Source organism: Taudactylus pleione, unplaced genomic scaffold (genome assembly GCF_031769625.1).
Source record: "Taudactylus pleione unplaced genomic scaffold, aTauple2 ptg000183l, whole genome shotgun sequence".
NCBI lineage: Eukaryota > Metazoa > Chordata > Amphibia > Anura > Myobatrachidae > Taudactylus > Taudactylus pleione.
The window spans coordinates 8,348,805-8,485,346 of NW_028284585.1; the positions used below are offsets into that span (position 1 = coordinate 8,348,805).

A 136,542-nucleotide genomic window follows, 5' to 3' on the forward strand; every position below is an offset into this window, starting at 1 on the left:
GTCTTGTGGCTCCTGACACGGAGAGGAGATACTTTCAGCACTTTTTCTTTGTCTATTTAAGGTAAGCCAGTTTCATGTTTGGTTTTCCTATAAACGTCCTGATGAAAAGGCTTATAGCCTTGAAACGTTGACACATGGATATAATTATGTTGACGCATTAATAATATATATTGACTTGATTCACCTATTGGAGTGCCGCCTTCCTGTCATTGCGCTGGGAGCATACCCTAGCCAGAAGGATTACCTGTATACATTCTATTAGGACGGCACCCGCTTTTTTATGTTTATTGTCTTGAGTGCCAGGCTTATTCCACTATATACAGTGGACCTTTATTGGTCCAGATTGTCAAGGCACCGGATTATCAAATTGTTTTTGGATTTATTAATATCTATCAGCTTTTTGGACTGCTGCACTTTTTTAGCTACAAGGACATTGTTTGCTCTCGGCAGTTTTTGGATATTTACTCCTTTATTTAACATCTTAAACAAACGGAGTGTAAGCTATGGAATCTGCATCTAAAGACTTCGACCCTACTTCGTTTTTGGATATATTACAGTTCAGAGGAGAGACAAAGAGTTTCAGTGATGAACAGGCTTCAGCTATTTTGTTCCAGCCAGGGACTAGCGATGATCTGGAACAAGCATCATCTGAGGATTTATTTCATCTACTGCTCAAATGGAGGAAAAGAGAGACCGATTATCTGCTTCATGGATCTTCATTATCTGATTATCACAGAGCCAGAATGATCCCTCGAGGTTTCAGGATCAGAAACACCCTGACCATTGGCCGCAATAGTGCCGAATTTTGTCGGCAGTGGATTGCCATACTCAACAAGTGCAGCTTTGACTTAATGTTATTAGTCATACAGCAATCAAGTAAATAACTTTCACTTACACGGACTAAATTGGCTGAATACCACACTATACATAAAACTAGTCTGGATGATAAGAAATTGAAGACACTCTGGGAGAAATTAGATACACAATGTGAACAGTACAAACAAGATCTGCTTAAATTTAAAAAGAAAAAACTGACCACAGTGCAGGCAGACTATGAGGATCATAGAGTTTATAACTGGTTATCAGGATCCAGTTCCAGGAATACCAATTGGCCTCGTACCACATGGAGGAATAAATCTCGCAAAAGAGAGGGGTATAAAGCCACAAGTGATAGCGATTTTGCTATAGATGATTCAGATGATCAGGAGCCTATTCGAGCAGTCCCTTTAGGCAGAGTTATAAGAGCCAGTCAAGAAAGTCCTGGACCAAGCCCACGAGGAGGGGCAAACAAAACCAAAGACAACATCAAGCCCTCCACACAGAGGAAAAAGATTTAATTTTTCATTTATCAAATTGTTTATTGTCTGAACCTGAAATATCATTACTTAACAAGGGCTTATCTTTCATTCACACTAATTTACCTCATGATTTAACGTGGAAAATTGATCTACACAGATTTAACCGTTCATTGCGTAGGAAAGAATTTTTCCAACACAAATCTGCTTCTACATCCATCGATAAATTTGCAGATTTCCACCAGATACACTCTTCTTCATGTTTTGATCCACCTTCATCCAATGCTTCAATAAAAACATTTTCTAGATTACTGGATACAGCGGTGACAGAATGTAAAAATACAAATAAGAAATTTTACCATAATTTAAATAAAGCAGAGAAAACAGCGTTACAACATCTGCGCAACGACCCTAACATAGTTATCCGCCCCGCGGATAAAGGGGGAGCCCTAGTGGTAATGGATACTCTTTATTACCTCCAGGAGATCGATCAACAGCTGTCTGAGTCCAGCACTTATATACAGCTATCTCATGACCCTACTTCTGTTTTTGTACAAGAGTTGGAGTCTGTCTTGAATATGGCATGTGAACAAGAACTCATCAATCAGAAATTGAAAGACTCCCTGTTGCAGAAATTTCCTAAGATTCCAATCATCTACACAATACCAAAATTACATAAAAATCCTGTTCATCCACCTGGATGTCCGATTATATCGGCGAGGGGGTCACTGTATCATGTTGTTTCTCAATTTTTGGATTTTTTAGTTCAACCGCTTATCATGAAACAAAATACATTCCTCAAGGACAGTACACAATTCTTGCTCAAGTTACAAAATCTTGCAACTCTTCCAACGAATATCATCTTGTGCACACTTGATGTGAAGAATTTATACACAGTTATTCCCGATCAAGGAGGCTTAGCAGTTATGCGCAGATTTCTGGTCAGTAACCAATTCAATCGGTTGGACATTGACCTATTTATGAGATTGCTTGAGCTCACGCTGATCAGGAACTATTTTCTGCATAATGGACGTTTTTATTTACAGCTGGCGGGCTGCGCAATGGGGTCCTGTGTGGCCCCATCTTTCGCTAACATTTTCATGTTCGAATGTGAAACACAATTTTTCTTCTCAGATACACATGTTAGCAGTCAAATTATAATGTACACCAGGTACATAGACGACCTTTTTTTGATTTGGTCAGGTACTGAGAATGATTTGTGCAGCCTTGTGACTTCCATTAATCAATTAGATGGTCCCATTACATTTACTCTGGATTACAGCAGAAAAGAGATTCATTATCTTGATGTTGCCGTCTCGGTGTCTAATGGCATGATCATCACCAACCTTTACAATAAACCTACTGACCGGAACACTGTTCTGCATCACAGCAGCTGTCACCCGTCATCTTTAAAGAAATCTTTGCCCCACTCTCAATTTATGCGCGCTGCTAGAATCACCAGCGATCCTGCAGCATTAGACAATTGTCTGGATGAGCTAGTGGACAAATTTGCAAGTCGTGGTTATCCTGTACAGGAATTGTTGGCTAGCAAACCTGAAATTCTACAGATTCCTAGGACAGAGTTGTTAAAATCTGCCTCTAGACAAAAGGTGGCTAGCAAGATCCCATTCATTTCTGAATTTTCCACCACTAGCTCTACTGTAAAGCGTTCTTCCAAGCAATTATGGCCGATTGTGACTAGTGATAGTGATCTCTCTACATTTAAACATCCTTCTCTCATGCCGGCTTATTCCAGAGGAAAAAATCTCGAGGATTTATTGATGAAAACCTATGTTGTTTCGCCATCTCCTGCGTCTGAAATAGTGGTGCAGAGGAAGAAACCAGGATGCTACAAGTGCATTTCTTGCACTACCTGTAGTTATTTAGAACCAGGACACTATTTCAAACACCCGCATAGTGGTCGCAAATTTCCTATTCGACATGTACTTACGTGCACATCCACGTTTATTGTTTACATTATCATTTGCCCTTGTGGGCTTTATTACGTCGGTCAGACTACTCGCACCTTTAGGGAACGAGCAGCGCTGCACCGATCTTCCATTAGAGCGGCCTTGGGAGGCAAGGAGATAGAGCAACCGGTGGCTTGTCATTTTCGGTTGGCTAACCACACTTTAGCCAGCCTTACATATAAAATTGTGGATCATGTTCGATTAATGTTCGGGGCGGCGATAGAGCCAAACTTCTGAACCAGTGTGAGGCACGCTGGATCCACCACTTGGATACTATAGCCCCGAGGGGGCTTAATGAAAAAAACATGTTTAATGTGTTTCTGTAATTGTTATTTTACAGTGGACTTTGGACGTTATGCCATTTGTATAGTATATTGATTGTTCTCTCCTTTCATGTTCATTATTTGCCAGTATATTGTGACATCATTATTATATGTTATTGGTAGTAGACACATTATTTAGTGTTTAGCAGATTTCAGTTTGATTTTTCTATTTTTTATATTTTCTTATATATATTTTTCTGTGCATTACATTCTTTTTTTTCTCTCTTTTTTCACTCTCACCTGTCTGTCTGCACTATCTCCCTACACATTTCTTATGTATATTTTTCACATACATTTTTTCTCCTCAGGGGCCGATGATTAAGTCAACTGCCGGTCGTTCGGCAACCACAGAGGCGCATCGCGCCCGGGGGATGCCAGCACCTCTAACGCGGACTCCTATGATGTTACTTCGGGAGTTTCAGTCTGCCCGTAGGTACTGTGGGAATGTGCGTCTGCTGTTGCTGGGCAACCACAGTGCTGTGTTACGCTTGGTGAGTTCCCCACTTCCGGTGAACGCTGACGTCTCGTGGCTCCTGACACGGAGAGGAGATACTTTCAGCACTTTTTCTTTGTCTATTTAAGGTAAGCCAGTTTCATGTTTGGTTTTCCTATACACGTCCGGATGAAAAGGCTTATAGCCTTGAAACGTTGACACATGGATATAATTATGTTGACGCATTAATAATATATATTGACTTGATTTACCTATTGGAGTACCGCCTTCCTTTGTCATTGCGCTGGGAGCATACCCTAGCCAGAAGGATTACCTGTATACATTCTCTTAGGATGGCACCCGCTTTTTTATGTTTATTGTCCTGAGTGCCAGGCTTATTCCACTATATATATATATATATATATATATAATCTTACAGGAGTCCAGTTGGGTCTTTATCTCCTCTTTTCTCCCCCTTCCTACCCTATCTCTCCTTCTACATGGATTGCCACTCCACACTAGTTTATCTTTTATTATTTTATTTTCTCCTCCTCTCTGTTTCTACTGTTACATAAATAAAATGTAGATGAAACTAGATTATACAATAAATATTTCTCTTGCGAGATGCTGTAGCTGGTATGGGCCCACTGTCATTGAAATATCTGGTATTTGGTTGTTTTTATGTTATTAGACATTGTTAGGTGTAACATAGAGTCCATTACTAACTGACAGTGGGACAAAAATGCACTTTTAACAGTCTGTGTGCAGATGATTACATGTGTATGTTACACAAGTATGCAAACAATTACAAAGTGAGCATAGATAACATTATTTTCACTCACCAGACAGTGAAGGGGCATCTGAGTCATGCACATTGACTCCCTGGTCTTCTTCCGCTGGAATTATCCCATGCACCCACTCTTCGTACTGTATATAGTCTATTTGCAGAGTGGAACTACCACCTGTCTGCCTTGCAGTCTTTCACTCCTCGGCCATCTTTGATTTGACTTTAAGATTTATGTCAGAAAAACATTTTTAGCAGGGCTCCGCAACACACTTTATGTGGCCTACTGTATTAACAGCCTGCACCGGATTTGTTTCTTCCTGCACCCTGTAGCTCTTGCTGCAAGTCTCCTATGCAGCACATCATAATTATTGACAACAGTACTTATCAATGTCACAATTTCATCAAAGTTGAACCTAAGGTTACAGCCTGTTTAGGTCTTGGTGGGCTGACTGCTCCCCAGAGTACAAATCCACCTCCTGCACTTCTTCACTGACCTTGCTCCCTCTCCCTTCACCTTCTCCTCTCACCCTCCATTCTAACTAACATAAAAAATATAAAACACACAAGACAAACACTAAAAAAGATAAACTACACTAACACTACACTCTACACAAGCAAACAGCAGCAACATACAAATAAACACTGACAAGACAAATGATAATGATGTAAGTGACAAAAAGACAAACCTATAAAATATACAAGACAAAATATAAAAAGACAAGTCAACACAACTTACAGCAATCGTTTTCTCAGAACAAACTACTCCAAACTCTATCCTATCTACAAAACCAACCACCTCAATACACTCTCAATGTATTGACGCGGTTTGGGGCATTTTTTATAAGGAGTTTGTGATGTCAAAATAGCATGTGCTTGTTTAAACCAATAGAAAGCTTTAGGAACTGTTTGTCGGTTTCAGTTGGTTTCTATTGAAATGGGTAATCTGTTTTATGGCATTATCATTGAATTTCTTCAAAAGCATGTGAAAATGCACATTTTCACCTGCTTTTGTAGAAATTAAGGGGACGATTCAGACCTGGATGCTAAGCTGCGTTCTCTCACTGCCAAAAGGGGCCGGGTATGCAAATTCCGCAATTGCACTGTCTGGTTTAAGGACGCCCTCTATGTCTTAGAGAGCGACGACAGAGTGAACGTATGCCGGTATAAAGACGCCCACTTTTCTTTCTTAGCACACGTCATCTCCAGGAAGTGTATAATTAGTCAGAACCATCGAGAACCATCGGATGCTGCACGCAGCGCTTGAGGTAGACCCTACTCCACCGCAAGCACTGCGATCACTGCAGGCTGAAATACAACCAAGTGACGTGTACAATGAAGCTTCCATGCTAATTATGCACGCCCATAAAACAAAATTTTGATGCCTGCGTTTGCAGCACCACTCCCCCATTCACAAACACCTTCCCCTGTTACCACCCACAAACGGCACTATATGTCACTCAAGGTAGCGCTCAGTCTTTGTGTTAAGAGCGCATGATTCCCATTCTCACTGACTGGTTCACGCACGTGCACTGTGATTCATGCTCAGGCGGGTAACAATCGCCCATAGCACGCATCTGCGGCTTAGCTTCCGGATCTGAATCGGGCCCTAAGTGTCCAGGCCATTCATCAAAAATGTAAAGCAGGAGATATGACAGATATCTCCTGCTTACCTTTCACTTTCGATGTGACCCGCTGTCCCCATACACTGGGGGGACAGAAATTTATCAAGCTCCGAAAATACAATATTTTCGGAGCTTGACTGTGGGAGCATTTGCCATCTTCAGATAGTGTTTGCTCCCGCTGGTGGTGCACACCCCGTTCCCCCCTATGGGAAGCAGTCCCGGGCTGCGAAGAGGGATCCTTTCGGATTCTTGTATAGAAAAATTTGTAGCGCCCACCTCCCTGCAATCTATCTTGACCAGCAGCTGTTCCAAGGGTCCTCCAGTTCCCTAATCCAATAAAGGATAATTATATAGTAGAAAGTAAAAACGGCGCATATAGGTCTAACCGGACCCAGAAGACACACCAAATGTAGAAAAAAAATAGGTTGTTTAATTAAACATGAAAAATCAGTACCATATAAAATTGTTAGTCATTAATGATAATAAATTAGATAATCAGTAACGACAATGAATTCACTGCAGTGAACTTAATAAAATAATAGAAAAAAAGTTGCACATATAAAACAATTAGGATTAGAGCACCAGCTGTAAGCTCCAATCACATGGAATAATCAGACTAATGAATCTGTTAATATACACCTTTGATTGAAAAATAAAATCCTCCTCAGGAATAGATATATAGCCTTATTATTGCATCAGAATGACAGTTCCGTTAGTAGGAATCCATGCTGACATAAAAAAAATCTTATATCCAATTGTTAGCTGTAATTGCAATAGTGTAACAAATGATGTAGCCAAGTTTAGCAACAGTGCATCTCTTTCTGTCAAGAGAAAGGGTGAGTGTTTATTCTCATAAATCCTCCTCTAGCCCACCTAGGAATTAGGCTGGGAGATAAGATGTAAGTATGTCTCTCACCTAGTGTTCTTAGGCAAATGTTGCTATACACTTGATCTCAGCCATGGAGAGTAGAGCAGTAGAAGCCGTCGGTGCGCAGTGTGAAAGGGAATAAATCCTGTGTCAGCGCTGGTTCACGATGCACTAGCTGAGGTCTAGCTGCGGCTGTAAAGAGATGAATCCTGAGCCGTGGTAACAGGCTGTAGCTCTACGGAGGCACTCACACAGAGTATTTCAACTCTGGAGCATAACGTTGTCTACGGCCACAGCAGAGGACAATTGGCTGTGCCGGCTAGAATGGAAACGAGCTCTGTCTGTTTCTCCAAAAGTGCTTCAGCAAGGCAGGAATGCAGATTAGCTTGCAGGGACACTTAACGCGTTTCTTTCTCCACTGAGAATTTCTTCAGAAGGATGTCTTAGGAGCAGGAAGGTGTCATACTTAAGGAAGAAGCCTGCCAATCAATTTCATTCATTAGTCCAGACAACACCTGCAATCTATTTTGTCCCTGTGTAATCAGCATTCCTTAGCCCAAATTGTTTAAGTAATTCTTTTTCATGTGTGCAATCCACACAGATCTTCTATACATTCACAAATTTATTAGATGTCAACAAAATCTCATATTATATCTGTCTAAATAAGATGCAATAAATAATATATAATTAATAATTATACATGAATACATGAATTAATATTAAGTTTACCAGTAAATTAATAAAACACTAAACTCATGTGAATAATGAATTTATCTAGATTCCTTAACAGATTACATATCACAGGCAGATCGTTATACATATTAATCAGTATTATTTACAGAGTTGAGGAGCAATCCCTATTTAGAGGAAACTCTATGAATCACATTATAGCAGTAGGAGAATTAATAGATTATTACTAAGAATTCATCAGATAACAGATGAGTGTATATGCACCAACAAACATAAATACATATACATCTAAGCACAAGTATAAATACATAACCCCCAAGGCCTAACTAATAGACATCCTGTATAACAGATATGAGAGGGAGTGTAAAAACATCCTATATAAGATGTTACCATGTATTTAGGCGCTCCTCAACATAAATGCTGTTACGGAGTCGACCGTATAGATGACATAGGTCAGTGTAGACATAAAATAAAATTTATTAATGAATACAAGGTGATGCATGGAATATAAATGCATACAGTCAAGACGTGCTGTAGATTCAAAAGGGATGAGAATTCACAGAATCAGTTGATAAATACTGGGTGAGGCAGAAAAATGGTATCTGCCATGGACATTAGACATATGCAATAGGTGAATTATATATATTGTGGATGAATCAAGGCATGAAACATAAGACAAATGACAGGTCTGGTGAGTTCTGATTGCAGCAGGAAATGTGACTCCTGTTTTTAAAATAAGCACTATCGTGCAATGTACAAATAAATGGTAATAATTGTACACTTGGTAGTAGGCAAAAAAGTACAGGATATCATACCCGGTGGGTGATGGGGAGCCAGCGGGTGTTGAATTGCAGGGTGCCCGGGTTGCCCTGCAAGGCTCCTTACGCTTTACCCAAACGGAAATCAGATCCTGTGGAAAAAGTCCAGAGTCCTTGGAAGTGATTACAGGTGTAGCTTGCCGACGCGTTTCGAGATACTGGGTCTCTTCTTCAAGGCTGTAGCATACCTGTATTGCTGGGGGTCTTTTATAGCAGTCTCTGGGTATGAGGTGCACTTGCTAAAGCTTCCTCCTTGCCCCACTTCCGGTTTTGGGCGGAAGTGATGTCATCAGTACTTTAGATCTTCTTTTTAAGGAATCCTGGCATCTTTCTGTGCGGCCCAGGATAGCAATGTGTTGATTACCAGAGTAGGTATCTTTATTGAAGGCTGTTGATGATGGTTATCATATCAATGTGTGGTTATGTTCGCCAAACCGGAAGTGCTCCAGCGGCCATCTTGGTAGTGCAAAAAAAAAATATATATATTATTTTTTTTTTCCTTTTTTTCTTCCTTCTTTTCCCTTTTCCCCCGTTCTCTTCCTCTCTTTCTTCCTATGTCTCCTTTTTGAAAGCTGACATTTTGTAGGAATAGAAGAATGTGTCCATATATGTTATTGTTAGCTTGATTGGTGTTCTGTATTCCACTTGTAGATGACTTTTCTTGGTATGTGATGCCTCGTGAAAGGAAAGAAGGTGAGATTAGTTAGAGGATGTATCAGGTGACATGAAGTGGGGATGGGATATAGGGGTACTGGGAGCAAGACGAGATCTACACAAAAGAATGTTTTAGTAACAATGTGATAACTTGGAATCATTATATAGATGATATCCTCTTCATTTGGAGAGGAACAGAAGAAACTCTTGATGATTTCTGCAAACAGATTAACAACAATAACAAGAATATAATATTGACATTCAATAAAAGCAAAAACGAAACACACTTTCTGGATTTGTCTGTATACATCAAGGAGAATATGATACACACAAAGACTTTCAACAAACCAACAGACACGTATAACTACATCCCGAAAAGTAGTGAACACCACCAGAATTGGCTTAATGGTGTCCCCAAGGGACAGTTCACCAGGATCAGAAGAAATTGCAGTGAAAACAATGTGTGTCAACTCCAAATAGAAGAAATGAAGAAAGAGTTCTTAAAGAAGGGCTACAAAAAACAAGATCTCGAAGACACTGCCACAACCATATTACAGACAGAAAGATCCAATCTCCTGAAAACCAAACAACCCAGAAATATACAATCAAAAAAATCTAGACTCCAATGGTCATTCATTACGGGATATGATTCAGACCACAAAAAAATAGAATCTATCATAAGAAAACATTGGCACCTTTTACAAGAAGATCCTGTCTTGAAGACCATAATTCCCACTAAACCCCAGTTCACCTATAGGAAAGCACCCAACCTAAAAAACCATCTCGTCAGAAGTGCATTGGAAGTAAAACCCCCTAACCCAATCAGGACAAAAGGCTTTCATCGCTGTGGCATGTGCATAGCCTGTAGACAAATCAAAGACACAACCACCAAATACACAGAAATAGAGATGAATGGCTCTAAATTAAAAATTAGAGACTTTATTACCTGTAACTCCATCAACGTAGTGTACCTGATTGTCTGTTCTTGTGAAAAAGGATATGTTGGAAGAACATCAAGACCTCTCAAAACTCGGTTAGGAGAACATCTCCGAAATATCAAGAAAGGGGTCATGACTCATAATCTGTCTGATCACTTTCGTACACACCATCAATGTTCAGCCAATCACATAAAATATTTCACATAGAAATGTTGAGAGAAACCTGGCACGTACAGAGATGAAAAGTATATTCAATTTACAAACCCTTGTACCAAAAGGCTTAAATGCAGATTTCGAAATAAAATGGTTTCTGTGATCATCCTGTATACCCCTATATCCCATCCCCACTTCATGTCACCTGATACATCCTCTAACTAATCTCACCTTCTTTCCTTTCACGAGGCATCACATACCAAGAAAAGTCATCTGCAAGTGGAATACAGAACACCAATCAAGCTAACAATAACATATATGGACACATTCTTCTATTCCTACAAAATGTCAGCTTTCAAAAAGGAGACATAGGAAGAAAGAGAGGAAGAGAACGGGGGAAAAGGGAAAAGAAGGAAGAAAAAAAGGAAAAAAAAAAAAATAAATCTTTTTTTTTTTTTTTGCACTACCAAGATGGCCGCTGGAGCACTTCCGGTTTGGCGAACATAACCACACATTGATATGATAACCATCATCAACAGCCTTCAATAAAGATACCTACTCTGGTAATCAACACATTGCTATCCTGGGCCGCACAGAAAGATGCCAGGATTCCTTAAAAAGAAGATCTAAAGTACTGATGACATCACTTCCGCCCAAAACCGGAAGTGGGGCAAGGAGGAAGCTTTAGCAAGTGCACCTCATACCCAGAGACTGCTATAAAAGACCCCCAGCAATACAGGTATGCTACAGCCTTGAAGAAGAGACCCAGTATCTCGAAACGCGTCGGCAAGCTACACCTGTAATCACTTCCAAGGACTCTGGACTTTTTCCACAGGATCTGATTTCCATTTGGGTAAAGCGTAAGGAGCCTTGCAGGGCAACCCGGGCACCCTGCAATTCAACACCCGCTGGCTCCCCATCACCCACCGGGTATGATATCCTGTACTTTTTTGCCTACTACCAAGTGTACAATTATTACCATTTATTTGTACATTGCACGATAGTGCTTATTTTAAAAACAGGAGTCACATTTCCTGCTGCAATCAGAACTCACCAGACCTGTCATTTGTCTTATGTTTCATGCCTTGATTCATCCACAATATATATAATTCACCTATTGCATATGTCTAATGTCCATGGCAGATACCATTTTTCTGCCTCACCCAGTATTTATCAACTGATTCTGTGAATTCTCATCCCTTTTGAATCTACAGCACGTCTTGACTGTATGCATTTATATTCCATGCATCACCTTGTATTCATTAATAAATTTTATTTTATGTCTACACTGACCTATGTCATCTATACGGTCGACTCCGTCACAGCATTTATGTTGAGGAGCGCCTAAATACATGGTAATACCTACCTTTAGACACATAATTCAGACTTTGGTTTTCACTAGGGAAAACCCATTACCATTCACGGCCCGCTTACCCTCAACAGGAGCGCCCGGTTTCACCAATACACCACAAAATCCTATATAAGATGACTACTCACACTCTCTCTAATATCCAAAGGACAACATACAGTGTCCACACATAAGAGTGTATAACCGCAGTGTAGAATGATGTTGTCGACAAAGTATGGAAGACTATATATGAGAGAATAGCAAAGGAATAAGGTGGGGTCCTAGGGGAAAAAAAGAGAGGGGGGAAGGGGAGTATCACGTGACTAAAACGATACAGTCTAAAAGAGGCTAAGAGGTGCATGAGTTAAAGGAATTCCAGATCCACTGTTTCGTTGAGCCCATCCGGACGGAGGGTGCTCAATAGGTGGATCCAATAGGCCTCTCTCATGCACAGTCTAGAGAATCTATCTCCCTGTCTCAGAGTTCCAGGTATGTGTTCTAATCCCCATAATTTCCAGTCCATAATTTCTCCACAGTGTTTCTCCACATGATGTCGAGGAACACTGTCAGTCAATACTTGGTTCATTATATTCCTACGATGTTCTAGGAATCGTTTCTTCAAGGGGCGAGTGATACGTCCCACGTATTGGAGCCCACACTTGCATTGTAACAAATACACTACATATGAGGTTCACAATTAATAAAAGTCGGAGATTGATATATATTATTAGTAACTGTAGAACTGACTGAAAGACTTCAATTCTGGATAAATCCACATGTTATACACTTGGTATGTCCGCAACGGAAGCTCCCCACTAATTTGGATTGTAACCATGTTGTTTTGGGATTTATTGTTGACCTAAATGTACTTGGTGCTAAATAACTTTGTAGATTTCTAGCTTTTCTAAATATAATTGTGGGATATTTCTCCAATCCCTCTTTAAGTAATGGATCTAATAGTAATAAAGGATAATTATTTTTAATAATGCTCTTAATTTGGTTAGCGGATTGGTTGTATTTAGATATAAATACTACTGACGAATCTACATCTTTAGGTTTCTTCTTATTAGTGTTTTGGATGACAGTATTATCTATATTTTCTATATGCGCATAATTAGATTTTACTGACACATCTATAGGATATGTGGGCATATTAACCAATGTGGTCCTATCCAAATTGTCAACCTTAAGTTTAGCCTTAACCAATATATCGTTGGGATACCCCTTTTCCTCCAATGCTGTACATAATTTAGAGGCTTGTTCTTCATATTTACATACCGAGGAGCAGTTCCGTTTAATCCTGCGCAACTGTCCCTGAGGTATACTTGAAAGCCATTTCTTATGATGATTACTAGAGTAATCGATATAGGTATTTGTGTCCACCTCTTTCTTATATGTATAAGATGTAATTTTACCTTCAATTATTTCTAGTGTGATATCCAGAAAGTAAATTTTAGATTTATGAAAAGTGCTCGTGAAATTCAAATTAAAAGAATTCTGATTTAACCTCGTGACAAAATCTAAAATAGAATGATCATCCCCATCCCAAATGAAAAATAGGTCATCAATATAACGGCCATAGAGTACTAGGTGTGCCCCGAGGTCCACCCCCCAAATGAGCTCCTCCTCCACTCTGCCCATATATAGGTTGGCGAAACTCGGGGCGATCCTTGTACCCATGGCCATCCCAGTGCGCTGTAAATAGTGAAGCCGATCAAAAACAAAATTGTTGTGCGTTAAAATAAATAATATGGAATCTGTGAGAAAATATTTTAGTCTCTCTGAGATCCCACCTCTGCCCCTGTCCGGCTCCTTCCTCAGGACATCGCGGCTTTGTGCGCCTGTATGAACTCAAGGTCAAGCAGGTGCACTTGCACTGCTGAGTCAACTCGGCAATGCTAGGTTTCACTGCCCCGAAAGGAGCAGTGAAAGCCGCTCAGGGAGACAGCTGATTTTCAAGGATCAGCTGTCTCCGTGCTGAAGCAATGATTAATTACTCCGGCACCCGCTTCAAGTTAGTATGTTAATTATCAGGGTCCGGTAATTAACATAATGAATAGGCCCCTTAGGCCGAAAATATATGATAGACATCTATGTTTGACTTCTATTGATGCTGAAATATGATGGTTAGTATATACTGTACAGGATTTTTAGACAGCAATCTGACTGCAGTGTACTATGGAGTGCAGTAGACCGCAAAACCTATCATTAGTAAATTTACCCATGAGACACTGATTTGTTCCCTATCAGACACCTCTACCCAGGGGCATCAGACAGAACTCTACAGAGAGCTAGTTCAGTAGGTTTAATTCCTTTATAACATGGCACTAAAACAACACAGTCGCTCAATGCATTGTATGGTAGAAACTGGGTTGCTCTATTTTATGGCAGTCATTGGGATTCTCTCTGTATTGTACTTAAAGCTAACAGTTTGCTAACTACAGTATCCTGTTATTTTGGCCCCGTATACATTTGACTTGGTCCTGTACATGAAACCACTTTAAAAAAAAGGCCACTTTAAGTACCCAATCCATCCCTGGGAGAAGGGCTGCTCTTCTGAACATTTGTAGAGGCCAGCACATGTGCAATGTGTATTAAAGCATAGAATTTGCACAACATTTAACAGGTTGGGTAAAGGATTGCTATGGTCAACATACCGAGAACGGCATCCAGACAGTCAGAATCCTGACCCAAAAAGGTGAATATGCTAACCCTATCCCCCCCCCCGCTGCCTTACCCTAACCATTCCCCCCATAGCCTAACCCTGGCCCAAGTGCCTAACCTAACCTCTAACCCTGCCCTCAACCCTAATGCTTACCGTCTGGATGCCGATGGTTGGGATTCTGCGCGCCAGCATCCTAACTACATCCCCATGTAACAGCAGTACTTCACTACTGGAGAGATGTGCTGTTCTACTTTGCTCTGTGCTTAATAAATTATACCAAGATTTTCTTTTAATTCATTCTGTGCAAGGTGTTTTGTCTACCTTTCTTATAGATTTTCTGTACCCCAACAGAGAATTTAGAGAAGTTTTTTTCTCTTTGAATCAATACATTTTAAAAATAGTAACACACAAAGCTAAAGAACAAATGCACATTATTTAAGTTCAGATTTCAAGAAGTGCATTTGACAGTAGTGCTTTTCTCAAAAGCAGGGTAAACACATATTAAACAATTTACAATTATTCTAGTTTTCACTCGCCGAGAGGATTTCTATCTCCACGGAATCCTCAGAATACATATTTACTGACAGACACACTATAAAAAAAGGCAGCGCATCAAGATGGTAGTGTTTTAATATCTCTCTGCAGCTTGTATGGTGCCAGATTGCTCCCATCCCCTGCTTTACTTCACCTTCAGGCTCCTCTGGAAATATTTACTAAATGTTGATCAACATTGATGTTGTGTTTCTTGGGCTAAATCACACATTTGATAAAAACACTCTGTTGCTCCCAATCCCCCCCACAAACCTCTCTAAGAGCCCGTCTGAATTGAGCTTTTCTTGTGGGCTGTGCCGCAGATCTGGGATATATCAGTGTAGCCCCCGACATGCAGCCCTCCCCACCAAAGGCTGGTTGCCTTTTACCGGGTGGATTGTTATTGCTGCTGGAGGCCCTTCCTCCCTCTTCTGTGCTGCTGAAGCTCTAGGAGTTGCAGTGCGGCTCCTGGGAATCGTCTGACCACGAGGAATGCTGCAGACTTGTTGGCCAGCGCTGCTATTTGATTGTTCGTGCCCTGGTTTTGCTCGGGCGTGATTGTGTCACTGAGCCCTTTTACGGTGCTGCTGTTGGGCGGATGCTGCTGTGTCTCTCCTGGTGGACTCTGCATCTCTGCTCCTGCTGACTTACTGCCACGCACTTCTCCTGCCTCCTGGGACAGATGGGAGCAGCCTCAACACTCTTGGAGAATTGCTCCAGTTACCTCTTGGGTTGTGCTCCCCCTGTCCCCCTACTGCAAAAGTTCTGGCTTCCTGGTCCTTCCTTGGCTACCCGACTGGCTTCTTCAGTAGATAGACTCCTAATGGCATCTGGCTATCCTGAGATCTCTCACCTTGCCCTGCCTGTTTGCTGCTGAGCCCTACTGCGGTGGACCCTTGGATCTTGCAGCTCCCTGGCAGGTGCCTGTACCAGCTGCTTCTTGTGCCCTCTCACTTGTCTATCCACTTCCTTTGCTTTCCTTTCCCTTCCTAGTGTCTCTGCCTAGCTTTTGTCCCATATTTAGGTGCTGTGGACTCACATTTCCAGTTTTCTCTGGCCTCTTGGAGTGATTTCTCTCTCTTCCAGTAGCATTAAGATACCACAAGGTCCTCTCCTGGATCACATTCATTGAACTGCACCTGGACTTCAGATTTTGTTTCCGGTATTCTGCTCACACAAACACCCCTCTGCCATTAGGAGAAGTTATTGCTTTCACTTACTGTTATTTCCCTAACGTACTGCAGTGTTTCAGATATGTTATATCTTTTGATTTTTACTGTTTAATTTTTTTTTGGGGGGGGGGGGGGGCAAAAATTGTCACCTACAGGCCATTACCAGTATCTGTGTATTGTCATATAATTTCTATATTCTCTTTTCCTTTTGTTTTTTTTTCTATATTAATTGGGTAGTCCTCCTCTTTGCTGCTTTACCTGCTATATTGGGATTGCACACAACACGTTATGCAATTTATGGTTGTATTACTTGTATTACTTTAAAACTGTTTAGTTGCTGTCCCCTACTCCTGTGTCATCTTTGGAACATTCCCTAGATCTCAGTAGGTATTCCTAGATTCATTCTCATTTTTAGATCTCACCCTGTAAGCAGATTTTGTGATGTACTGTAGCCTTACATGGGGTGGAAAGGGAGTGCCATAGCAACCTTCTTCTGATGTGAAGTGTGCCTTATAACCACACAGTCTTTGGTGTCTGATGCCTACTTCTATTCTTCTATACAGTAAATTGTTGATTTTGTCTTTTACTTTATTTCCGTGACCTCTGGAACATGGACAAATCCCTTGGCTAAGGCTTCACAATCGTCTTCTTCCACAAGGAATGGCAATGCTAAATCTTTCCAGGGCAAGTCAGCACCTTTATCACTTTCCCAGCCTGCTCAGGACTCTCCTGAACTCCAGAGCACAATAGTCTCTGTTCCACCTCCTGCCTCGGCTCCCATCACGCCTGAGGCAGCAGTAGAAAAATCCATATACCTAATGCCCAAGATTGATAAGAGATTTGATCTCTAGAATGCCTATGTCAATGTCCTAGCTATGATAAAATTTCATGCAAGTAGGCTTATGGCTTTTGAGTCTAGAAATAGTGATGTTGAGGGTCCATTCAATGCAGGTGACCATAGATACTCAGGCTAGGACAATTCAGGCCATGGCGGATCTTGAAAGTCAGAAATAACTTGCAAATGATGGTAAACGTTCCATCCTTGCTAGATTTTTTGGGTTCATTACTCCCTACTGCCTTAGGCATCCATAATGACTTCTTGTTTACCCAAACTGAAAGAGCTCATAGGATGGATCCGGAGAAAAGTGGAAACCATTCCAAACTATGGCCGGTAATTGTCAAATTTCTCGATTATAGGGCAATGTAAAAATTCTGTTTTTCTGCCGAAAAACTCCCTTGGTTGAGATGTCTGGCCAAAAGATCATGATTTTTCAGGACTTTCCAAAAGTAGTTTCTCATAAGCAGAGAGAGTTTTTAGAAGTTGGTCGCTTCCTTCAGCAACACACCCTCCTTTACCCTGCTAAATTACTAGTTAATGATAATGGTCAAACCCTATTTTTTGATGATCCCCTTTCTGGTCCAAAGGTCATGTCTACGTTCACCGCATGACCATTAAAATTTAGTATTTTCTGCGTTGCTATTGTCTGTTTTCGAGGGTCTCCCCTAATTATGACTGTTGTGGTAATTTACTTGACATTATGTGATTGCCTCCTTGTACGTCCATGTTACTGTTTGTTTTGCTGGTTTTTTTCTGTTATTAGCCCATTTTGCGTTGTTGTGGCAACATGCTCTAGTTTTCTGTAAAGAAAATGTTAGAAAATGGTGCCTTGAAGTATTTTTGCACAATGCCTATAGTTTCTTATAAGTATAAAATTTGCCTTTACATTGCCTTTTTTCCTGTACAGTCTTTACCTGTTGCTTATGGGACAGTACACTCTGCGGACACAATAATCTTTTTTTTTAGTCTCCATTGTATCTCCTAGCTCTTTTTTCTTGTTTGAGGGTCAACGCCAAGGAAAGGTTAGCCATGCCATTGCCAGAAACTCATCCTACACATTGGCAAATTCCTACTAACTTGCATCTAGTCTCCTGGAATGTTAGGGGATTAAACACGTGCATTCAAAAGAAGAAATTTCTTATGCATATCAAGAAGCTTCATCCTGATGTTACTTTCTTGCAGGAGATGCACTGATCTGGTACTGGCTCCTTCACCCTTAGGGCACCATGGATTGATACTTTTATGTCAACTCCTTATCGTAACAAGACTATGGGAGTGGCCATTCTGTTTAGCAGGTATTTGCAGTAGACTATCCTTGATCAGATCATAGACCCAGAGGGCCGCTACCTTACAGTGGATGTTGAAATGTATAATGCTAATTATACTCTTGTTAATCTTTATGCCCCAAATTTAGGCATATGATTTTTTTTAATACAATCTCTCAACTTTTAGCACAACATGAACCTTGCCTATTTTCATGGAGGGTAATTTTAACACAGTAGCAGACCCACTCCTAGATAAGTTCCCCTCCAATGCTTCTGCAAGATGTTGGCAACATATCCCTACACTTAAATTGTCCCTCCACTTAAAAGACCCCTACTTCTCCTTAACTCTTCTGATTGGTCCTACACCTTTTACATGGTGGTCCACCTATCTTTCTCCAGGAAAGACTATTATTTAATCTCTGATATCTTTGTTTCCAGGCTTATTTCAGTGGACCTCCATGACAACAATTTCTGACCATGCCCACATATCTCTGTCCCTGGACTTCTTGATACTGACCATCTATGGAGTTTTCATTCCTTACTTGCTGATTCTGAGGACTTTAATAATTTCTTGACTGTAAAGTGAGTGAAGTTCTTGGATGATAACTTAGATCACTGGGATACTCCAGTCCTATTTTGGGAGATGTCAAATGCAGACATGCAGGGTCATATAATAATTTTCCCATAAGACGCAAGAGGCTGCCAGAACCTACAGTTCCCATCGAGACTCCTTGACTTTGGCCTTTGAGAAGTACCTATTGGACCCAACGTATGATAATCTTTCCCTCTATAGACAAGCCAGAAAATTCCTGTAAAATAATTTGCTTTCCCAAGCCCATAACAAGTTGTCCTTATCCATATATAAATAGTATAGATGAGACAATTAGTCAGGTAGATTGCTAGCCAATGTGGCCAAACTGTGGCAAAAGCACAACGATATCATGGCTTTAAGAAATCCTACTATTTCCCTCCACAAATCCCCAGACCCTGTTGGGTTGTCTTGAGATTACTATAAACTGGTCCCCACATTGAAATAACTTTATACATAGGGAGGCCAATCCTCGGCCATTTAAATTTAAGAATTATTAAGAATAAAAAGCAAAAAAATACAATACTGGACTCGAGTATGGACCCTCCCTCCCTGTCCTGAGTCTGACTATGACTATCTGACAGGCAGCCCCCCTGGCCTCGTCACTGCGTCAGCAGCACACAAAACAATACAATATTAATAATAACTATTAACTTTTAATGTACTATTAGATTAAAGAGCAAAAAATACAAGAATGCACTGTAGTAGGACCCCAATCTGAATCATGTGACTATGAATATCTGACGTGAAAACAAAAAAACATTTGCTTATTTACTGTGCAAGTCCTTAGAATATGAGCATAAGAAACAAGAGTGTTATTAGTTTCCTCTCCCCGGCATGTGCGTCCTTTGGTGCAGATGATGCCTGCTGCTGAAAATGCATGCTCTGCCTGATGTAGGCGGAATTGTCAACATAAATTCATAAGCCTTCTGAAGACACAATCCATGCTTTTCATTGCTTTCAAACAATACCATCACAGTTTTGACAGTGTTCATCAAATCCTTTTCCTCATCAGACTGAGTCTGTTGGAAAGAAGGTTGTGTCAAAGAATCTTTCATTGCCTGTTCCAGTTGCTCTTGTAGGCTTATTTCCACTTCACAGCACTGTCCATCTTCAGAATGGTTGTTCTCGATCTCATTCATTAAAACTGCAAGATTCAGTAAATTAATCACATTCACATTAGTCACCACCTCCACCTCCATACGTAGATGGATTAAAATAAAGATGTAGCAACAATGCTACCACAGTTTCTTTGACCTCTGTTGATTTTGCAACTGTGGATGTGGTGTCATTTATGGCCCTTGGATTTTTAAATATTGCAGAATGCCTGCAAATTTATTTATACGTTCAATAATCCTTCTGTGAACAGCAACTGTGAGGTTCTTCGTCATTTCCGAACACTGTGTTTCCAGTTGTTGAAGAGCAAAGTTAATTGCAGGATCAGATGTGATGAGGTTGATGTCTCGATGACACAGAGCTTCTACAAAGAGTTTGACTGGCTGCAATGTCGACACAATTTCCTGCACATTCTCAAAATCAACAACTGTTAAATGAACTTGAGACTTGACATTGATCATTGCCTTCAGGATATAGCGCCTCAAACGTACAAATCTACTTATCATTTCAAAGAGGCTATTCCACCCTGTCTCGCAGTCGAGTATCAAGTTCAGCTCGTGTAAAATTTCAGCTCTTACGTACTTCTTCAGCACATTGTCATTTCTCGTTGGCATCCATTTGAAGATTTTAATGACCATCCTAACCTTCTGGACCAGGTGCTGGTAATCTTCTGAAAGTTCTGCAATGTTATCAGCTTGTTGTCAGTGACTTTAAATTCATCATCCTCATCTTTGTCAGCTGAATCATCATCAGATTAAATGTTGAGCATAGCACAGCTGCTGTTTGACTGATATGAGCCGGCCCACTCTTTTCATTACACTGGCGCCATCAGTACAAATAGCAACTTGGAGAGTTTCGTTTTCAGCAGGTCCACACATTTTTCAGCTGGCATTGATCCAAAGATTCGAACCATACCGAGGCTCCAGAACTGAGATTGCCCGATGTGAACATTGATATTCATGTACCGTTTATTGTTAGTAGATGTCAACTCATCAAAAGTTAGACTAAAGCGTTTTCCACCTGCCTTCAGCTTTGCAAGTTCAATTGCTACAAACCTTCTAGTCATCTCTCCATGTTCCATCACAAGTTGTTTTATTGTTATGTTTATTTCCTATGGGCATGTTATTTTTTTTCCTGTAGTGTTAGGGGTCAACCAGGGCTCCAACACCACAGGTATAAAATAACATTGCCCAGCACAGGCCCACAGGAAAAAAAAAATCTTTCATGGCCCACGGCCAGGCCCCCCAACATTGTCCATAGGAATAAATTAGCATTCATGGACAACCCTGGCCACAGCCCTACAGGAATAAAATATATTTCAGGGCCCATAGACGAGCCCTGCCCTAGCCCCCCCTACATACCATTTTATTATCATACAAAATATACATAATCATCATGGCCCAGCCCCACTGGAAAATACTCCTGACTCCAATCTACAGGCTCCACTCCAGGGCCGGACAAAACTTTTGTGACAGACTCTCACAGCCACCCCACACCGGCACCGCTGAGTGAGCACCTCCATCCTACTTATACATCCATGCAGAGAGATACTCCATCTTTCCCCTCTTTTCACTGACAATGCTCCCCAACCCGAATAAAAGAAAAACAAGAATCAAAGTCCCATTGCCTCATCACTTTATTGAACTGCAATTTCAAAATCTTAGCCAAAAGCATGGCAACATTGTTGCAGCAAAGTTTAACAAGTCTCAATCAATCACCAGCTGGGGTTTGTGAAGGGGCAGAAGTCAAATGGCTATTGAGACCACACTGGCAGCATCGCGACAACTACAATCTGAATTGCTCTTACTGAGTTTCTGATACTCATAAGGCAAACTTCTCTGTTCTTTGATCATACCTATTTGCAGTGCTGAAATACAGAGAATTTGACCCTGCTTTCTTTAAATTGATTAAATACTATTATGACTCCTTATCCACTTAACTTTTGTTTAATGGCCTTTAGGGTGAAAAGATGCAGTTGGGTCATAGAAACCCTCAGATTTGTCCACTCTCACTGTTGCTATTCAACTTTGGCATTAGACCCACTCCTTAAAAACCTTCAAAATTGTTCTCCCTTTTGTTAGAATCCATAAGAAGCACAGTTCAGCAGCTCCTGCTGAGGTTAGCTTTAGTGGCTTCAATCGGTCTCCTGGCAACCAGTCAGGTGTGCAGACCAGGGTTCATCCTGCTGAGCTGTCTTCTTGATTGCTGCAGCTGAGTTCTCTACCTGTAATAATTAGCTGTTTCGCCTTTTTAGGGATTTCCCTCTAATACCCCTTTCAGACATACAACCTGGGAAGTTTCCTTCTCAGACCCGGGAATTTCTCCTGTGCAAATTCCCGGGTATTTGGTCGAGACCCCCCTTTCACACTGCAGTGTCTACCCGGGAAATTCCCAGGTAGACCCCTTTCAGACATAAGCCAGGTTTTTTAGTAGTAGTCCCCTCCGCCCTATGCAGTGCCCCTAGTAGTAGTCCCCTCCACCCTATGCAGTACCCCTAGTAGTCCCCTCCCCTTTTAGTGCCCCTAGTAGTAGTCCCCCCCCTTGTAGGGCCCCCAGTAGTAGTCCCCCCCTGGTAGTGCCCCCAGTAGTAATCCCCCCTGGTAGTGCCCCCATAGTAATCCCCCCCTGGTATTGCCTCCAGTAGCTCCAGTAGAGACTTAATAAAAAAAAAAAATCACTTACCTGAAACTCCCGCTCCTGGTCCCGCCGCTAACAGTCCTCCGGCCGCTTTGCATGGGAGAGACGTCATTACTCATGACGTCTCTCCCATTACCCACTGCGGGAGCCATCTTCTGGCTCCCGCAGTGGGTAATGGGAGAGACGTCATGAGTGGGAGCAGCAGCAGCCGATGAGAGTCTGACAGACTCTCAGCGGCTGCTGATTACAGCAAACACACAGCTGCCGGCTCCGGCGGCTGTGTGTTTGTGCTGTGTAGCGCTGACCGTACTCCGTCCGGTCAGCGCTACACACGAGGGCAGTCTGTGTCACAGTGACACAGACTGCCCGCGGCCCGCATGACGCTGCGGCCCAGGGGGCACATGGTACCCTGCCCCCCGCCCCAGCCCGCCACTGAGCGTAGAGCGTCCTAAAGGACACTCTACGCTGTCAATGTAAAAGCTGCTTGGTGCTGCCCGGGAGTAGTAAATTCCCGGGTAGCACCATTCAGACAGAAGCAGGGTAATTTCCCGGGAAAAACCCTGGTCGATTGCAGGGGCGGCTAACCGGGAACATGTTCCCGGGTAGGCACCTTTCAGACAGACTCGGGTACCCGGGAATTTGGCCGAGGCAGGCCAAATTCCCGGGATTCTCGAGATGTCTGAAAGGGGTATAACACTACATTGTGGGTTGCAATCAGTCTGATCCTGTCAGTCCTGACGTTTATTTGAATACCTGCTCTATGCTGCTTAGTGGAGCTCATTTGTCTTTGCTATTTGGAAGATCTGCCAGCATTTCTCCACAGTGCAATTAATCTGGGTCATTTAGAAGACCTCATTCACTTTTGAAAGTGATCCCGCACCGGACTGAGGTATATCATTATGTTTTTAAACCAACTAATTCTTAAAATGTAGAAAGGATAATCTATCTCAATATCATGGTTGGCGGCGCTCCCTAGGAAATGTAAGTAACTACATATAACCAAACAAATATAGCCAAAGAAAGCTAAATTAAAGAAATTCCTTTTGTGGAGCACTCTTTTCTTAAATATTGCGTGCAATTTAAATTGTAAAGATATATTATGCTAAAATATAACCTTTATTAATGATATTTAATAAAAATGGGGTTTAGATATCTAGAATCAAAAATAAAGAGAAAAATGACGAGTCTACCCCTCAGCAATTATATAAAACACATATTGCTCTAGAATGGTGTAGCGGCGAATATAATAATCTCAAATAATTTACATAATTTTATATAATTGTTGAGGAGATTTAGAAGACCTCCCCAGAATTTATCTACAGTTCAATCATCTGTGCTATTCGGAAGACACAACTAACATTTTTTTACAGTGCTATTAACCTGCTACCTGTCAGCATTTCTCTATTGTGCAAATTACTTGTGTTATTTGGAAGATCTGCAAGGATTTCTCCACAGTGCAATTAATCTGTGTTATTCAGAAGACCTGCCCACCATCTCTATAGTCTGTTATTTATTTAAATACTTTCTACGATTGGTATGTCCTCTTTTTGTACATTGGGCCTGATTCAGCAAGCAATGCAAAGGAGAGAACGCACGCACCCGACCGCTGCGAGAATATGATAATCAATGCATATGCACGGAGACAGCAGTACAAGATGCAGATGCCCAGCCCTATATTAAGCCGCCCATCTCCCTTTACTCAAAGCCTGATGAGTACGCAAGATAGCGTAAACATTGGTAACATCAAGAACCATCGACCACATTTCCATAATAGTGGTTAACCAGACCTTGCGTAGGATCTTGGCAACTTCTTGTGTGCACAGAGTCTCATCACTGCGTCCATCACCGCACTGGCTTAATTATGGACGCCCCTAAAATGGTGTCCCAATTCACGCACGCCTGCGTTTGCCCAACCACCCCCCATCACCACTCACAAAAGGCACTTTGTGCGTGAAGTCTGCGTATGCTTACCCGACCGCACTGGCTAGTTCGCACACGCGCAGTGCGATGCATACGCATGTGCAGTACAAAAACATCGGCCAAGTGCCTGCGTTCTCTACTTTGCGTTGCTTGCTGAATCAGGCCCATTGTGCAATGGTTCAATAAAACAAATTTATAAAAAAGGAAAATAAAACTAATATGTAAAACAATTAATTTTTTTTAACATCCAACATAGAAATATAATACTGAGCCTAGAGTCAAAAGCTCATTTTATTAATATACATAATGATATCATTTTCAGTAATGAGAGAAATAATAGAGTTGCTAAGTACTAAACGCCAGTAGGGATTCATTTTTTACTTTCTATTTATTTGTTTTTACAAAGATGATACAAGAAACTTTTATGGAGTAGATTCCCAGAAGCTAGATGGTGGCTGCTCCCATTCTTCTCCCATAATCCATTTCAGGTCGAATGCTTTGAAATATTCCAGACGATGACTACAAATTTAAACAAACTGAGGTTAAAAGATTAAAGCCTCATAAGTTTTTTGTTTTATATCAATTCATCTGTTTGTAAAAAATAAAAAATTAGATCTTAAATGTGTTACTTAATCCTACTAGTATTTTTGTTAAACATTGCCAAAATATTACACAGAGCTTTACAGAGAATATTAGAATATTACACAGAGCTTTATACACCCACACTAGGGCCAACCTAATAAGAAGCCAGAAAGAAACTAGAGCACCCAGAGGAAATCCATCCAGTAGCCTGGTTGTAACCAATTCCTGGGCTTGAGAGCTTCAAAGTAGCAATGGTATATATTGGCCCAGTGCAGGGCTGGGCTTTGCCGGGGGGTTGCCAGCTGCCAAGTCCAATGCCAAGCGTCGGATGGAGTGGTGTAAAGCACACCAACACTGGACTGTGGAGCAGTGGAAATGTGTTCTGTGGAATGACGAATCATGCTTCTCTGTTTGGCAGTCTAGGTTTGCTGGATGCCGGGAGAACGTTACTTTGCCTGACTGCATTGTGCCAACTGTGAAGTTTGGTGGAGGAGGGATAATTGTATGGGGCTGTTTTTCAGGGTTTGGGCTAGGCCCCTTATCTCCAGTGAAGGGCAATCTTAATGCTTCAGCATACCAATACATTTTGGACAATGCTATGCTTCCAACTTTGTGTCAACAGTTTGAGGAAGGTCCTTTTCTATTCCAACATGACTGTACCCCAGTGCCCAAAGCAAGGACTATAAAGACATGGTTTGAGTTCGGTGTGGAACAACTTGACTGCTCTACAAAGAGTCCGGACCTCAACCCCATCAACCACCTTTGGCATTAACTAGAACGAAGATTGCGAGCCAGGCCTTCTCATCCAACATCAGTGCCTGACCTCATAAATGCTTTAGAGAATGAATGGGCACAAATTCCCACAGAAACACTCCAAAATCTTGTGAAAAGCCTTCCAACAAGAGTGGAAGCTGTTATAGCTGAAAGAGGGGGACCAACTATATTAAAAGTACTGTATAGTATCTGAATACAATGTCATTACAGTCCCTGTTGGTGTAATGGTCAGACGTCCGAATACCTCTGTCCATATAGTGTATTTAGTAGGCTATGTATTTGCATATTTGTCTGTGTATGTACGTATGTATATATTTATGTATGTGTGTGTATATATATATTTATATATATATATATATATATAGTGTATGTAGATGTATGTGTGTGTGTGTGTGTGTGTAATATATATATATATATATAATATGTATATGTCTCAAAAGTCAGCAAGGTGTCACTCAGGGAGTGATCAGAGGTACTATAAATGTTTTGATTTATTCAAGTCGACATCAGAGATACCTGATTTGAATAAATCATAAACCGAAACATTGGACACTTGTTTAAAGTACTTTTTATCATCCTGTTGAAATCCTTGGGTGCCACCTTGCTAACTTTTGTTATTTCACTCTATATGGTAAGCACTGGGGCAATATCCTTAACATGAGTGCTGGTCTGGACGTGTGTGTGTATGTATATATATATATATATATATATATATATATGTGTGTGTGTGTGTGTATATATAAACATGTTCCTGACGAAGGTTTAAGAATAAACCGAAACTGTTGAACGCAGTGAGGTCTGCGTGACCCGTTATTACTATCTCTGTGAGTGCCGCCTTATGTGGCTTATATATATAAATATATATATATATTTTGTCAAAGTTGAGTAATTGGCTGAGACAAGTTCAGTTTAAAATTGAATCGCGGCGATGCCATCTTGCGACTGGCCGCAAGACGCCATCTTGAAAATGAGATCACAAGACGCCATTTTGCGAATGGCCGCCTAAGCGCCATTTTAGATAAACTCACATTTTAGTACATGTGGCGATAATACTATTAGCACCATGCGATTGCATCTCCCATCATTTCTCATATACACGATAATACGCATAATAGCGCTGTTAACTAGTCGCATATTAGCAAATGCACAAGACCCCGAATGAAAACACCGTTTAGTAGCTAAATGCGCTCGCATCCGCACCAAGTTAACTAGCGTCTTCATATCAAACCCCGTACACTCACACATTACATATTCACTTACAAGGTTCCATTAGCTTTAAGATATAAGATTTACGTTTGTTCTGTTAATATAAATGCTGTGAAATAAACATATTTGGTAACTAAGGTATTATACATGCTAAGAAAGCCGTTTGGTTTTGTACTGATGCATACTCTTTCCACAGTATTCCGGTGTAATCGGTGGGGAGATCGCATCATACATTCACGAGTTATGGATCGCAGAGACTTCAAGCAACAAAATGTATTAACTGTTAGGATGTTACAGGGGGCGGGAAGGGAGAGACCCCCAGCTGTTAGAGGAAGGGAGAGTCTATTTGAACCAGCCTGTTAAATGCTCCATAACAGATGGATCCCCCTTGGGAACCAATAGCATCAGCAACTAACGTCTCTATTGTTTTACCTATTCGTGGGGGGTATAAATATGTGTGCTCCAACACTGGGTTTTAGTCTTCGTGCCGAATGCTGATAGATGAGGGTTTTTTTGCTGATGCCTAGCACCTGGTACCGGAAGCACTGCGTATGTATACTGTACTTGGGTCTGTATAATTCCTTTTGCGCCTAAATTGTGTCTGGATCAATTGCGTATAACTGTCTGAACTTTTACTTGAATAATACTTGTGCTTTGGAACCACAGATTCCAGGTCTAAGGGGGTCATTCAGACCCACTCGCAAGCGGCAGTACACTCGCAAGTGGGTCGATGTTCCCCACTGCGCATGCGCACGACGGAGGGAGCTCCGTCGTGCGCATGCGCGAGACCCGGACTGCGACAGCCAAGCTGTCGTTCCGGGTCTCGCACCAAAAGGGGCGTGCTGTCGATGGTGACGGCATGCCCCCTTTGGTCGTGCGTGCCGGGGACGTGCCTGCCAGATGGAGGGGTTCCCATGGGAACGCCTACTGTCTGAAGCCAGCCCCACTGACATCACTAGTGATGTCAGTGGGAGTGATTTTGGCTCTGATAGAGCCAAAATCACTCCAGGGCTTGTGGCTGGGAAACCCTACCGCAGGGTTTCAGTCGCAAGTCCGATGGTCGCGATGGTCAAGACCATTGTGATCATCTTTTTGGACGCTCGTATATGCTGTGGGTGGCCACCCACAGCTATATTAGCATCCAGGAGGACGCTCCATTTTAATGGAGGAGGGCCCTGATTCAGAGCGAGCGCTCTGGTCAGAGCATCCGGCTCTGAATCAGGCCCTAAGTTTTTATTTACTGTATGACTGCGTACGCAAATTAGCATTATCCTTAGAAGGTATAGGCAGGATATTAGAAGGTATAGGCAGGATATTAGAAGGTATAGGAAGGTGTGTATAGAGGTTCTGATCCAGTGTCGTTAGTTGGGGGCTCATAGTGAAGTCACTTACCTGCTCACACGGTACATATGGCTATCGATATTTCAGCAAAGGGTGGAGTGGCCACATGCAGGGTTTGCCTGCAACCGCTTTGTGCTGAAAGATCGCTATCCGTCTCCGTGTGAATCAAGGAAGCTGACTAGAATCCAGGGATAAGAGAGGAAAAGTTTGTTTTCCTCTGTTGATAGAACCTTACGTTTAAAGGGGTGCCATAGTACTGAGTATGTGGCTAAGTCGCAGGTTTGCGCACAGCAAAGACGCACTTTTGTGTACGCAGCTAAAGGTTGTGATACGGTTGTGTGGTAGTCGCATTATTGTGTATGCGACTGGTCGCACAATAGCGTATACGTACTTCCGGTTGTGCTGCCACGTGTTTTGGATAAAGCCGTTGAGGTTTATATTTTTCAATTATTACCAATATCTGGGTTAACGTGTATTTTTCTGCACAGGAAAAAGTGTGTAACAGTGAGTGTTTTGTTGGTAGGGGTAACTTGTTCCCTACAGTTAAAGGTACCGTATGACCTTTTAAGGGCTAAGTGCTAGTCGCTCGGTAAGCAGCTTTACCGTTCTATACACAGTAGCAGGTGTACATGTTGTCTTTGTTGTAGAGAGGTGCGTGGAAGTGGCCGACATATAAACTTCCATAGGTGTGGAAGTTGCCATACTAAATCTTATCCAGGTGTGTGGACACCGCCGACTTAAATCGTCCACAGGTAAGTGAAAGTATCTTGATTGTCTTTCACCAGTTTAAATCTTTATTGAAAAGTGTAGGAGTTATCTCAGAATGGGAGCAGCGCAAACAGTAGAGATGTTAGATAACGATGTGCTGCTAATGGAGGCGCCGATCGGATCGGCTCGTCGTATTATGCATACTAAGTACGGTACTTATGCGATAAGGTATTGTGATGTATGGTTTAAAATGACGATGAAGAGTGTTAGACCGTTTCCCAGAATTAGTAGTTTTGATAAAAATGTGTTAGATAATGTCCGGGATCACATCAGTCTGATGCGCTCCCGAGAGAAAAAGTTTAAATATTTCGAATGTTTAAAACTGTGGCAGCATGAGGGGGATGCGTGGCTTAAAAATGTGCAAACGACGCAAACTAGCGTCGCAAGCACATTGCCAGAAAATACATCCGTGATGCTGAATTGCAATACGGGCGAGCCGCAAAATGGCGCGCCCGTGTGGCAAGGTAGCGTCGTGGAGAGTATTGCCCGCAGTTCACGCTCACCTCCCCACCTTATGTGGATGGAGGTGCAAGTACAGTTACCAAAAATACCCATAAAAATGTAACAAGCAACTTGTACCCTCTCTTAAGCAACTATAAAGAAAATGTTCATAAAGAAAATGTTCATGATGTGGATGATGAGCCTATTGTAATGTCTGCCATTTCCCATGCTGTGCAGATGATAGATGCTGCATCACCACAATCACGAGTGGTGCCGCCATCTCCATCGGTAACAGCAAGGGAAGTGTTAATGCCCTCTGCACCCGTAGAGGAAGTTGTTCATACCATACGTAGCAGCAGCAGACTAAACCCCCAGCCAGGTAATCAGGTCAAAGGTAGCAGCACTACCGGTCTGCATCCCATTCGGACAATAACTGTTCCAAATGGAAATGCAGATGCAAATGGTATAGTGCCCACGAGGGAAGTAGTAATGCATTGTCTTTGGACAAGAGCAGAACTAAATTCCATCATAAATGATTTCCCCGATCCCAAAAAGGAATTAGCCAAATGTCAAAGATTTTTGAGAAATTTGGGTAGTTCACATGAACCCACTAATAAAGATTGGCGTGTGGTGTTAAGGGCCTATCTACCACGCAATGCCGACGTGACAAAATTTATCACGGATTGTGTATTGGATGGTGACATTCCCTTAACAGACCAAGTAAACCAAGGTAGCATTTCCCGCATTGTAACTCAATTGGGTATATATTTTCCAGTAGTAGTTAACTGGAACAAAATTTTCACCATTAAGCAGAAGGAGAGTGAATCTGCAGAAGATTATTGCGACGGGGCTTAATTGCAGGCTATCACCCAGTACACTGGGATAGAAGATATTAAAGATAGCACTCACCACAGGGGAATGATAGTCACGATACTCGTGGAAGGTCTGAAGGAGAGTTTAAAAACCCGGGTTCAGACCTCACAGTCTGGCTGGCGGGGACTCACAATAGATACCCTCACAGAAACCACCATCGAACATGATAAAAACATCTCCAAGAAGAGAGAAGCCTAGAGCAAAAAACTAATGGCTGTCAGTATACAAGCTCTGGAGGGAATGACGGTAACATCACAGCCAACAGACACACTTGCACTTGCACACACACTCACTTCTGAACAAGTATGTGCTCTCACTAACCCCACGCAACAACAAACACAACTCTATCCCACTAACCCGATGCAACCACAGGTCCCATACTACCCACCAACTTCTTATCCCCCACAATACCCTTACCCTCCCCATCCTTACCCATGTCCACCACCTTTACCCTCTGCGCAAACCTCAAAACACCACGTCTTCACCCGATACACGAACATGTTTTAACTGTAAACAACCAGGACACTTAAGTAGAAACTGTACAGTAAAAACAGTAGGGACCCCACATCAGAGAAGACCTGGATATCCCCATAAGGGATATACACAGAGGCCAGCAAATGTTCAGCAGCCACCAGCTCCAATTGTAGCCGTAAATGCTTTATTGGAGAATGGTAGCCAACGCTAGGGGTCAGGTCATACCTGTAATCTACAGATAGTCAGGTTAACGGGAAGTACTAGGGAAGAACCGGTCATGATGGTTGATATAGCTGGTACTGAATATCCTTTTCTTGTAGACACAGGGGCGACCAGGTCAGTGATAAAATCTCCCGTTAATTTACAGGTGACCAACGAGACAGTACCAACAATGGGGGTAACAGGTAAAGTGGAACATTATCCTTTAACAAAGTTCACAGAGGTTACTATTAGGCCGTTGCATACCAGGCATTCTTTTCTCCTGGCTGCTGCGGCTCCTACTAACCTTCTGGGTAGAGACTTGTTATGTAAGATGGGATGTGTCATATATTGCACCCCTGATGGTGTATTTTTGGACATCCCAGAGAGAGTGGCACACGAGGTGCGGGATATGTTGGACACTCCCAAAAGGATAATGTATCACTCTAGTTTAAATGAAAATCCATCTCAGATAAATTAAATGTTGTCCCTAATTCCAGACTCCCTTTGGACTAAAGATGGACAGGACACTGGATTAATGGCAAACATAAGCCCAGTAATGGTAAATTTAAAAAGCGGAAGGCAAGCTCCAAAAATTCCCCAGTACCAACTAAAACAGGAGGTAGAATTAGGGTTTTTTCCAATAATTGAGCGATTATTGCAACAGGGAATTTTAGTTCGTACAGCTAGTGTAGCCAACAGTCCCATCTTCCCGGTGAAGAAGAGTGGTGGGAGGGGTTATAGGCTGGTACAAGACCTTAGAGGTGTTAATAAGATAGTAGAGAGCCAATTCCCTGTAGTGCCAAATCCAGCTGTCATTTTGATGCAGATCCCACCAAATGCAACCCATTTCACTGTCATTGACCTCTGTTCTGCTTTCTTCTCTGTGCCTCTCCATCCTGACTGTCAGTATCTATTCGCATTTACATACAGAGGTTTACAATACACATGGACACGGTTACCCCAAGGTTTCATAGACAGCCCCAGTATCTTCTCCCAGGCATTGCACGACTGTTTACAATCTTTTCAACCTGCCAATGGATCTGTTCTAATTCAATATGTGAACGATTTATTGCTATGTTCTGACTCATTTATGTCATGTTTGAATGATACTAAACTTTTGTTACTTCATCTCTCGCATACAGGACACAAGTTGGCTAAGGACAAACTACAGCCGTGCCAATCCAGAGTAAAATATTTAGGACACTGCCTAACACAGGGGTTACGACATCTTACAACAGATAGAATCCAGGCCATACAAAACATGACACTGCTGCAGAATCAACAGCAAATTCGTACCTTCTTGGGAATGTGTGGATACTGTAGAATGTGGATACCAGGTTTTTCTATTTTGGCCTTACCTTTACAGGAATTAGTCTCTTCCTCAAAGCCCGATCGTGTCATACACACAGAGGAATCAGAACAGGCTTTCCTTAATCTTAAGGATAGTCTGACAAGAGCTCCTGCATTGGGAATACCTGATTATGAAAAACCTTTTGATTTGTATTATACGGAAGCCGATGGTTGTGCTGCAGGTGTCCTTACACAAAAACATGGTGATGCCAGTAGGCCCGTAGCATACTACAGTGCCCAATTGGACACTGTGGCAAGATCACTCCCCACCTGTTTGAGAAGTGTAGCAGCTACCGCTCTATTGGTGAGTAAAAGTGAGGACGTAGTATTGGGCTATGATATGATTGTCTACACTCCCCATGCTGTATCTGCTCTGTTGAACTCAGCTCAAACCAGACACGTCTCCTCGGTTAGGTTCACCAAATGGGAACTAGCTCTAATCGCTCCTGCAAATATTACTGTTAAACGTTGCAGTACGCTGAATCCAGCAACATACCTACCATATGTACAACATGATGTACAAAGGGTGGAAGGAGAGGAGTTGCTGGCGGGAGGTGAGTTCGGCAGACATAATGATACGCACGATTGTATGACATATCTGAATCAGACCTTTACTGCTAGACCTGACATACATGACACACCTTTAGAGAATGTGGATGTGACCTTTTATACGGATGGGAGTTGTCTTAGACAAACAGACACAGGTGAATTATGTACAGGTTATGCTGTTGTAAATGACACAGACATCATAGAAGCTAAACCTCTTGGTCCTCCTCACTCAGCCCAGGTAGCAGAGTTAGTAGCACTAACTAGAGCGTGTGAATTAGCAGCAGGTAAATCTGCTAACATTTACACTGACTCGAGGTACGCGTTCGGGGTGGTGCATGATTTTGGGGCTCTATGGCGTCTGAGAAATTTTATGACAGCAGCAGGCACACCAGTTGCACATTCCCGACACATAAAACATCTTTTAGAAGCAATCCAACTGCCCAAAGCGGTGGCAGTAATTAAATGCAAAGCCCATACATGTGAGGATGACCCGGTGTCACTGGGCAACAGCAGAGCTGATGAAGCTGCAAAATGGGCAGCAGGGTTAAAAATGTTTTCTCCAACTGAAACAATTATGTCATTCCAAACAATTGATATGCTGAAATTAATTGAGTTGCAAAATTTGTGTTCAATTCAGGAAAAATCCATTTGGAAGTCCAAGGGATGTGGGCAAGAGTCCTCTGGGCTCTGGAGGGACGGACATGGTAAGCCAGTAGCCCCCAAGGCATATAATCCCAGCCTGGCTGAGGCAACACACGGCCTGACTCATCTGGGTAAACAGGGTATGTGCAAGTTGGTGAGGGCATACTGGTGTGCACCAGGTTTTTCTTCACAAGCAGAAAAGATAGCAATGTCCTGTCTGACCTGCTTGAGAAAGAACATAGGGAAAGCGATCCCTACCGAACTGTCCAACATTCCACCGACTGATGGACCTTTCCAGGTGATACAAATTGATTTCATCCAATTACCACCCTGCAGGAACCTTAAGTATGTATTAGTGTGCACAGACGTATTTTCTAACTGGGTTGAGGCCTACCCAGCGGCCACTAATACTGCTGCGTTTACTGCCAAGAAAATAGTTCAGGAATTTGTATGCAGGTACGGTATCCCTAGAATCATCGAGTGATAGGGGTACTCATTTCACAGGTGATGTTTTTCAAAATATGTGTAAGCTGATGGGTATTAATAGCCGACTTCATACCCCCTACCGACCGCAAGCCAGTGCCAAGGTAGAGAGGATGAACGGGACTATTAAAAATAAGTTAAGTAAAATCATGGCAGAGACTGGACTAGGCTGGCCAGAAACGTTACCTTTGGTCCTACATAGCATAAGGACCACTCCTAGACCTCCTCTGAATCTGTCCCCATTTGAAATATTGTTCGGTAGACAACCTCATTTGATTATAAGTCCTCAGGAAGACTTGAAGGGTAACAATGAGGTAACTGTAAAGTATCTTATATCAATGAGTAAGCAGTTAAAGCAACAGCAGCAGAAACTGAAATTGTTGTCTAATGATATGCCTGAAACTAACTGTCATGATGTTGAACCAGGAGAATATGTAATGATCAGAAATTTCTTGCGTTCAGGTTGTTTGACTGATAGGTGGGAAGGTCCGTACCAGGTGCTTCTGACGAGTACTACATCTTTGAAGGTGGCCGAGAGAGATACCTGGGTCCATTCCACTCACTGCAAAAAGGTCAATCAACCAGTGGAGAAACAAGTCGGAGACAAGGCTGATAATGTGGACCTGTCGCTCGTGAGCTTGTTCCGGGAGAATTGAACAGGTTGTAGTGAGATACCTGAAAAAAAAAAGAAATCTGCAGGTCTTGTTGTGACAATGGACGGGCCTGCTGTGTTCATTTTCATATTCTCTTTTAGAGTGTTCACCATCTTGGTCGGTTTGGGAGTATCCAGTTTCTGTGATGGGAGACCGATCGAGGAAATGGGAGCTGATGGCAGTGCTGATGGAGTGGAGTCAGGAGGAGTGCCATGCCAATCAGGGGAGTGTCTGACCAACCTTAGTACTGTTATTGTTAAGAGAGCTATCATTCTGGATACTCGGGGAAGGTGTGGAGGGTTATCGTCTGAAGATTCCTGTATTTGTGAGCTTTGTGGGTCCCTAGTTGATGAGAACTGTATCCAACGGTGCCCCGTACTGGGGTGGGGGTATCCTTTAGAGGATTATCATAGCATGGTAGGCAAAGTGTTCAATCAAACTGATTGCTGGGTGTGTTCACATGTGCCACAGGGACAGCATAACGTAGGGTTGGTGCCATTTCCGCTAAATACCACAGAAATTTTAGAATTGCAAAAAGGGAAAACCTTGGATGGAAAATTTCTCTCATCCAAACCACCTCATTTCAAACTCCATCAATTCCAAGTAGATAGATCACTTTTGTGCTTAAACATAACCAACCCCAATAGACCCGGGAGTTGGGAAGTGACGGGGAATAATCAGACGATAACCTTCTCACAAAGAGCTGATAATGAGTCCATAAACCATGATCTGTTACGCTCCATTAAGTCTGGTGGGAAACATTTTAGGTATCGGTATACATTGAGTTCCACCAAAGAAATTATTGGTAAGGTGCCAAATGGTTATTGTGCTAAAATTATACAGCCAGAAACTTGCATGTACCAGATGGAAGACCCAGAAATAGGATTGTTTGCAAGGGAAATGTGCTTAATGATAATGATGCATACCATTCCTTATGTTCTCCCTGATAATGTAGATTTCATCTGTGGAAGAAAAGCGTATAAATGGCTCTCCCCGAGTTCTGAAGGTTTGTGTTACCTGGGAAGAGTAGTCCCAGAAGTTATGACCCTCACACATGTTGAAATGCTGGGTATACATAAAAACACACCGTCACCATATCTTCACACACAATATGAACACAGAGGCAAAAGAAATATGATACCTGGTGATGTACATAAAGCCACTCAGTTAAGCAGTGAGACAACTGGCTTTCAAGTTTTAGTCACATTGGATCCCACCAGGATTGCTCGGGGTACATTAAATTTTAGATACATCCAGGAACTTGCTAAATTGATAGATAATATCACCAAGATGTACGATGACACATTCAGGTATACAGGGAGAGAATTGCAAGCATACAAGAAAGAACTGGTGCAACACAGGCTAGTGCTGAATTATTTAACTGCTGTTACTGGAGGGTATTGCGTAACATTGGCCACCCAATTTGGAGTAAAATGTTGCACCTATGTCACCAATGATACCAGCGACCCCAAGGAGGCGATAGACCGAAAGATGGATGAAATTATTCAGCTAAAATGGGAGTTTCGTAAGAACCATAACGCTTCAGTGGCTGAAGTAGGGGAGAAGATAGAAGGATGGGTTTCATGGCTGAACCCAGTGAAATGGTTCTCAGGTCTAGGGGAATGGGTCCAGGAAGTGATTGCCAGCATAGGTAAATTCTTGATCCTTATACTAATTGTCATCATAATAATTGGCATATGCGTCCGGTGTGTTCCTATTGTGTTGAAGTGTGGAAAATTTAAAAATAGAGTAAAACGCAAGAACGAAACTATGATGGTGGTCAGTAATGACAATATGAATACTGAGGTAAATATAGAACTGCATTACAACCCTGATCTAGGAAACACCATCATTTAATGTATTATATTTAGCCATGCATAGAATGTATTATTGAAATGTTATTTTTAAAACACCTCAGATAATGTAAAGTCTAAATTCCCCTTCAAGACTGCTTTCATAAGACTGGTGCATTCCCACACCTTTCACATGATCTTCCAAGATCCGCGGTGTGTGTATAATAGTAGTTTTATGTCCCCATCCTGAGACAAATTATTGATGGATTAAGAACCACCTTTTGCCATCCCACAATAACACTAAATAATATGTAAATGTAAGCCTAAATTAAATTCTAATGGCAGATTGTGATAGCATGTTGTTTGCTATCAAAGGGTGGACGGTCGAAACTGAGTAATTGGCTGAGACAAGTTCAGTTTAAAATTGAATCGCAGCGACGCCATCTTGCGACTGGCCGCAAGACGCCATCTTGAAAATGAGATCGCAAGACACCATTTTGCGAATGGCCGCCTAAGCGCCATTTTAGATAAACTCACATTTTAGTACATGTGGCGATAATACTATTAGCACCATGCGATTGCATCTCCCATCATTTCTCATATACACGATAATACACATTATAGCACTGTTAACTAGTCGCATATTAGCAAATGCACAAGACCCCGAATGAAAACACCGTTTAGTAGCTAAATGCACTCGCATCCGCACCAAGTTAACTAGCGTCTTCATATCAAACCCCGTACACTCACACATTACATATTCACTTACAAGGTTCCATTAGCTTTAAGATATAAGATTTACGTTTGTTCGGTTAATATAAATGCTGTGAAATAAACATATTTGGTAACTAAGGTATTATACATGCTAAGAAAGCAGTGTTTGGTTTTGTACTGATGCATACTCTTTCCACAGTATTCCGGTGTAATCGGTGGGGAGATCGCATCATGCATTCACGAGTTATGGATTGCAGAGATTTCAAGCAACAAAATGTATTAACTGTTAGGATGTTACAGAGGGCGGGAAGGGAGAGACCCCCAGCTGTTAGAGGCAGGGAGAGTCTATTTGAACCAGCCTGTTAAATGCTCCGTAACAGATGGATCCCCCTTGGGAACCAATAGCATCAGCAACAAACGTCTCTATTGTTTTACCTATTCCTGGGGGGTATAAATATGTGTGCTCCGACACTGGGTTTTAGTCTTTGTGCCGAATGCTGATAGACGAGGGGTTTCTTGCTGATGCCTAGCACCTGGTACCGGAAGCACTGCGTATGTATACTGTACTTGGGTCTGTATAATTCCTTTTGCGCCTAAATTGTGTCTGGATCAATTGCGTGTAACTGTCTGAACTTTTACTTGAATAATACTTGTGCTTTGGAACTGCAGATTCCAGGTCTGTCTTTATTTACTGTATGACTGCGTGCGCAAATTAGCATTATCCTTAGAAGGTATAGGCAGGATATTAGAAGGTATAGGAAGGTGTGTATAGAGGTTCTGATCCAGTATCGTTAATATATAAATATATATATATAATATATAGTATGCATGTACGAGGGCTGATAGAAAAGTAATGAGACTGATTTTGCATGTATGAGGGCTGAATGAAAGGTTATGAGACTGATTTTGCATGAATGAGGGCTGAATGAAAAATAATGAGACTGATTTTTTTTTTTCATTAAGAATCTGATGACTCCACAACATATGATCAAAGTAGTGTCCTTCACATTCAATACATTTTTTGCAGCGTTTCAACGATGATTCAAAGCGGTGACGTGCCATGAGGTAAATGGCTAGGGTGGCACTGGCTAGTATCAGAGCTAGATTTTACAGATACATATATGTACCCGAGGGTTCATGTGGGCATTATACATAGGTGCAGCAGTATATAGTGCTGGAAATTTGGTGTGTTTTGGTCAGGGATGTGCGGAAAAGGTAGACAGGGGAGGCAGTGCCTCACCTACCATACACTTTTTACTCCAGAGTTTTGACTATAAAATGATTAGAATAATACAAAGATGATATTTATTTTCTTAAAATTTTTCTTAGAATTTTTATAGTCAAAACTCGTGAATATACCTAAGTATAACAGGAAAGGCTCTGCTAACCAACCTCACCTAACCGCAAATCACTGTAGTAGACTGTTCTGTGACATCACTTTTAGTGTTGCAGCTGTGGCATTTTTCACTTCATCATCTGTTGAGAACTTTCCACACAGGTGTTTTTTCAGGGATGGGAATGCCCAGATATTACAGTGCTATATGGAGGGTGTTCTACTGCTGTCCCATTAATTTTAGTCAATGCTGCCAATGCAACAGCAGCAACATGTGGTCGGGCATTGTCCTTAGCAAAAAACATTGTTTCTACAGCAAATGTGGTCTTTTCTTCCTCATGGCTCCACGTAAATGGGTTTTCAGGACGTTTGCATAGTAGTAATAATCATTAATTGTTTGTCCATGGGAAACCCAGTACTGTAGGATCATACCGTGCGCATCAAAGAACAGCAGAAGCATGACTTTACACGCTAAAGGAAACATGCAGAATTTTTTAGGCGGAGGCGAATTCGCATGTTTTCATACACTGGACTATTGTTTGAATTCCGGATCATAATGACGAATCCACGATTCGTCACACGTCACAATCGATGTCAGGAAATTGGGAAATCCTCTCCGACATTCGAACGATGTTCTTGCACGATTCAAATCGTTGTCACATCTGCTCTTCTGTGAGATTTCTGGGTACCCACCTGGCACACACGCGATGCATTTTCAATTTCGTTTGTCACAGTATGCTGAACCCGTTCGAATGAGATGCCAAGTGAAGCCGAAAGTTTGTGTAAAGTTAACCTTCTGTCATTTTGCAACATCTCATCAGCTTTGGCAATGTTGACATCTGTAACCGCTGTGGATAGTCTCCCAGAACACGCTTCGTCAGTCACTCACGTTTTACTCTCTTTGAAGTGCTTCCACCACCGAAACACTGCAGCACGGCTAACTGTTTATCCATCATATGCATGCTGTATAATTTCATGAGTTTCATATGCAAAAACATACAAAGATCTTCCACTCGCTGTGACCAAACAAAGAAGACTACGGCAGTCCAACTGCAGGTTCAGACACATCGCTGTATGAGCGTCACAATAACCAGCATAGCTTTGAAGAAAGAGAGTTAACAAGGGTAAGTTTTACCATAACTCTTCTTTTATTCTTCAGGGTCCATAGGGAGACAATGGGGATGTCCCAAAGCAGTTGTTCAAGGATGGGGATGCTCTTGAGCTGAGGAGAACCTGGCGCCCGAAGGAAGCATCCAGAGAGGTAAATGCATCAAAGGCATAGAACCTAAGAAAGGTGTGGACAGAAGACCTCGTGGTCGCCTTGCATAGTTGTTCGGCAGATGTGCCATGGCGGGATGCCCACGAGAGACCCACAAAGCGAGTAGAATGAGCAGATATTGTAGCCAGCACAGGAAGGCCAGTCTGCGTGTAAGCCTGTGAGTCATGCGAAGCCATCTGGCCAGAGTCTGTTTGTTAACTGGCTAACCCTTCTTGTGGAATCCATATAGGGTGAAGAGGGATTCCGATTTCCTGATGGAACTAGTACGGTCCACATAGATCTTCAGAGCATGGATCACATTAAAAAGAGGCCTCACCTGCCGAGAGGTCTGCTGATTGAAAGGCCAGAACCACAATTTCCTCACTGAGGTGGAAACGAGAGACCACCTTGGGAAGGAAGCCAGAGCCCTGTCCGGATTAAATGGAGAGCAACAGGAAAGTGCCCCTAAATCTGATACCCTATGGGTGGGCAGATGCTATAGCCAGAAGAAATAGAGTCTACGCAGTGAGCCATTTGTCATCTACTGAATCCAGGGGTTCGAATGGAGGTTCCTGATGTGGGGAAGAACCACTGACAAATCCCACGGAGCCACAGGAGGGACAAAGGGAGGTTGTATATATAGAACACCTTCCAGCAAGGTGTGAACATCCAGTAGAGGAGCAATTCTGCACTGGAACCAGATGGACACAGCATAGTCATGCACTTTCAGAGAGGCTAGGTGGAGTCTGAGATCCAATCCAGCTTGAAGAAAAGCAAGGATTCTAGAAACCCTAAAAGCTTGGGGGTCATAGTTGCTAGTAGCACAGCACTGGAAATATGAATGCCGCAGTCGGTGATAAATCCTGGCAGAGGCCAGTTTACGTGCTCTGAGCTTGGGCTGGAACACAGAGCTGGAAAACCCTTTAGACCTTAGGAGGGATGTCTCAAGAGCCAAGCCGTTAAAGACAGACGGGCCAGGTCCGGATGTAGACAGGGACCCTGAGACAACAGGTCTGGTTGTATAGGAAGTTGGAGAGGAATGTCTATGGAGAGACTTTGAAGATTGGAGTACCAATGGGGTCTGGGCCAAGCTGGAGCTATGGACAGGACCTTACCCCCTTCCTTCTTGAACTTCTGAAGAACTGGAGGCAGAAGGTAGACCGGAGGAGGTATGTCAAATGGAATGTCCACTTCAAAGATAATGCATCCATGAAGGCTGCGTCCCTTGTCCTGGCCCTGTACACTGGAAGCTTGTGGTTGTGTCGTGAGGCCATGAGGTCTACATCCGGTAGACCCCATTTGTCCACTAGGAGCTGAAAGACTTCTGGATTAAGAGACCACTCCCCTGCATGCACATCATGACGGCTGTGGAAATCCACCTCCCAATTGAGAGTCCCCGGGATGAAGGAGATGGTGTTCGGCCCATGTAAGAATGAGGGACACTTCTCCCATTGCTAAGTGATTTTGAGTGCCTCCTTAGTGATTAAGGTAGGCCACTGCCGTGGCGTTGTCGGACTGTACTTGTACAGGCTTACCCTGAAGAATATCCTGAGCCAGAGTGAGGGCTTTGTAAATGGCTTGGAGGTCCAGGACGTTGATTGGTAAGACCGCCTCGGCTGGAGTCCAGTGTCCTTGAAAGGAGTGCTGGCCAGTCACTGTGCCCCACCTGTGGAGGCTTGCATCTGTTGTGAGGAGTGCCTAGTCTGGGATCCAAAAGGGGCGACCCTTGCTTAGGTGGGACATCTGTAGCCACCAAGATAGAGACAGGCGAAACTCCGGAGAGAGGTCCATTATCTGGGATCTGAGGAGATGAGGCAGCCCGTTCCCCCTGGAGAGGATCAGGTGTTGTAGGGGCCTGGAGTGTAATTGAGCAAACTCCTCCACCATGTAGAAGGTGGACACCATGGATCCCAAGGTCTGCATTGCAGAGTGAATTGACACTCGGCGACTGTGGAGTAATCTGCGCACTCAGTGATGTAATACAGAGATTTTGTCTGCTGTCAGGAAGATTCTCTGAGCCTGAGAGTCCAGGAAGGCTCCCAGATGTACCATTCTTTGAGAAGGTGTCTTTTTCCAGTTTATCAGCCAAAAGTGCATTTGTAGAAAGGCAATGGTTACTTGTAGATTGCGGCGAAGAATTTCTGGAGAGCTTGCTAAGAGCAAGAGATCGTCCAAGTATGGGAGCAGAGCTATAGAAATCCCAAAAGGCAGTGCGTGAAATTAATAATGTTGCTGTAGGACAGCAAACCGGAGATACTGCTGATGAGAAGGTGCTATAGGAACATGTAGGTAAGAGCCTTGAATGTCTAGAGACACCATCAAGTCAACAGGCTCCATATCCAGAACAATAGAGCGTAGGGTTTCCATATGAAACCTGGGCACCCTGATAAACTTGTTCAGAGACTTGAGGTTGACGATAGGCTGATTAGACCCGTTGGGCTTTTGAACCAAAAAAAGGGTAGAATAATAGCACTTCCCTCTCTGTGATGAGGAGACCGGAATTATTACTCCTGAGAGCAGTAAGGACTGAATGGCGTTCTGGAGGACCAGGGCTTTGCATGGGTCCGATGAGGTCCTGTGCAAAATAACTGCTGGGGGGGCCGCCTCAGGAATGAGAGGACGTATTCATGGGAGACCACTTCTCTTACCCAGGCGTCTGAGGATGTCTGATGCCAGAACTGGGTGAACTGAAGAAGTCAGCCTCCTACCCTGGGAGCTCCCAGGGAGAGGCCCGCCCCGAAAGACTGTAGGCTTATCCTTAGCTTTGGTAGGTGGACGTCTAGTAGTCCAAGCCTGTTTGGTCCTAGGCTTGGAGGCCTTAGTGGATGCTGAGTGCCATGGAAAGGACTGACCTTTTGCTTTGCCTTGGGGATGAAAGGATGACATCCGAGGCTTCGCAAAAGATGCAGAGGACAAGACCGCCGTCTTGGCCAAACAGGATCTCCCCAGAATAAGGCAGAGACTCCAAAGCCTTTTTAGAGTCTGAATCTGCTGTCTATAAGCTAAGCCAAACAATACGGCAGGCTACCACGGAAGTAGCAGATGCTTTGGAAGCTAGGAGGCAAGTATCCAAAACCGCCTCCCTTAAATAGGAGGCTGCATCTCTAATGTGAAATATGTAGGACAGCTGTTCCCTGGAAGTATCAGAGGGACATGTATCTTCTAGGGCCTCTGCCCAACTCTCAATGGCTGTTGCCAATCAGGCCATAGCAGCGAGGTTGCAGTGGGGATAGGTAAGGTAGCATACTTAGCTGTCCCAGTTTTCCAAACTATGGGAGCTTTTCTATATATATACATAAATCTCTTGTGATACCCACAGTTGCACAATGTCAGCTGGAGAACTGCCCCAGCCACAGATGGTTGTTGCAGACTATTGCTTTGCAATATGTTCATCTCATAAGAGAAGAGATCCCACTAGAATAAGGCCATTTTGGAGAAGGGACTATAGGCCAGTGACATTTTTGATAAAGTTATTTAAAAACAAAAACAAATGACAGTTGGATAGAGAAGAGATGAAGGGCAGCTATTGCCAGCAGGCTGAAGACAGCACCCTGATGCTATAAAGTGGAAAAAGCAGCGAGCAGGGAAGGATGTGCTGTTGCTGAGGAAAAAAAGCACCTGCATCACTGTGGTAGAAGATTCGGTTCCGGAGTGAGATGTGTCAGATATCTGGCAATCCCGGTCTGTCTGCCTGCTGACATTGCAGGAAGACAGCTGAGGATTGCAGGTCCATCCCCTAGGACAGCATCATTAAGAAGGCAGGGTTGCTGAACCAGGATTGCGACCCCAGGAGGAGTCTCATTCCGAACCCCATTGTTCAGAGACACTGGTGGCTGAAGGGGATCTTGTCCTTCCCCCGACACCGATTATCAGCGATCCATCTGGAATATTCTGCATGTTAAAATTCACCCATTTGCTGATCCCGCATATTTTTTGGTTGCTATCGGCAAATCAGGGAAATCCAACATGTTGGATTTTCCAATGCACAGACCCAGGTGTCGGGTGATCGGGGATTTGTGGTAATCAGTCACATATGTATGGGCTTCTTAAGTTTACCAACAATATTAAACAGTTTTAACAGAATCTCCAATATGGATTAAAAGCCAATCCCGGCGTTGATTCAGACATCATGTGCACCAACTAATACCGTATTCAGCAGCTTGCTGCCCTAAGACTCTGATGACAAGGTGTAAAGTCTATAATTAGTTAATTATTTTTTACAAATTGTGTGTTATTGTTGTAATGCATAAAAGAATTGTAATGTCATGTAATTCCAGTTTTACTGAGATCCTATGATTCCTGGTTTTATCTCAAATTAAGTGGTATTTCAAATGTGTTTTTCTTTTAATTGTATTTGTCCGTTTATTACTTTACATTTACAAAAGGAGATTTGATAAAAGTAAATTTATAAAGAACATGGATAGTTTGAATTGTAGTTTGGTTTTACTAAGGGAAAGACTCTCCTTGGATGAATGTGAATGAGAACAGCGGGCCGGGACTCAGAACAGACAGCGGCAATCGCGTCAGGTAAGTAGTTTTTTTTTCTGTGTGTGTGTAAGCTTGGCACTACAGGGGGGGTCAATGAAATAGTGGGTGGCCGCCTCTGGGGGCACTTTATGGGGGGGTGCCCGCGACTGGGGGCACTGTACAGGGTTGGCCACTACTGGGGGCAATTTAGGGGGGTGGCCACTACTGGGGGCAATTTAGGGGGGTGCCCGTGACTGGGAGCACTGTACAGGTGTGGCCACTACTGGGGGCAATTTAGGGGGGTGGCCACTACTGGGGGCACTGTATAGGGTTGGCCACTACTGGGGGCAATTTAATGGGGGGTGGCCACTACTGGGGGCACTGTATAGTGGGGACTACTACTGGGGGCACTGTATAGGGGGAACTACTACTGGGGGCACTGTATAGGGGGGACTACTACTAGGGTCATTGCAGCATAGGTGGGACTACTACTGGGGGCACTCTATAGGGGGGACTACTACTGGGGTCTACTACTGGGGGCACTGTATACGGGGGAATACTACTGGGGGCAATGCAGCATTGGGGGGACTACTTCTGAGGCCACTGTATAGGGGGACTACTACTGGGGGCACTATGTAGGGGGGACTACTACTGGGGGCAATGCAGCGTAGGGGGGGTAGAGGGGCGTCAGTCTATTACATTGCCAGGGGTGCTTGGATCCCTAGATACACCCCTGCTCCATAGCCTGAACAATCAGACGGCGCCTCAGCTCCTAGTCGCATGGACATTTAGTAGCGGCTTCCGGTGCTTTGCCAAGAATCGGCCACACAAGCGGCATATGCATATGTCCGTTTTTTTATCAGGAGCGGTCCCCGTTATATTACCAGGTATTGGTCATATCTACGGCACATGGTTTTCCATCAGGTACACAAAAGATACAGGTGACTAATATATTCCGTTACATTAGGTTATTACCTCCTGTTTAACCTGCTGTCCTAACAGAACTCTCTTTATTTAAAGAGGAATTTTTTTTTCTAATTCACAGATATTCTCATATAGGAGTGGACTGTACCTTAAGAGCTTTAACTGTGAGCATTCATAGGAGAGGGACCCTAATAGTGGTTCTGCATTCCATCCCCATGTGTCCCCCATTTGCTCTGATATATCCATGTACTCCGTATTTAATTATATTTTTTATACACAGAGCCGTAACTAGACATTTTGGTGCCCTGTGCCAGAAAGCAAAAGGAACAGTGCATGTCACAGGTGCGGGTGCCAAAAAAGGGGAGTGGTCTCATAGGGAAAGGGCATGGCCACACTAAGGTACCCCTTATTCACATTAGCACCATCATATTACCCCCCAGTACACACACAACTCTCATATTACCCCCCAGTACACACACAATGCCCACATATTGCCCCATTACACACAATGCCCACATATTGCCCCCCAGTACACACAATGCCCACATATTACCCCCAATACACACAATGCCCACATATTACCCCCAGTACACACAATGCCCACATATTACCCCCCAGTACACACAATGCACACATATTGCCCCCCAGTACACACAACGCCTCCAATATTACACCAGTACACACAGCATCCCCATTTCACATCCAGTACCTCCCTATTACCCCCAGTACACACAGTGCCCCCATGTTACCCCGCAATACACACAGTACCCCATGGTACCTGTTTTTTTTTTTCTTTCCTCCTGTTAAAACAGCAGTCAAGGAGCAGGTCATCAGGAAGTGGAGGGCTGATATGAGCAGCCCACTTTGATATGACCAGATAAGTGTAGTGTGCTGCCCTCTGCCCTGTACTGGCTGGTCATTTGTTTACATATGTAAGCACTGCAGCACAGGCTTGTTACACCCGCGCCGCGTGGCCGCCATGGAGGAGGAAGAGCATGTCCCGCTGCAGCACAGCACTTTAGCAGAGCTGCATATTGTAACTGAGAAGCTACCAGTTAGAAAGGTTGGGGACGAGTCAGTCACCGTGACCAGACTGGAATGTCCAGCACTCGCCTCCACTGCTGCTGACAGGCAGCAGATCCCTAAGCGCGTTCCTGAGAAGAGAGGAGGCTGGACCAGCTTGAAATGATCCGGTGTCCCGGCGGCCCAATGTGCCCCTGAATACACTGCAAATGACGGAGAGGGGCCGGACACATGGGACAGGCAGCTGCACTGCTGCCCGCTGTATTGTGTATTAGTAGTGGTGCGCCCGGCAGAGAAGGAGCCGGGCGCACTGCTACTATTAGAGCTATTTCACACATGCCGGTTTTGACCGGGCGGCAAAAAGCCGTCCGGTATTTAACCGGCTGTGAAATGTAGTACTGCAGGGAAAGGACAGGCTCCTTTCACACGTCACGGCACGGTCGCCGGGATATAGCCGGAAAAAACTACTATGCAGGACGGTGCCATGCTGTGGCCGTGCCATCCCTGCACGCCAGTAGTGTGAAGGAAACAATGTTTCCTTTCTTCACACTGGCTTCTGCCGGCCAGGCATGTGCAGCAGCAGCTGCTGCTGCGCATGCACAATAAGAAAGAAAAAAAACCTGACACAAAAAGCAGCTCAAAGCCGCTGCTTATGCAAGGCACGGAGTGCCAGAAAAAAGCCGTCCGGCTACCCCGCCGTTCTTGCCTGGCCGGCAAGAACCGGCATGTGTGAAATAGCTCTGACACTTTGCAGCAGGTCGGCCGCAGCAGATAAGGGGGTGATCATGGGTGGAGGCGGCCGGTTCCGCCCACAGAGCATGGGCCGCTCTGTGCGAGCGCACCGCCCGCACCACCCTAGCAACGGCCCTGATTATACATATCAGTGAACTATGTGTGGGTAATGCATTTTTATTGTTTTGTTTTCCTTTTAATAAACTGTATTTTTAATATCTGTGTGGTCACTTGATAAAACGAGCACTACTCTGTTTTTTTGTTGTTCATTTATTATTTAGCAGGTGCAGAACCTGCTGTGTGAGCTGCATGTTTTTTTCAGGAGATATCATCTGGCTCGTCAGCGCATCTGTGTTGAGGTTTTTGGGATCTATAGGGTTATCACACTCTAAAAATGTTATAGGATCAACTCTGAGTCAGAATACAAAAGTATTGAGAACACTTATTTGTTTAATAGATACATAACTTATCTAGACTTACAAATTGGGGCCTTGTCCTTCACTTATTTCCTCTGGAGGAATTGGATACAAGGACTCATAAACTCTTCCAATGCCAGATCCATGTATAGCATAGGAATTCATCATGTTCACATCAGGCGGAAAATAAGCCCACGGTATAAGAGCACTGCCATGCCATTTGCCCCAATTTGATGTGACATCTGCTTCAAACTCTAGTGGTAGCTCTGTCTAATAAAGAACATCATAACCATTAGTACAATCACTGTGTCTAATACTTACAACTGTAAACTAAATTTGCGCTTGTTACGCGATTCTAACTGTAACAGGTTACTTAAACTCATATCATAGTTTTAAATTGCGGGGGCATCATAGTTTTAAATTGCGTGCACTCAAATCACTAAACAATGACTCTAGAGAGTAATGACACATTGTTAATACTTTAACTATATTCATTTCCCTGAAGTCACTAACAGTGGCTGCCAGCAGAAATTTTCAGGAAAAAAATAATAAAATTTTCTTACCTGACATTCAGATAACAATGCGGAGCAAATAGTAAGCACTCAGTTGGGAATGTTATTCTTACAATAGCTATTGTTCTTATAAATTGTCTGTTGCAAAGATTCTAAGATAAATTCTCCAAAGTTTTGACTGATAATTACTACTTAGAACTGAAAAAAAGACCCAATGCAGGAAATAAAAGATGGCCAACAATTATTGATTAGTTAACATTGAGATGTTGTGTTGACAGTAAAGCAAATGCATAGATCAATTATGACACACCGCAGCCTATCTTATCTACACATTCTATGTTTGTGCATGTTTTGCTGGGTACACACTGATAGATATATCGGCCGTTCTATAATACATCAGTGAGTGTGTATATCGGATCGGCCCTGCAGCACAGCAAATGGGCGATATATTTGAAAGATATATTGGGCATCTGCTGGTGTGTACGTGCGACCCGCCGATCGCCCATACACATGCTGCGGGGGCCACCTGTGATTAACATCTCAGCTAGACAGGCAGGTGTATGCACTTTCCAATTGTCAGACTGGCCGATTGGGTCAGCAGAATGGCCGACCCGTCAACCTGCTTTAGATGCAGGGCCGGATTGATAATGGGTCAGATGGAGCTACAGTTCCAGGCCCCCTTTCAAATTAGACCCATAACTTCTTCTGTGCTGCTGTACGCAGAATTTTTTTCCCTGCCACAGCAGCAGCTAGTGTCCATGTGAGGTGCCGCCCCCCCCAAACGGGGGCCACTACCCCCCCCCCACCAACGACTGATCAACTACCGGCATAAATTAAACACATGGCGGCACAGAGGAAGGCTTCACTAGCCCTCCTTGGGCCACATAAGCATAGTACCTAGACGCCGTGTGAACTCACAGCGTGCAACGTCACATGTCACCAGTCCGAACCCAGAAAGAAGCATCTCGGCCATGTACTTCCAGTGAGCTCCGTGAGGGCTGCCCAGCCATTAACAATCCTCCTGAGGTGTCAGACTGGGCCTGTCATTGTCTGGCTGGTCACTGGCTGCTGAGTGAGATAGATATAAATGTGTCTAATAAATATATATATATATATATATATATATACACACGAGGGTTGTTCAAAAAGTAATGCCGAAATTCTCATAACTCTGAAATAATAAGCAACATTTATTTGAAACTTTGTCAGTTTGTAGTTTAATATGTCTGCTAACTATATATATAGTTTTGTTTAGATAGTCCAAGAAATACCATGGAATCCAAGATGAAACAAAGAACCGTCATTGAATTTCTGGAAAAAGAAGGCTGCAGTGCTACAGAAATCCACAGAAGACTGAAAAAAGTGTATGGTGAGTGTACAATTGACTGTAGCAATGTGAGAAGGTGGATGAAGCGTTTTGAATTGGGAGAATAGTCCGTGTGCGACAAACCTCTTGGTGGCAGACCATCAACTACAGTGACAGCAGAGAACCAACACAAAGTCGATGCCATGATTCACAAAGAACATTGTGTGACCATCAGATATATCAGTGATGAACTTGAATGTAGGCATGGCACTGTAAAAACACTAATCAATGATTTGGGATATCGTAAAGTGTGCGCTAAATGGGTTCCAAAGCAATTAACCAGGGATCATAAGGCTCAAAGGGTGGAAGTGTGCAATGACCTTTTGACCAACTTTGAAGCCAACCCTGAGACATTTTTGGAAAATGTAATTACAGGAGATGAGACCTGGGTATTCCATTATGACTCAGAAACAAAGGCCCAACCAAAGCAATGGAAAAACCTAAGTTCACCTAGGCCAAAAAAGTTTAAATCACAGCGATCCGTAAACAAAGTCATGGCCACATTCTCCTAGGATTGCCGAGGTGTTATTCTCATCGATTACTTGGAACAAAACCAATCAATCAACAGTGATCGATACATTATTACACTTAAGAAGCTGAAAGAAGCCATCCGCAAAAAAAGGTCAACAATTCCACTGTCAAATGTCATCTTACACCACGACAATGCCAGACCTCAAACTTCGATGGCAACATCTGCGGCCATTGCCAAAATGGGGTGGGCAATAATGCCACATCCACCATACAGTCCTGATTTGGCCCCTTCTGACTTTCATCTGTTTAGCCCTCTCAAAAACTGTTACCGTGGTCAACATTTTGAAGACATAGAGGTTGAATTTTTCCAAAGTGGATTCACAGCTTGGGTTGAGAGGTGGAGAATATGGGCCTGATTCAGACCCACTCGCGAGCGGCTGTACGCTCGCAAGTGGGTCGATGGTCTGCACTGAGCATGCGCACGACGGAGGGAGCTCCGTCGTGCGCATGCGCCAGACACGACGAGCGAAGGACTTTCCTTCGCTCGTTGTGTCCGATCAAAGGGGGCGTGCTGTCAATGTTGATTGACAGCACGCCCCCTTTGGTGGGCGTGCCGGGGGCGTGCCTCCCTGACGGGGGCGTTCCCACGGGAACGCCTCCCGTCAGAAGCCGGCCCACTGACATCACTAGTGATGTCAGTGGGAGTGATTTTGGCTCTGATAGAGCCAAAATCACTCCGGAGCTTGCGGTTGAAAACCTCAACCGCAGGCTCCGGCTCGCAATTTCGATGGTCGCGATGGTCACGACCATCGCGGCCATCAAAATGCACGCTTGTATAGCCTGTGGGTGGTGACCCACAGCTATACGAGCGTCCAGGAGGACGCTCCATGAAAAAGGAGCCCGGCCCTCATGCAGAGCGTGCGCTCTGCTCAGAGCGTACGGCTCTGAATGAGGGCCTATGTTTGATAGCAGATGGTGAATTTCTTGAGTAGAGTCATTCTGTTACTAAGACCAATGTATTTTACTGCAAATTTTCCAATCTGTATCTATGATCAAATTTGAGTTGTGAGTATTTAGGCATTACTTTTTGAACAACCCTCGTATGTGTGTGTGTATGTATGTATGTATATATATGCATATATCTCATAATTAGACAAACTGCACATGCTTAATCAATAAAATGGAGTGCAATGCACATAATCATGTTGCAAATGTCAAAAAAAGGAGCCAGCACATTTCAAAACAGATCCATAAGGTGCAGAAAAAATGAGGGAAGCCAATTAGATCCGCAGCATAACAGTAAAATTCAAATAAGGTATATCATGTGTAGTATAAATAAAAAACAGCGCTTACCCCAATCAAGGAATCAGATACACAAGCAGCAGTAAAAAGAGGTATCTGCCAACCTCCCAAGAAGTAAACTAAAGAAATGGTATATTGCACTTAGGTACCCCTACTGAGACATTAATACAGTCACATATAGAAATTTCTCTAGGTCTTATTAATACAATAACCACATTATTATCAATAAAAAGTACAATTCATTGCACATAAACCTTAACAATAAAAAAGCATATATTCTATTCCTAGGAACAAGAAAACATTTTTATGAAAAATAGTTAGAAAGAGTTGATCAGACTCTATTAGTAAAAAATTTAGCTTTCTAAAAAAGGGGAAAGTATCCGCAGCCTGAAATGTCCAAAATGACTCAAAGCTACCCAAATATTGCAGTTCTTATTGCCACATCTATGTACTTAGTAAGATTATAAGCTTGTTCTTCAAGAAAAACACTGGCCCTCATTCAGAGCCGCACGCTCTGAATGAGGGCCGGCCTCCATGAAAAAGGAGCGTCCTCCTGGACGCTCGTATAGCTGTGGGTGACCACCCACAGGCTATACGAGCGTGCAGTTTGATGGCCGCGATGGTCTTGACCATCGCCACCATCGAAACTGCGAGCCGGAGCCTGCGGTTGAGGTTTTCAACCGCAAGCTCCGGAGTGATTTTGGCTCTATCAGAGCCAAAATCACTCCCACTGACATCACTAGTGATGTCAGTGGGCCGGCTTCTGACGGGAGGCGTTCCCGTGGGAACGCCCCCGTCAGGGAGGCACGCCCCCGGCACGCCTACCAAAGGGGGCGTGCTGTCAATCAACATCGACAGCACGCCCCCTTTGATCAGACACAACGAGCGAAGGACTTTCCTTCGCTCGTCGCGTCTGGCGCATGCGCACGACGGAGCTCCCTCCGTCGTGTGCATGCTCAGTCCAGAACATCAACCCACTTGCGAGCGGACAGCCGCTCGCGAGTGGGTCTGAATCAGGCCCACTGTGTTATATGTCCAGTTCTATTATCATATGTATCCAACATAGCAACTCAGCTCTCCACAGAGCATATAGCAAAAGTGCATACGATCCAATTCAAAAGGAAAACATGTATTTGCACGTTACTCACACAATGTGAAAGGATGTAAATTATACATACGGAGCATCTCTTTCTTATCACCTCAAATGCATGCAGCCTGTGCGGGTACTAGCAGTCCAATGCTGATTATTGCCTCTTATTAGCAGCTCCAGGCGGCATTGGCGAGGAGGCTCACCCTCATCTCAGGAATGCTCTGTATTGCAGTGCGATCGTGTCTCCCACAGGCCGCCGGTCCCTTGCAATCGTAATGGTCTTCAGTTGTAATGAGCAAAGGACCGCTGTCAGCGTGGAGTGTGGACGGAGAGTTGAGATCACAAATTCAAAGAAGGAGAGCAGCTATCATGTGTAGTGGCAAAGAAAACAGATACTCATCAATAACATGTTCCCCTCATATGAACTGGATCAGCTGAGCTGATAAGCAGTAGCCTAAAGGAGGTCCGTAGAAAGAAGTAAAGTGATCGTGGATACGTTCTTCCTGATTGCCAGGACAGGCTCTTATGAGAACCCTTGTCCCAGCAATTAAAATGAATACATCCAAGCAGAACAAGAATCCCTATTGCTGTGATTTGCGGTGATTATGATTCTTAATTTTCAAGGACAGACCACATATTTTAATAGATATGCACCTATAGCTATTATATGGGAAAGATTTCTGGGCTGCACAACCTGACTCTATATATAGTGGGAGGTGCTACCTGATGAGACTAATTGCAGACACAGAAACAGACAAATCTCAGGTGCACAGCTCCAAATTATTAATGATATATATATAAATGCAATAACATTTTGCAATCAATAGAGGTTTTTAGCATAATCATGGCCAAGCTTATGGGCCTACCCACCAATATCCAGGTAACCTCTTTCGGGTAGGTCCCTAACATACCAAGGTTCAAATCCAGAGCGCAGGACCCCCCAAAAAATGCCCCAGCCAAGCTGCCCCAGGGCACCAGCATAGTAAGAAAAGTGCAGTGTGAAGAGATAGTTAAGAGCAGCTACAGCTGCATATAAGGAATGAAAATAAAAAAAGGTGAAGTACATATATATTAAACACACAGTGAAGGGTTAAAATGTGTTATAATGGAAAATGTGTTATAATGCAGTGCCCTGAGACAAATCAGCCAATGCAATCCAGGGGGACCCACGCCCCAAAAATGAACCAAAATTGCACTACAGTATATAACTTTTAGGACTTACCTAGAATTGTGCCTAATACAGTGTGCATATACATTACCATACTACATGCTTTTAAACCAATAAGGTAGGGTGCTAGCCCAGAATGAGGGCGTCTCATTTCCCTCAGAAGTGCAGTAAAGCACATTAAATGGAGCATATGGGAAAGATTTCTGGGCTGCACAACCTGACTCTATATATTAAGGGAGGTGCTACCTGATGAGACTAATTGCAGACAAAGAAACAGACAAATCTCAGGTGCACAGCTCCAAATTATTAATGATATATATATAAATGCAATAACATTTTGCAATCAATAGATGTTTTTAGCATAATCATGGCCAAGCTTATGGGCCTACCCACCAATATCCAGGTAACCTCTTTAGGCTAGCACCCTACCTTATTGGTTTAAAAGCATGTAGTATGGTAATGTATATGCACACTGTATTAGGCACAATTCTAGGTAAGTCCTAAAAGTTATATACTGTAGTGCAATTTTGGTTCATTTTTGGGGCGTGGGTCCCCCTGGATTGCATTGGCTGGTTTGTCTCAGGGCACTGCATTATAACACATTTTCCATTATAACACATTTTAACCCTTCACTGTGTGTTTAATATATATGTACTTCACCTTTTTTTATTTTCATTCTTTATATGCAGCTGTAGCTGCTCTTAACTATCTCTTTACACTGCACTTTTCTTACTATGCTGGTGCCCTGGGGCAGCTTGGCTGGGGCATTTTTTTGGGGGTCCTACGCTCTGGATTTGAACCTTGGTATGTTAGGGACCTACCCGAAAGAGGTTACCTGGATATTGGTGGGTAGGCCCATAAGCTTGGCCATGATTATGCTAAAAACCTCTATTGATTGCAAAATGTTATTGCATTTATATATATATCATTAATAATTTGGAGCTGTGCACCTGAGATTTGTCTGTTTCTGTACCTATAGCTATTAGTAAGGTAAGGTCTCTCTTTTTTTTTTATATAGAGAAATTTCTCATTCATGATATCACTAAGTTACCCATATGCTATTTAGTAGAGGGGTTACACATTTATATAATCATTAAGTGACATTTTTTTTTGTCATATTACAGTCATGTTTAGAAGTAGTGTTTCCCTTTGTTCATTTGTAGACTATTCCATTAAGCGAAGAACAGAAAGAGAATGAGGATTTGAAGGTAGGCACTAGTCTCCCCCCCTCAACACAGTCCACACCACCTATGCAGACTACACCCTCACAACACTGGTCTCGCACCCCATATAACTAGAGATGTGCGCCGACCCCCGTGTTTTGGTTTTGGATCTCCCCTGGTTTTGCCAAAACCTCACCTCCGTGTTTTGGTTTTGGATCTGGATTTTTTCTTAAAAAATAAAACAAACAGCTAAAATCACATAAAATGGGTCTTTTTTTGTTCATACAGTATTAATAACCTCAATAACATTTATTTCCATTCGTTTCCAGTCAATTTTAACCACCTCACAGCTCACAATATAGATTTTTTTTATCTAGTTAAAGGACCAAAAGGTTGCATCCAGCTTGCTGGCTCAAAACTGATTGATATAATTATTAATAGACTTGAGGACTGTGCAAAGATGATGGTTGGGATACCCTTGAGGATTGAAGAATTGATAGTTTGTGCGGCCCCTGGCTGTAAAATTGATAATAAATTCATTAAAAAACAATTAATTGGTGCAGCCCCTGGCTGTAAAATGTATAATAAATAAATTAAAAAGCAATTCATTGGTGCAGCCCCGGGCTGAATAAGTAATAAAAAAAAAACATCATTGGTGCAGCCCCTGGCTGTAAAATTGATTATAAATAAATTAAAAAACAAATCATTGGTTCCTAAACCAACCATAACATTAATTTAAAATGTCAGGCAGCAATGCCCCAACCAGCACAAAATGGAAAGGAAAAAGGTGGAAGATGGAATAGTCCTTGGGCCCTCCCACCCACCCTTATGTTGTATACGAAACAGGACATTCACAGTTAAACAAACCAATCATTTCAGTGACAAGGACTGCCAATTGTGCCGGAAATGATTGGTTTGTTTGGACCCCCATAAAACAAGCTGCCAATGTGCATTGGACATGGAAATTAAAATTATCCCATACACAAACTGGCTTTACAAGTTGTTGTCATTGTCCTCGTCATCCCCACCAGTGTGTACATCCTTTTCTTCACACAATATTAATTCGACCCCGCTGGAATCCACCATAGGTGCCTCTGTAATTTTTTTATGTAATTGTTGGTAGAGGTCTTCCTCGTGGAATTTGTAATTCATTTTAAAGAACATCAACTTTTCCACATTTTGAGGAAGTAACCTCCTATGCCGAACACTGACAAGGTTGCCAGCTGCAATGAAAACTCTTTCGGAGTACACACTGGAGGGTGGGCAACTTAAGTAATGCAAAGCCAGTTTGTGTAAGGGACTACAAATTGCCTCTTTTTCCTGCCAGTACTGAAAGGGACTGTCTGACATGCCTATTATGATGTGATCTCTGAAATAGTCCTCCATCATTCTGTGAATGGAGACTGCATCACACATAGTCACGGTAGAAGACATGTCACTAGTAGGCAGTTCTCTCAGGCCCGACCAGATGTAATTATTTGGTGAATGATCTGCATGACCAGCAGGCATTCTGTAAGGAAAATTTTGTTTTTTCCTGGCAGCTGACAATTTTTTTTACCAACAGCTCTTTGCATAGTTTTAGATTTCGGTCTTTTGGAAAAAAACTCACAAGGTAGAACTTAAGCCTAGGATCCCGAATGGTCTCCAAAATATATTTTTCAGATTTCAATAGAGTGACGACTCTTGGATCCTGGTGAAGTGAATCAAGGGCTTGATCTACCAGTCCGACATACCTTGCGCAATCGCTCCGTTTCAGTTCCTCCTTCAGTTTCTACAGCTGTTTTTGCAAAAGTCTGATGAGGGGAATGACCTGACTCAAGCTGGCAGTGTCTGAACTAACTTCATGTGTGGCAAGTTCAAAGGGTTTGAGAACCTTGCACAACACGGAAATTATTCTCCACTGCGCTTGAGTAAGGTGCATTCCCCCTCTACGGCCTATGTCATAGTCCATTGTATAGCCCTCTGGATGGCCTTTTGCTATTCCTCCATCTGCTGAAGCATATAGAGGGTAGAATTCCACCGAGTTACTACCTCTTGCTTCAGCTGATGGCAGGGCAAATTTAACAGTACCTGCTGGTCATGTAATCTTCTACAAGCGTTTGCCGAATGTCTAAAATGTCCGGATATTTTGCGGGCCACCGAGAGCATCTCCTGCATGCCCTTGTCATTTTTAAAAAAATGTTGCACCACCATATTAATTGTGTGAGCAAAACATGGGACGTGTTGGAATTCGCCCACATGTAATGCTCTCATAATATTGGTGGCATTGTCCGAAATCACAAATCCCGAGTAGAGTCCAAGTGGGGTAAGCCATTTAGCAATGATTTCCCTGAGTTTTTCTAAGAGGTTCTCAGTGGTATGCCTCTTAATGAAACCAGTTATACAAAGAGTAGCCTGCCTCTGTATCAGCTGTCTTTTGGTAGATGTTGCTGCTGCTGTTGTATGCAATACACCTACCCAGTGGGCTGTCACAGTCATGTAATCCTTAGTTTGCCCTGTCTCACTTGTCCACATATCAGTGGTTAAGTGGACAGTGGGTACAACGGAATTTCTGAGGACGTTAATAAGGTTTTTTTCAATGTCCTTGTACAGACTTGGAATTGCTGTTCTAGCAAAGTGGAATCTAGAAGGGATCTGGTAGCGAGGACACAGGACCTCAATTAACTGTTGAAAACTCACTGCAGCATAGCTGTTATGGCGTCAGTAATCCGCTGTACAACTGGGTGATTGCTGTCATACTTGTTTGCCCTTGCAAATGATTGTTTGACAGTTAATTGTTTTTTGGAGGATACACTACAAGTAGTCTTTCTCCTGGTTCCCTTCTAGGATGAAGACCCACTCACAGCAAAAGCAGCAGCAACAGGCGCAGTCATCAAGGAAACTTCTGAGGAATCATGGATAGGAGTCAATCATGCTTCGAATAACAACATTGGACGCAGCAGGACTACTCCCGATGACGAATGAGGATGTTGAGGATGCAGGTGTTGGTGGTGGAGATCGAAGGTGCTTAGATCCCACAGAGAGGGAGCAGGTAGGTGACACTGGACTTGTTATGTTTTGAGTTTTGGAACTTGGCAACATACACTTTAATACTTGATGAATGCGCTCCAAGTGACGTAACAAAGAGGAGGTCCCTAGGTGGTTTAGGTCCCTCACTCTTCTCTTACTTGGCAACAGTTACATATGGCTTGACAACTGTTGTCCGGATTGGGGTGGAAATAATTCCATACGTGAGAAGTGGATTTTTTTGTCTTTTGCCCCGGCATGACAATGGGCTTTAGCTTTTTCAATCCATGGGCAACAGCTGTTGCCTTACTTACACAAAGGACATCCTCGGCATCAACATATTCATCACCAACATCCTCATCATCCTTAGCGCCTTCAACTACCAAAATATCCTCCTCCTCCATGTGCAATTCCCCAGAATCATCCTCACTGACTACGTCTGCAAGATGTTGACTGCCCTTCCCCACATTTACAGAGGGCACACAAATGATGGAACTTGGAGGATCCTCCAGTACACTAGTATTTAGGTCTGGCTCACACATGGCAACCACGGACACACTTGAATTCTCCTCTGGGATTTGTGATTTCGATTTCTCAGGGCATCCAGTTGTTTTTTCCAGAGCTATCTTACTTTTCTTAACAACTTTAAATTTTTTAATGGTACCATCACCACTACTACTACAAGCAGAAGGGCTATCAGAACCAGCAGTCAACATAAATAAAGGCCAAGGCCTTATCCTTTCCTTGCCACTTCGTGCAGTGAATGGCATATTGCCAATTTTTTTTTATCTAAAGGTAACTTGCCTTTTGATTTTTTTTTCTTTTTACTACAGTAAAAGTAGCATTACCATATCGATGGCGTGACTTAAGCCCTGGGGCATGGGCCTTCATAGAGGACGAGGAAGTTGACGGCCTTGAACTGCTGGCGGCAGCTACAACATGTGGTTCTTGGCCTTGCTCTCCTGTTATGTGACAGCCCTCCATATTTTCTGCTGTCTTGAAGCAGTGTCACAAGCATCAATAGTGTAGCTAAGGTGTGGTTAAAAAATTCACACACGTGCAGTCGTGCGCACACAGAAAAAATATATACAAAAGACCCTTTTTTTTCGGATTCAGAACTTGGGCCCAGAGAACAGATTGATGACGACTGGAATCGGGCAGCACTAGGTTGCTTTGCGGTATCTTGTGCGGCTAAGTCTAACACGCACACAGAAAAATATTAGACAAAAAAATACACTATTTGTTTCATTTATTTTTTTTGCCTCCGGAACTTGGGCCCAGAGCACAGATTGATGACGACTGGAGTCGCACTAGGTTGCGTTGCTGTATCTTGTGCGGCTAAGCTTAACACGCGCACACACACATACACAGAAAAATATTAGACAAAAAAATACACTATTTTTTTGTTATTGTTTCGGGTCCAGAACTTGGGCCCAGAGCACAGATTGATGACGACTTGAGTCGGGCAGCACTAGGTTGCTTTGCTGTATCTTGTGCGGCTAAGCCTAACACGCACACAGAAAAATATTAGACAAAAAAATACACTATTTGTTTCATTTATTTTTTTTGCCTCCAGAACTTGGGCCCAGAGCACAGATTGATGACGACTGGAGTCGCACTAGGTTGCGATGCTTGATCTTGTGCGGCTAAGCCTAACATGCACACAAAAAAATATTAGACAAAAAAAGACACTATTTGTTTAATTTTTTTTTCACATCCAGAACTTGGGCCTAGAGCACAGATTGATGACGACTGGAGTCGGGCAGCACTAGGTTGTGTTGCTGTATCTTGTGCGGTTAAGCCTAACACGCATGCACACACACACACACACACAGAAAAATATTAGACAAAAAAAGACACTATTTGTTTTATTTATTTTTGGGTACAGTACTTGGGCCCAGAGCACAGATTGATGACAACTGGAGTCGGGCAGCGCTAGGTTGCATTGTTGTATCTTGTGCGGCTAAGCCTAACACACACACAGAAAAAAAATAAAAAGATTATATTTTTTTTTTTTTTCGGGTCCAGAACTTGGGCCCAGATGGACACAGCAGACAGCACAGCACCAGCCTAGATGGACACAGCAGACAGCACAGCACCAGCCCAGATGGACGCAGCAGACAGCACAGCACCAGCCCAGATGGATCAGCAACAGTACCAGCCCAGATGGACACAGCAGACAGCACGGCAGTGACAGCACCAGATGGATCAGCAGTGCAGCAGCCCAGGACAAAGCAGACAGCACAGCTCCAGCACAGGTAAGTACCTCCCAGCCCTACACTACCCACCCTCCCTGTTCAGTCTCCACAGCCGTAGTGAAATGGCGGCCGCCACGTGGTCATTATATATAGAAACGAAAGCTCGCAAGCCATGAGATTTCGTCTCTATGGTTTTGCCTCGGTTTGAGATCCGGGGCCAGCGGGGGAACCGAATGCATGTTCGGTACTCGCCCCGGATCTCAAAATTCTCTGAGATCCGAACCCGCTCGTCTCTACATATAACTAGTCAAACTCCCATGGCGCCAATCACACCTTTGCGCCATAACACAGTAGACCCTTCATAGATTTCAGCTCCAGGCCCATGTGGACCTTAATCTGGCACTGTTTAGATGTTATTACTTCAATGGGCCTGATTCAGATTTGGGAATAGAGTAAGATAAAGCATGTAACTGTGTACCTGGACAAACCATGTTGCAATGCAAGGGGTGCACATACATACCTTTTTTGCATGTGGGGTAAATACTGGCTGCTTTTGCATGTAGTCCAGTGGTTCCCAAACTTTCTCTGTGCATGGCACCCTTATTTTCTCTGAATTTTTTCGCGGCACCCCTAAGCCAAGTGGTAGATTCAATTAGTGTTGAGGTTCCATTGGAACTCACGCTAATGTAACACTGGCAAAAGTGAAGTTCTCTTACAATAATAACCTCTTAAGTGTGCATAAGACATACACATACATAATACAGAAAGGGTCACACATAGACATACATACATACATACACACACAAACAGGCAGGATTACACATATACATACATACACATACAGACAGGGTCGCACATTCATACACACATACAGGCAGGGCCACACCTACACACAAGGTCACACAGACATACATACATAAATACAAACATACAATCACACATACACAGGATGGGTCACACAGACATACTGTACATACAAATACATACACACCGGCAGGGTCACACATAGACATATACATACACACATACACGCAGGGTCACATCTACACACACATACATATACACAAGCAAGGTCACACAGACATACATACATACATACAAATATACAGGCAGTCACACATACACACAAGCTGGGTCACACAGACATACATACACAGCGGCAGGGTCACACATAGACATATACATACACACATACAGGCAGGGTCACACACACATACATACACACACACAGGTAAGGTCATACATGCATACACACAAACAAGGTCACACAGACATACATACAGGCAGGGTCACATGACATACATGCACACAAGCAGAGTCACACACAGACACATACAGCAGGGTCACACATACTACACACATGCAGGCAGACTGCGGTACCTCTATCACCTTGCTTGATGTGGACTCGGAGCCAGCAGCTCCTTCTTCCTCCATGCTGCTGTAGTCCCGTCCTCTCTCCTGGGGTCAGAGGAGCATGTGCTGAGCTCCACCAATCAGGGCTCAGCACACGCTCCTCTGACCCTGAGTGTCACTAGCACATTGAGCAGCAGGAAGGAAGATCTGCACGGAACTGCCTGCTGCTCTGTATCCCAACCCCCATCCGGTCCTTCCCTAATGCGGTTCTCTCAAAATCAGGAGAACCACATTGCTACAGAGACTAAACAAAAAATTTTTATTAAACAAACACCCGGCGGTAGGTGGGCCCGTGCGGCACCCCTGTAAGTGTGCTGCAGCACACAGTTTGGGAAACACTGATGTAGTCCACAAATACCGGACAACATTATTTTTACACTTCAATTTAGATGTCAGTTTGGACGCACCCCTCCCAAATCTAAATCTCTCTGCACATGTTACACCTGCCCCACCTGCAGTGCAGCATGGTTTTACCAAGATGCAGTTACTTGCTCTTTCTTGCTCTGAGCCTGATTAAGAGATGCAGGGCAATGCAACTGCAGTTGCGAAAAATATGTTAAGTGTTGCAAAGCTAACCCAAGCATAAGGACGCCCACTGCTGCCTACTCATATGCATACGATATTGCTTACCTGTGTAACTATCGGTAACATCGAAGCACACAGAGCAGCCATCTTACCCTTGTGGCAGGTCTGACCTGCCGCAGCCTCAGGAGATCTTCTGACATGCAGAGCTGCGAATGCAATTGTAGTACCTAATTTATGCTTGCCCATGAAACGGCATTCAAACGGACAGACACACTTGCATTTTTCAGACCACTCCCTGTCACCACCCCCAAATTCTTGCAATCTGTCACTTACTCTGCGATGGATTCCTTTGTGCGTCCTTAGTCACAATGTGATCGCTGAGTATGCGCAGTGCGGCTTATACGAATGCTCGATGGCAAACAATCGCTCGATCTGCATGAATAATCGCCTTTGCATCCAGCTCTGAATCAGGCCCTCTATTCCCAAATCTGAATCAGTCCCAATGTTTGCTACTCACATGCAACCAAGATTCCGTCTGCAGCATGCAAAGATGTAAAGGCCCTGGAGTAGGAAGTGGTACTCTTTATTATAAGTAGACCTAATCTTGCTCTATAACTAGTGATGTGCATACTGTACTTAAAAAAAAGTGAGGTATGCACAGCACTTTCTACAGATGCGCCCAGTTACATTGTGGCTGATCGCGCCACAAACGTGCACACGCTTTGGCGCACACTGCGTTCGCACCATGAATTCCTATAGAGGCGTGTACGCAGTGTTCATATCCGCTCACGGGCATGCGTCTCGTACTATGCGTGGCACGCTGCGCCACGCCAACGGCAACTCTATAGCTAGGCATATCTGTATTAAGCTGTCTGTTAGTGATTTCAAAAAGTTTGGAATCACAGACAGACAGGCAGACAGAAAATGTAGTTATTTTTTTGAATGACCGATAGGAATTGATGCAAATTTATTCCCATTGTGCAGTAATACACATTTTAAGCTCCTTTTAGAACTATCCAAAAAGAGCCGCCAGTCTTCTGCTTGATATTCTGGTAACCCCATCATCTGGAGAAGTTCTGGAATATTGTTGCAATACACAAGATTGTTATCTTGGCTAAAGAACAGCAGTATGGCTCGCTCTCTATTTCGATACAATGTTATAGAAACATCCGACTCAAGACAGTGCTTTTTTTGAAGTCTGGATGCTAAAAGCTCAGCTCCTTTTTTTGATAAATTCAAGTCTCAAATTAAATAGTTTAGTTCCTTTTGAGAAAATTTGTTTGGAGTAGAGGAACTTTCTTCAAACTCACTTTCATCTGTGTTGTCACTTGCACTGGATGAACTTAACATTTCCACATCATCACATTCAACTTCCCACAAAGAACTGAATGATGGTACAGGTAAATCTTTGCTATGTGGTATCGGTTGTTTTGCAGAATTCATACTTGGGTATTCCCATTTGCGTTTCTTAAATAGATTTATACCCTTCACATTTACAGCACAAAAATAGCAGTCACTCAAGTGATCTTTTGGCTCACACCACATCATAGGTATGCCGAAATTAAGGGCCTGATTCAGAGCCGCTCGTAAGCGGCCGCTTGTTCGCTCCGAGCGATGTTCGCACAACTACGCATGCGTATGGTTTGTAATACGCATGCGCGAACCATTCATTGCGGTCGGAAATTGTGTGCTCGCAAAATAGCGAATGTCTGCTAATTTGAGTGACAGAATGAGGCGTTTGTGGGTGGTAACAGGGGAAGGTGCTTGAAAACGGGGAGTGGAGATCCGAACGCAGGCATGCCAAACGGTCTAAACGGGCGTTTTAAGGGTGTGCATAATTAACAAAGCAGCGTCATCGACAACGTCACTTGGTTGTTTCTTAGCCTGAACTGTTCGCATGATTGCGGTAGGAAAAACCAACCACAAGCACTGCGAGCAGTTCATACGCCTTTCGATGTACTCGATTAATCTAATAAATAGCGGAGATGACGTAGGATGCGAGCGGCCAGGGGGCGTTTTATAAAAAATAGCGAGCGCATGTTTCGTTCGCTCGTTCAGACATAGAGGCGTCAACAGACCGCAAAGAGCGAGCGCTCTTTTTAAATATCCGGCCCCTTTTTCTGAACGAGCGCAAATAGCGTCCGGCTCTGAATCAGGCCCTAAGTTCTTTTCAGTCACCTTTAGTCCAGTTGTGGAGTAATTCCACGCAGGTCTTACAAACTTTGTGAGGCACCCAAATCTTGTCTTGCTGGCTTCCAAAATAAGCCGGATATGCTTGTTTTACGAATACAGTTAGATTTTTTCTTTTTGCAACACTATATTTGCCACAAATATAACGAAAATCACCAGGGTTGTTAGTACACCGTCTCCGAGAAGAACTAATTTTTACGGTGAAAAAATATTGTTTCACACATTCAGTACTAACTCCCAACAAAAGCCGAGAACGTACTGAACAAAACAAGCCCAACCAGCGGGAAATTGGTTGTGGTGGGACAGAGAGAGGTCCGACCAAAGGAACAGGAGGTGTGCTAGCTGCGTCACTCGGTCCTCTCCATTGCTCCTCTCTGTATGCTGGAAGGAGGCGTGGCTGTGATCTGAGGACGTGCACTGCCACGCCTCCTCCCAGCGTTAGTGAGGAGATTTGAATGTGTTATCACAAATAAAACAAATTCTTGTTATTGTTGAAAGAGGGTAGTTGTTAAAAAAGCAAAACTAAGTTGATTCTGTTAAGCAAAGCAGGGCTAAACTAGGAAGGTACTTCAAATGGAGAAAATAAGTTAATTTTATAATTTTTAATTTTAATTTGAAAACTGGAACAAATTCAGCTATAGCGAAGATCTGGGGGCTCATTCAGAGCCGCTCGCTCTGAATGTGGGGGTGTTTTTTTTTTTTGATCTTCATCCGCTTGCAAAGCTGTGGGAGACCACCCACAGCTTGTGCGAGTGGGCTAGAGACCATTACGATAATCGCGACCATCGGCCTTGCGACGAGACCCTGGTTTAGGGTATAGCTGCCGCAAGGCCGGGTGGACTTCCTGCTCCAATAGAGCAGGAAGTCCACTACTGACATCAATAGTGAAGTCAGTTGGGCCGCCCAACAAACGCCAGGCGTTCCTAAGGGAATGCCTGCGTCTGTGCAGCAACCCCCCCCTACCCGCTCAGAAAACGGAGCGAGCTGTCAATCAACATCGACAGCCGCCCCTTCTTGTTGCGAGCCCCGTACCGACTGAACTTCAGTCGCTTAGCAGGGCTCGCAACAAGACGGGGCGCAAACATCGGGCTGCTTGCGAGCGGCCTGAATCAGCTCCCTCATGTGAAAATAGGACCTGCAAGTACTCTCAAACCGATCTCATAGAAAAAATATATTTTTTTTTGGTTCCCCAGTCTAATAAATACTTGGCAGGCTAGTGGTCACTAGAAGCAGCAGTAATAGCCACTTGACTGATGCGTTATACTCAAGCCCATCTAGTGTTGAGTTGTAAATAGAAAAAAAGTTAACCTACCTATAGTATGTCTACCATGAGTATCGCATGTAAATAGCACATCAGCAGTAGTAAGCAATTTCACATCCATGATTACCAAATCTCTCATACCAGTGAGAGACGGGGTACTTAAACACCAGATACAATATCACATAACTACCATTAAATAAGAATAATTACAATTCTATGGGAATTATATTGAGACATACAGAAATGAAAGAAAATATTTAGCTACTTTCCTTATATAACACAACGTATAAGGATTTACTAAAGCTTGGGCTGAATAAAGCCAGAATTTAGAATATTCTCATTTTAATTACACTAATGTTTGTATCTTTCATTGTGCTGATTTGTTTATTATTAAGTATTCATTTCTTAGGCATTCCCAATCCAACAAAAGTCCTTTTTTCCAAAGGATCATCCCACACTGGGTTATAGGCTTGAATTGGGGGGTGAGATTTGATGAATTTGCCATTTATATTGAGCTACATAAGATAATTATGTATACAATAAAAGGATTGTCCCCTTATCTTATATTGTAGTAAATATAACATATTTTGTAGTATATTTGCAAAGACACATTTGCATACTTTTATTGAAGAGCCGTACATAAGGGATATAACATACAGCAAGATTGCTAAGGAAAGTTGATCTTATTAGACAGTTACAGACAAGTTCACAAATTTTCATATATTCATAATCACATGATTACAACCTACAAATTACATAAGTATATACAGAGAACATACAGATCCTCATACACACATTCTTTTTGCACCTTATGGCACAAGATGCCTGGCGTGACCTAGACACTCCATCATGGGTAGCGATTCCCGATCTTGGATACTTTTTCTTGAAATGTGTGTTTTAGTCACATACAAAATAGCTTATAGTGTCCTAGGTACTTAGGATTATTATTTTGTTCCAAAGGAATTGGTATAAAGTCACAGCTGGTCATTGACAATTGGGCATGGAAGGGCATTCCAGTGGTTGGGGGCAGCACAGAAGAAATCCTGATGGCACGAGTTGGAAGATGTGACCAGGAAGGAGGTGAGGCAGCATTTATAAGCAGAGATGTAGGGAGAAGAGAGCATAGTTGAGGGTTTTGTAGGTGAGTGACAGTTGTTTGAACTTGATTCTGAATAGGTCAGGGAGGCAGTGAAGTGACTCATAATGAAGGGGAGCGGAGGAGGAGCGACGAGAGAGGAAAATGAGACTGGCAGATGTGTTGAGGATAGACTGAAAGGAGAGGTAGGAGATCAGTAGGCTTGTGGGAAGAAAGTTGCAGTAATTTGGTTTGAAGATGATAAGGGAGTGAATGACAGTTTTAGTAGCTTCCAGTGTGAGAAAGGTCCTGATCCTGGAAATATTATGGAGGTGAAGTTAGCAGTATAGGGAAAGGTATGGAATGTTGGTAGTGAAAGAGAGCAGAATCAAGAACCCAGACAGTATTCTTGAAGGACGGAGAAGAAGGATGAAATTAATTGTCAAGGGAGAGGCAGGGGGGGGGGGGGGGTTGGAGTGGCGAGAAGGAATATTGGCATGGAAAAGATGATGGCTTTTGTTTTCGAAGTTTAAAGTATCACTGTGTTGTCCAAGAGGAGATGGCCGACATCAGAGCTGGTGATGTGGGAGTGGATGGAAGGGACAAGGGTAGGGGAGGAGCAGTAAATTTGGGTGTCAATGGGATAAAGATGGCACTGAATACCAAGGGTGCTGCTAAGTTCGCAGAGGAAAGAGTTATATCTGAAAAGGAGGAAACCAAGGACATGACATTGGAGAACATCAATGGGAAGTGGTAGTGGAGGAGGCATGAAGGGAGGCAGATAGGAGTGGTTGGACAAATAGTAGGTGAACCACTAGGGTACTGTGCATGATGGAGGCCAGCAATGGAGTGGAGAATTTGCAGGAGGAGTAGGTGGTCAAATGGTGTCAAAAGCTCCCATAAGGTCCAGAAGAATTAGACCTTTAGCTGTGGCATTGAGCCGGTCATTACTTGCAGTTGAACTCTAAATCGTATAAAGTATTTTTCAATATAGTTTCTGTTTAGTATTTAAAATAAAGAACAATTCAAATGGCCTATCCCTCTGTACTTTCATGGAGTTGATGCCAGTAGTATTGCTAAGCTCATAATAAAAAATACAGCAGTTGGATGTTATTTTTGAAAGCAGATGTTATAAAGATTTCACAATTCAGATCCTCAAAAGGAATGTTCAAATCTGCTCAAGAACAAAAAAATGCTAATACATTTTAGACTCAGATATTAAGAGCCTGAGAAACACTGCTCTTGGAAGCTAAAATATATTCTACTAGCACAAAAAATGTATCACCTTATTTAAGTACCATACTCATTTATTCCCAAATGTTATTGGTCTTAAATTGCTATGGTGTCTGAAAATCTGAATCGATATGTAATGCCGGCTGTCGGGATGCCTCCTGTCAAATTACCGACAGCGGCATCCTGATGGTTGGTATCCCGACAGGGGTCGGGTAACTATACTTACCCTTCCCCCCCTAACCCTCCCTTCTTGTAGACTAACCCTCCCCGTTAGTGCCTAAACCTAAGTCTCCCCCCTTCATGCCTAAACCTAACCCTTCCCGCTTAGTGCCTAACCCTAACCCTCCCCCCTAGGGGTGCCTAACCCTAACCTCCCTCCCAAAAAAGACTAACCCTAACCCCGTTACGCTGGCTAAACCTAAACCCCCCCCACCCGCTACTAACACTAAGGTCACCCAGGACCTACCTCGTTCAGGCTTCTAGATCTCGGCGTCAAGAATAAGATAGGCGTTGGTATTTCGACGCCTATCTTAAGTCCCGTGTCGGACTTTCAGCATCGTGAATCAAACCGGCGGCATGCCTTCCGCTGGTCTGATGACTATGGCCCTCATTCAGAGGCAGTCGCAAGAAGATCGCTCTCTCTGAATGAGGGCGGCCGCTTCTTTTTTTTTAGTGCGGCCTCCTGCGGCCACCCACAGCTTAGCGACCGACCAGGGTGATGGTCGCGATGGTCAAGACCATCACGACCATCGGGGCTTGCGACGAGACCCTAAGTTTGGGTCTCGGCAACCGCAAGCCGAAGCTCCCCACTGACATCACTGCTGATGTCAGTGCGGCCACCCACAAAACGGCAAGCGTTCCATCAGGAACACCTCCGTTTGTGTAGCCACCCCCCGTCCCGCCTACAAAACGGGCCGAGCTGTCGATCAACATCGACAGCCGGCCCTTTTGTAGTCAGCTCCAGATCGAGAGTTTCTCTCTCGCTCCAGGGCTTGCGCATGCGCAGTGCGGCCGCTGCGCATGCGCAGGACCAAAACATTGACCCAGTTGCGAGCGCGCAGCGCTTGCGACCGGGTCTGAATGAGGTCCTATATCCCCTGAAAATACATTATGTCACTTTCATCATTATTGGCTTCATGTCCTGTACTTTATTTTGTATTGTTATCATTAATATTACTTTATATGGATATCATCCCTGAAGGCCAAATTAATATTTCAGGATACATATAACCAGAGTTGTATTATTGCTCAAAAGCATGAATCCATCTTAACGAGATCTTGTTAAGCTGGATTCATGTTTTTGAGCAATATTACAACTGTTGTCTACATTGAATGGCTTGAGAAAGGTTGGGAATGCTGACCGATATGTCGCTGCTACTTGTCTATTTTGCTGCTATAAAGAAAGCATGGAATAAATAATACCCATAGCTGCATCTATTTGTTGAGTGCTTGCAATTTTTCTATACAGGTTGAGTCTCCCATATCCAAATATTCCGAAATACGGAATATTCCGAAATACGGCATTTTTTTGGTATGACTGAGATAATGAAACCTTTGATTCTTGATGGTTGAAGGACACAAACTTTGTCTAAGGCACAAATTATTAAACATAATGTAGAAAATTACCTACAGGCTGTGTGTATAAGGTGTATATGAAACATAAATGCATTCTGTATGTATATTGGGGTCCCATTCCCAAGATATTTTATTATTAAAGGCAAAAATTCCAAAATACGGAATATTCCGTTATCCAAAATACCCCTGGTCCCAAGCATTTTGGATACGGGAGACTCAACCTGTATTATATATGATATATATATATACAGTCAAGTGCATAAATATTGGGACATTGACAGAATTTTCATATTTTGGCCTCTATTCACCACCACAATGGCTCTGAAATGAAACAAACAAGATGTACTTTAACTGCAGACTTTCAGATTTAATTTGAGGGTAATTACATCCAAATCAGGTGAACGGTATAAGAATTACAACGGTTTCTATATGTGCATCCCACTTTTTAAGGGGCCAAAAGTAATGCGACAAACTAAGCAATCCTAAATCTAACTTTCACTTTTTAATACTTTGTTACAAATCCTTTGCAGGCAATTACAGCCTGAAGTCTGGAACGCATAGACATCACCAGACACTGGGTTTTATCTTCCTTGGTTATGCTCTGCCAGGCCTCTACTGCAAATGTCATCAGTTCCTGCTTGTTCTTGGGGCATTTCCCTTCAGTTTTGTCTTCATCAAGTGAAATGCATGCTCAATCGGATTCAGGTCAGGGGATTGACTTGGCCATTGCATAACATTCCACTTTTTAGCCTTAAAAAACTCTTTGGTTGCTTTTGCAGTATGCTTCTGGTCATTGTCCATCTGCACTGTGAAGCGCCGTCCAATGAGTTCTGAAGCATTTGACTGAATATGAGCATATAATATTGCCCAAAACACTTCAGAATTCATTCTGCTGCTTTTGTCAGCAGTCACATCATCAATACATACAAGGGAACCAGTTCCATTGGCAGCCATACATGCCCACACCATGACACTACCACCACCATGCTTCACTGATGAGGTGGTATGTTTTAGATCATGAGCAGTTCCTTTCCTTCTCCATACTCTCCTCTTCCCATCACTCTGGTATAAGTTAATCTTTGTCTCATCTGTCCATAGGATGTTGTTCTAGAACTGTAATGGCTTATTTAGATGTTGTTTGGCAAACTCTAATCTGGTCTTCCTGTTTTTGTGGCTCACCAATGGTTTACATCTTGTGGTGAATCCTCTATATTCACTCTTGTGAAGTCTTCTCTTGATTGTTGATTTTGACACATATACACCTACCTCCTGGAGAGTGTTCTTGATTTGGCCAACTGTTGTAAAGGGGTTTTTCTTCACCAGGGAAATAATTCTTCTGTCATCCACCACAGTTGTTTTCCGTGGTTTTCCGGGTCTTTTGGTGTTGCTGAGCTCTCCGGTGCGTTTCTTTTTAAGAATGTTCCAAACAGTTGATTTAGCCACATCTAATGTTTTTGCTATCTCTCTGATGGGTTTGTTTTGATTTTTCAGCCTAATGATGGCTTGCCTCACTGATAGTGACAGCTCTTTGGATCTCATATTGAGAGTTGATAGCAACTGATTCCAAATGCAAAAGTCACACCTAGAATCAACTCCAGACCTTTACCTGCTTAATTGATAATGAAATAACGAGGGAATAGCCCACACCTGTCCATGAAATAGCTTTTGAGTTGATAGTCCCATTACTTTTGGCCCCTTAAAAAGTGGAAGGCACATATAGAAACTGTTGTAAATCCTACACCGTTCACCTGATTTGGATGTAATTACCCTCAAATTAAATCTGAAAGTCTGCAGTTAAAGCACTTCTTGTTTGTTTCATTTCAAAGCCATTGTGGTGGTGAATAGAGGCCAAAATATGAAAATTATGTCAATGTCCCAATATTTATGCACCTGACTGTATATATATATATATATAGAGAGAGAGAGAGAGAGAGAGATTATATATATATACATATATATATTTCATAGACAAAAAACCTTATGGTTTCACATGTCCCATTAGGGCTGCTTAGACATGATCTGAAAATTCACAAAACCTATTGATTTTCTGCCACTCAAACTTCAAAAAGCAATGAAATTATGATCATTAAGGCTGGTGCCTTAATGGTCGTGTTCCTTGCGCAATACAGATATGGTATGCCATCACACCCTGTGGTTAACGGCAGATTCAGCACTCTCACAGAAGGAGATTGCTGTCACTCACAAAATGGTGGAGCTGCTAATTCACAGAATTGTAGGTTTTGTGAATTTTCAGATCATGTCTAAGCAGCCTTAATGGGACATGTGAAACCGTAAAGTTTTTTGTCTATGGAATTTCATAGCTTTTTTAAAATTTATTAACTATCAGGGATTGGATGAGCAAACCGGGCCACCTGCAGGGGAGAAGGGCAACAAAATGGTACACTAACGGAGGTGGAGGAGGGGACAGCACACAGGAGGTTGGTTTGGGAGGTGCAGAGTGCAAGACGGCTGTAGGCATGTGGGGTAGCAGCAGCAGCGGTAGTGCAGAGCAGTGTCAGCGGTGCAGTACAAAGGGGGCATCAGTGGGTGACAGAGGGCTTACTGGTAGTGCGTATGCACCTGAGAAAATCAAATCAATAAGTCACAGATGGACGAATGCAGCAGTGAGATCTACGCATATATGTTAAAAATGTAATGTGTTTAAAAAAAAAAAAGCGTAGCCCCACCCCCGCAGAAAACTACCAGCAGCGGGCTTTGGAGCCCCAGTACTGGTTGTGCTAAATACAGGGGACAAACGACGTAGGGGTCGCCCACATTAAGCACAACCAGCACCAGGCTTTTCAGAACCTGTCCTGGTTGCCAAAATACGGGGGACAAATGACGTAGGGGTCCCCCAGCCACAGTATCAACCATGACCGCTAGTCAGTCCAGGCCAGGGATCCCTGGGGAGTTGAGGAAAACCCTCCCCAATAAAGGGGTCCCCCTCCTCAGGGCACCCCAGGCCCAGGCTGATAGCCCGGAGCTATACCCAGCACCCCTGGGTGGTGGGTGCTGGGTTGATTTGTGTGGTGCATAGGAATATTGTCTTTTGCAGTAGTACTACAGGTCCCAGCAGGCATCCCCCGCATACTGGCACTTGGAGAACCACAAGTACCAGCAGGCGGGGCACTGGTCCTGCTGGTACCTATAGTACCCCTGCAGAAGAAATATTAAAATAATACAGACAGACACCGTTTTTAAAAATATTTTATTTAGTGAGACCTTAACCTGAGGGGCGGCAGCCTTACGCCCTTTTACATGGCTGCCGCTCTCCCAGGACTTCTATGGCATCTTCACCAGGAGGGCGACAGCCTTTAAGCTCTGTTTCCTGGCCATCGCCCATCTAGGGCTTCCACGGCGTCTTCTATCTTCTGTCTTCGGCAGCTCTCCTCTGCTGCCTCCCCGCCGCCGACTGAGTGCACGGCAACTCGTGCTGGCAGTATTTAAGCCAGCCGAGGGTGCGGGGCGATGACGTCACGAGTCGTGATTGGCTCATGGCGGCTATCTTTGAATTTAAAAAATGGAGCTTAGGCGCCATTTTTGAAAAGAGCATGCTCGGTTCTCACCATTGAATTCAAGGCTCGCCTCTCTCAGCCAATGAGCGCTCCGCACCGGGCTTTCTGGACTGAAATCCCGCAGCGGAGCTGTTATTCAGGTAGTAGTGTCCTTAGAGGCTCGGGTAATTCGTGTTTTTTTTTTTTGCCAAGACCCAGGATTTGCCTACTTTGGAACGAAGAGGACAGATCTACGCATAGGAGGAGGTGAGTATGAAATTTTTATTACAGGTACACCATTGGATTATCTACTGGACAAGAGGACCGATTGGCTTCAGGGATACATAGGTGAGTATGTGAGATAGTGTGTATGCATGTGTGTGTGCATGTATGTTTTAATAAAATTGTACTTTTCTACAGTGTGTTGTGTGTTTAATTTAATATTGCTTTTGCTGTGGAACTAAAAGTACCAGCAAGCCGGTAATGCCCCGCATGCTGATACTTGTGGTTCTCCAAGTACCAACATTCGGGGGAGGCTTGCTGGGAACTGTAGTTCCACAGCAAAAGACAATATTTATATTTTCACACTTTACATAATCAACCCGGCACCCACCGCCCAGAGGTGCATGGGATAGCCCCGGCTATCAGTCTGGGCCTGGGGTGCCCTGAGGAGGGGGACCCCTTTATTGAGGGGGTCCCCAACTCCCCAGGGATCCCCGGCATGGGCTGACTAGCGGTCAGGGGTGATGCTGCGGCTGAGGGGCCCGGTGAAAGGGCTCCCCTGGCTGTTGCATCACCCCCCCACTAGGAGTCCGGTGCTGGTTCTGGGAAATACAGAGCCTTGTGCTGGTTGTGCCAAATACGGAGGACCCCTACGTCATTTGTCCCCGGTATTTTGGGAACCAGGACAGGTTCTGAAATGCCTGGTGCTGGTTGTGCTTAATAAGAGGGACCCCTATGTCGTTTGTCCCCTGTATTTAGCACAACCAGTATCAACCCTGACCGCTAGTCAGTCCAGGCCAGTGATCCCTGAGGAGCTGGGGATCCCCCCAATAAAGGGGTCCCCCTCCTCAGGGCACCCCAGGCCTAGGCTGATAGCCCGGGGCTATCTCCAGCACCCCTGGGCGGTGGGTGCCAGGTTGATTGTGTGATGTGGTGCATTTTAAAGAATATTTTCTTCTGCAGGTGAACTATAGGTCCCAGCACACCTCCCTGCATGCTGGTACTTGGAAAACCACAAGTACCAGCATGCAGGGCATTAGGGCCCACTGCCACTTGTATTCCACTTGTAAAAAAAATATTCAAATAACACAACACACTTTAATGTTGTAATATTTTATTTTACAGGTCTTCACCTGGGGGACGGCAGCCTTTAAGCTCTTTTACGTGGCCGCCACCACCCCAGGGCTTAGACCTCTTAGCCTGGCGGGCCCAGCCTGGCCAACCCACCAGGGCTTCTGCAACTTTGCCTGGTGGGCGCCAACCCGCAAGGGCTTTGGCGTTTTCGCCTGGCTTCGACGTCTTCACCTAGTGGGCGGCAGCCTGTGTCAGCTCTTTTTCGTGGCTGCCTCCCTGTACATAAAGATAAACTACACTTGCCAAAGTTTCACTGCGGTCTTTGGAGGATCTTTCCTGGCTGCTGGCGTTCATCACATGCAGTATACAGAGAGTTAAAGTGATCTTCTGTTTCAGGGGCGTCGTCAGGTTGCTGGATTCTTTGATTGCTTACTCTTCCAAACCTGATTCTGTCTGGGTCACATGTTTTGAACTTCCTATGGGTCCCTGACCTCTGGTATAAAGTCGGTTGCTAAACTCTGCCTCATTGTCTGTGCAACGTTACTTTCAGGTCTTTCTTGGACTCCTGCCAGATTCTCGCTGTGCCTGGTGTATGCTGTGGACCTTTCTACACTTGTGCTCGTATCCTGGTTCAAGTTCTGCTACAGGTTATTAGCCGCACTGCTGGGCTCAGCGCTGCCATGGTCTGTTCCACTGTTATTCTACTCAAGTACTGCTATTTGTTCTCCACTGCACTATTGGCTTAAAGTTACTACTATTGACTCAAACCGCCATTGGGGTCATCTCTAACCAACAGTTGTCAATTGCACCATTACAGTCAAAGCCATATTGGAACCCCGTTACATATCAGGGCTCAACCCTGTTCCAGACTTCCATTCCATCTCAGGGCTCAACCATGTTCCGGATCTTCATCACGCCTCAGGGCTCAACCTTGTTCCGGATTTCATCACGTCTCAGGGCTCAACCCTGTTCCGGATTTCATCATGTCTCAGGGCTCAACCATGCTCCGGATTTCATCATGTTTCGGGGCTCAACCCGGTTCCAGACCTCCGTCATGTATCAGGGCTCAACCCTGTCCCAGACCTCCATTTCTACCTTGAGGCCCAGGTCTTGTGTCGGAATCGGGGTATCACCCCCACACCTGTTCATTGTGCACTATGAACTTTGTTCTCAGATAGACTCACCCCTGCATCTGTTAGTGTATGCTATGAACTTTGTGTCACTGGGATTTTATGTTTGAACTTTGCCATATAGTTTTGTCCTTGAATAAATTATATTTACTTTTATCATTTCGTGCACTTTTCTCAGGAGTCTCAAGCGTCTGTAGCGTGGCACTCCCACTAGGACTTCCGGCGTCGCCTGACAGGCGTCAACCTGCCAGGGCTTCAGTGTCTTCGCCTAGTGGGCGGCAGCCTGTGTTAGCTCTTTTTTGTGGCTGCCTCCCACTAGGATTTCTGTTGTCTTCGCCTGGCGGGCGCCAACCCACCAGGGAATTGGCGTCTTCAGCTGGCGGTCGCCAACCCGCCAGGGCTTCGACATCTTCACCTAGTGTTCAGGGCTGAAGCTGTGGCTGGGGGGCCCATTGATAGGGCTCCCCTGGCTGTGGCATCAGCCCCCCCACTGATGCCACAGCCAGGGGTCCAGTGCTGGTTCTGGAGATTACAGGGGGACCCTACATAATTTTTTCCTTTAATTCCAGAACCAGGATAGGATCAGAGCCCAGTGCTGGTTGTGCTAAGTACAGTGGAATCCTATGCAATTTTTCCCCTGTACTTAGGCAACCAGGACTGGCTATGAAAAGTCCGGGTCTGGTTCTGTTTTAGGGGGGGGACCCCACGTAGTTTTTTTCTAAATGTAACTCTTTCTAAGATTTTTACAGTAAGATACATACATGCATCTCACTGATGTATGCATGTATCTGTGTCAATTCGACCTGCTCATGCTCAAAGCAAAGCACGAAGCAGGTGTTAGGATTTGCGGTTAGCAAATCATCTTGGTGGCAATTCCCAGTATTAGTTGTTACGGGGATACTGCATCATGTCCTATCCTTGTTCTGGCTTTTGCAGGAAGCCCGATATCCTGTCTTGTCTGTGTCAATTCATTGCCTGTCATTCAGGTCTGTTTGTGTTGTTTCATGTGTTCACTAATTAACTAGCTCTCTCCTTGCAAAGCAGGTACACACATGCCTTTTAATTAGGAATCACTCTCCAGGAATGGTCTCTGATTGGATCCTGCATCTCATAAGTATACACCCAGCCCTGATCTCATTGCCGGTTATACTGTGTCACTACCAGTGTATGTTTGCTGTGTTCAGTTCCTAGTGCTTGCCGGTCTACTAAGCACTTTGGTTATTGTATCTGGATCCTGTCTCCATTCAGCCCTGCAGTAATATACCACAGTCCTGTCTGTCTGCATTTATCTTGTTACCTGCAGTGTTTCCACCTCACTGCCTCCATTATGTGTTACTGCAGCATCTGAATCCACCTGTCTGCTGTTTAGGCCCCTGCCTAGACCATCTCAGCTGCTTGTGTCAACCGGGCGACCCAGGCTGCATTACAGAGTGTCTGTGAGTTCCCTCAGCCTGGGTGCAGAGTAAGGTTGTTCCTGTTCACTGAACCACCAATCTCCAAATGGCTTCCTAGCTGCTCCAAGTAGCTTCTGTGCTACCACCAATCTCCAAATGGCTTCCTAGCCGCATCCAGAAGCTCCTGTGCTGCCAACATTTACCATACAGCTTCCTAGCCGCACCTAGTAACTCCCGTGCTACCACCATTCCTCATTTGGCTTCTTAGCCGCTCCAAGCAGCTCCCTTTCCCCAACATCGGCGCCATCGCCGTCACATCGGCACACTTGCCGCACCATCGGCTCTCAAAGCCATTATTAATCCATAGACTGTTTATCTACAGCTATTGCCGCGCCATTGGCACCATTGCGGCACACTTGCCGCACCATCGGCTCTCAAAGCCATTATTAAACCGTAGACTGTTTATCTAAGGCTATTGCCGTACCATCAGCATAATTGCCGCACCATCGGCATCACTGCCACACCATCAGCACAGCTGCCACACCATCGGCTCCCAAGCTATTGTCCAAAAAACCAAACTGTACTCTCACAACATCTGGACCATCGATATCCTTATCATCATCAACTGTGTCAGTCCTAACTGTTCATTCTTTACCTATTGAATTCCCCTGTATCTCCATGTGAGCCACTACTAGCTCGAGCATAAGTCCAGGCGGCCGCCTAAGTACCGGTGAACGTATCCTAGTTCTAAGGGAACAACGGGTGGTTGTTATTGGCGGAAGATCTCGCTAGCTGGGTTCTTCTTGTGTCACATGGAGTAGGCATCGGAATTCGGAACAACAGGTCTATTCATTTTGGGGATTTGAAGTTCGATTTTGTGTTCGATTTCAAATCGAATCATAGCAAAAAAGGGATTTGTGTGTTGGTCTATGTAAAAGTACCAACGGTTTTCTGATGTTCGATTTGAGTAAAATTAGATTTTAAGTTCAATTTTACATTCGATTTGGCCTTTAGCAAATACCTAAATGCAAATCGAATGCCAAATCACTCAAAAATCAAAATCGAACTTTAGTAAATTTACCCCTTAGTCTAGTTTGCAACGTTTCAGATACTTTATTGCATCTTTCATTAAGGCATAAACTTTATGCCTTGATGAAAGATGCAATAAAGCATCTGAAACGTTGCATACAAGACTAAGGACCTCATTCAGAGCCGCTCTTTTTTTTTTAGCCGGCCTCCTGGCCGCTCGCTAAGCTGTGGGTGACCACCCACAGCTTTTGCGAGCGGCCAGGTGATGGTCGCGACCATCGGGCTTGCGACAAGACCCTTGTGGTAGGGTCTCACCTGCCGCAAGCCCCAGTGAGCTTCCTGCTCTAATAGAGCAGGAAGCTCGCTACTGACATCACGGACCTTCAGGAACGCCTCCGTTTGTCCAGCCACCCCCCCCCTCCCCACCTACAAAATGGGGCGAGCTGTTGATCAACATCGACAGCCTCCCCGTTTGTAGCGGGCTCCGGAGCGAGTGAATTTCTCATTCTCTCTGGGGGTGGGCGCGCATGCGCAATGCCCCACCATCGACCCGCTTGCGAGCGTGTCTGAATGAAGCCCTAAGTCTTCTTCGTTTTTTATCTGTGGAGTGCTGCCTGTATGGACTTAATATATATATATATTAGGGGTGAGCGGGTTCGGATTTCTGAAATCCGAAGCCCCCCGAGCCCCCCCGATCCGAGTCCGATCCGAGTCAGGCTCGACTTTTCCCGCCTGACTCGGATTCTGAAATCGAGGCAAAACGTCATCTTCCCGCCTTCCGAGTCTCGCGGGTTTTGGATCCTATATAAGGTACCCACGTCGGCGCCATTTTCTCACTCGGCTGTGGACAGTGAAGAGGGAGGGTGGGAGTTAGGGCTGTGTAGTGTAGTGTAGTGCTGCTGTTGTCCACTACTTCAAAGTCCATAGGGGCTGGCTGTGTTGTGCTGCTGTTGTTAATAGGGGCTGTGTCCACTACTTCAAAGTCCATAGGGGCTGGCTGGACTGTGTTGTGCAGTCAGTTCTCCATACGGGCTGTGTCCACTCCAAAATCCTGTGCAGTGTCCCAGTCCTAAAGAGGTGCTGTAGTGTTGTCCAGGGGGTGCTCTGTCCATCAGGGGTGCTCCCCCCAAGTGCTAAAAATATAATATATTTTCTGTGTTTGTGAATTGTGTGCGCAGTAGCCGCACGTGCATCAACAAAGTAGTGCCAAGCGTGCGCCTGTGTCATAAGTAAAGGGCCGGCTGGCTTGACCGTTAAAGGGTGCTGTAACCCCCGAAAGTACACTCCAGTCCAAACCAAAAAAAAATTATTTTCTGTGTTTGTGAATTGTGTGCGCAGTAGCCGCACGTGCATCAACAAAGTAGTGCCAAGCGTGCGCCTGTGTCATAAGTAAAGGGCCGGCTGGCTTGACCGTTAAGGGTGCTGTAACCCCCGAAAGTACACTCCAGTCCAAACCAAAAAAAAAATTATTTTCTGTGTTTGTGAATTGTGTGCGCAGTAGCCGCACGTGCATCAACAAAGTAGTGCCAAGCGTGCGCCTGTGTCATAAGTAAAGGGCCGGCTGGCTTGACCGTTAAGGGTGCTGTAACCCCCGAAAGTACACTCCAGTCCAAACCAAAAAAAAAATTATTTTCTGTGTTTGTGAATTGTGTGCGCAGTAGCCGCACGTGCATCAACACAGTAGTGCCAAGCGTGCGCCTGTGTCATAAGTAAAGGGCCGGCTGGCTTGACCGTTAAGGGTGCTGTAACCCCCGAAAGTACACTCCAGTCCAAACCAAAAAAAAAAATATTTTCTGTGTTTGTGAATTGTGTGCGCAGTAGCCGCACGTGCATCAACAAAGTAGTGCCAAGCGTGCGCCTGTGTCATAAGTAAAGGGCCGGCTGGCTTGACCGTTAAAGGGTGCTGTAACCCCCGAAAGTACACTCCAGTCCAAACCAAAAAAAAATTATTTTCTGTGTTTGTGAATTGTGTGCGCAGTAGCCGCACGTGCATCAACAAAGTAGTGCCAAGCGTGCGCCTGTGTCATAAGTAAAGGGCCGGCTGGCTTGACCGTTAAGGGTGCTGTAACCCCCGAAAGTACACTCCAGTCCAAACCAAAAAAAAAATTATTTTCTGTGTTTGTGAATTGTGTGCGCAGTAGCCGCACGTGCATCAACAAAGTAGTGCCAAGCGTGCGCCTGTGTCATAAGTAAAGGGCCGGCTGGCTTGACCGTTAAGGGTGCTGTAACCCCCGAAAGTACACTCCAGTCCAAACCAAAAAAAAATTATTTTCTGTGTGTGTGAATTGTGTGCGCAGTAGCCGCACGTGCATCAACAAAGTAGTGCCAAGCGTGCGCCTGTGTCATAAGTAAAGGGCCGGCTGGCTTGACCGTTAAGGGTGCTGTAACCCCCGAAAGTACACTCCAGTCCAAACCAAAAAAAAAATTATTTTCTGTGTTTGTGAATTGTGTGCGCAGTAGCCGCACGTGCATCAACAAAGTAGTGCCAAGCGTGCACCTGTGTCATAAGTAAAGGGCCGGCTGGCTTGACCGTTAAGGGTGCTGTAACCCCCGAAAGTACACTCCAGTCCAAACCAAAAAAAAATTATTTTCTGTGTTTGTGAATTGTGTGCGCAGTAGCCGCACGTGCATCAACAAAGTAGTGCCAAGCGTGCGCCTGTGTCATAAGTAAAGGGCCGGCTGGCTTGACCGTTAAGGGTGCTGTAACCCCCGAAAGTACACTCCAGTCCAAACCAAAAAAAAAATTATTTTCTGTGTTTGTGAATTGTGTGCGCAGTAGCCGCACGTGCATCAACAAAGTAGTGCCAAGCGTGCGCCTGTGTCATAAGTAAAGGGCCGGCTGGCTTGACCGTTAAAGGGTGCTGTAACCCCCAAAGTACACTCCAGTCCAAACCAAAAAAAAAATTATTTTCTGTGTTTGTGAATTGTGTGCGCAGTAGCCGCACGTGCATCAACAAAGTAGTGCCAAGCGTGCGCCTGTGTCATAAGTAAAGGGCCGGCTGGCTTGACCGTTAAAGGGTGCTGTAACCCCCGAAAGTACACTCCAGTCCAAACCAAAAAAAAATTATTTTCTGTGTTTGTGAATTGTGTGCGCAGTAGCCGCACGTGCATCAACAAAGTAGTGCCAAGCGTGCGCCTGTGTCATAAGTAAAGGGCCGGCTGGCTTGACCGTTAAGGGTGCTGTAACCCCCGAAAGTACACTCCAGTCCAAACCAAAAAAAAAATTATTTTCTGTGTTTGTGAATTGTGTGCGCAGTAGCCGCACGTGCATCAACAAAGTAGTGCCAAGCGTGCGCCTGTGTCATAAGTAAAGGGCCGGCTGGCTTGACCGTTAAGGGTGCTGTAACCCCCGAAAGTACACTCCAGTCCAAACCAAAAAAAAAATTATTTTCTGTGTTTGTGAATTGTGTGCGCAGTAGCCGCACGTGCATCAACACAGTAGTGCCAAGCGTGCGCCTGTGTCATAAGTAAAGGGCCGGCTGGCTTGACCGTTAAGGGTGCTGTAACCCCCGAAAGTACACTCCAGTCCAAACCAAAAAAAAATATATTTTCTGTGTTTGTGAATTGTGTGCGCAGTAGCCGCACGTGCATCAACAAAGTAGTGCCAAGCGTGCGCCTGTGTCATAAGTAAAGGGCCGGCTGGCTTGACCGTTAAAGGGTGCTGTAACCCCCGAAAGTACACTCCAGTCCAAACCAAAAAAAAATTATTTTCTGTGTTTGTGAATTGTGTGCGCAGTAGCCGCACGTGCATCAACAAAGTAGTGCCAAGCGTGCGCCTGTGTCATAAGTAAAGGGCCGGCTGGCTTGACCGTTAAGGGTGCTGTAACCCCCGAAAGTACACTCCAGTCCAAACCAAAAAAAAAATTATTTTCTGTGTTTGTGAATTGTGTGCGCAGTAGCCGCACGTGCATCAACAAAGTAGTGCCAAGCGTGCGCCTGTGTCATAAGTAAAGGGCCGGCTGGCTTGACCGTTAAGGGTGCTGTAACCCCCGAAAGTACACTCCAGTCCAAACCAAAAAAAAATTATTTTCTGTGTGTGTGAATTGTGTGCGCAGTAGCCGCACGTGCATCAACAAAGTAGTGCCAAGCGTGCGCCTGTGTCATAAGTAAAGGGCCGGCTGGCTTGACCGTTAAGGGTGCTGTAACCCCCGAAAGTACACTCCAGTCCAAACCAAAAAAAAAATTATTTTCTGTGTTTGTGAATTGTGTGCGCAGTAGCCGCACGTGCATCAACAAAGTAGTGCCAAGCGTGCACCTGTGTCATAAGTAAAGGGCCGGCTGGCTTGACCGTTAAGGGTGCTGTAACCCCCGAAAGTACACTCCAGTCCAAACCAAAAAAAAATTATTTTCTGTGTTTGTGAATTGTGTGCGCAGTAGCCGCACGTGCATCAACAAAGTAGTGCCAAGCGTGCGCCTGTGTCATAAGTAAAGGGCCGGCTGGCTTGACCGTTAAGGGTGCTGTAACCCCCGAAAGTACACTCCAGTCCAAACCAAAAAAAAAATTATTTTCTGTGTTTGTGAATTGTGTGCGCAGTAGCCGCACGTGCATCAACAAAGTAGTGCCAAGCGTGCGCCTGTGTCATAAGTAAAGGGCCGGCTGGCTTGACCGTTAAAGGGTGCTGTAACCCCCAAAGTACACTCCAGTCCAAACCAAAAAAAAAATTATTTTCTGTGTTTGTGAATTGTGTGCGCAGTAGCCGCACGTGCATCAACAAAGTAGTGCCAAGCGTGCGCCTGTGTCATAAGTAAAGGGCCGGCTGGCTTGACCGTTAAAGGGTGCTGTAACCCCCGAAAGTACACTCCAGTCCAAACCAAAAAAAAATTATTTTCTGTGTTTGTGAATTGTGTGCGCAGTAGCCGCACGTGCATCAACAAAGTAGTGCCAAGCGTGCGCCTGTGTCATAAGTAAAGGGCCGGCTGGCTTGACCGTTAAGGGTGCTGTAACCCCCGAAAGTACACTCCAGTCCAAACCAAAAAAAAAATTATTTTCTGTGTTTGTGAATTGTGTGCGCAGTAGCCGCACGTGCATCAACAAAGTAGTGCCAAGCGTGCGCCTGTGTCATAAGTAAAGGGCCGGCTGGCTTGACCGTTAAAGGGTGCTGTAACCCCCGAAAGTACACTCCAGTCCAAACCAAAAAAAAATTATTTTCTGTGTTTGTGAATTGTGTGCGCAGTAGCCGCACGTGCATCAACAAAGTAGTGCCAAGCGTGCGCCTGTGTCATAAGTAAAGGGCCGGCTGGCTTGACCGTTAAAGGGTGCTGTAACCCACAAAGTACACTCCAGTCCAAACCCAAAAAAAAATTATTTTCTGTGTTTAGCCGCACGTATATATCAAATCGATATAACATAAATGGAGGACCAAACTTTCTCCGATAAAAAAAAAATAGGGAAAGATCAAGAACCACTTCCTCCTAGTGCTGAAGCTGCTGCCACTAGTCATGACATAGACGATAACATGCCATCAACGTCGTCTGCCAAGGCCGATGCCCAATGTCATAGTAGAGGGCACATACAATCCCAAATGGCAAAGTTCAGGAAAATGACCTTGAAAAAGACATTTAAATCAGCTGAAGAGAAACGTAAACTTGCCAATATGCCATTTACGACACGGAGTGGCAAGGAACGGCTAAGGTCGATCCCTAGTATGTTCATGACTAGTGGTTCAGCTTCACATGACGATGGAAGCCCTCCTCCCACTAAAAAAATCAAAAGAGTTAAGCTGGCAAAAGCACAGCGAAGAACTGTGCTTTCTAAGAAGATATCACAAATCCCCAAGGAGAGTCCAAGTGTGGTGGTGGTTGCGATGCCTGACCTTCCCAGCACTGGACGGGAAGAGGTGGCTCTTTCCACCATTTGCACGCCCCCTGCAAGTGCTGAAAGGAGCACCCACAGTCCACTTGCTGATATGCAAATTGAAGATGTCACTGTTGAAGTACAACAGGATGAGGATACTGGTGTAGCTGGCGCTGAGGAGGAAGTTGGCGAGGAGGATTCTGATGGTGATGTGGTTTGTTTAAATCAGGCTCCGGGGGAGACAGTTGTTGTCCGTGGGATGAAAAAGCCCATCACGGTCATGCCTGGGCAGAAGACCAAACATTCCACCTCTTTGGTCTGGCAATATTTCTATCCAAATCCGGACAACAACTGTCTTGCCATATGTACCATATGTAAAGGTGAAATAAGTAGGGGTAGGGACGTCAACCACCTAGGAACATCCTCCCTTATACGGCACCTGCAGCGCGTTCATAAAAAGTTACTGTCAAGTTCAGAAACTTTGGCTAAGACCGTAAGCAGTCCAGGGACACCTAAATCCCGTTGTCCTGTTGTATCCAAGCGCCTGCAAACCACACCGTCAACTCCCTCCTCGTCAATTTCCTCCTTAGTTAGGATCGGAAGTAGTCCTGCAGGCCATGTCACTGGCATGACTGACTCTCCTATCCGGGATTCCTCCGGAGGATCCTGCATTGCTACGCCTACTGCTGCCGCTGCTGCTGTTGCTGCTGCTGGGAGTCGTTCATCATCCCAGAGAGGAAGTAGGAACACCACTACTTTTACTAAACAATTGACCCTCCAACAGTCCTTAGCGAGGAGGATGAAGTACGACAGCAGTCATCCTGAAGCAAAACGTATAACTGAGGCCTTGACTGCTATGTTGGTGTTAGACGTGCGTCCGGTATCCGCCATTAGTGCAGTGGGATTTAGACAATTGATGGAGGTAGTGTGTCCCCGGTTCCAAATCCCGTCTTGATTCCACTTCACTAGGCAGGCGATACCGAGACTGTACAGAAACGTCAGAAAAAGTGTCCTCAGTGTCCTGAAAAATGCCGTTGTACACAATGTCCACTTAACCACGGACATGTGGACAAGTGGAACAGGGCAGACTAAGGACTATATGACTGTGACAGCCCACTGGGTAGATGTATCACCTTACGCAGCAACAGCAGCAGCGTCACCAGTAGCAGCATCTCAGAAATGCCAGCTCGTTACAAGGCAGGCTACGCTGTGTATCACCGGTTTCAGTAAGAGGCACACCGCCGACAACCTCTTAGAGAAACTGAGGGAAATCATCGCCCAGTGGCTTACCCCACTTAGACTCTCCTGGGGATTTGTGATATCTGACAACGCCACCAATATTGTGCGGGCATTACATCTGGGCAAATTCCAGCACGTCCCATGTTTTGCTCACACAATAAACTTGGTGGTGCAGAATTTTCTGAAAAGCGACAGGGGCGTGCAGGAGACGCTTTGGGTGGCCCGAAAAATTTCTGGCCACTTTCGCCATTCAGCGACTGCGTGCCGAAGACTGGAGCGCCAGCAAACACTCTTGAACCTGCCCCGCCATCACCTGAAGCAAGAGGTTGTGACGCGGTGGAACTCAACCCTCTATATGCTTCAGAGGATGGAGGAGCAGCAAAAGGCCATACAAGCCTATACATCCACCTATGACATAGGCAAAGGAGGGGGTATGCACCTGACTCAAGCGCAGTGGAGAATGATTTCCGTGTTGTGCAAGGTTCTCCAGCCCTTCGAACTTGCCACACGTGAAGTCAGTTCAGACACTGCCAGCTTGAGTCAGGTCATTCCCCTCATCAGGCTTTTGCAGAAGCAGCTGGAGAAAGTGAAGGAGGAGCTAAGACGGAGCGATTCCGCTCGGCATGTGGGACTTGTGGATGAAGCCCTTCATTCGCTTTGCCAGGATTCCAGGGTGGTCAATCTGTTGAAATCAGACCACTACGTTTTGGCCACCGTGCTCGATCCTAGGTTTAAAGCCTATGTGGTGTCTCTCTTTCCGGCCGACACAAGCCTGCAGAGGTGCAAAGACCTGCTGGTGAACACACTGTCAGCTGAAGCGGAACGTGACACGTCAACGGCTCCTTCTTCATTTTCTCCTGCAACTGGGGCTGCCAGGAAAAAACTTAGGTATCCTAAGCAACCCGCTGGCGGTGATGCAGGGCAGGCAGGACCAAGTTTGGACATCTGGTCCGGACTGAAGGACCTGGCAACAATTTCTGACATGTCTACTGTCACTGCATATGATACTGTCACCATTGACAGAATGGTGGAGGATTACATCGGTGACAGCATCCAAGTAGGCATGGCAGACAGTCCATACCTGTACTGGCAGGAAAAAGAGGCAATTTGGAGGCCCCTGTACAAACTGGCTCTATTTTACCTGAGTTGCCCCCCCTCCAGTGTGTACTCCGAAAGAGTGTTTAGTGCAGCCGGGAACCTTGTCAGCGAAAGGCGTAGGAGGTTGCTTCCACAGAATGTGGAGAAGATGATGTTCATCAAAATGAATTATCAGCTCTTCCAGGGAGACCAGCCTCCAGAAGGTACAGAGGGACCTGTGGTGGTGGATTCAAGTGGGGACGAGTTAATACTTTGTGAGGATGAGGATGTACACACTGAAGAGGGTGAGGAATCGGTGGATGAGGAGGATGAGGATGACATCTTGCCTCCATAGAGCCAGTTTGTGCAGGGACACATTAATTGCCAGCTTGTTTTGTGGGGGCCCAAACGAACCAATCATTTCAGCCACAGTTGTGTGGCAGACCCTGGCGCTGAAATGATTGGTTTGTTAAAGTGTGCATGTCCTGTTTATACAACATAAGGGTGGGTGGGAGGGCCCAAGGACAATTCCATCTTGCACCTCTTTTTTTTCTTTGCATTATGTACAGTTTGGGGCCTAGTTTTTCAAACTGCCATCCTGTCTGCCACTGCAGTTTCACGCCTAGATGGGTCACGTGTTTGTGCCGCCCACTCGTGTCGCTTAGCATAGTCATCCAGCTACCTCGGTGCAACGTTTTGGACATAAAAACACTATTGTGAGGTGTGAGGTGTTCAGAATAGACTGGAAATGAGTGGAAATTAAGGTTATTGAGGTTAATAATAGCATAGGAGCAGAAAAACCTACAAATTCTGTGATTTTAGCTGTTTTTATGCTTTTTAAAAAAAAAATACAGATCCAAAACACAAAACCCAGAACCCAAAACACGGAAGGGTGGTTTTGGCAAAACCAATCCAGATCCAAAACACGAAGAAAGATCCAGATCCAAAACCAAAACACAAAACACGAAAAGTGGCCGGTGCACACCCCTAATATATATATATATATATATATATATAATCTCATATCTGCTCTGCAATCACCTAATTACATTCCAAACTGTCATATTTCATTTAAAGTCAGGGAATGTTTGCTCCAAAATATTGCAATAAATAGTTAAGCCAACCAACTTTGTTAAAGTCTTCCTGCGGGGCCAGTCCCTACACTGACATGAGAATTGCTCTGCATCCTTTGCCACCAGGTATCACTAAGATTTTATAAACAAACTATGCTTTTTTCATGGGTTGAGGTCTGCTAGCTAATCGGCTTAAAGAGACAGAACCTCCCCCAAGCATATTCATTAATGGGCCCTTGGAGAATTAGCTGACAACAATTGGATTACACACAGTACAGTATGGGATAATGTTGTCACATACCTCAGACATCACAAATAGTTGAGCGCCACCGCCATGGATTAAAGCCTATGTTTGTAATAAAATGTTGTTGTCACATTTTCTCACCACTCCCCGAACGGTAGTTATACCAATGTAGGAACCAAAATCTATTTGACAGTATGCGTTGTCTTTTACTCACGTATACTTCCAAATCAGGGCAGACTATAGATCAACAATATAAGCATGCAGACCATGGTCATAAGAGATAAACAGCATTATTATAAGCAAAGTACAGAGAAGATAATCCAGTCTGTTAACAGGATCTGGGAAATAACAATGGTTTGTTATATGAGAGGTCAAAAGCAGAAACGTGAAGACCCCTGCCTATATAGTGTCCAAACAGCTGAACTGATCTCTATACCCACAATGAGCAATATAGATATCACAGCTGGTAGTCTGTACACAAATACCCACTATCATTCCTGCAATAACTGCACAGCTTCCATGCTGACAAAATGCATTTACATTAGTATATGGCTTACTGGTAAATCAATGTCGCTATTGCTTCTCTAAGTTCCTTTAATGGCTGTGCTGCATCTGGGACAACTAAGTATATTTCGAGGTCCTGTCATGCTGCCATCAAATATAGCCCTGTGTCAAGGAAAATGTAAGCTATCTGTCCCCTGGTTGCTCTTTAAAGACTCCTCGATGTCTGTTCTGCATATGTCTGGCAGTTTTCATACATCTGTCAGTCACAAGTTGCAAATGAGTTTTACAGAACTCCCAGATCTGAACTGTAGTTGGAGAGCTCCTGCTATTTCTCAGACTGTTTTGTTTCTATAAAATGAAGCTCATGTAGGTTCCAGTATGACAAAAGTATATGATGGATCTGTTACCTGCTAATATGTATGAAGTAATGTAGTGCGCTTGAAATATTTATGTAGAAAACATGCAACATTCTCTAATATTACACACACAATAAAAGCACCCTTATATCATACTTTCCGATATCCTGGCTGCCCCTTCCGGGAGGGAGGGAGGCAGCCAGGTCGACTTAGCAGGGGGCGGGGGCCGCCAAAAGGGGGCGTGACTAGGATGGCACATGCCATTTGGGGAGGGACTAGGGGCGGAGCTACATACTTGCGTCATTTTGGCCCTGCCCCCGCTACACAATGCCGAGATTTCCGGCATTGTGGAACAGGAGACGGAATCACGATGACGCAATTCAGCGAGAATCGCGTCATCAGCCCCCCGCTGCGGGTGTTTGGGCTGGTATTGTGGGGGGGGACTGGAGGGGCCGGGAGGCATGCCTACTTTTCCGGGAGGTCAGGAGCGGCACGCTATTTTTGGGAAGAGTCGGGAGAGTAGGCATGTATGCCCTAAATCTAGCCACCATTATTTTGGTCTCTGTGGATGGAGGCTACAGAATCAGATAACGGGGTATATTTACTAAAGTGCGGGTTTTTAGAAGTAGAGATGTTGCCAGTAGCAACTGATCAGATTCTAGCTATTATCTTTTAGAAGGTGCTAGATAAATGATAAGTAGAATCTGATTGGTTGCTATGGGCAACAATTTTACTTTTAAAAACACGCACTTTAGTAAATATACCCCCAAGTCTCAGCACAGATACGCCACACCTGAAATTCTAACTCCATCTAGGCTGATAAACACAGTGATCTCCTCCTAATATCATACTTTTGAAACCTCCAGCATGCTATTTGCTACCATTAAAACAAACTATCCCAGGGCTATAGCAATCACAGAGAGGTATAAATAACACATTCTAAGCATATCCAGCAACATTTGCTTTTAGAAATCTACCCCCCCCCCACAATAATCTCTGCTTGTGCAGCCAAAAAAGCATCAACTGAGTTTTCATTGTTTTTCAGTCTAAAATAGAATACACACCTGCAAAAAGTCACATAAAGGAAAGTGACATTGATTGCTTGAAGTCATTCAGAGCAGGACGCCTGCTTCTCTTCCTGAAGCCATAATATCAATGAGACACTTGGGATGAATTCAATGCCTCTGATAGGGAAATCTAATTCCACTGATCTAATCCTTTAACACTGCAATCAATCCTGAGGTTTGGTGGCCCTTATGTATTGAAGGATGAAGACAGTTTCAAATGAAAGTTTATTCATATTTTAATATTAAAGAAGACTCTCGTGATGGCTGCAATATGTCACCACGCTTTCAATATAAACCTCATCACTGCATAAAATCTTTGACATAAAAAATAGATGTTAAGAAGAGAGGTTGGCGTGGAAGGGAAACGCGTGACTCTTGCGTGTTCATTTTCTACTTCACTTTCTGCTTTTCAGGGCAAAAATGACTAATTCATGCATACAATTGGATCTAAATCAGAGCGAGTGGAAGGATTTCCTATTGTTGCCTGGTAACATCTAGTGAAACTATGAGCTCTGTTAAAAAGTTTTTATGCCTATTGGATTTAAAAAGTAGCTTCATGCATATTTGTGTTATTGTATAAGGTAGCTTTCTCAGTGTTTGTCCTTGACTGCCACAGAGGGTATGTAGAGTATACACAGGGGATTTTGATGAATTTCTTCATTCCTGAGTGGAATGCATCATACAGGTTGTGGCAAAGAACAATTTGTAAGGTAAAATACAATAATATAATACCGTACAAAAATATGCAAATGTCATGATTTGTGTTATTCTCAACAGCTTGTTTTTATTCATCAGCCTGCCAGAGCATTGCAATATGCATATATTATATTTAAACAGAATGCACCTGGATTAACCTTGCATACAAGTAAAAAAAATATATCAGGTGGGAGTGTATTGTGTTGTCTTGTGTGCAGACACTTCTTATAAAGGGACTTCTCCTGGAATAGTCAGCAAGGGTTAAGAGTTTGTTATTTTACTATTTAAGGAAGTCCAGCTGTAGAAAAAAGCTGTATATGTCCTGATTGACTGTGTTTTGAGTGACAGTTTATACAGCCAACCATAATTGTGTTATTCTACACAGGGGTCAGCCTTCAGGTAAACTTTATTGAGGAGTCTGAGATGCACTACTGGTGACCATCAACAGCTCCACCATCGATGGCGGATGGTTTTAAACCATTGGACAGAAACTATCGATGGTAATCCATCAGTGATTTGTGTTTTGCACATGAGCAGTCAGCGACTGCACATGCGCAAAACACATTTGTGTTTCACCATCAGGCAAAGACATCGATATCATGCCATCAGTGGCTGGATATTGATGGTGAAAACACTCACATTCGGCCTCTGACCATTAGCAGTTGCTAAAACATTGATGGTCAATGGCCAACCCGAATATGCACTACATCTTAGAGATAAAGGGACTACACTGCCGAACGCAGATTCCCGATTATCGGGAATCTGCGTGTGCACAGGACCCATTCTGCGAGTGTGCAGAAAGGGACCTGCTAAGACGCACGCAAGCCCTTGAATGCCTCTGCCTGATTGACAGACAGAGGCATTTAAGGGGCGGGGCGGATGGCGTTCCCGGAAAAGGGGCATGTCTGTCCCTTTTTCTGGGAGTGGCCAGCCCAGGGACTGTGTGACAGTCGCAGTCTGCAAGGCTCGCAAGCTGGCCAGCCTGATTAAGCTGAGGCTTACTTAGCTGGTTGGCTGTCCAGCACCGTCCACCATCGCGACCATCGACCACCGATGGTCGCGATAGTGATCCCAGCCTGCGATCTACAGCGCAGTGCTGGGATCGCAAATACAGCAGGAGGTGTTATACACCTCCTGCAGCATTTATATTATTGCAAGGATCACAAGGAATTGCTACCGGTAGATCGCGATCAACGTTTTGGCTAGGCCTGCTGAGATGACAGCAGCTTCCCTCCGGCTGCGGCACCCTGGCGACAGAGCCCCAGAGTGCCGCGGCGCATAGTTTGGGAAGCACTGCCCTAAGCATTTGGCTCTATCTAATTTCATCACTTACTGTATGCGATTGGCTACTGTAAATTGGACATGCAGTATATCCAGGGGCCGACTTATCATTGGTGGCATTGGGGGGCCCGAATAATAACATTCCTTGTTGCAGCATATTGTGACAAATAGGATTGTTTTTCTTAGAGCTATTTATCAATGTAGTCAGTTGCATATCTGTGTACAATTATCTATGTAGACAGATAAGCAGCTGTCCTGAGCGCATGAAAAATACTGTACTTAGGCAATTGACCACATCTACAAAATTTACCCTGCCGGGTTCTGTCTTGGCTGGGTTCCTGAGCCTTCACACTATAGTTGGAGGGACCTGATGAGATCCCTCTTCACACTACAATAGGCTTTTCCATTGGAAAGTGCTTTCTAATGCTATCAGACACAAGCTGCAAAATCTTTTGGCGTTTGGAGCTTAATAAACTGCACAATTGCAACATCCCTATACATTGTGCAGGGATAGCGTCATGAGGTGATTTTGACAAGAGCAAAAGAGATATCACAGATATCTCCTGCACTGAACATATCATAAAAAGGAACAAAGCATACATCATGCAGAAATTGATTAAAGAGGCTGAAAAACTTCATAAATACCCTCCATCCGTTTATTACACCACAGTGGTTGGATACCGGCGGTGTATGACTGTTTTGGAGCACACGGCAGGTCGCAAGCCGGCTCTATCAATCATTTTGCTTACATATTTACTAGCAAAGACTGCTTTCTGGTTTTTTTCTCACATTGCTCTGGACTGAACTTAAAAAAATCATTTAGCTAACTATGCATAGATTTTTTATATATATTAGCACACAGAGGGGGTCATTCAGACCCGGTCGTTAGCGCCGATGCGCTCGGACCGGGTCGATGGCCCCCCACAGAGCATGCGCACGACGGCGCCGTCGTGCACATGTGTGAGACCCGCTACGACCGATAGCGCCGGTCGTAGCGGGTCTCGATCCAAAGGGGGCGAGCTGTCGATGTTGATTGACAGCTCGCCCCGTTTGGAAGGCGGGCCGGGGGGGTGGCAGCCCAAACGGGGGCGTTCCCATGGGAACGCCTACCGTTTGGGGGCGGCCCCACTGACATCACTAGTGATGTCAGTGGAGAGCTTCCGGCTCAGACAGAGCCGAAAGCTCTCCGGGGCTTACGACAAGGGAGACCCTACCCTAGGGTCTCTTCGTAAGCCCCGATGGTCGAGATGGTCTTGACCATCTCGACCATCACCTTAGGAGGTCGTAAGGCTGTGGGTGTTAACCCACAGCCTTACCACCGCAAAGGAGGACGTCTTGAAAATTCAAGACGTCCTCCCCTCATTCAGACCGACCGCACGCTCTGTGCGACCGGCTCTGAATGAGGTCCAGATTGCTATACATATTGGTTGATGTAATTTGTATGTACACTGTATGTTTGCAAATAAGTTTTTGTACAGGATGCTTATGATTATAGGTTGATTAATAGAATATATGATATATTTGTGATTAATTTACGCCACTATAGCGCTGCTTATATTTTTTTTGTTTTTTTAATTTTGGGTTGGCTACCCATTTGCAGCTGATTTTGGTGGTGTACAGAGAGATCACTACCTCCCAGCACCTAGTTTAATACTGTGTTGTACTTACAGAAGATATTCAAGCCATTCTTATTTTTCACTTTAGATCTTGAGAGAAGATAGAAAGTGTAACAGTTCAAATATATACTGCAGGAAGGCTTGAACCATTGTGAGCATTGCTCCTTGCACTTGTCACCTACAAATTTCTAAGTACAAAGTGCCAGTATAAGACTTATTGTGCTTATTTCTCTACCAATCAATCTCTATGATAGCTTTTGTTAACCAGTGTGACATTTTAAGTGATATTTCAGCAACTCTGATTATTATTTTTTAAAGCAAACAGATGCCAGCTCAATTTCTGCCTGTGATTGCTTGACTGCATGCTAGAAGCTGAATTCATCTTACTGCCAGCATTAAACAATCACATCTACACTAATGCTTAGCGTTGGATGTTTGTCAGCATCTGCAATGCATATTGATCAGATATTTGCCCTAACCCTTCTGTCTAATCAAAAAATGAAGTATTAATATTCTTCTGGGCAATGGGAAACATTATTGCCATATATTAAAGGAATACTTTAGTTTGAGACAAGCTCCATTACATATCCTATAATATATTATGCAGAATAAATTACTTCATTATTCAAAACGTGATGTGTCCTGGGGGGGGAGTAATGGGGAGTTCAGATACTTAAAACAGGTCCTTGGCGCTATGGAAGAAAATCTAAATGTGTATTGGGCTAGAAATTCAGGTAGCTTTTTGAAAAATTTGATTGAAGAAAATTTGTGAAACCAATTTACAAGGGATTTGAGGAATTTGTGGCGTTATTCTAATAAATGGTCCACTATTAGCAAGATATATGGTGCAGACAGCAGCATAAATGATCAAAGAAATTTACTATCCTCGCAAGCAAACAAAATGAGAATAAAGAGCTGATATGTAATACGGCAAGTGCCAGCAGTAGTCATATGACAGAATGTGATAATGAAAATTACTTTGAGTAATGTTATCAATGCAATTAAAATGATGACCTTGAGAAATTAGTGAACATAGCAACAATATCACCTTCCCTGCTACTTTGTTTTCTGAGATTCTTCTACTGTGGAACTCCCCTGTTCAATCTTAACCCCTCAGAGCTGGAAACTACTTAAACAGCTCTTTTTTTTCCCCAAAAAACGCTCAGAAATTGTCATATTTTTTTAATGAAAGAATTAGGTCAAGAATATCTATTTATAACTTATCCAACACAATTTTATTTAAAAAAAAAATAAAAATAAAAAAATCATCTTTTTTTTTAGACCCATAACATTAATATTGCTTTTTAATAGATCAGTCTTAGATATACTGGACAATCGATGATCGGACGATAGTGAATTCGCAACTCTGCATTTTCCTGGCGGCTGCTCCTCTGAGTGATCAGCAGCAAGGCAGACACTGGGGCAGGGATTCAGAGGGGCCACGACCATATCAGGAAGCGCACAGCCTGGCGTGGTCGCAAATTATGTGATCATACCAGGCAAGTGGTTAAATTAGTTTTATTGTTTTAAAGTGAATTCTTCACACATTTTTATTTTTAAATTAATTTTAAATGTAATTAATAAGATGACTTGCAAGTTATTATTTTCCTGTTATGCATTTTAGTAAACACATAACTGTGCCTAACCTATCTACATGTGAGATTGCAGTTGACATGTATCACTTTAGCAGGAAAATATAGTACTTAAGAGATTCTATTATTTAACTTTTGTGTTTCCCTGTTCACTAAAACAGAAATTGGCAGCACCTAAGACTACTGTAATTGTTTTACATTGCTGCAGATCACAGTAACCTTTACTTACTAAAATGAAACTAGTCAATTAAAATATTGTTTTCAACTGTTAAGGTCTTGTATACAGTACAAATGGTCATTAATTAGAAACATTTAGCATGTATTGTCAATCTATTAAATATATATTTAAAAAATGACCACAAAATAAAAATGCTTTTTTATGTTGTCAATTTCTATGTGTCTATGAAGCAATGCCCAATTAATTACAATTTAAGCCCCGTACACACTGGACGATTAATTTGAACAATATGAACGATAACGATATCTTTGAACAATATATCGTTCAAATAATCCAGTGTGTATGCACTTACCGACGAAAGATGCGCTCTCCCGCGGGTCAGTAACGATATCCCCAGTCGTCTGTACATGCACCCCCGCCAGGCCCGCCGCATCTGACATCGCTCCATACACACATCGCCTAGTGTGTACGGGGCTTTAGGTTTAAGCAGACACTCATAGAGCACATGCTATAGAACACTATTCTGCAGGGAAATCTTGACACGCTAATAAACATTTTCTAATGCACTGTTCAAGGGATGGTTTTATCCACATTTTTCATTAGCACTGTTTTTCAACACCTTGAACAAGCCCCTAGGGGGAAAGAAAATGAATAAACAAGTTTGCAAATCAGGATATCATCAATTGAAGGATTTTTTTTGATTTTTTTTAAATGACTGGACTACTTTATGTAGCGTCAAAAAGAAAGAAGCAACAGTGCTCTGGAGAAGGGGCACACTCCTAATGTATCTACCTATACCAGGTAAGAAAATAACTTGTAATGGTCAATAATAAAAAGCAACAACTAGCACCAAGCATATGTTATATTGGTTATCCAGATAGTGTCTGTGGGAATTACAGGTGACTAAGGGCCTGATTCAGAGTTGGGAATAGAGTGAGATATCTCTTTCAACTGTGAACCTGAACAAACCATATTGCAATGCAAGGGGTGTAAATACATAATTTTTTTTCCATGTGGGGTAAATATTGGCTGCTTTTACATGTACCCCACAAATACTGCACAGCTTTATTATTACTCTACAATTTAGATGTCAGTTTTGGACACATCCATCCCAAATCTAAATCTCTCCCACAACGTCCATATGCTGATGAAAATGCTAATGAATTTAACATACAGGGAACACATGTGACCTAACTCTGTTACTGTTTACAAATTCAAGTGGCATGTCTATTCAGTTTTTCAGACTGTGATTACTAATATTACTTTACTGTTGTATAAACAGAATCCTGCGTTCATGATGTATGTTGTATACTGCATTGATGCTATCATGCCAGTGTGATATATTATTCCCCAGATACTGACTGCTATTTATCCTCATTTACTGTATGCACATATTATAGTTCAAGCATTCGTTTGGTTAGTGGAAACACTTATACCCTTTTTAGATATAAATTCCCGTATTCAACCCGGCTTGGACCGGGACGCCAAACACGGGTTGAAGCCGGGCAAGCCCTTTTACACATGGGTGACAACCTGGGTTATTCCCGGGTTGTCGCCCTTCACAACGGACCCAGATCTTGCAGTGACCCAGGACTTCTGTCAGGCAGCAGTGGATGCTTGGAGATGATGTCATCTCCAAGTGCCACTGAGCCAGCCAATCTGAGCCTTTTTGGCATGACCCAAGTTATTCAGACTAGAGGCGACCCTACCGAGCAGGGTTCCGGACTCAGGACTCCAACCCGGGTCAGCCCCTTTCAAACATAGCCCAGGCCCGGGACGGTTTGCGTGCACCGGCAAAAATTTAGGCTATGTGGGAAAGAGGTATTATATGTTTGTAATCATCTTTATCTTTCATATATTTCGCCTTACACAAATCACCCTTTTTTGAAGAGGTGATCACATACACTTTTCTCACCCACCTTATTCACATGCACATTTTACATCCTTATAGCTGCATACCTCCCAACATGACCCTCTCCAGGAGGGACACGATGCGCTTGTCCTGGACTTCCCTGGTAAGAGGCGGGGCTGCAGCACAGTTCAAAAGACAAATAGGGGAGCCACACCAACTGTCATTTCACACACTGCCAAACATCACTGGCTGGGACTCACTGGCAGTTGGTGTGACTCCCTATTTGAATTTTGGACTGTGCTGCAACCCCACCCCTGGAGCCTCCACCAATCATAAATCACCAGGGAAGTCCAGGACCAGAGCATTGTGTCCCTCCTGGAGAGGGTCATGTTGGGAGGTATGTAGCTGTTCTGACAATACATTCTGTTGTTTTATTCTTTGTGTGTTTTCTTTTCATTTTATATTTTCTTATGATTCATACATGAGGATATATTACTAATCACCCATGCTGATTATCTTTCTGGGGTTTTTTGTGTTTCATGCCCATATAGTGCTAGGTGTTGGTTTATTAAAAGTAATTTTTTAACCTAGTATAGGTAGATACATTAGGAGTGTGTCCGTACTCTAGAGCACTGCTTTTTGTTGCTGCATATTTTTGCTCTTGGGAGCACCTCCGTTTTCCTTATTAGTTATATATAGGGCAAGTGGATATATATTTTATATACTCAATTTGTGAAAACAATTGCTGGGTAGGATTACTGTATATCCTAGATCACTGGTTCTCAAACTCGGGGCCTGATTCAGAGCCGCTCGTAAGCTGCCGCTCGTTCGCTCCGAGCGCTGTTCGCACATCTGCGAATGCGTATGGGTTTTAGTACGCATGCGCGAACCAGTCAGTGCGGCCGAAAATCGTGTGCTTGCAAAATAGCGAATGCCTGCTAATTTGAGTGACACGATGAGGCGTTTGTGGGTGGTAACAGGGGAAGGTGCTTGAAAACGGGGAGTGGAGATCTGAACGCAGGCATGCCAAAAGGTCAAAATGGGCGTTTTAAGGGTGTGCATAATTAACAAAGCAGCGTCATCGACCACGTCACTTGGTTGTTTCTTAGCCTGAACTGTTCGCATGATTGCGGTAGGAAAATCCAACCACAAGCACTGCGAGCAGTTCAGACGCCTTTCAATGTACTCGATTAATCTAATAAATAGCGGAGATGACGTATGATGCGAGCGGCCAGGGGGCATTTTTTACAAAAAAAACGTCCGCATGTTTTGTTCGCTCGTTCAGACATAGAGGCGTCAACAGACCGCAAAGAGCGAACGGTCAATTTAAATAGCCAGCCCCTTTTTCTGGACGAGCGAGCGCAAATAGCGTCCGGCTCTGAATCAGGGCTTCGGTCCTCAGGACCCCAAACAGTGCATGTTTTCCATGTCTCCTCAAAGAATCACCAAAACAGCAGTAATTACTTAGTCTCTAATGTGTTTAGATTTTTGCTTAAACTAATCCATAAGGGCATGTGCATGTATTATATACAATTGACTGATAATCAGCTGTCTATCCTATCTACACTAAGGGGTAAATTTACTAAAGTGAGAGTTTTTAGAAGTGAGTTTTAGAAGTGATGTTGCCCATAGCAACCAATCAGATTCTAGCTATTATCTTCTAGTTAAATGTTAAGTAGAATCTGATTGGTTGCTATGGGCAACATCACTTCTAAAACTTACTTCTAAAAACTCTCACTTTAGTAAATTTACCCCTAGGGGTCTGTTCTCCAAACTCATATTACTTATTACAGCTACACCTTGCATCTATTCTATATCTCTGAGTGACCAGTTTTTATACTGGTAATTATACATTTGAACTATATACCATCATATGATTAATCTATAAGTGTGTGTAAGTAGTGTGAGGACTAAACTCAGGGATTATTCCTGATGTTGTTTCTTTACAATTTGTCACCAATTATAGCTATTGTTGACATATATGCTATATTTCAGAAGTGACTAGACCTACACCATTAATCACACAATCTGATTATATATTAATACAACATATGTATAACTGGTCTGAGATAAAAGTAATTGGTTCAAGTAGAATGATCACTATACAATAATCCATTTAAATGTTATTGTGTTTATGAAGATAAGGGCATAAGAATATCCTGCACAGCTCCAAGATTAATTAAACCAACAAGGGATGACTATACAGTCTGCATATTCCTATTTATATAAGTTCTAACATGCACCTCTAGATCTGTACATATACTGTACATGTCAGTCACGAACGTGACAGTCAGGTGCCTCATATGATGTAGAACAATATAGATTTCTGCCTAATCATTTGTTTTATTCTAATTGAATTACACACTGCAATTAACAGATTAGACATAATAGAGACATATTTCTTAATGATCATCTTATCATAAGAAAATATAAGAGTGACTAATATCCAAGATAATATTAGGAGTTTCTTCTTGTTGGTATGATAAGACCCCTGACGCATTATTTTAAATAATTTTTTTATTTTCTTTTGTTTATTTCAATTTTTTAAAATACTTTGCCAACCTATTCCCGGAGGTGAATTTTCTCTTAATGAATACTCAATAAAGGTTATATTTTAATTTTACATTAATCGATTTGTGCACCATTATACTACCGCTATTTCATTTTTCTGTTGCATAACCTTTGGTAGTTGGTAGCACACCCCTTTTTGCTATGTCACATATAGTTAATTTTTTGCTTTAAAATTTTGAGGGGTTTATCGATTTGAACCAGTGCGGTAGCTTCTTTTGCTTTACTTAGAATACCCACTGCGTAAACAATTCCACGGTTGCCCATCTTACCCACGGTGCACCACAGAGTGGAAAATTGCAGAGAGGGAGAGAGAGAGAGCAATCGAGGTGGAGTCAAGAGGAGACTGCAGAATAGAGCTGAGTGGAGCCTGCAGCATGGAGTTGAGAGGAGCCTACAGCATAGAGCCAAGAGAAGCTTGCAACATGGAGCCGAGCAGAAAGGAGTCTGCAGCATAGAGCCGAGCAGAAAGGAGTCTGCAGCATAGAGCCGAGGAGCCTGCAGCATGGAGCCAAGAGGAGCCTGCAACATGGAGCCAAGAGGAGCCTGCAGCATGGAGCCAAGAGAAGCCTGCAACATGGAGCTGAGAGGAGACTGCAGTATGAAGCCGAGCCGAAAGGAGTCTGCAGCATGGAGCCAAGAGGAGCCTGCAGCATGGAGCCAAGAGGAGCCTGCAACATGGAGCCAAGAGGAGCCTGCAGCATGGAGCCAGAAGAAAGCAGCATGCAGCTGAGAGGAACCAGCAGCCAGTGAAGGAATACAAGCAAGTCCATAAGTTAGGTAATAAAGGAAAGTGCGTGGGCAGTTTCAGTGACGTAAATATGTTAATAAAAAAAGCTGGGAAGAATCAGGACTGCATACAAATATATATATAAATAAGCAATGGCTCTTCCCGGTGCTCCGTATGGAGGTTGGGTATGGGACCCCGACAGTGAGAATCCCGACAGATTTCAGTAAGTGTTATAACCCTAACCCACCACTCCCGCAGCCTAACCCTCCCATCCCGCAGTCTAACCCTAACCCTCCCCCTACCTCTAATACTTACCTCCGCAATCTCTCAGTATTCTGACAGGTGGGATGCCATTGTCGGTATTGTGACTGTCAGCATCCTGACTGTCAGTATATATTTACACTCACCCTCCAAAACACCCCACCTACCACACACCATCTCTGCTGCCAGATACCCCACCTGCAACAATTGCCCTAGATGATGCTTGACACCCCACCTGCCATACTCTCCCTCCCTGCTGCCAGATAACCTACCTGCTACACTCAACCTCACTGCTGCTAGACACACCACCAGACACCACCTGTAGCTGCTGGCCCTGCCAACATATTTCTCCTCTCTTCTGCCTAACATCACCTGCTGCTACACCACACTGCCTCCATTCTGCCCTAGGCTGGTCTCCCTGCAACGCTTTAATAGCTTCACTGTAGCCATCAGAAGAGAAAAGACAGAAAAGAGAGAGAATAAGAAAATACAGATTATATTCACTGTCTTGTGATCAAAGTAGCACATGTACGGTATTTTATATATTACTATTATTATAGTTTTTTTATTTTTTTAGGATTAAAATTAATATAAGGTGTTTTTATTAATTTATTTAAACTAATAAGGTGTCTTTTTTATTTTTTGGTACTTAGAAATTATACAGACACTACTACAGCTTGACAGTGCTGTGCTGCTACTTCAACAGGAGTAGCTGATTTCAAATCTTCATTTGCCTGGCTAATGTGATGAATTATTCATTAATTTAAACCTGATAGCAGTGGGATTTAAAAGTGGTTGAAATGGAGGAGCTGCAGTGGCATCTGTATAATTAACAAGTACCAAACAAAAAAATAATAATTTTATTTAGTGGGTTGACCACACTCACTCTAGTGGCTGGTCTATCTGATGACTGGCCATATTACTTCACTGAATCCCCCATTGGAAACTTCATTACCCACTCCAAAAATTGGCAGCACTACAGTCATACGCGCATGCAGGGGTGGGTTTGAGTACCCAGAAACCCCCCATGCCCGCCTATCAGTAAATGTCCACACTACACAGTAACAAGCACACCGCCGCCGGGTAGTACACTCATACTACCCGCCGGCGGTGTGTTTGTTTTGGCAGCCAATGAGAGTCAGACAGACTCTCACTGGCACCTGCATCCACAGAGGAAGCCGACCTGGAGCTCACTCATGAGCTCCGCCTTCCGGCTCCTGCAGTGGGTGATGGGAGAGACGTCATGACGCCTCTCTCATATTGCCGAGCGGGTGGACAGAGGAGTGGACGGTGGCGGGTTCGCAGGAGCGGGGATTCAGGCAAGTATATTGTATGTGCATATCATGTGTCTCTTATATATATGTTAGAGGGGCACTGCATAGGGTAGACCACTACTGGGGGCACTACATAGGGGGGCACTGTATATGGGGCACTGCATAGGGGGACCACTACTGGGGGCACTGGCACTAATGGGGGCACTGTATAAGAGGCACTACTGAGGGCACTGTATAAGGGCACTACTGTGGGCACTGTATAAGGGGCACTACTGGAGGTACTGCATAGGGGGACCACTGCATAAGGGGCACTGGCACTGCTGGGGGCACTGTATAAGAGACACTACTGGGGGCACTGTATTAGGGGCACTGCATAGGGGCACCACTACTGGGGGCACTGTATAAGGGGCACTAATAAGGGCACTGTCTATGGTGCACTACTAGGGGCACTACATAGAGGGACCACTACAGGGGGTACTACATAGGAGGGCACTTTATATGGGGCACTACATAAGGGGCACTGGCACTAATGTGGACATGGTATAAGGGGCACTACTGGGGGCACTGCATAAAGGGACCACTACTGGGGGCACTGTATAAGGGGCATTACTGGGAGAATCTTTAATAAATCATGCTGGCTGTATTTATTTGCCGGCTGCATTCATGTTTTTTAGTGATAGAGATGTGTGTGTCTATGTCAGTCAGTCAGTGTGTGTGTACCCAGTCATAGGCTGATTTGTATATTTTACTGTAGTGGCCCTAAATCCTGTGTAAGCTATTTCTATATATCAATCTATAGCTATCTACATCATATATATATATATATATATATACATACATACATACAGCGACAGCTTGGCACTCCTCCTCTCCTCTATTAGTGGGTGCCCTCCGCAAAAAATAACGAAATAGGCAGCAGTGGCAGCGGCACTCCCCAGTAGAAAATATTAGACTGGTTGCAAAGAACCTAGTTTAGAAGAAGTAAACTAGGTTCTTTGCAACAGTCTAATATTTCTACTGGGGAGTGCCGCTGCCACTGCTGCCTATATATATATGTATGTGTGTATATATATATATATATATATATATGTATAAAGAGATGGACACTCACCACAAAATGCAAAAATAGCAATATTTATTTACTCACGGCTATCACACCAATATAGTCGACACTTCGGTCTATAGCAGGACAAGACAAGACAGCATTGTAGAATCAAGATAAGTCCATACCGCACACTTACCTTGAGCCGACTTAAATAGCAATGCCAATTACCGCGTGGCTCCACCCTCCAAACACAACAGAAAATCAGGTAACTTATACAGGAAGTGTAAACAACTTACCATGTAGGTTGTAGGCCATGTACTTAAAATATAAGATATGCCTTGTATAGGCACAGAACTAGGGCTTCCATCAGGTAAAAGTAGGCAACATCTAGTATATACAGCAACACAAAATCATAAAATGTTTTTTTTTCATTGGTTCGGTAACCAAGGATTTGGAAACCCACCTTTCAAAATCCTGCATTTGCCACTGACAGTCATTACTAAACCGTAAAAATAAATGTCCCTCCCTGCTTGTTATCCATTGAAAAGATGTATGCACATTAGGGGGTTTATTTATCAAGAGGCGGTTTGCATCTAATACCCCTTTTCCACTTAAATTCCGGGTCTGACCCGGAGTTGGAACAAAGGCCCTCATTCAGAGCCGTACGCTATTTGCGGTCGTTCGTTTAAAAACAAGGGGTGGCTATTCAAATGATCCGTACGCACATTGCAGTCTGTTCACACCTCTAAGTCTGAACGAGCGAGCAAAACATACGCTCGTTTATTTCTTAAAAACGCCCCCTGGCCGCTCGCATCCTACGTCATGTCCGCTATTTATTAGATTAATCGAGTACATCGACCAGCGTATGAACTGCTCGCTATTCTTGTGGTTGGTGTTTGCTACCACAAATTTGCGTGCAGTTCTGGCTATAAAATAACCCAGTGACGTGGTCAATGACGCTGCTGTTTTAAATATACACACCCATAAAACGCCCGTTTTGACCTTTAAGCACGCCTGCGTTCGGATCTCCACTCCCCATTTTCAAGCACCTTCCCCTGTTACCACCCACATACGCCTCATTCTGTCACTCAAAATAGCAGGCACTCGCTATATAGCGTACAAAGGATTTTCGGCCGCACTGACTGGTTCGCGCATGCGTACTAAAAAGCGTACGCATGCGCAGATGTGCAAACATCGCTCGGAACGAGCGTACTGCCGCTAACGAGCGGCTCTGAATGAGGGCCAAAGTTCCTATCCGGATCAGACCCGGAATTTTGCCAGCGCCGACTCGGGATATTCCCGAGTCAGCGCCGCTCACACCGCAGTCGGGTCTGCATAGACCTGGCTTTTGCGGAGTGAAAGTTGTCGCTTGGAGATGACATCATCTCCACGCGCCACTGAAGCCGGACCAATCGGCCGGCTAGCAGCGCACTCCAGGTCATCGTGACCCGGAGTGCGCTGTTCTCACAGCAGGGTTTCACGGGCTACACCCGTGTTAAACCCTGCTAGTTACCTGGGTTGGATTGCCGGGTCACTCGACCCGGCGATCCAACTCTCTCCCCTTTTACACCAGGGAGCTGCCCGGGTTAACCCTTCAAAATCCCGGGTTTTAGGTCCGGTGTAAAAGGGGTATAATATAGCACATATATTGGAAGTGTGGCATTTGCATAGTTGTGACCATTCTATGCTGCTGATACAAACAGAAAAAAAACCTTGATACTAACTATAATATATATACAACTAAAAAATATATTTAATCTTACACTACACTTAAATAACTCCCTAAAGTAATGTTTTTCTTAATTAGGAATTGTGTATTTTGTCCAATTAGTAATATAAGAGCTAAAGATTGCTGTTCTACAGCATGAAACACGACACAGCAGACACTACACATTTTTTGAACATAATTAACCTGTTTTTGAGGGGATAAAGTTTCCAGTTAATGAATTACCCACAGACCCACATTAATGTTAAAGGAAATTAACAATTAACACTCTACAATGTGTTTCAGCCTTTACAAGCGCTAGGGATTAATATTTGTAATACCTATTTTCCATGTACTTAGCAGCATTGACTGCTGTATGACTTGTATATGAGACTTGCCATTTCTAAATATGTGTGACCTGAATACATCTCATGACTGTTCTTTGCCAGTGGGAAGGAGGTGTGAAAACTGAATGTGGATGATCACTGTTTCACCTCATGAAGGAGCAGCACACAGCGCTAATGTCCCTTTGAATTACCTCCCTCTAAGCAACACTTATTCCTAAAGATGGCAGATTCCAGTTTTAGGGAACTGGTAATTCATGAGCGATTACAAATCAGTCTTTCTTATGACAGTCACAGTGTGATAATGCCAGGTTGAGGTGTCGGTACCAATGCACTGATTTGTTTACTAAACATGATTCCATATGAATTTTTTTTGTTATCTGTAATCATTGCAAATAGATGTATTTCTGCTTTCTGCATTGCCGTACTCACTTTAAAAGCATTTCCAACACCAGACAGCAGCAGAACCAGATGCTGGCCGTGCCTAAAAGAATGAAAATGTACAAAAGTGAATATAGGATTAAAAATAGACTGAAATATTTCTTGAATTTAATGACTTATGACTTAGGCAAGGACCTAGAATGAATCTCTTAAAATTGCAAAATAATAATAATAAAAAAATCTTCTAGACTAAATTTTTCTAGTGGCCAGAAAAATGTCAGGCATTTAGTGGACAAAAGATCGAAATATATTAATATGGCATATCAGTGGCTAAAAAATGATACATATTAGGGTTGATGCAGAGTTAAACATATGCCTGTTTGAGGAGAGTAATTATTGTGTTAATTTGCTCTAGCACAGGCTTTGAAAATGGGTGCATGCAATTAGGACCACAGATACTTCAGTGATTGGGGGTGTGGTCACTGGAGGGGGTGTGGTTATACCCCCTCAGTGGTGCAGGCTTAATTTCAACGTCACAGGGGTGTGTATTTACGCCTCACCTTCATTCCCAGGAAACCTACAGCGACCTTTGTAATTTGTTCCCGCTCCCCCTTCTCTATACGGGGAAAAGAGAGTTGTACGCTTTGTAATTGCTTTCACACTTATGACTGAAGAGATGGAAATGGGTTGCAATGCAAATGCGGGCCTGAACGTAAGCAAAATTACACCTATTTGGGGGCATATATTGTGCCCATAGTATAGGTCTGTTGCAAATGCTCAAAGATGATGATTAGGAGTAATGGTAAACCAATCATACATGCAGATGTAGTCATATCCCGAGATGCACACAACTTTGTATATGGGTGAATATATGTATATTTTCCATGAAGTACTTATTGGAACACCGTACGACTGATTTACTACAGCATCATGTGGTTAATGCAAGCAAATAACATATGGGGGTGGAGGTATATGGTCTTCCTTCCCTTCATGTAAGCTAAATCAAACTTAATATACTGTACCCATTCCAATATTTGTTCAAACGGTATTCAGGATCATCTGCAAAAAGAGTGAGTAGAAAGATGTACTGGCTGCACCTGATCAAATCTATGGTGATTTGTCACAGGGTAGATATGTCAAAGTGTATGGTACATGATAACTACATATCCCTGCTCCTCCCCTGTGAAGGAACAGGGCAAACACTATGCAATTAGATCCGTCGATAAACTGTGGATTGGGCCAATAATTGCATAATATATGCCTGACTTAAGTCTTATCACCATGTATACTAATAAGTACGCGTCTGGCGTAGGTAAAATTGGTAACTGTCCAGTGACAGATTGCCAGACCTGTTTAGTGACCTCTCTAGAGACATAAAATATCTTTTTCTATGCTTTAGCTTTTGTTATGTATATTAGCCTGGAGATTTGCCAGAGGATACTGCTAAATAAATGAATAGAAGCCAACATTTACATTCTATGTATTTCACATTGCACATGTACTAGAAAGCTGATAAAATGGACTGAGCCATAACTAGAGAAAGTGGATAGAAACAAACAGTGCTCTTTGGGGTCAGATTATGGGAAACTGACATTTTAAAACAAATGCTCTGTGCCTTAAATACTTGTGCACATCTCAGAAGTGATCAAACTAGGAAACACTGTTATATATGTGGAAATATTTGACATTGATTATGCCAGAATTCACTTTATTTCCCCTGCCAGCCATTCTTTTATGCATTTGAAACTCCTTGGAGCGCACACACAGTTAGGTAAAACAAAAAAAAGAAAAAGGTCCTTTTTTTACTTGCTCCTGACTCTACATAAGCCCCCTTGTATTTAGTAGCAAATGCTTGCCCTAAAGTTTAAAATACATTAGTTTTTGCTATGCTACAGTAACTCCTATGAGAGTGTGGCAGGGTGCACATCTGCTAAGTGTGAGGAAAAGGTTATGTCCTTATGAAGTCTGATAGCACGACCCCTTCCTCACATATTGGCAATTAAATCTAGTCCTGGTAGCAAGGATGCTATAACATGCAGCAGGTCAAGGAACTCCAGCAGCCCCAGATAAAACATATGAATCAGTAGACATAGCACACACTCTTACTGTTCCAGCAGCAGCTGGCTACACACCAGAAGATCCAACTCACAGTACAAACAGCTTAATTATCAATGAACTCCCAGGTGCCTGGTGCTGCTCTCTTCCCTTGATTAAAGAGGGTGATGATCCTTATGCCCTCCTGACTGTTTTCAAGAGAGTTGCTAATGTATGTGCAGGTGGCCTATGCCAGTGTGGAAATCAAGAGCAAAAGGGATTTCAACAAAATCAAGGCCGACATCTTGGACTGACTTTTTCTAACCCCAGAGACATACATAACACTGTAGGGTGGAAGTATTCTCTATAGATGATAGGCCTCCGGTCTTAGCCCAGTGTCATACTTATTATGCCATCAAATGTCTCCAGTCAGGTACATTGTGATGGGTGTGCTTTTTTAACTGTTTCTTGGCAGACTTTAGCCCCATTGGCATAGAGGCTGCGCTGCTGGCAACTACTCTATAACTTGTCAAGAATGCTATAGATGCAGAGGGGTGACTCATTAGTCAATAAAAAATATTGTGGTCAGTCCATTTCCTAGAATGTAACTGGAACCCAGATGCAGGTGACCTGTGACTGAAGACAATGAGAAAAGAGAAGTGATTGTGATTTTGGATCCTAATGCATCTGACAGAGCCAAGACCTGGGTGAACCCTGCCAACATTCCTGCCCGAGCTATTAATCAGAAAAAAAATCCAAACTCTTTGCTTTCCCAATTTTGCCTATCAATACTACTAGTCGGTTGGGGTACAGAGCCTGTCACCTGTCAGGGAAGCATTGTGTATGGACTCACAGAAAACAGGAGGCTCACAGATGAATTTTTTTTGAATTGCAGATACTGTATCTTTACCATGGCACCTGTCATCTGAAGGTTCCTATTAATCATAGTGCTGGTGGATATTCAGGGGAAAATAGTAAAAGGTGTGGTAGGCTATCGTGCTGGAAACACCTTGATATATATTGCTAAAAAAGGGATATTTGAAAAATGTAGTGTGCATTGTCTGGGTCAGAAAGCCTGGCCCTTCTGGACAAATGGTCCTTGCTATTCACTGTAAAATATGTGACCTTGGACCCAGGGGTGAACAGTGGTTACCAAGGTTAAATAAAAAAATGTAGCCCACTAAACAAAATAAAGCTATTATTTTAGCCCCTTTACTTTAAACAAAAATCATATGTGCCCCATTACTGAATAAAAATAAACTGTACATGTTACCTCCTTAATTATATATAATCCCAAGGGTTGCCGACCTCTGGGTTAATATATGCATTGGTTTGTATCTTTGTAAATAAAAAAACCAGGATAGTGATTTTATTGTTACAGTTTAGCATTTATAAATTTAGCAAATGTAAAATTATCCGATATCACCTCAATAAGTAGCATATTTTACAAATCATCACAAAATTCCATCCTCTGCCTTTGCCATTTAAAAAACATGAAATATTGTATCTTTTGAAGCCATTCTGTTGCAGATTTACCTGTGTACTTAGCATCACTTTAGTTCTGCATTTCCAACAGTGTGTTAAGCTTCAGATCAATTTTCTTAGTACGTACAATTCAGAATCATATTTTTCTTAATGATTGAAAGACATTGTAGTCCTAAATCTTCAAAGCATTCTTAAAGCACAATACTCCGATCTTTATGTCTCATGAAGTTATTTATTTTTTTTATTAGACAATGCATAACTCTAAACTTATTAAGGCCAAATCTCTAAGGAATCTTGGAGGTGTTTGGAAATTTCTTGAATGGGACATCATTTATGTTTGTAAATCAGTTGTCATCAAGATCAGGTTCTGTTGATTACCAGAATTTAGTTTTATTAGTTTTTGTTTTAAAAGAAAGATCCTTTTCAATCACACTTTATTATACGCTTAGGTAGAGATGTGCGGTTCAGTTCAGAAATCCGGTTCAGAAATCCGAACCCACAATAATTTTGTGAATCTGGACAGATCCAAGTCATGGTTCTGATTTTTCTGTTGTTCGTCAGTGCACATCTCTACTCTTGGGATATATGTGAATATTACATAAATGTGATAAAAAAAAAAAACCACAAAAGCAAAACATAAAATAATACACTTTCCTAAATGTGACTAACAGTGGTGACAACTTCTATTTAAGTTTGAGGATGTTCAAAGTTTTTTTCTGCTTTCACTTGACATTTACTCAATTGAAATGTGACAAAAAAGGACTGTAAGCTACTATACATTTTCCAGTGTTATTCACAGAAAAACAATGACATATATTGAGTCTAATAATGCCAAATGCTTTTATAGATTTAAAGGAGATCTCCAGTTTCTATAGATTTTGACAGAAGACTCCACCCTCCTGGGGGCCAGTCATTACAGAATAACCTAACTGCTTGTGCCACCTTGGTGTAGCCTTCACCAGGCCCCGCAGTCTACGTGACTGCAGGCAGGATGCCAAATGTTGCTGTTTTCATTTCTGCCCACAAGTCCACTCAGCTGCTATTGACACCCACTGAGACCTGAGCACTGTTCCAATTGAGAGGATAGGGGTGGGGATGGAGGATGGAATTTATGTAATAAAATATGAAACTGGAGTTTAAAAAAGTAAGTGCGTAATGTCTTTATATACATTTGATTTATCAGCTATGAGAAATTAAAGGAGGAATTGAGTCAAGTTTAAAAAAAAACGATGATGGGAAAAAGACTCTAGTGAAAGGAGGGAACTGAATAGGGCAAATAAAAGGAGAGAGACATCTACAAACGGGAGAATAGTACCGGATGAAATACACATAGGAGAAATTATGTCTTACTCATAATCATCATCTTATTCCCTAAAACATCAACATTTACAACAGCTGGCTGCCAAAGACATTGCAGAGTGTGGATAAAGACGTGTGTATATGTCATTCAGAGTCTTTCTCAGTAGCAAGGTTTAAAGACTTCACGCTCGCTTGTACATCAGCCAACTAAAACATGTCTTAATCCAAAATGCTTCCCTGTTGGCTGAGTTTCACTGACAGTGTAAAATAGAGTCATTCTTTCTGACTTACATTGACAAAGGGTCAGGTCTGTCAAAGCTTAACAGTTTATAGAAACTATGTACATTTACAGTCAATGTTGTACCTGCTCCATTGCTAAATGTCTATAGCATTCACAGTTCAGTGCTGTCGGCTTTAAGTCATTGTTTTCATCACAAATGATTTTACACAAAGGCAGAAATGTACTTACGGGCACAGCTCTACTTCCAGATATTGAGTGGTCTTGCTGTTCAGAAAAAATGATTCAACCACTGCAAAAAAAAACAGCAAAAGAAAATAGTGACGGGATAGAAATATGAACATTTATTGGTCTGATGGAGCTTAAGTGACACATGGGTAGATGCCGTTTTTGCTAAAACCCTTTGTTTTGATAGCATGGAACAGACGTTATTTGGTGCAGAGATACCCACAGTTATTTCATTGAGACAGTCTCAGCCCGCTGTTCTTTAGATATTTTGTTTATGAAGATACAGTGATACTTTGTTCTTCTACTGAGCAGGAATCCAGACAATAATGGGGACTTCTTATGTTGCTGGAATTATTGACTTTCTCATCGGTCGCTGTCAGTTGCTCCCGTCAATAATATTTGGGAAGTAAATATGCTTTAACCAGGATTTGTCAAGCATAAATAATGGTATGAAAATGGCACCTTGAGAAACAGACATTATTTAAAATTGTTGCCAGGCTGTACACTGTGCCTCTGACTATGTATAAGAGGTCACTAGATGGTAACTACAGCACTACAGTAGGGGAAAGATTAGAGTGTGTTAAATTAAATCAGACTCTTTTGTGCAAATCAAATGCAAAGGAGAAAAGGTCTATAGTTTATTTACATTATTATCTGCTCTGTTCCCGACTGTCATATCCCGGCGAGGGTGAAATGCCCGGCGTCTAGATGTAGACGCCGCTCATTTCCCCGATGCCGGGAGACTGGCGCCCGGCATCCCGATCGAAGGGATGCCGGGCGCCGCGAGCGGACAGCCGCGGGGGGGAGGGTTAGGCTTAGCCTCCCCCGGGGGGGACTTAGGGTTAGGCACCCCCCGGGAGGGTTAGGCTAGGGGGAGGGAGGGTTAGGCACCCCCGGGGGGGACTTAGGGTTAGGCACCCGCCCGGGGGACTTAGGTTTAGGCAGCGGGGAAGGGGGGGTTAGGGTTAGGCACTTACAGGAGGGATTAGGATTAGGCACTTGGAGGGGGAGGTTAGGGTTAGGCACCCCTAAGGAGGGTTAGGTTAGTTATGCTTACCTTACAACTATCGGGATTTCCAGCGCTGTCGGGCTCACGCTGCCGGGATCTGTTCCATTGTCGGGCTGCCGCTGCCGGGATTCGAACCGCCAGCCATTCGGCCGGAGGTATTTCATACCGATTCCACACAAAGGAATACTGTACCTCAAACTTCAGAAAATAACAGGAATGTTTGATTTTGTAAAAAATATAAACAAGTCACTTTTTGAGCACACACCTAATGTGGTCATAAATGTATACAGGGCCGTAACTAGGGTGGTGCAACATGTGCCACAGCACAGGGCACCGCAGGGTAGGGGCGCTGCTCGGGCCTGACAATTTTCTGTTTGTAATCATTCTTACTTGAAGATTTTTTCTTTTATCCCCAGCATCTCCAGGCCACCTCCATCTCCTCCCTGGATGACTCCCCCTCCATATGGCCACCTCCACAAGCACCTTCAGTCACATCCTCTTTAATTTAACACACACATTTCAAAATACTGCCATACACGGGACTCAAACCTATCACCTCTCACATAGCAGTCAGACACCTTACACATGAAATTATCTGCCCCACAATTTCTGATGACAGCCCTGAACACAGCCACCGATTCCCAACCCAGGTGTTACCAGCACAACTTGAGTACCTTTGTTGGTGAGTGTACCATACATGGATCTCCCCGCCGCTGATATTTGCTGCATATACACTACAAGTAGCTCTCTTTCTATACGTTCAGTCAGTGATCTACCCTGCCGGCTCCATACTTCTGCACGGCTGATGGACAAAACCTGCTGCAGATTCACCAGCGCTCTGCTACATATAGAGCTGGTGAGTTATACTGCATAGTTATTGTGTAACATCACTGTATCCATTGGATTCAAATTGTATTTGCCAGTGACACCTGAATAACAGTGGTGCAACGAGATCGGTACCCCTTCATCATCATGTCCCTTACCCATGAGGCCACACCCCTTTTTTGGCTGTGCGACTTCTGTCCTTATTTGAAAAATGGGGGAGCACCAATGCTCTTTCTGGTCTAGGGCACTAAAAAGTCTAGCTACGGCTCTGAATGTATATAATGCCAAATAATTTACATATTACAAAATGGCGGACACTTTTTGAAATTTTAATGTTTTTCAGCTTCGAATGCTTATAAAAACTGCTACACTTCATGCAGTGCAATGATTCATATATCAAATGAAAGGAAATGTAATGCCGAATTCAACACAATAAACAGAAGTCAAATATTTGCATTACAAGGGAAGTTATACAGTGAAGACAACACTTAGGGTGAAAATCCCTGTGTACTTATGATGTTACTGTCCTATCAGTATTTCGTTGGGTATCCTTTATTTTTCAAGACAGCAGCACAGCGACGTGGCATTGAGCCAACCAATGTTTGGAGCTCTTCCTTCTTTATTACATGGTGCCATGAGACAATTATAGCCTCAATTAATTGTCTTTTATTGGATGTACCAGTTTTTTCAAACGAAACCACAAATGTTCTACTGGGTTCAGGTCTGGGCTTTTTCCTGACCATCCCAGCACCTGTATGTCATTCTCCATGAACCACTGTTTGCATATCCGTGCAGTGTGGCAGGGAGCTGAATCCTGCTGGAAAAAAATGGGGCATTATCTGGAAAAAGATTTTTGGTTGTAGGATGGTGTCAATGTACTTCCTGCTGTTCAGTGTGCCATCTATGACATAAAGCTGGCCTACAGCATCTACTGTCATACATGCCCAGATCATAACACTAGTAGGATTCTTTGTTGTCGCTTGATGCAATCTGGATGTACCTCTTCCTCGATGCGACGTCTCACATATTTTCTCCCATCACTAATAAATATCGATATCTTAGTTTTGTCACTCCATATCACTTGTTTCCACTGACCTTCTGTCCATGCAATGTGTTCTTTAGCCCACAGTATTAGTTTCTGCCGCTGCTTTTTATTCAGCAATGGCTTTTTTGGGGGGAACCCTACCTTTTAGTCCAACCTCTGTTAGTATTCTCCGTACTATTCTTGCACTGACAAAAACCCCAATTGCACAGTTCACTGCTAATGGCCGCAGATGACATCCCTCTGTCCCTGACGCAAATGTGTTTTATTCTCCTATCATAAACAGCTGTTGTGCTCTTTGTCCGGCCTTTTCCTTCTTTGTTTTGTATAGATTGTGTTTCCTGATATCGTAAACAAAACTTTCGTGCTCCTGATGTTGTCACATTCTCATCAACTTCTCTCGCAATTGCTGCATACGAAAGACCATTTTCACGTAACACCACAATCCTGGTTCTCTTCCTGGGTGACCAGTCACCACTTTGCCTGGACGACATTGTTGTATTTATTTTTTACACCGTCAATACCACTAAACAATACACACAAACATCCAACCATATTTGCACTTCAGTAACCAACTGTATTCGGCAAAATGAAACAGCCAAACTGACCTTTCCCACCTTTGAACATGACCTTGCACCTGCTCATAAACGACAGCTGATTGGTCCTCAGAACAACGATTCCGATTGGCTGGTAGTAGCTGTTACTACAATCCGCTTCTTGAATCTCACGCAGCTTTGCTTCTTTGTCTGACTGAAAGTAGCATAACTTCCCTTGTAATGCAAATATTTGACCTCTGTTTATTGTGTTGAGTTCAGCATTAAATTTCCTTTCATTTGATATATGAATCATTGCACTGCGTGAAGTGAAACAGGTTTTATAAGCATTCAAGATTTCAAAATGTGTCCACAATTTTGGATACCAGTCTATATCCACTGCCTCTTGAGTGTAGTCAGGGGCGGATTGGGCTGCCGGGAAAGTTCCCGCTGGGCCTGCCCCATGAACCCTTATGCTGGGCTGGCCAACACTGCTGGCCGGGCTGGGTCGACACTGCCTGCCGGCTGCAGTGCTTCCGGGATTTGCGTTCCGCTCCGTCATTAATCTGCAGTGTCCCTTCCCTCCCTCAGCCTCTGCCATCAGCCCCCCCCCTTTCTCTGTGAAATGGCCGGAGCCAGGTCATATCGTCCCCTGGGGCTGCGGTAGATGACGTGGACAACGCAGGGAGGTGGGGTGTGTGCAGCTGTGCCTGGGACGGAGTAACAGCGGAAGGAGCAGGACTAGGTGACAGGGGCTTTCTCAACACACTCACTCTGGCTGTCAGCACTGAGAGAGGGACATTAGCCGGGACCCATGAGCTGAGGAGTGTGGAGGTGATTTTTGTTCTGCTTCTACTACTCCCATCCTGCTTGCTTATTATCACAACTACAGCCACCCTACTCCACACTACTACTCCCATCCTGCCCCTACTTTCCACTAACTCCAATCCTGCCCCTTGCTCTGAACTACTACTACTACTCCCAGTCTGCCCCACACTACTCTACTACTCCAAGCCTGCCCCAGCTCTGCCATTACTACTACTCCCATCCTGCCCCCTGATCCGCACTACTACTACTCCCATCCTGCCCCTGATCTGCAATACTACTTCAATCCTGCCCCCACTTCCCACTACTACTACCATCCTGTCCCTGATCCCCACTACTACTCCCAAACTATCCCCACTTCTACTCCCATCCTGCCTCTGATCCGCACTACTACTTCACTCCTGCCCCCTGATCCGCACTACTACTCCCATCCTGCCCCCACATCCCACTACTACTCCCATCCTGCCCCCTTATTCGCATTACTCCAATCATGCCCCCTGATCTGCACTACTACTACTTCCATCCAACCCCCTGCCCCCACTTCCCACTACTACTCCCGACCTGCCCCCTGCAGGGATGTACACTGCTCATCTAATTTTTTACCTGTCGGGGGTCAATGTGTTTTATTTTCCTGTGGGGGCCATTGTGTTTTATTCATTTCTGTAGGGGCAAATGTGTTTGTTTTTCTATTGGGGACCAATGTGTTTAATTTTTTTTCTGGGCGGGCTGATGTGTTTTTTTTTCTTGTGGGGGCCAATGTGTTTGTATTTTTTTTCCTGTGGAGGCCAATGTGTTTTATTGTTTTCTGTACGGCCCAATGTGTTTGTTGTTTTCTGTTGGGGCCAGTGTGTGTTTTATTTTTTCCTTTTTGAGGCTGTGTTTTTATTTATTTTTTCCTTGTGGGGGCCAATGTGTTTTATTTTATCTTGTGGAGGCTAATATGTTTTTTTTTCCTGTCGGGTGTCAATGTGTTTTATTTAATTTTTTTGTCCCCAGAGTCTAGCAGACTCTGGGGAGAATACTCAGCCACTACCGGTTCCAAGGCCTGACATCCACACGCATCGAAGCACGCAGACGCCGGCTTAGGGGTTAGTAACGGCCGATCCTGACATGGGTTCAGTATGCTCTGAAGCAAATACTGAGCAGGTAACTGGAACAGAATGTAAAACAGAACCAGGAGTCAAGGTACTGAAATTCAGGGAGAGAAGTTATGCTGGAAGCAGTTGCTGATTAAAATAGGGTACCCTTAGCAATGATAGGCTGGATAAATCATGTAAACGGAGTTACTGGAAACTGGTTTGTCAAAGCAGATCATGTGATAATGTGAAAGATGGTGGCACCCATGATGCAGAACAGCAAGAACCGCCGGGAGTGGGACCCAGCCATATTTACAGATTTATATTTATATTTAGACACAGGTCTAATGGAAACCGCAGTCAGCCAGCACGGACACAGATGGCAATAAGTGCCATTGCCAGACCCTGTAACGGGGACCCAGACACCGATGTTTGACAGAAGAGACATGAAATAAGTAGAGCAGTCAGCAAATAATTTACATGGTTGATTTGATGTGTGTGCTACACTATAATGGGCATTGGGTGTGTTTTTGATGGGGACCCAGCTCAGGCCAGTAACTATAAGATCTTAGCAATTGCCTTTATATGCCAAAATAAAAAAAAAACAAAGTAAATTGTCATAAGAGGCTTGATTTCTTTGAAAAATAAAGAAATTTAACTCACCTTCATAATCCCAAAGACCATTGAATGGTTCTCCAGGCTCGCCAGGTGGCGCTGAAGGGTCATTGAAGAACAAAGCATTAACTTCCATTAGCAGTCCTTCCAGGTTTGGCTTGAAAGTGATTGTCACAGGCTCATGTAACACTTGTTTGCTATCCCATGTAGTAGTTATTTCATAAATTAGCTGTATGGAAATCCATTTGCATTAATTCATGTATTTTAGTAAACCATATATTTATTTGATAAAAAAAACAGACTCAACAGGCAGCACAAGTTCACAATGTACTGTACATTGCAACAAAAGATAATAAATTCACAGGAGTGATGTCAAAGATTGGGAACGTGACTTACAGCTCAACTTAACAGACTCTGACTGGAACAGAATTTTCCAGAATACATTTGTTAGTTCTGTTAGCTACTCTGTGATTGAAACACAATTTAAGGTTCTATCACGCTGGTATAGGTGCCCCCTTACCCTAGCTAAGATGATGATCCCTGGGGTGTCTACTAGATGCTGGTGGTGCAATGAGGAAATTGGCTCTCCACTACACATTTGGTGGGATTGCAGGCTTCTGCGCCCCTTCTGGGACCAAGTAATATGTATCACCAAGTCGATTGTGGGCTCGGAGGCACCCTCTGATCCTATTTCTGGCTTCTTAATTTATACCATGGTTCTCCGGCAACATAAAAAAAATCCTCTTAAAGTTCCTCAATAGTGCTGTGAAAGCTGTTATCCCAGTTCGCTGGCGGTCTACTCCCCCCCCCACTTTTAAGGAGTGGTTTGCTCGAATAGACATGTACATGTTTATGGAGGACCTCCGTTTGACCCCGTAAAGGAGTCAAGAGTTCATCTCTACTTGGCATCCATGGCTGGACTTTAAATCTTCTGGAACATATCTGACGTCTGTGGCATAATCATGGTCATCTCTCCGCTGATGGAGTTCTAATGGTGGATTTGGCTGAGGACAGGATTTTGTTAACAACTCTCTATTTGTATTTTGAGGCATCTAACCCCCACCCCCCCCCCCATTTTTCCTTCCCCTTTCGTCCCAACCCCTTCCTTTTCTGTGTTTTCTCAGTTTTTGTCAGATTTTTGTTTGTCTCTAATTAAGTTATTTATTTATTTTTATTTATTTATTTATTTTTTCTCTTCTCTTTTTCATATTGGACTGGATAACATTTGGATACGGTTGTTATGTTTTGAATGTATTTGAATGATCAGTCTATGTTGTGCGTGATTTTTATTCCGCATTTTGATGTAATGTTTTTGATTATTTTGAAAATTGGTTTGATAAAAATAATAAACATATATTGCAAGAAAAACAAAAAATTCACAGGAGTGACATAACAAACACAGGGCCTGATTCAGAGCCGGACACTCTGACCAGAGCCGGATGCTCTGACTCCGTCGTGCGCATGCGCATTAGGGGCACCATCAACCCGCTTGCGAGCGCTCTGCGCTCGTGAGCGGGTCTGAATTAGGCCCACAGTACATAGCTACAAGCAATACAGCTACAGTATATGTTATATAGAGGCATAGCCAGAAATTTTGCTGGTTGAACCAATGAGAATGCAATAAATTCACTAGGAACCAGGATGTGTCATGTCTCAGGAGAATTACAATGAAGTCAAAACAAATAAAGCACACCAGGTACAATTGAAGTGCATTTAAAAAAAAAAAAAAAACAGCCTAATGCAGTGGTTCCCAATCTTTTTTGAATCGTGGCACCCTAGAGTATCAGTATTGTTTTCAAGGCACCCCTAAACCAAAAGTTTGTTAATGGGAAATACAGAAAAAAATAATTATTAAGTAAATTATGCTTACCTGTCATCCTTGGGTTCAGTTATGTGGTGGGAGACAGGTTTGTGCTTCTGTTTGTCCACATATTTACATTACATTGACCATCAATAACTTCAATTGGTGCTGGACCACCAAGCTGAGGCACCCCTGCAAGTGTCCCGAGGCACCCCAGGGTGCCACGGTATACAGTTTGGGAACCACTGGCCTAATGATATTACAAGGAGCTCCATGTTTCAGAGAATCTCACCATCAAGGCCACCACTAAGCTAATACACAAGATTTATGTGCAGAACTTGAGACATTTTAATTAAAAGAAACATTGAAAAAATGTATATTTGGGAACCCAGACCAGACCACAACCCTTTCAGCAAATGCCAAAGAATGACAAATTACCACACCAGGCTGTGCCACAATATTCCTTAAAGCAGTGATGTTGATGGTTGTTGGTAAGTAGATAGGCTATATTGTAATACATATTGGATCAAGCAGGAAATGTCTGCCTGTGTACAGATGGTAGATTCTCTTAAAATTGAGTATAACCTCTAAAATAAATAAACAGTATATTATCTCTTTTGCAGGGCCGTACCGAGCGGCCGGTGCCGCCGTACAGAGCGCAGTGTGCCCTGGGGAAATTTTTATTTGCGGGGCCGCCTGCAGCTGTGTATATCAGCTCTGCCACCCCCGGCTCCCTCACTCAGCGCACTTTCTGTATGGACAGGAGAGATGTCATGACGTCTCTCCTCTCCAGTCTCCACACTCTCACAGTGGCAAAAGTGAGGAACCATTTTCTGGGGGCGCGCAGGCAGCGTCCAGTACAGTGACAAACTATGTGATACTGTCAGTCCATACACGAGGTGGCAGGCAGATTCCATCCTCAGTCCATACCAGACACAGTCGTCAGTCTCTGTGCATGGTCATAGAGTATCATTGACCAGGCCAGTGTTGACTACTGTACATATGGGAGAGAGCCCCGGCAAGGAGGAGGGGGATGGGGAGTTCTACTGTGTGCCATGATGTGTAAAGGGGGAATTTGTACTGTGTGGGATAGAGCATTAGGGGAGGACATTTCTACTCTGTGAGTATTACTACTACATAATGTGTACGGTTAATTACTACTGTGTGTGCATAATCTGTAAGGGGTATTACTACTGTGTGGCCATAATGTGTAAGGAGCACTACTACTGTGTAGTGTAACGTGTATAAGGGACACTACTATATAGTGTAATGTGAATAATGGGCACTACTGTGTGGCTCAATGTGAATTGAGGGTACTATAGTTCGGTCACGCCCTTTCCCCATGAGAACATGCCACTTTTATGGTGTGCATACCTGCAGCAGCGTGCTTAGACAGATTTTACAATATGTGGGGGGAGGGCACCAATGCTCTTTATGGCACAGGGCACCAAAATGTCTAGCTATGGCTCTGCTATTAGGCCATTTTTCTTTTACTATTGTTCCAATCAAATTGTCATAGCGAGCAAAACAGCATTTTTTTTTAAGGGCCTGAACATTGACTTTGCTAGGTGTTATAAAAGGTGAATGTGAGTTGATAAATGTTGACTACAATTCTTAAGCAAAAAAGTAAATGTTAATTGTTTTAAATGTGTTACTTTTGTATTCTGTTTGCAATTTTTCTTGGTATAATTTGCTGCCTGATGAGGCCTAAAATTATATACAGTAATTCATGATCAATAAATAAAAAATCAAAATGGACACCAGAAAGATATATTAATGTGTTTAGTAAAGGTTGCAAGAAAATATTAAAGAAATACCAAATGAAAGTTACCTGAAGGTGAAAACTCCTTTAAAACTTCAAAGACCATAGCAGAATAAAATGCATTCTGACAACTACTTATGTTTCAGACTAATAGACAAAGTGGTTACTGGTTGCTTTCTTTATGTTTATTAATTCAACAGCTATAAACTTCAGAACAGGACAATAACAAAAGCATGAAACTGAATATATACATTTGTGCTTCATTTAAAAAATGCCACAAAGCATTACCTCAGTGCTCAGTTAATAGAACATGAAATGTTTTTCAAATCACATGCACAAATTATTTCACACATTGGTTTCACATGCTCTATGACCCATCACCAATTTTACCAATGGCAAAATATAGCATAAAGCTTGCATTGTTACTCATTCGCCTGCATGTTGAATATTAACAATGAACATTCACCTGTTTTACTGGATAAATGCCTTCTTCATTTTCTAGCGTGGATCTTAGATTGTAGTCCCTTATGAAAACAAAAAAATTAGGTAAAATGAAGATAAATAGATAGATAGATAGATAGATAGATATATAGATAGATACAGAAAAATGTAAAACGAGCACTCATCCAAATTAAGGGCCTGATTCAGAGCCACTCGTAAGCGGCAGTTCGTTCGCTCCGAGCGATGTTTGGCCAACTGCGCATGCGTACGGATCGTTATACGCATGCGCTAACCAGTCAGTGCGGCTGAAATTCATGTGCTCGCAAAATAGCGAATGCCTGCTATTTTGAGTGACAGAAAGAGGCGTATGTGGGTGGTAACAGGGGAAAGTGCTTGAAAATGGGGAGTGGAAATCAGAACGCAGGCTTGCTTAAAGGTCAAAACGGGCGTTTTATGGGTGTGCATATTTAAAACAGCAGCGTCATTGACCACGTCACTGGGTTATTTTATAGTCAGAACTGCTCGCAAAATTGTGGTAGCAAACACCAACCCCAAGAATAGCGAGCAGTTCATACCCATGTCGATGTACTCGATTAATCTAATAAATAGCGGACATGACGTAGGATGCGAGCGGCCAGGGGGCGTATCTTTCCAAAAAACGAACGCAAGTTTTGTTCGCTCGTTCAGACATAGAGGCGTGAACAGACCGCAAACAGCGAACGGTTCATTTGAATAGCCACCCCTTGTTTTAAAACGAACGACCGCAAATAGCGAGTGGCTCTGAATGAGGGCCTAAGTCAGAAAAAATAAAGGTCCTGGTGCCAAGTCCAATGTAATCTAGAGAGAGTTAAAAATACATGGCACTCTGGCACAGTTGCACTAAACAAGGTGTGTTTATTGGGTGTGGCATAATGGATCAACATTAATTTGATTAACAGTCAATAGGTCGACACTAGATGGTCGACAGGCTATAGGACAGCACAGTCAAAAGGTTCACTGGGATAAAAAGTCGACAGTGCCAAATGTCAACAGGGTTAAAAGGTTGACATATTCAAATGGTCGACACTTCATTTAACCCTAGTCCTAACCCTCCCTTAGTGCCTAACCCAATCCCACGCCCTGGTGCATAACCCTCCCCCTAGTGCCTAAAATCCCTAGCCTAACCATAACCATCCCCTCCGGCAACCTAACCCTCACCTTAACCCTAACTTAATAATGTTGAAAAACCATTAAAAAAAGTGTTGACCATTTGAAACTGTCGACCGTTTAACCCTTTTGACCTTCAGCACTGTGGACCATTTGCCAGTTGACATTTTGTTGCTGTTGACCTATTGTCTGTTGACCATATGGTATATACCTATTGACTGTCGAGCTTCTGGTATACACCTATTGACTGTCGATATAATTACTGTAGATCTTCCATCCGGATAAAGTGTTTATTTTGCAAATCAGCAACGTTTCAGGCACAAATTGTCCTTTCTTTGTACCAGTTTTAGAATGGGCCATATGTGCCTGAAACCTTTGCTGGCTTGCACAATAAATACACCTTGTTTAGTGCAACTGTTTCAGAGTGCCATTTATTTTTTGCTCGCTATCTCTCTATAGACCATAATTAAACTTCCCCTATTCAGAGTGTCTTTAGCTTGATCTAAAAATCAGAATGTCACCAACTTTGTTAGAGAGACTAGTTAGGACATGGAAAGCATGAAAGTGGACAGACAAGTTTTATTGCTGTGTTATCATTACTGTTACACAATAAAGGTTATTTTTCATTAAAGTTCAGTCTTGTTATTAATTTGTCTGTCCATTTTGACATTGTACAGTGCCATATTCCCCCTATTGGTAACTTTGTGACTCGTCCCACGTCCTAAGTAGTCTCCCTAGCAAATTCGGTGATGTCCTGACTGTTCAATCAAGCTTCAGACGGCTCTGAATCTGCTTGATATAGTTACACAATTGCCAATGAGAATTAAGTTTTAGGTCTATAAGAGGGCACTTTTGCAGTCACCTCATCATGCTCCTGATGAAGTCTGATGAAGAAACGCGTTGTGCACGCAACCTGGAAGTGACACTTGCATTATGGTGGAAGAGAAAGAGGCCTGGTACCAGTATGAAGCAGCAGTCCACGAACTTGCTATTGCTGAACTAGGACTATGGCAATATGCTTTTAATCATTGTATTGCATGTATATGTATCTTATCTTCGATAATAAATGTTAATGTGAACCTGTACTGTTACAAGATTTACTAAGCGCATGAGGAGGGGGCTTTTGGAGGGGAGCAGCACTAATTGACAGATATAATCCACCTCTATGTATGCAAATTGACAAGTAATCGTATGAGACTTTGTTTTTGCGCTTGACATTTCAAACAGTCTAACATCTATCTATCTATCTATCTATCTATCTATCTATCTATCTATCTATCTATCTATCTATGTAGTTCAGTTTGGTAGGGAGTCTTCACTGCAGCTATTCATTTGTACACATACTGGCATTTACTGATTTTGCCATGTTATCTGTTACTGTTAAGTAGTCGTCCTCATATAAGCTTGTGATTACATTGTACTGAAGGATTCTCAGTTCTCAGTTAACACCGCTGAGCATGCCACAATTTAGCTGTATATCTATGGTAAAGATGGACGTTACCTTAGAGTAGGGGTGGGCATTACCCACCCCTACCTTAGATCTATCACATTACACATATTTTCCAGCATAGACTGCATTAGAGAGGTTTAGAATTGTAAAATCCATTTAACAGATCTCTTAAAGAGCCATAATTACTCAGCATGTTTAATGAGCTATTGCTCAGCTTTAAATGTCTGTTTCATGAAACTTTAATAAACTATCATAAAATCTGATATTTTTGGATATTAAATGTGAACTACTCACTTCAGTAGATTAAATGCTGGGGCTGAAAATAAGCCCCACAGATGCTAGTCAGTGGTTCGTGTTTGTTTTCCTTAGAAATGTATCAGGTTGGTATATGTGAGGAAAAACGGCTGATGATAAATAAAATATATCCAGGATTCTTTATTAAAAAAAAAAAGCCAATAGCCTGGTTGACTTGACAGTTCTGTGACATATACAAGTGATTTCTGTATTACTTCAGAAATTGCATTAATATGCAGCTGTTATAAGAAGTAATTTTTAAACAGCAAAAATAAAGCAACATTTGCTTTAGTGATCTACTTCTCCCATCTAGTGGCAGGTAGTGGTATGACAGATCAGTATAGCCAGCAAGACTGAATAGTTTTTATATAATGTACTTCACCTTTCCCTAAATGACTGAAAGGAAATGAAATGTACTAGGCACGATTGCACAGTGACTATGACATTATTGTAATGGGTATCTTTTGTTTAAACTAGTCAAATATGACAATTCTAATGTTACAGATTTTTATTTTAATCTTTACATCTAGTTAAGTGACCACCTGCATCTATCTAGCACAGAAAAGAGTTACAGTTCTTATTGAAGAAATCATAACTCCATGTTTAATATTAACTTAACTATTGCAGGAATTAAAGAGACACTATGGCATATGATGTAAAGAAGTAACTCTACATAGTGCAGTACAGTCAGGACTGTTGCTATTATTATGGAATCTAGGGTGCCAATAGTTGTGGGTGCCTAAAATATTTACTGGGTGACCTAATGTTACTAATAGATTAGGAGGATTGTGGCGCTGGGCTATGATCTCACAACCTAGTGCCACACTCCCTGTACTCAAGATGCGGGTGCCACTCAAAGGGAGAGAGTTACCACTTCCGAGGGAGTATGGTGTGCTGCCTAGGCAACGTATAGAGCTCTAGTTGGCCTTTAGCATAGGTCATGAGTACTGGGAGAACTAAGCTCAATTTTGTATGCAGAAAGACAGGTATGATTGCTCTCTCAGGGGCCCAATTATCATCACTTAATTTCCACAAAAGCAGGTTAAAATTAACATTTTTATCTAGTTTTGTAGAAATTAAGGATCGGGGCTATTCATTAAAATGGTAATGCAGGAGATATCACTGATACCTCCTGCTTACCACTCAATATAATATTTTCGGAGCTTGACTGCGGGAACATTCGCCATCTTTAGATGGCCTTTTCTCCCGCACCCCCAGTCCTTCGGTTGCGAAAAGCCTGGCTCCTTCTGCTGGACGCCGGGGCTTTGTGCTTTGTGCGGCTGCATGTCAGACTCCGCAGTGCTAAGTTTCACTGCTACATTTGTGAAAGACTTATTGTGTGGAAGCTGACACTGCGCATGTGCACAGTGTTAGTTTCCGCCGCCGGCCAGAGGTGGGACAGAGATCAGAAGATCTCTCTCCTGCTTGTAAGCCTCCATAGGCATAAAGCTTTGCTTTTTGGAGTTTGATACATAGGGCTGAGATCATAGGGCCTTATTCAGCAAGGATCGCTATTCTGCTAGAACACACGCACCGCTGTTGCTAATATTAGAGGGGAAATGCATTCGCATTGCGATCACAGCTTACCATAAGGACGCCCACTTCCCCTTACACACATCCGTATACTTGGGCAACATAGCTAAATAATCGGTAACATCGGACCCATACGCACAGTTAAGGCAGGTCAGACCTCACTCAGGAATTGCTAACTTCAGCACATGCTATGAGCCCTTATACTGCCTATGGTATTGCAGTGGATAAATTATGCACGCCCCTGCAACGGCGTCGCAGCACACTGGCACGCCTGCGTTTGCCCGCCCCCCCGTCACCACCCACAAACGGCACTGCCTGTCAATCAATGTGCTCGAGGTCTGCGTAGTCTCTGCAAACGCATTTCCCATCGCATTAGCTAGTTCACGCACGTGCAGTGCGATGCATACGCATGCGCAGAGCTAAAACATCGGCCGAGTGCGTGTGTTCTCTCCTGTGCGATCCTTGCTGAATCAGGCCCATAGTCCCAATAGATAATAATGGGGACTGCAATCTGTGGTGCTAATTAGCACTCTGCCAGAGATTTCTGAGACATCTCCTGCATTGTGCTATTAGTACATAGCAACAATTCATAAAATGATGCAGAAACTGCAGTTTCTTCATCATTTTATGAAAAAAAAGCTTAATACATAGACTCCTAAGAACTTAAACTAAGAAAACGGTATTCCCTGTCCTTAAGAATGAATGTTATAGCAGACATCTAACCTTTTTTTATGGTTTTACATCACACATTGAAATGAAACACAGACAGTAATAGCAAACCATTGCTGTTATGGAATATTTTCTGTATTGTTCAGTACTGCCTTTCAGGTACTTAGCATAAATATGGCATTGTCTTTTATTGCTATTCATGTATTTTGGTGCTATTGATTTCAGCTCCCACAACCCACACGTTTTATATGTCTCTATGTACCCATTAGGAGATAACTGGATAACAGTGCTGCAGACAAAAGTGCTGCACAGTTAGTTAAAAGAAAGAAGTATACACAACCAATACAAGAGACTGAATACTAATGGGTTATTCACAACAACTACTGTTGCTAGATTGTGTAACTGGCAAATGAAAAAAATATAACACACTTAAAGAGTAAAACTGTCACAGAAACATAGAATTTGACGGCAGATAAGAACCACTTGGCCCATGTAGTCTACCCCATTTTTAAACATATTGTTACCTCAACCCTTATTGATCCTTACTTCTTCTGAAGAATATCCTTATGTCTATCCCATGCATGTTTAAATTGCTCTACTGTCCCACCTCTGATGGGAGGCTATTCCACTTGTCCCCTACCCTTCTGTGAAGTAATTTTTCCTCAAATTTCCACTGAATCTACCACCCCCAGTTTCAGAACATGTCCACTTGTTCTAATACTTCTTTCTTTGAAGAATGTCTCCTTCCTTTACCTTTCAAAACACTTTATATATTTGAGCGTTTCTATCATGTCCCCCCTTTCCCTTCTCTGCTCCAAACTATACATATTAAGATCTTTTAGTCTTTCCTGGTACGTTTTGTGGTGTAGACCTTGCACCATTTTAGTTGCCCTTCTTTGTACAGTCTCTAATGTATTAATTTCCTTCTGGAGATATGGCCTCCAGAACTGAACACAGTATTCGAGATGAGGACGTACCAATGACCTATACAGTGGTATTATCACTTCTTTCTTTCTGTTACTGATTCCTCTCCCTATGCAACAAAGCATCTGACTTGCCTTCCTCATTGCTTTGTTACAATGTTTGCTTGCCTTTAACTCAACTGAAATAGTTACTCCTAGATCCCTTTCCTCTTCAGTAGTTTCCAGTATAGTGCCGTTAATACTATATTTAGTCTTTGGATTTTTGAGACCCAAGTGCATGATCTTGCATTTTTTGGCATTAAACTGTAGTTGCCACATTCTTGACCATTCCTCTAGTCTACCTAGATCATCAATCATTTGTTTTACCTCTCCTGGTGTGTCTACCCTGTTGCATACCTTTGTGTCATCTGCAAAAAGGCATATTTCCCTTCAATAGCATTTGCAATGTCACAAATAAAGTTATTAAAAAGCACTGGTCCAAGTACAGATCCCTGAGGTACTCCACTGGTAACATTTCCCTCTTGAGACTGCAGTCCATTTACTACAACCTTCTGTTTCCTATCCTGCAGCCATGGTCTTTCCAGTTTATTTAACAGTCTGCGAAGTGGAACAGTGTCAAAAGCCTTACTAAAGTCTAGATAGGCTATATATATGGCCCCCTCTTTATCTTTTTCCTTATTCACCCAGTCAAGATTTGTTTGACATGATCTCCACCCAGTAAATCCATGCTGTTTGGGGTCCTGCAAATTGCTGGATTTGAGATAATAAACGACTCTTTAAGAATGTTTCCATCAATTTCCCTACTACTGATGTAAGGCTCACTGGTCAGTAGTTGCTTGTCTCTTCCTTACTTCCACTTTTGTGCAGTGGGACATTTGCTCTTTTCCAGTCCTCTGGAATTACTCCAGTAGCTAGTGACTGGTTGAATAATTCTGTTAATGGTGTTACCAGCACCCCTTTAAGCTCTCTTAGTATCCTTGGATGTATCCCATCTGGCCTCATTGATTTATCCACTTTCAGTTTTGAGAGTTCTGTTAGGATCTTCTCCTCTGTAAATGTGCTACTCCTCCTCCTATTCTTCCCATTCTGTCCTTCCAAAATAAAGTATATCCCAGTATAGGTATGTCCCAGTCATGATTTTCAATGCACCATGACTCCGTAATAGCCACAATATCAAGATATCCCTTGTCATTATTGCAATTAGTTCGGAAATTTTATTTCCGAAGCTCCTAACCTTTGCACACATTGCTCTTAGAGTTTTATTTGTTTACTTATTTCTCCTGTTCCTAGGTATGTTCATCTCTCTGCCTTTGTTTATTTGGTTTTGTTCTGAATTATCTTCTGTTACTGTGGATTTGCTTCTTGTTCCATTTGCCAGCAGAAATAATACTCTTGGTTGGGGGAGGAGATTTATTTTTTCTTGTGTAGTTCACTGTCCCCCTCTTCTAGTTTAAAGTCTTCAAGTACAGGGTAATACTATAAATATTTTTGTTTTGCTTTTAGAACCCATTTTGTGGTGGTCACTTGTCTGGTTGTACAGTGTGAGGAAGATGTATCAAATCTTCAACAGAGTGGAGAAGTTACCTTTAGCAACCAATCAGCTTCTACCTATTATTGTATAGAATGTACTTGATAAAAGATAGTTACAAGCTGATTGGTTGCTATGGGCAACTTCTCCACTCTTTAGGAAGATTCATACATTTCCCCCTATAACCTCAAAAAACCCACCATAATACAATTTGCAGAATACGATGTATCCCGATTGTTCATCATTTGATGCAGAATAGCTTGTATATTACTTCCTAACCTGTGGCCTCTAATCACCATATAATTATTCCCCATCATTATGTTGAAACACCATAAAAATGTTTGGGTCATGTGAGCCAACAATTATCAAGCAACGTTCATGACTGTCTGAACTGGATCAGTCATTTCTAATCGCCCAGTTGAGGAATAATAAATGACCCATGAAATCATACCCAGGTTTTATCAGCCTTTGATGTACTGTAGAACGTTTTAATACATACATAGGGGCAATATATGTAGTCCCTCGGTGCTAGCTTCTATTTAATATTGTAAGAATTTAGTGTTGATATGTCCTTCGTCTGTCTTAAGGTAAAGTACAATTGTTTTCTTAAAACAACATGTTAAAGTAAGCTAGAATTTCTGCTGGCAGGGAACAGAAAGTGGTTAATGGGAATACTCAGCAGTATAGCTTGGGCTGACATTCTGATAATTCAGATAACAGATCCATTAGCAGGGACTGCGGTAGCCTTGTGTACTAATGTAAATGATGTTTCATCTCACATGTTAGAGAAAAGAGAGAGAGAGAGAATAAAAAATAAACACACAATCCTGCTTGTGCAGCTACAGTACATTAATTAGCAGTATCTCTGCTTCAGGCAAAGTTTGTACAGGACAATTCCTTGATTTTACTCTTCATAACCGAGTGAAGCAACGCTCATGAATCCCAAGTAGTACAGATATGAGTTGGAAACATGCACAAAAGCCATCTCACTTTGGTAATGAGGCGTAAGCATACTAATGTTTATCCACCACTAAGACTAGGGGTAGATTTACTTAATGACAGTTTAACCTGAGTGATGGATGTAAAGCGGCAACAGAAATAAATGCTAAACGAGCTTGGTTTAGCATTTATTTCTGTTGCCACTCTAAATCCATCAGCCAAAGCCATCAATGATCGGTAGCTTTGACAAACTGTTAGTAAATCTACCACTAAGACTTTGCATTTAGGAGGGTGCCAGTGATACAAACAATATTGATAATCTTAATAAATGAAAGTAAAATATCACCTACAGTATTTAAGGAAGTAAAACAGAATCTGTACATAAACTATTCTTTGCGATTTTCAATTCTTTGGGATGTGTGGCTGGGATGTATAAAAAAAGATAACCCAATATCAACAATTTTCAGAGGCACCTCTAAGAAGCTAGAGCCTAAATTGGCAATGTTGGTAATTGCAAAGTGCAGCTGTTCCGATGACAATTGGATGATGGTCCAGTTATTATGGCAGAATAATAGTTCTTATCTTCATCTGAATTATTTTAGTGTAAACAAACAGTTACTACCTGTTAATATTATAATTGCACATTGTTTGTTCACAATGTATTTATTTTTCTACAAAGGAATAGCCCCAGGTTTAAACAAGTAGACTGCACTATTTCTTTTAATTAGAAATTTTAAGAAAAATCATAGTGCAATTAAATATTTCAGATATTTTTAAATCTATGGTCCAGGGTCTAAATAAAATAATGGGTTATAAACCCACTTACGGAATACGAAGAAAAGAGGGAGGGGGGAGGGAGGAGGAGGAAGGAGGAGAAGGAATCTATTACCCAGAATATTTGATACCTGTGGATTCATAAATAAGGACTAATTTCCATAGTTATATACTAAATTACAAGAAAAAATACTAAATTATATTACATTATCTGAATTTCCCCACCTTGCCCCTTGCATTAAATCCTTCATTACATATGGTGTGCTACATAGCATAATTGCCAGAGGAGGAGGCCCCAGTAGAAGAGGGGCTGGGTCAATATGATGTAATTCACTACATGTCATTGAGCCTCCAGACCGTCCACCTATGTAATGTGTAGAAGTGAGCAGAACCGGACGGCTGGTCTACTCTCTTGCTCTTGGTAGTTCGGGAGATCTCTTTGAAATTTGTGAATCTCACAGATTTTGTGACAGCAATCAAGTATGGTGCACAGATACTACTAAATTAAGTAGCAGATGGTGGATTCAGAATTGTGAGCAATGCAAAAAAGGATCAAAGGGTCATGCTCTGACATACAGTACACTCGCCTTGGATGATTAATATCAGAGTGCGACTGCACACCCAAGGGTGGTATATCTAGTACATAACACGTACACACACAGTATAAACAAGGTGCAGACTGATATACAGTATGCAACTAAGGTGTTTTCCCCTTTGCCAGGCTATCGCCACCATCCCAATTGACCCAACACAGAAAATAAACTTATACCATTCTTACCTACTCTCCGGGTTGTTGCGAGGGGCTACCGAATTTTCGGGTAGTCCCACGCACCCCCGGAAGAGTATCCAGATCTCCTACATCCCGTCCACTTGCTAAAAAATTGGGCAGAATGGGGGGATAATTTCTGGGAATCACGGCATAAGTGCCGAGATTCGCGGCTCTGTATAGAGGGAGTGGGGCCAAATTACACAAAATAAGAGTTATTTAGCCCAGCCCCCTCCTTGCAGTTCCGTGATTAGCGGCAGTTTGCCGTGATGGGGGCAGGGCCAATGACATAGGAACCCAGCCACGCCCCCTAAAGTGTCCAGCTCTGTCTCCTGGAGAGGAGATATAAAATGTCGGTAAGTACGACCTATATCTGTCCAGTAACTTTTCATTGATTGTAAGAGGGACTGCAGTGTGACACCAATCACTTGCATTGCCTCCTCCATTGTCTCCTGAGGTACTGTACCAGCAGTGCAGTGACTGGCAGCATGAGCAGAGGTACTCAGTGGGAGAGCAACCATCCTCCTCCTGTACCAAACCTGCTCATGCCATGCTGACAATTACTGCTGTGCTGGTACAACAACTGCATGAAAAAGCATGAGGTGATATCACACTGCACTCCTTCCTACTATCAGTGAGAATGACATTGGGGAAGCACAGTAAGGAGAGCAAGAGCAGTCTAGGTACAAGGTATTGTTTACCCATAGAATGAAGCCGCTTGAGATGAGAATAAAGTGTCCTACATACACTAAGTTGCTTATTCTGCAGAAATACGTGTTTTATTTATAGACATAGTTACTGTAAATAGATGTATGAGCTCCAGTGCAATCTCTACATTCCCAAACATACTAGATCAGATTTACCGTTTTACTGTAAACACAGATATCATTTACTGTATCTATTTGTTAAAATACAAATAAATGTTCATGACTGTTTACACAAGCCTGAATCAGGGCTGGCTCCAACATTGCAGCAGAGCGGTCACATGCGGTGCCACCCATAGACGGGTCTGGTGGCAACTGCAGCGCCAGCCACGGCAACAGCGCCACACTACCTTCTTCCGCCACATTACAGCGATGCAAACTTCTGGCCCGGGCAGTGCTGGGCTCTTCTGGGCAGCTCAGATGAGGCCTGGGCCGGGCGCCATCTATAGACAGAGACGCAGTGACGTGACGTCCCGCAGAATTACACCAGCCCTGACCTTAATTAGAAATTGCTAACCTCGTTGAACGCAGTGATCACTCAAGGTGCGTATGCAATCGCAATGGCTAATTTGAATTGAATTAGCCCGGGGGATCAATTAGTATATGCTTATTCACTATAAGCGGCATAAAAAAGTCACAGACTACATTCCCAAATCTCCGGGAGGTGTACTGTGTCATCTAGTAAGGTGAGACCTCCACACTCATTTTCCAAGAGATGTTGCATGACAGTGATGTGACTAAGTATGAGGAAGCGGTGATTTAATTCTGCATCATTTACATCCCATTATCTTCATCTTTAAATAAAATGAAAACAAATGAAATTCAGTACAACTAGTTTTTTACTGTAATTTTCTGTCCCAAGACAACATGAAAGAGAAGGACTATTTAACCCATGTAAATGACAGAGTTAAAAGGCTGGATAACTAAATTGCACATGGCAGGTCAACACATTAACATCCAGATCTAATTTCATACAATACTGGATAATGCTGACAGGGACCTGGATGTTCTTGGTGCCACAGACAGTTTTGGCACATCCATTTTTCACTGCTTACAAAAATTAATCTGTTTATACTTGAGTCTATTCCTTGGTATAACAATGATGAATTAGCCAACAAGGCTAGATGACTTTCAAAATGCTATTTGTCTTGACAAAATAACAATAAATTCAATTAGACGCAGGTAGTGATACTGAATTCAACTAATTACTTGCCAATTGATTAAAGATGCCAGTGGCTCTTTTGACAATTATAATGAAGAAATGTATAGCAAATGATTAATACCATGCTAAGAAGATGCTCATGAACAATTTGCAGTCAGATATTTTTTATTTAGGATGCGCTGCGATGACAGAAGGTCCATCAGAGTAGTCTTTTTGTTTTATTACAATACATTTGGAGGCATTTAGTCTGCTGCTTAATATTTAATCTAGCTATTTTGAAAAAGAATAATCCTGCAAAAACTGCAGTCTGGCCAAAGAGCACACCATGTTCTGTGATGTCAAATCAATTTATTGGAGCAAAGGTACAGTTACCAACTGAGGTAAATGTGTGTGTGTGTGTGTATATATATATATATATATATATATATATATATATATATGATACTGATTATAGTGCCATTAATACTATTATCTTTACAATCATTTTAAAATGGAGAAAGTGACAGAGCCCAAATGTGGAGGTGTGAATATAATACTGAAGCATTCAGCATTTTAAATACTGTGCCTTTTATAACTTCCATTTGTCATCTTGAAACTGTTACTTGCATTTAACATTAAGCTCATTACCTATGCAAGAACAGCGCTCAGAATGTATGAATCGTGATGTTAACTAAGATTCCTGACACAAATTTATTAGCTGGAAAGTTTTCTCCTACCTCATGTGTGACAGATGTTTTGACCTGTTTAAAAACGGAGAACGTGTAAAGTATACGAATAAACTCCCTACACTCTATAAAGATGCAAAATAAACTCATTTATATTCACATTTCAAGATGTTGTTAAAGCAGAAAAAAAGAACATGGTTTATTTTACTTATTTGGCAAAAAAACATGTGTGTGTTTTACTGTACAGTACACTAAGAATATGGCATATTTCTCATAACTCATTATGCACATGGAAGAGATCTATACACAGCAACAAGCACTGGCAGCTAAATGGAACATTGCTTTATTTCTATTGATTCATCACAAAAGAAAGATAAACTACTATGGCCCTGATTTAGAGCTCTGAATCAGGGAGTCCCTGTTTTATTTTAAAGACGGCCTCCTGGCCGCTAGCTAAGCTGTGGGGGACCACCCACAGCTTTAGCGAGCGGCCAGGTGATGGTCGCGATGGTCACGACCATATGGGCTTGCGACGAGACCCTTGTGGTAGGGTCTCGTTCCCGCAAGCCCCAATGAGCTTTTGGCTCTAATAGAGCCGGAAGCTCACCCACTGACATCACTCGTGATATCAGTGGAGCCGCCCCCAAACGGCAGGCGTTCCTTCGGGAACGCCTCCGTCTGGCCAGCCACCCCCCTGCCCGCCTCCAAAACGGGGCAAGCTGTCAATCACAATCGACAGCTGCCCCGCTCTGGTGTGAGACCCGTAGTGACGGAGCGGCCTGTGCATGCGCAGTGGGGGACCATCGGTCTGAATAAGGCTCTATGTTCCTTAACAATTGTTTTGCAGATTTGGAATTATTATTTTGTAAGTATGAAGTGAAACATTAAAGTATGTCAATATGTACCTGGGAAAGGGCAGAGGGAAGAAGTTGAAAGGACAACAGGGAGTACATAGTATGGATTATTAACCCTTTTTAGAAATTACATGATGCCAATTACCATGCGTTCATACAGATTAAGGGCCTGATTCACTAAGGATCGCTATTGCGATCGCAGCTCCATAATCGCATGCAGGTCTGCTGCAAAAATATGCTAATGAATGCTATCGCAATGCCATCGCCATGCCAGCATAGAAACCCCCTGCCTCCCACTACCGCTATCTCACATCCTTAATACCTTGCAAACCTCCATAAATATCGGTAACATTGAGTACCATCGGCCCCTCACGCAGAATTACAGTAGCCCTGACCTTAATTAGAAATTGCTAACCTTGTTGTACGTAGATAGTACTCAAGCTGCGTATGCAATCACACTGGCTAATTTATGTACGAGCAAGCACCATCGTTCAAACGGACAGGCACGCCTGCGTTTCTGCGACCACCCCCCGTCACCACCCCCAAATGCTCACTGCTTGTCAATCACTATGCGATTGCTCTGCGTGGTCTGCTTGATCGCAGTGGTGCCTTTGCGCACGCGCACTGCAATGCGTACACAGTACGCAAAAATCGACCAACTGTGAGCGCTGTTGCAGTTGCGTTCCTTAATGATTCAGACCCTAGAAGTTTATACATTTGCTTTTGCAGAACCCCACAGGTCCTCTTTTTATTAGTGTGCCTATTCTATTGAATGATAGACAGAGGACTTCTCCAATCAAATCTAATGTTCTTCAGAGTATTATTTTACCACTAATACTTAATACATGCATATTGATATAGTGCAAAGTAAAATAATGATCCACTGCACAATGGTAAAGGTGCAGCTGGATTAGTAGTGGTATCACCAAACCACTAAAACGGAATATGTTCAGTATCCCGGTACAGGGGATTCCGGCGCTTCGAATACCGGTGCCGGAATCCTGACACCTGTCAGAATCCCGGTGCAGGCATCCTGAAGTTAAGTAGCGGCGTCCTTTGGAGGGTAAGGCACTAGGGGAAGGGTTAGACACTAAGGGACGAGAGTTAGGTTTAGGATGTGGGGAGGAGGAGGTTAGGTTTAGAAGCTGGGGAGGGAGGATTAGGGTAGGGTGAGGGATAGGATACCTACCGAAAGGTGTCAGTATCCTAACCCTGTCTGGATGCCGGTGTCTGGATTTTGACCGGCAGGATCCCGAGTGGCGGCATCCCGTACCCATCCTCACTAAAACATATACATAAATTTCAAAATACTAATCAAGCGTGTCCCTGTTAGATTACAATAAAGTGTTTTGGGATAACAGTCCAAAGTACAGTTCAAGTAAAATTCTGATACCCTGCAGTAGGGGCGGTTTAAGATAAGAGGGGGCTCGTGTGCTGTCTCTATGAGGGCGCAACTGCAGAGTAGACTCTATCACTGTGCCAGAGTCTACTGCGCAGGCGCAGGTCTCCAGGAAAATGTCAGCCGTGCCATTTTACTTGTGATTTATGCAGCGCTGGTACCGGGCTCTGGAAAGGTAAGCATAATATATTGGTGCAGGATATGCACCCATTATAGATACTCCTGTGTTGGGTGCAAAAGATCCGGGTGAAACAGACGTCCCATTTCCATCCGCACACTATGATCGAGCAAGAAAGTCAGCTTGTACACCCACAACAATCCATGATACTCCCACAAGACAGAAAAGTTCAAAAGTCGCTGCCCAGTTACCACCCAGAAATGCCCATTTCACAGATAATGTGATCTGTTGACGTACACACTAGCGATCTCCATCCATGTGCGGACAGATGATCAAGCACATGCGCAGAAGTCGGTTTCTTTCTTGTGCAGTATGCTGAAATCCGCAAGATCCGTGTGCATTGCATCTTAGTATTTACTCCTAAGAGTAACTGTGAACTAAAAGCAATGTGTGTATTTTGTTTTTGTAGCCTCCACCAACAAATACTTTATGAGTTTTGCTTCAGCATTAAGTTACAATTCCAACACAGCAAAAAGCAACATTTTACACATAGGATTTCATTAAAAAATCTGCACTTGAAAATGATAGGGAATTTTCTTTTTTTGTTAGTTCAAAGAAACACATAAAGGACCCGATTCTGAGTTAAATGCAAGTGCAGACGTCATGGCAGCCTTATCAAACTTATGCTCGTGTGAGTATGCGTCAGTCTTCATGCGTAAGGGCGTACTACCACTGTTTTTCCATCTGCTGCCATCAGTCATTAATATTGGCACTTACATAGAAAACCCCATTCTGGGTACAAAAGATACATCTGAAAAAGGTGTCCAATCGCCTTCCACATGCCTCACATAAGAATCGAAGTGGAAAATAAATGCTCACTACACTCCCAAGACAATCCCACAAAACATATGTATTCCATTGGCCCACATGGTAATCGTCCATTTGCTGCCCAGAAACATCCATTTCATGGATGGAGGGAAGTGGCCACTCATTGAGCAAACTATCCGCTCTCATATGAACCGCCAAGGTGCAATTGCCTACTTCAGTGCACGCACAGTCTGCTGATAATCGCAGGATCCACCCACTTTTGGATTTGTGTCCAACTCTGTCTCAAGCACAAGATATGTAGGAGTAATATGGGAACCCAACAAAACATACAATTTGGATAACTAGACAACTTACCGAACCAATTGAAGGGGCCCCTCTGCCCTGTGTTATGGCAATTAGAGCCTCCCATCTCTGATCTTCTTAACATTTTCAATAACATAGGGTGTTATTGTCTGGTGGATTCCAGACAATAACTACTAGGGGGGATTACATTGTTTAAAATATGGATTTACTTATTTCAAATGAGCGTACACCTGAGTTTATTGAAATCAGGATAAGGGAGATCCTACCCCATCCCTGGACTCAGTTCCCAGGGCTTACAAGCACCAACACCTAATTTTTGACAGCCCCTCTGGGGCTGGTTACTCATTGACTTTTGAAAAACTCCTGTGTCTCAGCTTGTCAAATATCAAAGTGCATGATATGTGGTTGTAACCAGCAATTGCACTTATGGCCAGGAGGTAAAAGGGTAATTAGTGGAGTATGCAGTATCTACACCATTAACCACAAGCAGGTACGGGGGCATCGGAACCAATAGGTAGAAACATGATCGCTAGCTCCAATGGTTAAATGACCTGATACTCTTAAAGTGTCTCACTGACTTGTTCCATCAGATGTTACAGTATTGAGGTCTACAGGACATAACAACTGGTAACTTACGTTTGTCGGGAATTGCTCACATATACTAATTTACTTACTTACACAAACTGATCCTACCAGAGTACAATGATCAGGCATGTTTAGACCATTGAGGCTACTCGATTGCCAAAATTAATTAGAATTAGTTGTAGAAGGAGAGGTTGTAGTTAAAAAATTGTACTTCCCTTTCACCATGGCATTAAGTTGACCCAATGCAGTATGCTGTTCTTGAAGACCACATATCGAATATGATCCACTTGTG

At 43.2% G+C, this 136,542-nt stretch overlaps 1 protein-coding gene across 1 annotated transcript; it reads right to left on the minus strand.

Moving 5' to 3' along the window:
• Nucleotides 1–25,001: 25,001 nt before the first annotated feature.
• On the minus strand, nt 25,002–121,033 carry LOC148519768 (UPF0462 protein C4orf33 homolog). Its single transcript, XM_088476091.1, has 7 exons — nt 121,020–121,033; nt 119,636–119,693; nt 115,655–115,835; nt 109,685–109,745; nt 104,449–104,500; nt 47,694–47,899; nt 25,002–25,151 (listed from the first exon to the last, which is right to left on the minus strand). Exons 1-7 carry the CDS (start codon nt 121,031–121,033, stop codon nt 25,055–25,057), a joined length of 669 nt encoding a protein of 222 aa, XP_088332217.1. The 3' UTR covers nt 25,002–25,054.
• Between the last annotated feature and the right edge of the window lie 15,509 nt (nt 121,034–136,542).

What these genes read in the sequence shown, in the direction of transcription:
- LOC148519768 (XM_088476091.1), bottom strand. An exon ending in CTGGAAGTAGAGCTGTGCCC is followed by an intron (nt 104,501 to 109,684) that starts GTAAGTACATTT and finishes TCATTCTTTTAG; the next exon opens with GCACGGCCAGCATCTGGTTC. An exon ending in GAAGGACAAGGCCCCAATTT is followed by an intron (nt 25,152 to 47,693) that starts GTAAGTCTAGAT and finishes TTAAATTTGTAG; the next exon opens with TCATCGTCTGGAATATTTCA.